The 144,179-nt window shown below is 48.4% G+C and overlaps 3 protein-coding genes and 1 non-coding gene across 7 annotated transcripts; 2 read left to right on the top strand and 2 right to left on the bottom strand.

The window, feature by feature from the left end:
• Nucleotides 1–738: 738 nt before the first annotated feature.
• plpp1a (phospholipid phosphatase 1a) lies at nucleotides 739–26,390 on the top strand. 2 transcript variants are annotated; one of them, XM_029628520.2, is made up of 6 exons: nucleotides 739–1,272; nucleotides 14,430–14,581; nucleotides 16,432–16,715; nucleotides 19,175–19,232; nucleotides 24,181–24,357; nucleotides 25,684–26,390. In XM_029628520.2, the coding sequence occupies exons 1-6, from the start codon at nucleotides 1,215–1,217 to the stop codon at nucleotides 25,801–25,803; spliced, it is 849 nt and encodes a 282-aa protein (XP_029484380.1). In that variant the 5' UTR covers nucleotides 739–1,214; the 3' UTR covers nucleotides 25,804–26,390. The 2 variants fall into 2 exon arrangements, with proteins under 2 accessions (XP_029484380.1, XP_029484379.1); XM_029628519.2 differs by lacking the exon at nucleotides 14,430–14,581 and adding an exon at nucleotides 10,016–10,170 and having other exon boundaries at nucleotides 743–1,272.
• On the bottom strand, nucleotides 26,349–76,143 carry LOC115105969 (exosome RNA helicase MTR4-like). Of its 2 annotated transcripts, XM_029628516.2 has the most exons (26): nucleotides 76,036–76,143; nucleotides 73,887–74,027; nucleotides 73,547–73,613; nucleotides 73,349–73,411; nucleotides 73,102–73,214; nucleotides 72,728–72,902; nucleotides 72,269–72,484; nucleotides 71,380–71,478; nucleotides 69,288–69,408; nucleotides 69,007–69,138; nucleotides 62,700–62,779; nucleotides 61,590–61,700; nucleotides 61,199–61,300; nucleotides 57,609–57,734; nucleotides 49,743–49,893; nucleotides 49,032–49,204; nucleotides 48,731–48,799; nucleotides 47,464–47,592; nucleotides 46,025–46,135; nucleotides 45,642–45,830; nucleotides 35,860–36,023; nucleotides 32,634–32,739; nucleotides 30,276–30,332; nucleotides 29,270–29,432; nucleotides 27,290–27,394; nucleotides 26,349–26,590 (listed from the first exon to the last, which is right to left on the bottom strand). In XM_029628516.2, exons 1-26 carry the CDS (start codon nucleotides 76,125–76,127, stop codon nucleotides 26,538–26,540), a joined length of 3,108 nt encoding a protein of 1,035 aa, XP_029484376.1. In that variant the 5' UTR covers nucleotides 76,128–76,143; the 3' UTR covers nucleotides 26,349–26,537. The 2 variants fall into 2 exon arrangements, with proteins under 2 accessions (XP_029484376.1, XP_029484377.1); XM_029628517.2 differs by lacking the exons at nucleotides 26,349–26,590; nucleotides 27,290–27,394; nucleotides 29,270–29,432; nucleotides 30,276–30,332; nucleotides 32,634–32,739 and adding an exon at nucleotides 35,382–35,505.
• LOC115106066 (small nucleolar RNA SNORA35) lies at nucleotides 71,576–71,707 on the bottom strand. Its single transcript, XR_003859981.1, has one exon. It is a non-coding gene; the product is annotated as a small nucleolar RNA SNORA35 (small nucleolar RNA).
• A 35-nt stretch (nucleotides 76,144–76,178) lies between the features above and the next one.
• Nucleotides 76,179–97,517, top strand: dhx29 (DEAH (Asp-Glu-Ala-His) box polypeptide 29). 2 transcript variants are annotated; one of them, XM_029628514.2, is made up of 27 exons: nucleotides 76,181–76,743; nucleotides 76,916–76,989; nucleotides 77,078–77,191; nucleotides 77,327–77,456; nucleotides 77,587–77,714; nucleotides 77,890–78,033; nucleotides 78,333–78,459; nucleotides 82,758–82,925; nucleotides 83,310–83,478; nucleotides 84,580–84,700; nucleotides 84,981–85,343; nucleotides 85,445–85,711; nucleotides 85,953–86,096; nucleotides 90,153–90,329; nucleotides 90,751–90,891; nucleotides 91,161–91,305; nucleotides 91,503–91,623; nucleotides 91,770–91,854; nucleotides 91,961–92,178; nucleotides 92,305–92,380; nucleotides 93,194–93,418; nucleotides 93,952–94,088; nucleotides 94,393–94,483; nucleotides 95,078–95,410; nucleotides 95,691–95,822; nucleotides 96,832–96,928; nucleotides 97,131–97,517. In XM_029628514.2, exons 1-27 carry the CDS (start codon nucleotides 76,578–76,580, stop codon nucleotides 97,184–97,186), a joined length of 4,149 nt encoding a protein of 1,382 aa, XP_029484374.1. In that variant the 5' UTR covers nucleotides 76,181–76,577; the 3' UTR covers nucleotides 97,187–97,517. The 2 variants fall into 2 exon arrangements, with proteins under 2 accessions (XP_029484375.1, XP_029484374.1); XM_029628515.2 differs by lacking the exons at nucleotides 95,078–95,410; nucleotides 95,691–95,822; nucleotides 96,832–96,928; nucleotides 97,131–97,517 and adding an exon at nucleotides 94,699–95,071 and having other exon boundaries at nucleotides 76,179–76,743.
• The last annotated feature ends 46,662 nt before the right edge of the window (nucleotides 97,518–144,179 follow it).

Consider the following 144,179-nt stretch of genomic DNA (forward strand, 5'->3'; position numbering starts at 1 on the left):
CCATACGCCTACAGGTTGAATAAGAACCAACCCGTGCATGAGTGGGATCATCTTTCGTTTCATTCTCGCCCGTGTTCACGTGCTATCGGAGTTATCTGTACTCCACGTCGGTGAATTTTTACCACTTACCTTTCACCTTTTCAACCAAAAGTTGACAGATCAGTTTTTGACAACTTCCTTATTAATAGGTAGCCTTTAGCTCATGTAGGCCTAGCTAGTTTGACCATATTGTCAATGTTAAGCAAACTAGCTAACTTCATTATTAACAACGTTATTATTAACAACATTAATAACAGCACTTGAACACGAACATGTCGGATTTCAGACTTTCCACCTCCCAGTTTCCCATTCCACACGAGCGAGCACATGAAGAAAACAATATGGTTCCTAAACATCAATAAAATGTCCTGGATAAATGATATAGGCTTTATAAGATAAAGCATACAATATTTATGAGAAGTCTTGGGAATGTTTATTGATAAAAACCAATACAGCTTTTTGTTACAGGTTTACAAATTATGCTTTGCATTTAGCCTATCAAGCAGCCTGCATAAGATATTTTCTTCCTATGTGATATCTGTGTATCTTTTGCTCAATTAGTTATTAAAGGACGATAATAATTTATTCAATTAAAGTAGCAACGTTAACACAGCAATGGGAGTAGGCCTGGAGTAGGCGGAGCGAAAGGTAAATTAGACGTTATCCGTGATGTCATATTCTATTGTGCTGGCAGGCGATAGTCTCTTCTGTCCATCCTCTTCGCCAGCTGCCATAACGAAACCCCACTGTGCTCATGGCTCTTTGAGCAGTCTGGTAGACTACAGAGTATACAGACCTCTACATTATAGCCTTCACCGTCTGCTCTGCCAACCGATTTTAAATTATACGCAAAGGACTGTCTAATTTACCAGGCCACGGTAATTAGAATTTCGATGCGCACGACGATTCCATGCGCACGATCATTCAAAGGGGAGGATCAGTTCTAACATTCTGTGTCAATTTACGGCATTTACACTGTCTGTCGCCATTCTAAGGCTTCAAAGGTTAGGCTTCTCAATTGACGGTTTCTAATATTATTTTTTAGGTCGAAGTATTGTTTAGGTTTAGTCTAATCAGATCTACGGTTACTTGGCTACTACGCTTTCAAGGATACGACGACAACACGAGTCGTCTAAGGATCATCTGTGTCAACGAGCTGGGGAGAAACCGTAAAAATGTTCGAGACGAGAGGGATTCCTTTTATTCTGCTTGACATCGCCTGTCTAATTCTCGGTATGTATCTGCTTGCTATGACTTGCTTATTATAATGTTGTTATATTGTAATGAGTTAACCTTATTTACATAATATTTGACAATCGCTGTCACGTGTATAGGCTATCGAGGGAGTGGTTATATGTTGCTTATTGGTCAAACGAGGGTGAATCTTTCGAGAAGAAGTTGATAATTTGATAATAAGTAGGCTAATTAACACCAAAACAAGTATTTTGTGACCAAAGCAGTGAAAGAGATTGAGTGCCATATGTCTTACTGCTCCTGCTGCACTCCGTTGACTGATGTTGAACAGTTAATGTTGCTTGTGAAATTGGTGATGATACAATGTAATAGAACGATAACAAATGTAACTCTTGCGTTCTAGAATGATTATTAAAATTGTATTCCTGCCGTAAAAGTAGGGACTATGGAATGAGCCTTGCTGTTGTTTAGATTGCATTAAATTATAGCCATCACCCCTACATTATCTGGCGTCAGTTATAGCCATCACCCCTACAGTATCTAGCGTCAACCAATTATATTGGCTTTTCAAAGCTATCAGGTGCTGTTTTCCATAGCTGCCAATACAGGACTAGTAAAGGCCCAGTGGCCTACATTTGTGGGGAAAATGTTTTTTTAAATAAATTGTTAATAGTTTTAATTCCGAATTTTCAGGGGGTGCTGGAACTTGGAACTGATTTCACACTCAGATAGTGTCTCTACTAGATAGAGCTTCCTCAGTCATGACATACATATGCTTTGGAGTGATAGCATACTAAAAATACAAACCCTTCATCACAAATGTCTAGATGTGTGTCTACCAGATGCAACTACCGATACCTTCATAGGTGTGTGTTGAAAGTGGATTCTATGGTTTTCTCAGAACATATAGTAAATACTAGAGATACAGTTGAAGTCGGAAGTTTACATACACTTAGGTTGGAGTCATTAAAACCACTCCACCAATTTCTTATTACAAACTATAGTTTTGGCAAGTCAGTTAGGACATATACTTTGTGCATGACAAGTAATTTTTCCAACAGATAATTTCACATATAATTCACTGTATCACAATTCCAGTGGGTCAGAAGTTCACATACACTAAGTTGACTGTGCCTTTAATTAAACAGCTTGGAAAATTCCAGAAAATTATGTCATGGTTTTAGAAGCTTTTGATAGGCTAATTGACCTCATTTGAGTCAATTTGAGGTGTCCCTGTGGAGGTATTTCAAGACCTACCTTCAGACTCAGTGACAGTGGCAGGTTTGTTGTGGTGCCATATTCTTTCCATTTTTTAATAATGGATTTAATGGTGCTCCGTGGGATGTTCAAAGTTTCTGATATTTTTTATCACCCAACCCTGATCTATACTTCTCCACAACTTTGTCCCTGACCTGTTTGAAGAGCTCCTCGGTCTTCATGGTGCCGCTTGCTTGGTGGTGCCCCTTGCTTAGTGGTGCTGCAGACTCTGGGGGGCCTTTCAGAACTGAGGTCATGTGACACTTAGATTGCACACGTGGATTTTATTTAACTAATAATGTGACTTCTGGTGCAACCAATTACCTCCAGATCTTATTTAGGGGCTTCATAGCAAAGGGGGTGAATACATATGCAAGCACCACTTTTCAGGTTTTTATTTTTTAGATTTCACTTCACCAATTTGGACTATTTTGTGTATGTCCATTACATGAAATACAAATAAAAATCTATTTAATTACAGGTTGTAATGCAACCAAATAGGAAAAACACCAAGGGGGATGAATACTTTTGCAAGACACTGTACTTGAATTTTGCCCCAAATTCCCAAACGGCCTACCCGGCAAAGGAAATGTGCCCTGTGTGAAATTCTATGAGAAACAGTGACATGTACTCTGAATGGCCTAAAATGTTTAATCACATATTGGTCTTTCACAGTCAGGCCAACCCAAGCTGTACTGTGCAAGTAGGCTAATAGTAGACCTGATATTGAAATAGATAATGAGGCTGTCAACTGAGTCTGAAATTCACAGGTCTCAGGTTTTTCCCCCATGTTTTCCCACTGTCACTATTTCTCATTTATTTATATAAAAACAACATTGGATGATCTAAGTCCACAACAATGCTTACACCACATCAGGAGACCTCTTGTGGTCTGGGAAAAAATCTACACAATTTTGATTTGAGTGTAGTTACCCTTTAATTCATAAGCACCTACTTTGCAGAACAATTGGCCACTGAATTTATGCAAATAATCATATCATTTTGCCAGGTAGGCTACCTTGTAGCTAGTTGACGTTTAATTTAGACGTTTTTGGGGAAATCCTTTCCATCTACCAGAAGATGGTTAGGTCTTATCATTATCACTATATTTTTCCAGTTCCTCAATTGTTTGAAACCTGGATGTTTAACTTAATATTAGCTAAAATCCGAGGGAAATTGAGGGAAATGTTTTATAAACACATCCTCGTATGCGCTCTCCTGACCATTCCACTTTCTTTCATTGTCTAGTTATCAAGGCACAAGACGAGGCAGATGGTTGGAGTCTTACAATGTTTAATCATCTTGGTCAGGTCGCAGTTGTAAATGAGAACTTGTTCTCAACTGGCCAACCTGTTTAAATAAAGGTGAAATAAAGGCAGGCAGAATGGTCAGGCAGGCGGGTACAGAAACAGGCAAGGGTCAAAACCGGGAGGACTAGAAAAGGAGATTGCAAAAAGCAGGCGAACGGGAAAACCGCTGGTTGACTTGGAAACATACAAGACGAACTGGCACAGAGAGACAGGAAACACAGGGATAAATACACTGGGGAAAACAAGCGACACCTGGAGGGGGTGGAGACAATAACGAGGACTGGTGAAACTGATCAGGGTGTGACACTAGTAGCCAAATGCAGTCATATTTCTACATTTCTAATGGATATATCTCTGTCCATGAAACCTCATGTGCGGTGTGCATTTAGAACGTTTTTTTCCCCTTTGAGTTTACCTCTGTATGCACATTGCTGCGTTTAAAATGTGAAGACATATTAGTTTAGCAACATTAAGCTAAACATTCTGATTTGTTCCATCAGCCTTAATTGAAACGGTGTATACCTCCACTACAGGACTTTTATACTCATCAGTGGTGATTAAGGAGTACGTATACACAATGTGTATAAGCGTAACTGGGGAGGAGGTGTAGTTTGCAACTGGAGTCACAGTTTGTGGATCTGTGCAAAACTGCTACAGTAAGTGTATTTTTTATTTGAAAGATTATTTCTCACTGATATGAAAGATAAGGGCCATATGTTTCGAAAACCGGCTTGAAAGCAGTGATTATTGATGTTTCTTAATGTTAAAATACAGTTTCGGGAATTGTCGTTCACTTGGAACCAACTGTGGGCGAATGTGTAACCGCTGAGAACTGTTTGAGAGCTAAAGAAATAGCAGACCAAAAGGTCGGAAATGATAAACAGAGCTTACAAAAGGTACTCCCACTCAAACCATGAAAAGGAAAAACGCAGAGGCCGAGATGCAAAAATAATATAGTCAGTTTAATCCACGCTCAAAAGAATACACGGGGTAACAGTTTTTATTAAAAAACTAAAAGTAAAAAGAGCAAATAAGAGACTTCAGTAGACACTGTGTAGCGCAGCAGGTGCAAAACATCTAATTCATTAGATACTAGCGAATGGGGAGTCAACAAAGTATATATGAACAGAGAATATGTAGAGAAATATACAAAAATTACAATTCAAATGTTAACATACGATTGAAGTAAAACAGCGTTATAGGCTAAATAGCGGTATCGTAAAAACATATCGGTACAGTACTCAGGTGTACAGCTCAAAGAGGGCAGGCGGGGGGCTGCTGGTGCATCCAGACACAACATTACAAGGTCCAATTACTAATTTAAGCCTTGGGGGTGTAGAGTTTTCAGATAGAAGATCCATCGGGCTTCACTCTGGAGAAGACGTTCATCCATATCGTGGCATCTGGGGCTTGGGAAACATGGTCAATGGCACAGAACTTAAGATCACTTGTAATGTGTCAGATCTGACCATGTCTTCAACTGCAGGCCTCTGAGGAAATTCAAGTAATGTTTATTTGATTCGATGACAAAGTCCATGTCTCGGGTGCAGATGCGTCTGATGCGTAAGAATTGGCTGTATGGAAAGCCTCTCTTCAAAGCGTCAGGATGGTAGCTAGATGCATGAACAAGACTATTTTTGTCCATAGGTTTGACATAAATACACATCCAAGTCGAACTCAAATATTCTTTAGGATCATGTTGGGTCGTTTTCACAGCTTTTAATTCCCCTAAAATCTTTCCTGTTATTGTCAAGCTTTTTGTTTGTTATCCCTGGTCCCTAAAATGTCTGCTGCGTGATAGAAGCAGAGATGAGAACTTTACCGATGTCAACTAGATTGAAACCTTCATCGATTTATGACATTCTGGTGAGAAATGGTTTATGTAGTCTTGTAGGGCAGTAATGACAAGAGAAGCTTCATGTATCTAATTATAGACAAGTTGACTAACAAATAGCCTACCAAGATGTCAGAAATGATAAGAAACATATCTAAATTAGGCTTCAAAAGAAATTCCACACCCCCTGTCAAGCAATCGTTCCGCACCCCCTGTCAAGCAATCGTTCCGCACCCCCTGTCAAGCAATGGTTCCGCACCCCCTGTCAAGCAATGGTTCCGCACCCCCTGTCAAGCAATGGTTCCGCACCCCCTGTCAAGCAATGGTTCCGCACCCCCTGTCAAGCAATGGTTCCGCACCCCTGTCAAGCAATGGTTCCGCACCCCTGTCAAGCAATGGTTCCGCACCCCTGTCAAGCAATGGTTCCGCACCCCCTGTCAAGCAATCGTTCCGCACCCCCTGTCAAGCAATGGTTCCGCACCCCCTGTCAAGCAATCGTTCCGCATTTACTCTGCTGGAACTTCCACTGACAACAAAGTAACCGAAACACATTATACAGTATAGCAGACCCTTTGAAATGTTTCTGACATTTTGAATGTGATTGAGATAACCAATGTCCATAAATATCCTACTATTTGAAGTGTTTTGGTGAATGGATATCTCTGAGCTATTTGCACTGAAGCTTAACCATGACCAGCTTCTCCTGTGTGTCCTCTCCTGTCCTCTTTGGAGAGAGAGAGAACCTAAGCAGTATATTTGACCTCTCAGCTTCCCTATCAAATCTAAAAATGTCAAACAGATAACCAGAAAATGAACAACTATGACAAATGGTTTGATAAATGCAAAAACCTAAAAGAAATTGAGAAACCTATCCTACCATAAACATAGAGACCCAGAAAACCTGAACCTACACCTTCACTATGGTGAATCACTAAAACAATACAGAAATACACTATGGAAAAAGGAACAGCACGTCAGAAATCAGCTCAATGTAATTGAAGAATCAATAGACTAACCACTTCTGGGAAAATTGGAAAACACTAAACAAACAACACAAATAATTATCTATCCAAAATGGAGATGTATGGAGATGTATGGGTTAACCACTTCTCCAGTCTTTTTGGCCCTATAACAAAGAATAAAGAGCAAAAACATATACATGATCAAATACAAATCTTAGAATCAACTATTTAAGACTACCGGAACACACTGAATTCTCCAATTACATTGTACAAACCCTCCAACCCAAAAAGGCCTGTGGTGTTGATGGTATCCTCAATGAAACGATAAAATATACAGATGACAAATTCCAATTGGCTATACTTAAACTCTAACATCATCCTCAGCTCTGGTTTCTTCCCCAATATTTGGAACCAAGGACTGATCACCCTAATCCACAAAAGTGGAGACAAATTTGACCACAGTAACTACCGTGGGATATGCGTCAACAGCAACTTTGGGAAAATCCTCTGCATTATCATTAACAGCAGACTCGTACATTTCCTCAGTGAAAACAATGTACTGAGGAAATGTCAAATTAGCTTTTTACCAAATTACCGTACAACAGACTGTGTTCACCCTGCAAATCCTAATTGACAAACAAAACAGAGGCAAAATCTTCTCATGCTTTGTCGATTTCAAAAAACCTTTGACCCAATTTGGCATGAGGGTCTGCTATACAAATGGATGGAAAGTGGTGTTGGGGGGGAAAAAATACGACACTATAAAATCCATGGCCTAAACATCAGTGCCACAAGTAACTTCCACATAGCTGTGAACGAACTGAAAGACAAAGCCAGGAAGGGCCCTCTATGCCATCAAAAGGAACATAAAATTCGACATACCAATTAGGATCTGGCAAAAAATACTTGAATCAGTAATAGAACCCATTGCCCTTTATGGAAGTGAGGTCTGGGGTCCCCTCACCAACCAAGAATTCACAAAATGGGACAAACACCAAATTGAGACTCTGAATGCCGAATTCTGCAAAAATATCCTTTGTGTTCAACGTAAGGATCAATCCGATACCCACTAATTATCAAAATCCAGAAAAGAGACGTTAAATTCTACAACCATCTAAAAGGAAGCGATTCCCAAACCTTCCAAAACAAATCTCTCACCTACAGAGAGATAAACCTGGAGAAGAGTCCCCTAAGCAAGCTGGTCTTTGGACTCTGTTCACAAACACAGACAGACCCCACAGAGCCCCAGAACAGCAACACAATTAGACCCAACCAAATCATGAGAAAACAAAAAGATAATTACTTAATGAACAAAAACAGCGCAAACTAGAATGCTATTGGCCCTAAACAGAGAGTACACAGTGGCAAAATACCTGACCACTGTGACTGACCGAAACTTAAGGAAAGCTTTGACTATGTACAGAATCAGTAAGCATGGCCTTGCTATTGATAAAGGCTGCCGTAGCCAGACCTGGCTCTCAAGAGAAGACGGGCTATGTGCACACTGACCACAAAAGGAGGTGGAAACTTCCTAACCTATTGCCAAATGTATGACCATATTAGAGAGACATATTTCCCTCAGATTACAGTGTGCCATCACAGCAGCAATATTTGTGACCTGTTGCCACAAGGGCAACCAGTGAATAACAAACACCATTGTAAATACAACCCATATTTATGTTTATTTATTTTCCCCTTTGTACTTTAACCATTTGTACATCGTTACAACACTGTATATATACACATGACATTTGTAATGTCTTTATTATTTTGGAACGTCTGAGTAATGTTTACTGTTCATTTTTATTGTTTCTCTCACTTTTGTATATTATCTACTTCACTTGCTTTGGCAGTGTTAACATATGTTTCCCATGCCAATAAAACCCCTTGAATTGAATTGAGAGAGAGAGCGTTTACATGCCGAGTACGGCAGAGCGTTTACATGCCGAGTGCGGCAGAGCGTTTACATGCCGAGTGCGGCAGAGCGTTTACATGCCGAGTGCGGCAGAGCGTTTACATGCCGAGTGCGGCAGAGCGTTTACATGCCGAGTGCGGCAGAGCGTTTACATGCCGAGTGCGGCAGAGCGTTTACATGCCGAGTGCGGCAGAGCGTTTACATGCCGAGTGCGGCAGAGCGTTTACATGCCGAGTGCGGCAGAGCGTTTACATGCCGAGTGCGGCAGAGCGTTTACATGCCGAGTGCGGCAGAGCGTTTACATGCCGAGTGCGGCAGAGCGTTTACATGCCGAGTGCGGCAGAGCGTTTACATGCCGAGTGCGGCAGAGCGTTTACATGCCGAGTGCGGCAGAGCGTTTACATGCCGAGTGCGGCAGAGCGTTTACATGCTGAGTGCGGCAGAGCGTTTACATGATGAGTGTATGAGTTTGAGGATGTAGTGTGACAGTTGAGCAACACAGACCTCCACTCTGTCCCTCAGGGGAAGAGGGGCCTCATGCTTCTGGCTTCAACTTGAACCAGAATAAAAAGGCTGTGCCGTTTTCCCAGCATGCCTTTCCCCAGCAATAACAAAAGGCTGAACGGACAGGGAGCCAGAGAACAGACACATTCAACTCAGACATTGAACGGTCACAACCTATTATTTATGATACACTATCAACCGGTCTTTACCGTTTGGATCCATAGAGTAATGAGCTACTACTCACCAATTGCACTACAGCACCGATTTCCCAAAGAGATTGTACAATCTTTCAAGAATCCCATGTGCTGTGAAAAAACAGTCATTATGTTGCCATTTCAACAACAATGACATCACTGGACAGAATATATGATGAACTGTTTCTTTTGATGCTATGTTGTCATTCAACTGGAGCATTTACTGAAGGGCCTCCCTTGGGAACTCATTCTCATAGCTAGTGACGGATTGGTCCCAGACCAGTCTCTAAAACATTCCTCTCTGAAACAATCGTTCCCTTAGAGTAGGGTTGCAAAATTCTGGTACGTTTCCCAAAACTCCCTCGTTTTTCAGAAATCCTGGAGATTCCTGGAATTATGAGTGAATAAGCAGGAAATCTGGTAATCATCCAACCAGCATTTCTGGAAAAAATGAATAGAATCCAAACAATTTCAGGTCAGGGAAAGAATAGAATTGGGGTGGAATGTGTGAGTTCTTTAAAGTAAATTCAGTTCCATGAGTGACTTTTTCCAATTCCACACCTGGGCAGGGGACAAGACAGCTAGGCAGGGATGCATGCCCCACCTGTACAATTGTAGAGGAAACACTGCTCTGAGTCTGAAGTCTCTGGTTGAATATTAACATCTCCGCATCATTACAAACACGTGCTGGTACTGTAGTAGCATGGTAGACACTGTGGTGTTGCTGCTGTCAATAGTGTCCCTGCTGCAAGACACAATACTATTGTTACAAAGTTAACCCCTTAACTTCCTCTCTCCATCCACAGCGGGACTGCCCCTGGCAGCCCTTAAATTGGGCCAAATCAAGCCCTATCAGAGGGGCTTTTTCTGTAACGATGACAGCATCAGCTACCCCTTCCACCCCAGCACAGTCACCTCCAATGTGCTCTACGGTGTGGGCTTCACTTTGCCCATTTGCTCTGTAAGTAACAATGGAAGAGTTGAGAAAACAAAATATTTCTTACATTTTTACTAACCAAATATTGAACAGCTGGCTTAGAGTACATTATAATGGACAGCTACAGTACTACACTAACTAATAAACAGGCAGCTGTTCTATCCAAATTGACAGTTAACTTTTGATACCATACACAGTGTTCCATTTAGTTATTTTGTTAAACACCTGGTCATGATGTAAGGCTTCAACTTTAGGGAGGATGTCCATAGAGCTTAGGTGTCAGAACCAAAGAGTTCAATTCAACAAGGCCATACCCAGTAAGCAAAACAAATTGATACGATGCCACTACAACCAGATTACACCCATGTAAACAGATTGATACGATGCCACTACAACCAGATTACAACCATGTAAACAGATTGATACGATGCCACTACAACCAGATTACAACCATGTAAACAGATTGATACGATGCCACCACAACCAGATTACACCCATGTAAACAGATTGATACGATGCCACTACAACCAGATTACAACCATGTAAACAGATTGATACGATGCCACTACAACCAGATTACAACCATGTAAACAGATTGATACGATGCCACTACAACCAGATTACACCCATGTAAACAGATTGATACGATGCCACTACAACCAGATTACAACCATGTAAACAGATTGATACGATGCCACTACAACCAGATTACACCCATGTAAACAGATTGATACGATGCCACTACAACCAGATTACAACCATGTAAACAGATTGATACGATGCCACTACAACCAGATTACAACCATGTAAACAGATTGATACGATGCCACTACAACCAGATTACAACCATGTAAACAGATTGATACGATGCCACTACAACCAGATTACAACCATGTAAACAGATTGATACGATGCCACTACAACCAGATTACACCCATGTAAACAGATTGATGACATTTCAACCAGTTTATAACCATATAAACCGCCCGGGGATTCGATCCAGCAACCTTTTCAGTTACAGCCCCAACCCTCTAACCACTACGCTACCTGCCGCCCCATTATTATTTCAACCAGTTTATACCCATATAAACCGTTTGTAATTATGTTACCCTTAACCAGCTTATAACCATATAAACTGATTGTAATGTTGTTTCAGTGTGGAGGCGAAAGAAGTGCACACCTGTAAAGGTGAGGTGCTGGCTAGCAGAGTAGAACACCTGTTAAGGCGAGGTGCTGGCTAGCAGAGTAGAACACCTGTAAAGGTGAGGTGCTGGCTAGCAGAGTAGAACACCTGTTAAGGCGAGGTGCTGGCTAGCAGAGTAGAACACCTGTTAAGGCGAGGTGCTGGCTAGCAGAGTAGAACACCTGTTAAGGCGAGGTGCTGGCTAGCAGAGTAGAACACCTGTTAAGGCGAGGTGCTGGCTAGCAGAGTAGAACACCTGTTAAGGCGAGGTGCTGGCTAGCAGAGTAGAACACCTGTTAAGGCGAGGTGCTGGCTAGCAGAGTAGAACACCTGTTAAGGCGAGGTGCTGGCTAGCAGAGTAGAACACCTGTTAAGGCGAGGTGCTGGCTAGCAGAGTAGAACACCTGTTAAGGCGAGGTGCTGGCTAGCAGAGTAGAACACCTGTTAAGGCGAGGTGCTGGCTAGCAGAGTAGAACACCTGTTAAGGCGAGGTGCTGGCTAGCAGAGTAGAACACCTGTTAAGGCGAGGTGCTGGCTAGCAGAGTAGAACACTTGAAAGATTAAAGGAGATCCGCACACTCTAGAAGTTCAGGTGCAATAATTGAATAACCTAATATTCAACGTTGACAGATAAGCTGTCTTCATCAGGGTATAATGTAATGTTATTTCAACCAGATTACAACCATATAAACTGATTGGAATGATATTTCAACCAGATTTGCCAACCGGGTAAGGGTTAACTCAAAAGAGGATGCCCAGTCCACAAAGTGTCCCCATTCCCCTTTCACATATCCCCATTTTATTTTGACACATCATTTCAGCCACCCCTATAGAGTATTTCATTCACACATATCCTGATATCCGCATGTCATTTCAGCCACCCCTATAGAGTATTTCATTCACACATATCCTGATATCCGCATGTCATTTCAGCCACCCCTATAGAGTATTTCATTCACACATATCCTGATATCCGCATGTCATTTCAGCCACCCCTATAGAGTATTTCATTCACACATATCCTGATATCCGCATGTCATTTCAGCCACTTCTGAAGCTTGTGTTGTGAAAGCTTCTCAGGTGTTATTGGATCATTTGTGGTTTTCATCAATAGTAAGGCCTTTAGAGTCCAACCGATCAGGAAGTAGGAAGTCCTGGTGTAAGTTTGGCCACTCCCAGAAGGGATGTTCTGGGGTTGAATATCACAGAGCATTAGTTCAGAAAATCTGAAAAGACCTAGCAACCCTGTAGTCAAGCTGTTTATTTTGTTACCCTGTTAACTAGGCCATTCAAACATGATTTATAACATATCACTTATTCTGACTTGGGCCAATGATGCATTCATAAATGATTGATTCTACCAGAAATGAGATTAAATGAAATTGACATGTCTGTTATTGAGGTTCCTGCTGATAGGCTTTGGAACAAACACAGGTTACATTCTCTGTCCAAAAAGAACTGGAACACTTTCCTGGAACACTGTTGATACAGATTCTATTTGAAGAATGACAGAGACAGAAGTGTTGGCACACTGTTCCCTTTGTGTGTTAGTTAGGAAAGCATGTCTACTACTAGCTATTGTCTACTATCCTGTGTTACGGTCAGAAGTTGAGCTGGTGTGCGTGTAGTGTTGGTGACTGATTCCTCTTCCTGGTCTTCTAAATTCTTTACTGTGATGAAAACCTTAAAACACACACTAGACTTTTGTTTTTCATAAACTATGTCTATTCCATTATAATTCACTGGAGTCCCATACACAACACTTACATCTCAACTCCAGTCCCCTGGACCAGACCAACTGATTTATTTCTCTATACATCAACCCGTTGCCGTGGCAACATTTCAAACTGTGGTGCTTCACAATGCAGCTTTCAGCAGAACAGAGAAAAGGGGTCTGGCTAGTGAGAGTGAATCTATCACCTGAGAGTCTGTGTGGGACCAGTTTCTCCTGTCCTTGACAGCCAGACTGTGCTGGGGTCCTTATTGATGTCAGTAGTATGATCTGTCCACGATAATGTAAAAAAAATATCACCCCTTTATTCAGCTATGGAAATGATTTGCATACTAATGTGAACTAAAAGCTCAACTAACCTTTTTACTCATCCTGCTTCTACTTTCCTTGGGTCAATGTGTGTCAAAGCTTGCAGTGTGCGATTTGACCTTTTAAAAACTATGGTTTTGTGTTTATTACGAATTACTAATGATTGCTTCCACAGCACGTTTGAAGTATACCATTTCCCTACTGTATGTAGTGGGAAACTATTTGGAAGTTTCTAATGTAACTAACATATTCCTGAAGTTTCTAATGTAACTAACATCTTCCTGAAAAAGCATTCCAGTTACTTCCAACATGATGACCCACTGTGCTTTAAGGAACGCAGGGAGAGAGAAAGAGGAACAGAGAGAGAGATTTCACTTGCTTTGGCAATGTAAACATTTGTTTCCCATGCCAATAAAGCCCCTTGAATTGAATTTCGAGAGAAGAGAGCACTATTGCTGGTCGTTGTGGAATGGACATCTAGGCCTACTTGTGGAATGGACATCTAGGCCTACTTGTGGAATGGACATCTAGACCTACTTGTGGAATGGACATCTAGGCCTACTTGTGGATTGCATGTCCATTGCACTGTGCACCCAAGCACGAAACAGCTGTGAAAGTTTAGGGTGGTGGAGAGGGAGGATCATTTGGGCTTAGTTGGTTCTTCCACTAACACCTTCTCTTCGCCAGGGGAGATAGTAGTGTTAGTTCCCATGACAACTCTTTAGCTACCATGGTGTTTTTCCATTCCTCCTGTTCCTGCAATGTTGAAATATCTACTTGCAGATGCTTTTATCTAAAGTGACTTTTAGTCATGCTTGCACACGTTTTACATATGGGTGGCCCCGGGACTCAAACCCACAAACCTGGCAATGCAAGAGCCGTGCTCTACCAACTGAGCCATACAAGATCACTACAGTGTATGTCTTGGCTGGTCGGGACTTTCCTCTCCGAATGCTCTCTTCTGCTCAGTGTTGGACGGGTGTATGTGGGTGCAGGATAACAAGGTGTTCAGAGTCTACTCTCCTAACCTGTTCCTCCTGTTCTCTTTCATTTTGCTAGCTGGACTCCCGTTTGCAATACTCACACCGCTACACAATCCCTTCAAACGGGGATTTTTCTGTAACGATGATTCGATCAAGTACCCTCTAAAAGAAGACACCATATCCTATCAGTTGTTAGGTGGAGTTATGATACCAGTCACAGTACTCACTGTAAGTGCACCTGTTTTATGTTAACTTCTTTCTCTTCCTTTGCCATTTTGTGCTTAATCCATTTAGGCTATACATACATACACAAATTACTTGTATGTCTAGTTTAACGGCTTGCTTCATTAATCGTATTGTCTAATAATAACACTTAAAAATAACAAAATCAACCAAAGATGGCGCATGTAAACAGAGTAGTAAGAACTTCGTATTTTAGAGTATCACGAAAACTGAAAAATCAAACCCCAACCTGTGTTAGTTACTTCTGTGTACTCACAGACCACAAATGTATCAGACCATGGCGGTTGACCTTTAAAGTCACTGAAACAAAGGCCTCTCCATAAGCCTACTCATAGTCTCCATCTGAACGATACAATAGGAATAGCCAAACTGTCCCTCCCTCAGAGATCTCCCGCTTGACTCTTGGCCAGTATTCCACTGACTGTCTTAGTACATATCATATTCATAAAGCGTCGGAGTAGGAGTGCTGATCTAGGATCAGGTCCCCCCCTGTCCACATATAATTCATCAAAACAAAACTGATCCTACATCAGCACTCCTACTCTGAGATGAGGCACTTTAGATGAGCCCTGTTGTGGCTGTTATCAAGTCTTACAACAGGTTTTGCAGCATTCATTCAAAAAAGCTTTTTTTGTTCCATTAAATGTACATAAATTCACCTCATGGTCTGCACACATTTCCAGTAAACCCTCACACTGGATGTAACTCATTTACACGTCATGAATGACCTGGAATTACCCTAAATGTTTGAACAGTTGGGCTTTAAGTTAAACAGAAACCGTTACCAGGACAACACCACCTCCTTGACAGTACAGCAGTAAGCGTATGTTCATATGGTAGTTTTAGGCCTATTTCCAGATAGGGGAATGTAAACACACTTCCAAATAACCTCTCATGCTTTCAGGTCCATTGTCCCTCAGAGAGGTGTGAGCCAGACAGTTATAATAACCACATCCGGTAATATACAAGAACACACTATTTAAAAAAGACCAACCCACCCACAATGATTCCATGACGTATGTTTTACATTCAACATGGTCTCCAAATAGTTTCTACTGTTGACACACATCTGAGCACAAATAGCTATATCTTCTAAAGGAACAGGTTAAGTTTGACTGCTCAGGTGTGACTCAGAAGCTGTATTGTGATGCACCAGTGTGTTTGTTTTCCCTGTTTAAAAACATCTACTCATTTGACTTTACACACGTTTTTCAGTGGACATCCTTGTTAGGTCTTTATAGTCACTCAGATGGACGTTCCTCTAAAATGCAAGGGTCTATTTTACTTAAAGGGTCAGTGCAATCAAGAACATGATTTTTCTGTGTTTTATATTTCCACATTGAGGTTTTGAATAATTGTGAAATTGTAAAAAATGATAATGCCCTTTTAGTGTAAGAGCTGTTTGAAAAGACCACATGAAATGTCAGCCTGTTTTGATTGGAGGGAGCTTTGGCCTTCCATGGTGACATCACCATGCAGTACATTTATTAATAGACCATTAAGAGTTCCAAACCTCTGCCAACAGCAGCTAGGTTTTCAGTTTTCCCTCTCCACTCAAACCACTGACAGTCGAAGCAACATTTTTCCTTGAGAAATTGTTCTCTGCTAAGAAGCTATGTTTCTTTTTGACCATTTTAACTACAAACAATCACAGTACGGTACTTGTTACCCTGAAATGAATTGATATTGAGATAAAACAGTTTGGACCTTTTGAAATTCCTGTAATTTTAGTGACTGACTTGTAACAGTTGTAATCTTGTAACTCCAAGCTGTGAGCGAACATTGAGAGACCTAACCTCACGACATGTCTACTTCCTCTCCTCCCTTCCTCACAGATGGTCTTTGGAGAGTGCCTTTCGGTCTATCTCAAACGCATCAAATCAAAGTCCTCTTTCAGCAACATGTATGTGGCCCGTGTTTACAAAGCCATCGGCACATTCGTGTTCGGGGCAGCCATGAGCCAATCGCTCACTGACATCGCCAAGTATTCGATTGGCCGGCTCCGACCCCACTTCCTGGACGTGTGCAAGCCTGACTGGAAGCTGATCAACTGCACGGCAGGCACCTACATAGAGGACTTTACCTGCACAGGGGACGCACGCTTGGCCAATGAGGGCAGGTGGGTGTTGTTGAGGGGAAACTGACAATTGGGCCAAATTTACCCACTACCCCTTGGCCCCCTATCGCTTCAGTGTTCAAAGCAGATCTGAAGAGTCAAATAAAATTGTATTAGTCACATGCGCCGAATACAACTGGTGTAGACCTTACAGTGAAATGCTTACTTACAAGCCCCTAATCGACAGTGTAGTTTAAAAAAAATATGGATGAGAATAAGATAAAAGTAACAAGTAATTAAAGAGCAGTAAAAATATATATATATAAAAGGGGCGTACCGGTACAAAGTGAATGTGAAGGGGCACCGGTTAGTTGAGGTAGTATGTACAGTGATATGCCTTACAGATATGCAAACATCAAAGGGACGGGTGGGAAACTATTTGACTGGCTGGGATGCTTCTTTCAAATCTACTGACTGAATTATGACGTCATCCATCAACTGAAATATAATATCCTGTTGTATTGTTTATTATGGTCAGATAATATGCCGAGTGCTGACCATGAGATCATTGAGGAAGGCAAGCCCACACTTTGAAGTTTCAGGCTGCGTTAGTGTTGAGAGAGCCACAGTACTGACGTGGATACTAGTTCGTTTTGGGAGAGAGCCACAGTACTGAAGTGGACACTAGTTAGTGTTGAGAGAGCTCAGTAATTCCACTGTTCTGGTGGATAAGGCTGACGACAGAAGTTCAGCCAGATATCACACAGAGAGGGAGCCAAGAGAGTTGTAAGTCAACCTCACTATTTAATTATCTTTATTTACCCAGTGAGGACAGTACAGCAGTGAGGGACGACAGAGTCAGGTCCCAAATCCTCTGTAAACCATTAGAGAGGATTACCTATATAACACACATACACAAGCCAAGGCTCTGGCTGATGGTGGGCCTCATGTCCCTAAGGGAAATGCTAACATTGCAGAAAGATGATCCCTAGGTTATTCTGACCTGCTCTACTCAGTCGGTCCACCAGGCAGGTGTTTGTACTATTAATGACTACCATACCAAAGAAAACACCGAAAGCCGGGTCCGATCAGGCAAGGGCTGCCATGGGAGACCAGAGCCACACCCAGGTAAATATGACCTTCTGTGGCCACAAGAGACTGGGAGAGCCCACCCAAGGATCATGGTAGAGATTAGGGTAGTCTCTGTATAGGTTATACTTGGCTAACATGGGAGGTTCACCACATGACCATGAGGTAATGACAGTCTACAGATAGGCAGCTGTCTCACACCACAGCCATAATGAAAGTCTGTATAGAGACAGACCACTAGCTAGCTAACTATCGCCCACCACAGCCAGTAACAATAAGGTATGTCTAAGGGTGGGACAGCCCACAGCCACTCGACAACTAACTTGTTTGTTTCTCTAGAAATAGAAAATCCTGGATGTTGATTTCAAAACTAAAATAAGGACAGACTTCCTCTCCTGTGTACATCCGTCAGTTTGAGTAAACAAGGGAGGGTGTTCGAATCTTGTCAGATTCAATTTAGAGTGACCTGGTTTTACAGAATTCGGTTAGCGCCTCATCTGACACTGACAATTTACCATGGTGATAATTAACACGTACGCTTGGAGAAAAGCTTTCAGTAAAAGGTCAGAGAGGCCGAGCAGACCTCGGAAGGAATGTCCAAGCTCAGTCAGACCCACCACCGGTTCAGTAGCAGAATTGCAAGACCCATTAACATAAAGACAAGCCAAGGTAAACCCAAGCTTCCTAGTCCAGTGTATTTAGGGCAACCCCAGGCTTCCCAGTACAATGTCAAAGGAAATCGAGGCTATGGGGCTATCTCTGTTTATTACAGAGAGGCTATGGGCCTACCTCTTTATTCAAGTTTGGCCTTTACTCCCACACTTATCGATGTGGAAGGGTTAAAGTACAGAGAAAGCGCTTAAGACATTTTCCCTGATAAGCAGCCAGCCTATTTATCAGTGTTACACTGACTCTCCCAATACTAACTAGTATCCACTTCAGTATTGTGGCTTTCTCTCAACACAAACTAGTGTCTACATCAGCACTGCGGCCATCTCAACAGTAACTAGTGTCTGTGGGCCTGCAACTCTCCACAGTGTTTATATCAGACGCTGGTTATCAGTAATCTGCTGGGCGGGCAATGCAGCACTGCTTAAGTAAACAGGAAGACACTAAAGCTGGCCGGATGAGTGAGCTAGGCTAGCGGCCCTCTAACTGCCCCGATCGACCAGGCTGCCTGACACTGTCTCAACATCCAACCCCCCCCCATAACAGACGTCAACGGACGTCTCTCCCCGCTCTCCAGCACAACCCTATCACCCGGAAAAGGGTGTGTCACAGTTTAGCCAGTTATGTTATTCAATGGAACAATAGGATAATCTATCACCAACACAGAGCCGATTGAGGTGGATGCTGAATTATTTCCCAGAGTTTTTTCCCAGCATTCAAAGTGCCCACAGCAATCCCATGATGCCATTGTTGTTGTGTTGCAGGCTGTCTTTCTACTCTGGCCATTCCTCCTTCTCCATGTACTGCATGCTGTTCCTGGCAGTAAGTATCCACAATGGGATTTCCTCAAAGGGCAATATGTGCACTCACTGATAGGGCATGTATAATATTATAAACTGGGTGGTTCGAGCCCTGAATGCTGATTGGCTGACAGTCATGGTATATCAGACCGTATACCACGGGTATGACATGTATTTTTACTTGTCTATTTACATTGGTAACCAGTTTATAATAACTAAGTCATCTCGGGGGTGTGTGGTATATGGCCAATATACTACGGCTAAGGACTGTATCCAGGTACTCCACGTTGCGTCGTGCCAAAGAACAGCCCTCAGCCATGGTATATTGGCCATATACCACACCCCCTTGTGCCTTATTGCTTAGCGACCAATTGAGTTTACTTCAAGGTCATTACAGCACAAGACATGCAGTGCACTGTGTTCAAATCTAATTTTATTTGTCATGAGCCGAATACAACAGGTGTAGACTTTACCGTGAAATGCTGAATACAACAGGTGTAGACTTTACCGTGAAATGCTGAATACAACAGGTGTAGACTTTACCGTGAAATGCTGAATACAACAGGTGTGGACTTTACCGTGAAATGCTGAATACAACAGGTGTAGACTTTACCGTGAAATGCTGAATACAACAGGTGTAGACTTTACCGTGAAATGCTGAATACAACAGGTGTAGACTTTACCGTGAAATGCTGAATACAACAGGTGTAGACTTTACCGTGAAATGCTTACTAAAAGCCCTTAACAAACAATGCAGTTAAAATATTTACTAAAACTGAAGTATATAAAAAAAAGTAACAAAATAACTTCCCTTTCCCTATATACAATGGGTGCCGGTACCGAGTCAATGTGCAGGGGTACATTTGTTATTACATTTGTACATTTAGGGTTAAAATGGGAAAAAAAGTGGGTTTGGTCATGTGGATCTTTACTGGGGTGCACAGTGTAACGTTACATTAGGCAGCTCTGAATGGTCCACATAGTAGTGTGTTGGGGCTCTATTCAATCCGTAGCGCTGAAGACCCACTTTATAGCGCGATTGACAATTAAAGGCAATCTTCCCACAGTCACGGAGACTGTATTCATGGTACACACTGCATGTGTCGGCTCAACTGAAAAGTATTTGAACATTTTTATGCAGATCTTCCGCGAGGTCTGACTCCTGACCACAACAGAACACTAGGGTTTATTTGGAGCGTTTTTAGAAACAGGATTCAAAAGAAATGTTATTGGGCACATACACATTATTGTGGGTGTAGTGAAATACTTGTGTTCCTAGCTCCAACAGTGTAGTAATATCTAACAATTCACAAAAATACACACATCTTGAAATATGGGCCTATTAGATTGAGCAATGTCGGAGTGGCATTGACTAAAATACAGTAGAATAGTATATACATGAGATGAGTAAAGCAGTATGCAAACATTTAAACACTAAAGTGGCCAGTGATTCCAAAGTGCAGGGTTGTGTAACCGGGTGGAAGCCGGCTAGTGATGGCTATTTAGTCTGATGGCCTTGAACTGTTTTTCAGTCTCTTGGTCCCAGCTTTGCTGCACCTGTACTGACCTCACCTTCTGGATGATAGCGGGGTGAACAGGCAGTGTCTCGGGTGATTGATGTCCCTTTTGGCCTTCCTGTGATATCGGGTGCTGTAGGTGTCCTGGAGGGCAGGCAGTGTGACCTCAGTGATGCATTGGGAAGACCGCACCACCCTCTGAAGAGCCCTGTTGCGGGCGGTCCAGTTACCGTACCAGGCGGTGGTATAGCCCGACAGGATGCTCTCAATTGTGCATCTGTAAACGTGTGTGAAGGTTTTAGGGGCCAAGACAAATTTCTTCAGCCTCCTGAGGTTGAAGAGGCACTATTGTGCCTTCAGGACCTGAATTCTGGATCCGGACCTGCGCGGGTATTCGGGTGGACCCGTACAGACCTCTACTCTGGGATACAGTAACACGCACAATCTATAATACACCCTTTAATTACCTAAAGTAACTTTCAAAATGAATATAAAAATGGCACGGGGGGCATAGCTTTAACACACTGTAGGCTCTAACAACAGCACATTGACAGAGGTAGCCTGTGCTGTTACTCCCTCTCCTCCAGGAACCAAACTTAATTCAGTTATGAGCAAGACTGACAAGCTTTGTGACCATAACCCCTATGTCACTACCGGGCCTCCCCATTAGTACTGTGACCAGGGTCAGAGAGGGGTGTGTGCAATAGGGAGAAAATGCTAACATATCCAATTAGAGCACAGAACTGTCATCTTCCATTAAACGTTTTGCAACGGGAAGCACTACTGAACATGACCCCAGTTTAAACCAGTTGTCTTATCAGTGGTGAGGTGAGGTACGGGACGACCCAGGATCACACCAGCAACAGCTCTTCATGAATGGTTGTTCCTGTTTGGTTTATTACACTGTGGTGACTCAGTAAGGAACGAAACATAAAAATAGTCGTGGGGACAAAGTCCTGGCACATTACAAAGTATGGACACTCACTGCAGCAAATGGAAGCACCGTGTCACTAAATGGAAGTTAAAAGTCCTTCAAATAGCAGTAAAACATTCTTCAAACAAGAGACCAACATTGTCCGGTCTAACCCTGCATACCAGTAAAATCACTATGTTTACGTCAGACAGAACTGAAGGAGTGGGAATGACAATCCCATAATCTATTTTAAGAAGTGTGGCTGGTTTGTTTGTCATTTAAATGAATAGACCAGACCCACCCATTATTGAGAACTACTGAGGCAAGCATAGATGTGTCCCATAGAAGCGTTTTTCAACCATTTACACTGATCTGTAGACAATAAGCAGTCAGTCACCTTTGGATGGAAATGGCTCTAAATTGATCAGTAGATGATTTGTTTTGATAACTGATACAGATTTGACACACGTATCTCAACCTGTATATTAAATTTGACATTTTAATGCCTTTAAACTTTATTCAAAAAGTTATAGGCCTTGTTAACGGAAGCTGATTGGTTGGTTAAATAATACTTTTTGGAGGTTTTGGCTGTGCAGAATGTATATACCCAGCAGTTGAGAATCTGCCATGTAGAGTGGTAATAGAGAATAGCCCAGCCACAGTGCTGATTTAAGGAAACAGAAGAGAGCATGCAAGGGCACACAGCCGCCCTCATCAGAACGTTTGCATAAACAATTACCAGAGCACAGTGGCAAAACCAGCTCCTCACGAACATCATTAAATGACAAAACCAGACCAGACTTAAATTAGCCAGCACTGTGACCCACCCAAAAGAAACACACAAACCCAAGTAGAAACCCAAGAGAGGTTTAAAGCATGTCAACAACTAGCCTCGCACTACAATTGCTCTGGAGACGCTCCTTCCTTTACCCTTCTGTTTTGTGTTGAGGTTGGGTATTGGGACAGCAAACCTTTGTTTTTATTCTAGTCAAACAAGATAGTAGTAAATCCATTTAGACCGGTTATACCTGGTGCTAACATTCATCCGTTGCCCTGATTGTGCCCACATTTTGTAGACAGGTGTAGACGATCAAAAGCCCTGGGGGCCGATTCAGACTTAAGGAATGAATGTCTATCCTACGCACTTCTCAGTAGTTATTCAGACTTACCTTATGGAGGTGTGTAACGAGGTTTGTGGCAGGTATTAAAAAAAGTGGTTTGATTCCTACCTAAAGTTACCGCGTTCAGTTAATCAATGGTAACGTTGGAAGTACTGTAGCCTACAATTATAATATGGAGAATAGTACACAATAGTATACCCGAATTGCCCGCACTGATCATAGAACTGTGATGGCAAGTCTTATGCCGTGATTTAATAAGCATACATGTCCCAATTCATTGTTACTACAATTTGTGTTTGGCCTTCATTAAATACTATAGTATCCACTACTACTTCACCCTCAGCCACAAGGACATGACGGCTTTACAGAGGAAACAAAGAACGGCAGGCAAAATGAAACGACGCAATGGAATGAGACAATGTAGGGAAGGGAAATACCACTTAAGTGTTTATTACTTACGGTCGCTACTAATAGTAAATAATAATAGTCATCATAGGCTATAGCCTACAAATTGAAGGAGGCAGGAAAAGTCGGGGCATAATGATTAGAACATTCTAGAGAGTTGAAAGGGTATATTTGACGAGACTCTTTGCTTTGATATCCTTTGAATGGAACTACCTGTCATGTTATGCGTTCCAGTTTCCTGCCATATGACTAGCTTCACATTCATCTCCAGCAAACAAGGTCAAATAGATAAAACAAATGGTCAATTAGCCTATATTTATAATCCCCTTATCCAAACGGATTACTGGTTTACCTAGCTCATCATATCAATTTATAAATTACAGCGCATGGAGAATGGCGTTATTTCTAACAAACAAAATGAAGTCACACTTTTTCCGACAGGCAGGTTAGCGCTACCTTATGGTTTCAAGGTAAGAATACGGCGTATCTATATATGCCTCCGCCACACCTCAATTTCTTTGATCTTCACCCCAAATGCGTGGCTTTCTGGAACTGGCATTTCCGCCATGCTTAAGTTCAAGGTCAGAATACGTGTGAAGTACCCAGGCATGCATTGTGTCTGAATATAGTGTAGATGGATCTGGTCAATAAAAACATTTAAATGATGATTATCCCGTCATATAAATTCACAGCTGGCACTATTGACCATAATGGTCTTAAAATATATATATTATAGTATGAATTTATTCATTTTAAGTCTAATCATTTTCATACAGCAGGACCATGAAATTTGGTCACAATGCAGACAGAAACACATTTTTATGCCAAGTGTTGACGTGGCAAATCTTGATCAGAGATTGGATTATCTTAATCAGATGACAACAACCACGTGTTAGCACCAGGTATAAACATGACTTAAACTGGAAATTCGTTACAGGCTAAACTGGCCAAACAAGTTAGTAGTAAAACCACAAGGCCTTATTCTAGCAACTCATTTCCATCTGTGTCCCCCAGCTGTACATCCAGGCCAGGCTGCAGGCAGGGTGGGCCAGACTCCTGAGACCAACCCTACAGTTCTTCCTGATCGCGGCGTCTGTGTACACCGGACTGTCTCGTGTGTCTGACTACAAACACCACTGGAGCGACGTCCTGGTTGGCCTTATCCAGGGAGTGCTCATGGCCACACTGGTAGTGAGTAACCACGACACCGATTCATTTGGTTCAAAATAATAACTTGATTGGTCCATTTTTTACAATGGAAATTGGTTTTCAGCTTTGATACTCTCTGCTATCTATAACCCAGAGATGATTTCCAAACCTTGTGATCTGTAGCATTAAAGTGGCTTATACAGTACATTTAGGAACGTATTCAGACCTTGTTTTTCCACATTTTTTACATTACAGCCTTAATCTAAAATGGATTAAATTATGATCATTTTTCATCAATCTACACACAATACCCCATAATGACAAAGTGAAAACAGCTTTTTAGGAAGCACTCCACCAATCAGGCCTTTATGGTAGAGTGGCCAGACAGAAGCCACTCCTCAGTAAAAGGCACGACAGCCCACTTGGAGTTCCGACCATGAGGAACAAGATTCTCTCGTCTGATGAAACGAAGATTGAACTCTTTGGCCTGAATGCCAAGCATCACGTCTGGAAGAAACCTGGCACCATCCCTAAGGTGAAACATGGTGGTGACAGCATCATGCTCTGGGAATGTTTTTCAGTAGCAGGGACTGGGAGACTAGTCAGGATCGAGGGAAAGATGAACAGAGAAAAGTACAGAAAGACCATTAATGAAAACCTTCTCCTGAGTATTCAGGACCTCAGACTGGGGCAAAGGTTTACCTTCACACAGGACAACGACCCTAAGCACACAGCCAAGACAACACAGGAGTGGCTTCGGGACAAGTCTCTGAATGTCCTTGAGTGGCCCAGTCAGAACCTGGACTTGAACCCGATTGAACATCTCTGGAGAGACCTGAAAATAGCTGTGCAGCAACGCTCCCCATCCAACTTGACAGAGCTGGAGAGGATCTGCAGAGAATGCGAGAAACTCACCAAATACAGGTTGCCAAGCTTGTAGCATCATACCCAAGACTTGATGCTGTAATCGCTGCCAAAGGGTACTTCAAAGTACTGAGTAATGTCATTTCAGTTCATTTTTTATAAATGTCTAAAAACCTGTTTTTGCTTTATCATTGTGGTGTTCCGTGTAGATTGATGAGTGGGGGAAAAAACTATTTAATCTATTTTAGAATAAGGCTATGGCATAACAAAATGTGGAAAAAGTGAAGGGGTCTGAATACTGTGACGACCCTGGGTTTATAAGCGCGGAAATCGATTGTGCTGTTTTTGCGGCACAGTCGATAGCGCGCCGGACCTCGGGCTTGAAGGTCGAGGGTTCGAGACCTGCTCCCTGCGGTTTCATTACAATGCATTCCGAAGCCACTGTAGACCTAGGAATCTCCCACTTCTCCTTCCACTTACTCTACCACTCTTTTTCTGATGCAGGTCTTCTTCGTGTCAGACTTCTTCAAGAAGAAAGTTGAGCCTCAGAAGGAGGATATTCCCCACACCACCCTGCAGGAGACACCCACAAACGGAAACCACTACGACAGCAGCCCCAACTAAACTATAAAGGAGAGGAGGAACCATCCGGAACCATACGTGACGTGTAGCCAGTGGGGAAGTGTTTACTGCATGCGCATCATACCCCACTAAGGGACGGACCACTGGGGTGGACAGAAAGGCTTAAGTACCAAATGGCCCCCTATTCCCTATATAGCATAACCTATAGGGCTCTGGTCAAAAGTACTGTACTATGTAGGGAAATAGGGTGCCATTTGGAGCGTTGCCAAACCTGTGAATGTAACCCTGCTTTGTGCATTTATGACCTATGACCTGGAGCCAAGCTCCCTATTGGACATTGAGTCACACCCATGTTGCCTTGGTTGGACTGCTACTAATCATAGCTTCCTTTGTATTATCGTTACTATCCCAACAAGACTAATATAATATACCTAACTATCCCAACAAGACTAATATAATATACCTGACTATCCCAACAAGACTAATATAATATACCTGACTATCCCAACAAGACTAATATAATGCATCTGTACCCGAAGCAACAAAATACCTTACTTTTTTTTTTATCCATCCATATGTAAAAAAAATCACTACAGACGTTTTTTTAATTAAAATTAGTTTTAACTATGTACAAATGTGTTGCACTTTTTGGAAGGAAAAAAAGCCATTTCATGCTTATCAACATGAATACAAATAAAAATATAAAAAAACATTGTCTGGATGATATCATGATGACATTACACAAACACAATCTTATTCTTACAAAATACAACAAATTACAGATATAGACTAGCAGCAAACACAATATCCCTCTTGATTTTTGTGATACCTATAAGGAAAAACAGAAGAAATAAATGACTATTTACTTGCTAAAGCCAATGTACACCTACAGACTAAGACAATTATTACAGTCTAATGGGTGCCTCACAAAACTGGTCCATACAACTCGAGATTTGTTACTGTTGGGGTCCAAAGTTACGCACAAGTTTGTAGTAATTCAGTTTCAAAGTGTCTATCTGAAACCTAACACAGAACCTAGTGTACGGTAGACCCGAGGGTTACCTCCACAGACTGCAGAGGGCCCGAGGGTTACCTCCACAGACTGCAGAGGGCCCGAGGGTTACCTCCACAGACTGCAGAGGGCCCGAGGGTTACCTCCACAGACTGCAGAGGGCCCGAGGGTTACCTCCACAGACTGCAGAGGGCCCGAGGGTTACCTCCACAGACTGCAGAGGGCCCGAGGGTTACCTCCACAGACTGCAGAGGGCCCGAGGGTTACCTCCACAGACTGCAGAGGAAGTTTTAGGACCAGTTTGCCAAAAATATCTAAAAAGCCATTTAACAAGATTTGCAGTTGAGAATGCTTCCTCGTCCAGTAGGCTTAATCTGGGTCTGGGAAGCAGGCTACAAGAGGGAAGTAGGCAGAACAAATGTACCCTCTGCAAACTTGATCTACTAGTTTAGACTATAGTTGAATTCTCTGAGCTGTGTGAGGATCGAGTCAGCCAGTGTGCATAACAGATCTTACCATCTGCAAACTTGTTCTCCAGCTCGGTGTTGCCGATGGCCTTGGCTGCCTGACACATCTGACGCAGCAGTTCTTCCAGGCGACGCATACAGCGGATGATACTACCTACAGACAGGGATCAATATGCAAACAGACAACTCAGCGCAGGGAGACAGAATGATACTCCCTTTAGACCGACAAAACAGGGGGGTTATACTAAAGACCCGACAGAACGGGAGGGGGTTATACTAAAGACCGACAGAACAGGGGGGTTATACTAAAGACCGACAGAACAGGAGGGGGTTATACCTAAGACCGACAGAACAGGAGGGGTTTATACTAAAGACCGACAGAACAGGGGGTTTATACTAAAGACCGACAGAACAGTGGGGATATACTAAAGACCGACAGAACGGGGGGATATACTAAAGACCGACAGAACGGGGGATATACTAAAGACCGACAGAACGGGGGATATACTAAAGACCGACAGAACGGGGGGGATTATACCTAGAGACCGACAGAACGGGGTGGATTATACCTAAAGACCGACAGAACGGGGGGATTATACCAAAGACCGACAGAACGGGGGTTATACCTAAAGACCGACAGAACGGGGTGGATTATACCTAAAGACCGACAGAACGGGGTGGATTATACCAAAGACCGACAGAACGGGGTTATACCTAAAGACCGACAGAACGGGGGGATTATACCAAAGACCGACAGAACGGGGGGTTAAACCTAAAGACCGACAGAACGGGGTGGATTATACCTAAAGAACGGGTGGATTATACCTAAAGACCGACAGAACGGGGTGGATTATACCAAAGACCGACAGAACGGGGTGGATTATACCTAAAGACCGACAGAACGGGGTGGATTATACCTAAAGACCGACAGAACGGGGTGGATTATACCAAAGACCGACAGAACGGGGTGGATTATACCTAAAGACTGACAGAACGGGGTGGATTATACTAAAGACGACAGAACGGGGGGGGGGGTACTAAAGACCGACAGAACAGGGGAGGATTATACTAAAGACCAACAGAACGGGTGGGGGGGGGGGGGGCAATAAAGCCATTGATCTACTTCCCCAGACCCCAACGAACTCATGGACACCATGTTGTCTCTGTGTCCAGTATGAAGGAAGTTAAAGGTAGTTTTGCGAGCCAATGCTAACTAGTGTTAGCGCAATGACTGGAAGTCTATGGTATCTACTAGCATGCTAGACGTTACCAAAGACTTCCAGACATTACACTAATGCTAGTTCGCAACTTCCTTTAAACTGCACATAGAGACATACAAATGGGTATCCCTTTAAAGCTACAATCTGGGATTAGTTTTTCAGATTGGGGAATAGGGAAATGCAGGCCTAATCCCGCTCAAATTCATAGACAGTGCCACTCTTGATGTAAGGACAGTCCATTGCACGCACATGATAGTTGTAAACATTTTGAAGCTATACATTTCAGCCCATTGAAGTTCATCCAGGGAGGGCTTCAAATCTGTCCTCCTTTGAAGAGTCTCTCCCACTCCAAGCCCCCAACTATGTGCCTCTTTCAGACAAAAACCATCCCTGACAATATATAATGGACCAAAGCCAACTCAGAATGCAGAGAAAACCATGTGCTTCAACTGAGTTCCACCCCAGGTCATTTGGCTCACCTTCAATGACCTACAACATGAAAGATGCCAAACCAAATAGTTTTATTAACTGCTAGTTGTAGACATTGGAAACAGAAAGACCCCACATGGAAACAGAAAGACAACAATTGAAAGTGCTCAGAAATCCATTTCATTTACATTGGGGGCAGGCATTAGGCAAGTTACCTTGCACTGACTAAGTTTGATAAGATCACCTGCTAAATGACTAAAATGCATGTATAATTTACCTTCAAAGATGTCTGACGTCCTGCATAAGAACATTTGGAAAGAGCTAACCATTTCGTAGTTCTGTACAGGTATTAAGGCGACAGGTGTTGGTTGGGTTGTTACCTTCGAAGACGTCGGTCATCTTGCAGATCTGAGCGAAGGTGGATCCGTTAGCCCAGGTGTAGACCACATCCATCAGGTGAGGCCTGAACTTGTCCAGGTAGGTCTCCTCATCCACCTCCAGTTTAGCCTCTGCAGACACCTTAGCAATGCGCTTGGCACACTCCTGACAACCACAACAGACAGTTCAACAAAACAGACATTGGATAATAACATGCTCGAGCTCAGAATAATTATTGAAGCTGTTTGGGTGCTGAATCCTTGTAAATAGAAAATTAAATGGACAGGAAATTTATCATTAACTTAAGCTTTCTTTGTAGTTTCCTGTTCATCTCAAGCAGCCATTCAAATGAAGGCAAACACTCAGGCAGGGAGACCCAAATCTTTAATCTTTCACCAAACATCTAGATTGTAGACTGTGGACCTAGCTGGCTTTGCAGAATGTGCCAAGTCTCAGCAGACAGAAACAGCAGTAAGTCATTAGAATAGGTCAACTGGTTGGCTGCCAAGTCTCACATAGATTGCAGTCTAGTTAAACATCAATGCTTTGGTTTAACATGAACTAAGTATAAGAAACCACACACCTGAAAAGCAGACTAAACCAGGTCTGAGGGGTGTGTCAAAGCATCATCACCACATATCCAGTTTGCTACCATGCCCATTGCAATACTATATTTATTTAACCTTTATTTAACTAGGCAAGTCAGTTAAGAACAAATTCTTATTTACAATGACGTCCTAGGAACAGTGGGTTAACTGCCTTGTTCAGGGGCAGAACGACAGATTTTGACCTTGTCAGCTCGGGGATTCGATCTAGCAACCTCTCGGTTACTGGCACCACTAGGCAACCTAAAGTTATTTAATAATATTTATAAAAGCCAGCTGCTAAACTCATTGGCTGTGCCCCAAATACACTACTTTTGACCAGGGAAACACATTGATCTTGCTTTGTAACCTAGGCTAACCCCCTGGACAGCTCCTATTCCGCAGCGTCATGTGGAATGTTTACCTGCATCTGTCTCAGTGGTCCAGCCAGCTGCTCTGTCAGCTTGGGCATCTCATTCGCCTGAGGGAAGGAGGAGAACACAAACATGACGTTAGTCTAAAACTTTGGACACTTCACCTGCTGTGTGTCGAAGAACAGAGGCTGTTTTCGCCAATTCAACATGAAGAATAGTTGGAAAATCAACAGAAAATGTCAGCCGATGTTGTGGTCCGGGGCACTCGGCAGGATAACTGATCGGTCTCTGCTCCAGTACTCCTAAGTGTCAATAAAACATTACTGCCGTCTGTCGGTTATTGATTTAAGAAACATGCAGTGACCCACTTCAGTAATGGGACGAAGCCCTCAGACTGCAGAGCATCTCGTTTTACTGTGACGGCTAAATGTATCTTCTCTAAAGGATACGGTTGACCTTAACAGATCTCAAACTATGAATGGTCACAATATTTTGTCCTTAGCTTCAAATTGGTATGTCCTTTGTTAGCCTGACTAATGATAGGACAATGGACGCCAGCGGGGCACCCAGACACTGGACCACAGTGGCATGTGAATGTCACAGAGACTATCTGCTGACAGACAAGAGGGACAAGAGATGGAGACTTGCAGGCAGTAGATATGACATATAGAAGACTATAAAAGACTAAATTGCAATGTAGTCTCGTACTACACCGGCTCTCGTCGGATGTGACAGGGCTTGCAAACCATTACAGACTACAAAGGGAAGCACAGCCGAGAGCTGCCCAGTGACACGAGCCTACCGGACGCGCTAAACTACTTCTATGCTCGCTTCGAGGCAAATAACACTGAAACATGCATGAGATGCACCAGCTGTTCCGGAAGACTGTGTGATCACGCTCTCCGCAGCCGATGTAAGACCTTTAAACAGGTCAACATTCACAAGGTCGCAGGGCCAGACGGATTACCAGGACGTGTACTGCACGCATACGCTGACCAACTGGCAAGTGTCTTCACTGACATTTTCAACCTCTCCCTGTCCGAGTCTGTAATACCAAGATGTTTTAAGCAAACCACCATTGTGTCTGTGCCCAAGAACACTAAGGTAACCTACCTAAATGACCACCGACCCATAGCACTCACGTCTGTAGCCATGAAGGGCTTTGAAAGGCTGGTCATGGCTCACATCAACACCATTATTCCAGAAACCCTAGACCCACTCCAATTTGCATACCTCCCCCACAGATCCACAGATGCAATCTCTATTGCACTCCACACTGCCCTTTCTCACATGGACAAAAGGAAAACCTACGTGAGAATGCTATTCATTGACTACAGCTCAGCGTTCAACACCATAGTACCCTCAAACCTCATCACTACACTAAGCTAAGGACCCTGGGACTAAACACCTCCCTCTGCAACTGGATCCTGAACTTCCTGACGGGCTGCCCCCAGGTGGTAAGGGTAGGTAACAACACATATGCCACACTGATCCTCAACACAGAGGCCCCTCAGGGGTGCGTAAGCTCAGTTCCCTCCCGTACTCATGACTGCACGGCCAGGCACAACTCCAACACTATCAGCAAGTTTGCCGATGACACAACAGTGGTAGGCCTGATCACCGACAACGACAAGACAGCCTATAGGGAGGTGGTCATAGACCTGGCCGTGTGGTGCCAGGACAACAACATCTCCCTCAACGTGATCAAGACAAAGGAGATGGACGACAGGAAAAAGAGGACAGAGCACGCCCCCATTCTCGTCGACGGAGCTGTAGTGGAGCAGGTTGAGAGCTTCAAGTTCCTTGGTGTTGTTGGATTCTGGGTGAAACTGAACATTGTTATACTCAGAAGTATAGGAGCATTAGATACAAAAGAGACACGAGGGGTGCCATAATGAAGCTTGGGAGGGGCTGAGTGCAGGGAACACGATCGCATCTGGCAGTACTGAGAAACCGGTGAAGGCTCATATCACTTAGCGTGCCAGAGACCTACTAAGGTCTACTTTTAACAGATTGACCGACCGCTGCCTGGAGTGAGTGGAATTTGTTATTGGGGAGGTCTGAAATTGAGCTAGACAAGACAAAATGTTTTCAAAGAATTGACACAGGAAATCCTTGAGGAGAGAGGAAGCCCCAAGAGGATGTACTGGAGATCGAATCGTAAACTCAAGAGATAAGGTCACTAGGTTACTGCAAGGTAATAGAGGTTAGTGTGCTTTTGTTGATGTATGTATGTATGTATGTATGTATGTATGTATGTATGTATGTATGTATGTAAGTAAGTAAGTAAGAGGTGGCGTGATGGCATGGAGAAAGGAGGATGTTGTTTATCTGGCCAAAAGTGTTTTATCTGATTGCGTAGGAAATGGTGTGCATCGGAGTGTGTTCCCAGTGTGTGTGTGTCTTACATTCTCCTGGAAGACGAAGACACTGAGCAGAGCAGTAACCTGTTCTGCAGTCAGATCGTTGAACAGACCGTTGAACACCATCTCAGTCAGCAGCAGCTCATCAGCACTGGATCAAACAGAACACAGCTCGAAGATCAGTCACATTGTCAATACATTTGTTGTTTTGTTTTTTTACAGCATGTTAATATACACTGAACAAAAATATAAATGCAACATGTTGGTCCCATGTTTCATGAGCTGAAATAAAAGATCCCAGAAAAGTTTCATACGCACTTATTTCTCAATTTTGGGGCACAATTTTGTTCACATCCCTGTTATTGAGCATTTCTCATTGCCAAGATAATCCATTCACTTGAAGTGTGGCATATCAAGAAGATTATTAAACAGCACAATCAATTCACAGGTGCACCTTGTACTGGGGACAATAAAACACCACTCAAAAATGTGCAGATTTGTCACACAACACAATGCCACAGATGTCCCAAGTTGAGGGAGCCTGCAATTGGCATGCTAACTACAGGAATGTATCAATTCCTCAATTAATCATCCAGAAGGTGAGGTTAGTACAGGTGCATCAAAGCAGGGACCGAGACAGAAACTGTTTTTCAATCTCAAGGCCATCAGACTGCTAAACAGCCATCACTAACATTGAGTGGCTGCTGCCAACATACTGACTCAATCTCTAGCCACTAATAATTGGATGTAATAAATGTATCACTAGTCACTTTAAACAATGCCACTTTATATAAAGCTTACATACTCTACATTACTCATCTCATATGTATATACTGTACTCTATACCATCTACTGCATCTTGCCTATGCCGTTCGTTCATCGCTCATCCATATATTTATATGTACATATTCTTATTCATTCCTTTACACTTGTGTGTGTATAAGGTAGTTGTGAAATTGTTAGATTACTTGTTAAATATTACTGCACGGTAGGAACTAGAAGCACAAGCATTTCGCTACACTCGCATTAACATCTGCTAACCATGTGTATGTGACCAATAAAATTGTATTAGATTTTTAGAAGTACGGGCTACCTGGTCTGCGTGCAAATGTAGGCATATAAATGTGCACATGTGGGGATCTGATAGCATTTCTGATTGGTTTAATGCACCACCACTTATGAGCTGTGGAGCTTCTCGTTCTGCCCCTGAACAGGCAGTTAACCCACTGTTCCTAAGCAATCATTGAAAATAAGAATTTGTTCTTAACTGACTTGCCTAGTTAAATAAAGGTTAAAAATAAATAAATAAAAAATAAATCTTCACCTCGAACAGCAAGCAAACAAAGTGTGCTTTTACATCAATTGAGAATTACAATACTTCCTCAATTAATTTGAATAAACTTTCCAGCTCTATCCCTTTTGATAACCACTCAGCATGAAAAGGAATCCAGTTGAACTGTCATAAAGTAGGCCCACCTGATTACTTATTCCTTGCGCAAATAGCCTACAGCTGTGTCTGTTCTGAGCTCACAGGAGGTAGAAACTGAGGGCCCAGAATATTTTACACAATGTTCCAAGGAGCTTCAGGCCAGACCCAAGTTAATAGTTGACACAATGTTTCAAGCTGTTGCAAACAGGGCATGCATAGCCAATGTGATTTAAAGGTTTTTAAAAGAGTGTATTTTAATTTGTATTAATTTTTAGCCTCTTTCTCCCAATTTTAATTACGATCTTGTCCTTTTGCTGCAACTCCCCAACGGGCTCGGGAGAGGCGAAGGTTGAGTCATGCGTCCTATAAAACATGTCCCACCAAACTGCACTCCTTAACACTTGTCCGCTAAAACCGGAAGCCAACTGCACCAATGTGTCTGAGGAAACACAGTTCAACTGATGACCGAAGTCAGCCTGCAGGCGCCTGGCCCACCACAAGAAGTCGCTAGAACGCGATGAGCCAAGTAAAGCCCTCGCTGGCCAAACCCTCCCCTAACCCAGACGACGCTGGGACAATTGTGCGCCTCCCTATGGGACTCCCTGTCACGGGCCGGTCGTGACACAGCCTGGGATCGATCCCGGGTCTGTAGTGACACCTCAAGCACTGCTTTGCCTTAAGACTGCTGCACCACTCGGGAGGCCCAGGATATTTATTTTTATCAGGTTGTTTTCTAACTGCAGGCTGCAATGTTTTCATTTGTTGGCTTTATAGGTTATTTTTTACATAGATGGCAATTGTTACTTTATAGGTTTGTCTAATTTTCATTTGGATAGAATTTTGATTAACCACATGATAATGAGTCAGATACGAAGACATAAATTAAATTGTTGCACCTAAATGTGCATATGAAAACCAGAATTTGAACGCAGATCGGAAAAAATTGTAAGATAAATTGGCATTCCACATTAGAAAATTTGCCGACTCCTTGTGTAGCCTATTACTGGCAACTTCAAGAGCGTAATGGCGGAATCTGCGAAAGCCAGTAGGAGCGGGTGAATGGTCGGGACAGGTGAAGGTTTTTTCTTCTGGTTATCTTGATCTCTGGCTCCCTCTTGAGTAATTTGTGTCTTAATTAATCAAACAGTGAGCTTAGAGCATCAGATTAGCTCAATGCATATATAGTTGTTTTTAATCAAAACAAATAGGGTGTTACATACACAAATACACGTTTGAATTTTGACCAATCGATTGGTCGACAGAGCAGACGACTTTCGGGCAACTAAGATTTTCTTCTTCTTCTTTCGGGGACAGCCCTAATGCCCTGTAATGTGAAATCTAAAGATCAGAGCCTAATGAATTAATTTAAATTGACTGATTTACTTGAATGAACTCAGTAAAATCTTTGAAATTGTTGCATTTATATTTTTGTTCAATGTATATAACTGTTCTAAGTTGAACAACTCTGTTCGCAGCAGCTCATCAGCACTGGCTCATACACAGCAATAACACAGGTATCAGATCTGTCACAGTATTGCTACAGAGAGATTCAATAGCAAGATAATATACACACATAATATTATTACAGAGGGGGGTTTAATACAGCCTTAAACAGAATTATAACATAACCTTGCTTTTAAACAGGTTGCATGATAAGATTGGGCTCGGTACATCTGCTATTGTCTGGTTTTAGATTAGAACTACCTAAGATCGACATGTATCCATGTGGATGGGATTAAATCTGACTGGTGTAGGTTTTATTCTATGTCCTGTGCTTTTCATCATTACCAAAATGCAAACTTTGGGGTAAAGTGTTACTGCTGCAGGTGTTCTTTTCCTTACCTGCTGATCTCACAGGCCACTCTGCCCTTCACCTCGATGACATCAGAGGAAGTAGCGAACCCCAGACGTCTCAGGACACGCTTCCTGCACTTCAGCTCGTCCATCTGCAGGACGGTCCTAGCCTTTTTCAGCTCCCGCTTGGCCCCTTTAATGTCCCCTGCAATCTGACAGACAGAGACACGGGATAACATAACTGCTTAAAACCTTACCCTCTAGTAAGGATAAAGAAAAGAGTCTCTGTGAATCAAAAAGGGGCTTAGGCATTGCAGGGGGAGTTGCAATTGGAGCAGCAGAATTTTAAAAACCCTCATTTTTGTGTTTACAATTTCAGCATTTTTACACCAATTTCCTGCAATTCTCCATGGAGTCAAGACGCATTTTATCAGCTTTAAACTTAATTTCCTACAATTCTACACATTTTGCCATGGAGCGGAGAGAAAATGTTGCCGTTTTAAAGCAAATTTCTCAGGATTCTACATATTCCGTTTGCCGTTTAAGATAATTCAGTGCATTTTGCCACGGCTAATGCCGTTTTTCTGCTCAAACTTAAAAGCAATACTGTTAAATTCATATTTTCAATTACCCTTGGTCTAGCTTTGATTTTGGTGATTGTTAGCGCACAAAGATATCATTATAAAAAATAACACACGTTCAAAAGTTGTCACTTAAAATGTCCTTGTTTTTGAAAGAAAAGCTAATATTTTGTCCATTAAAATCACATCAAATCGATCAGAAATACAGTGTAGACGTGTTAATGTAAATGACTATTGTAGCTAAAAACGGAAGATTTTTAAGGCTAATTGATCATTAGAAAACCTTTTTGCAATTATGTTAGCACAGTTGAAAACTGTTGTTCTGATTAAATAAGCAATAAAACTGGACTTCAGACTAGTTGAGTATCTGGAGCATCAGCATTTGTGGATTCGATTACAGGCTCAAAATGGCCAGAAGCAAAGTACTTTCTTCTGAAACTCGTCACTATTCTTGTTCTGAGAAATGAACGCTATTCCCTGCGAGAAACACCAGTCTCAATGTCAGTGAAGAGGCGACTCCGGGATGCTTGCCTTCTAGGCAGAGTTGCAAAGAAAGGAAGATTGGGGGAAAAAGTGTTATGGACAGACAAATGTAAGTTTGAGGTGTTCGGATCACAATGAAGAAGAGATATGCAGAAAAGTGCTTGACGCCATCTGTCAAGCATGATGGAAACAATGTAATGTCTGGGGGTGATTTGGTGGTAGGTAAAGGGGGAGATTTGTACAGGCTAAAAGGGATCTTGAAGGAAGGCTATCACTCTATTTTGCTACGCCATGCCTTGTGGACGGCGCTTAATTGGCGCAAATGTCCTCCTACAAAAGGACAATAATCCAAAGCACAGTTTCAAACTATGTAAGAACTATTTAGGGAAGAAGCATTCAGCTGGTATTCTGTCTAATGGAGTGACCAGCACAGTCACCGGATCTCAACCCTATTGGGAGCAGCTTGACCGTATGGTACGTAAGAAGTGCCCATCAAGCCAGCCCAAGTTGTGGGAGGTGCTTCAGGAAGCATGGGGTGAAATCTCTTCAGATTACATCAACAAATTGACAACTAGAATGCCAAAGGTCTGCAAGGATGTAATTGCTGCAAATGGAGGATTCTTTGACGAAAGCTAAATTTGAAGGACACAATTATTATTTAACTAAAAAAATCATCATTTATAACCCTGTCAACGCCTTAACTATATTTTCTATTCATCATTTTGCAACTCATTTCAAGTATGTTTTCATGGAAAACAAGGACATTTCTAAGCACATCACCATTTTCTTTCCTACATACTTTATATCTGGTTTTAGTTTTACATTCTAAAAATGTATATATAAAAAAACAAATAGGTTAGACTTAGGCATCCAAAATATATGCTTAGGCAGCCCACCCAAGTGCTTCTATGGCAGAAAAATCCCTGCTCTCAGTGCAAACAATCCTTTAAATGTACTATTTTAAATCATATAAATCAAATGTTTAATTGTAATGTAAATAGTCCAGTGGCCGTTTAATTATTCAGCATTCTTATGGCTTTGGGGTAGGAGCAAGATATAGTTAACAGTTAACGTTCTGTTAGTAGGATAGTCTCGTACAGAGCTAATCCAGTTTATTCTCCAGCGATTGTACGTTGGCCAATAGATCGGACGGTAGAGGCGGGTTACCCACTTGCCACCAAAGTCTCACAAGACACCCCCATCTCCCCCTCTGTATCAGTCTTTTCTTCACGCGAATGACGGGGATTTGGGCATGGTTTCGGAGAAACAGCATTCTTTCGAGTCGGACTCATTAAAGAGAAAATCTTCATCCAGTTCGAGGTGAGTAATCACTGTTCTGATATCCAGAAGCTCTTTCGGGCATATTTTAAAATAAAAAAAAAATAAAAAACTTTATATAACTAAGCAAGTCAGTTAAGAACAAATTCTTACTTACAATGACGGCTAAACCCGGACGACGCTGGGCCAAATGTGCACCGCCCTATGGGACTCCCAATCACGGTTGGATGTGATGCAGGCTGGATTCGAACCAGGTACTGCAGTGACGCCTCTTGCACTGAGATGCTGTGCTGCGCCACTCGGGAGCCCAGAGTGGAGACGGTAGCAGCAACATTATGTACAAAATAAGTTACAAACAATGCGAAAAAAGACTGTCTAAGGAGCATGTAATAAAGCACAGTTGGTTAGGAGCCCGTAAAACAGTAGCACAAAGCTGCCTTGCATGACTGAAGCTGCAAACTGAGGAATGAACTCCAATCAGATCTCAGCCCAGTCGGAACTGACACAGCTGAGACCAAGTGTTGGTTAATAGTCTCGGTCTGTCTTACAGGCCAGTTTGTTCCTCTCCGCCACACACCTTGTGTAACTGTCCCTGCTTAAGACCATTATCCAATTACAGGCTCACCCAACACCACTAGAACATGCTGCGGGGAGAGTTTGACAACATGGGATAGACAACAGCGGTGCTAGGCTACCTCCAGGTCCTGTGTTAGGCTACCTCCAGCCAATCCACTAAGTCAGAGGATATTTATTATACACATTAACTGATATTGTAAAGCTGATTAGCAGATACTTAGGCATAAACCCTACAAGCCTATGTCAATTACAACAAATGCACTAGAAATAGAATTGAACCAGCTTTGTGTTTCTAATGAAAGTGTCTGCCTGCCGGTCTGTATGCATGTGTGTCCTGCTGTGTCCGGATTTGGACACGATGTTATGCAGGCCGATACTTTGTGCAGTGGCATAGTCCCAGAAGCCAAGCAGAGGGTTGGAGATTTGATTTTTTACGAGCGTGTTTATTTTAATTTAGATTTTATTTCACCAGGTCGGCCAGTTGAGAACAAGTTCTCATTTACAACTGCGACCTGGCCCAGATAAAGCAAAGTATTGCGACAAAAACAACAGAGTTACACATGGGATAAACAAACGTATAGTCAATAACACAATAGAAAAATCTATTAACAGGTTATATCCTGCCTGTTTGGCCCTGTCCGGGGGTATCGTCGGACATGGCCACAGAGTCTTCCGACCCCTCCTGTCTCAGCCTTCAGTATTTATGCTGCAGTTGTTTATGAGTCGGGGTACTAGGTCCGTCTGTTGTGACGAGAAATTCTCCAGATACTTATCCGGTGTCCTGTGTGAATTGAAGTATGCTCTCTCTAAATTCTCTCTTTCTCTTGGAGGACCTGAGCCCTAGGACCATGCCTCAGAACTAACTGGCCTGATGACTCCTTGCTGTCTGTCCCCAGTCCACCTGGCCGTGCTGATGCTCCAGTTTCAACTGTTCTGCCTGCGGCTATGGAACCCTGACCTGTTCACCGGACATGCTACCTGTCCCAGACCTGTTGTTTTCAACTCTCTAGAGACAGCAGCAGCGGTCGAGATACTCTCAATGATCGGCTATGAAAAGCCAACTGACAATTACTCCTGAGGTTCTGACCTGTTTCACCCTCGACAACCACATTATTATTATTTGACCCTGCTGGTCATCTATGAACATTTGAACATCTTGCCAATGTACTGTTATAATCTCCACCTGGCACAGCCAGAAGAGGACTGGCCACCCCCCATAGCCTGGTTCCCTCTAGGTTTCTTCCTAGGTTCTAGCCTTTCTAGGGAGTTTTTCCTAGCCCCCGTGCTTCTACACCGGCATTGCTTGCTTTTTGATGTTTTAGGCTGGGTTTCTGTACAGCACTGAGATATCAGCTGATGTATTTATAAAGCCCTTCTTACATTTTATTTGATTTCGTGCAAATGTAGTAAGATTAGGGAGCTAAGGCAATAAATAGGCCATAGAGGCGAAATAATTACAATTTAGCATTAACACTGGAGTGATAGATGTGCAAAATAAAAGAAAAAAAACATTATGGGGATGAGGTAGTTGGGTGGGCTATTTACAGATGGGCTGTGTACAGGTACAGTGATCGGTAAACTGCTCTGACAGTTGATGCTTAAAGTTAGTGAGGGAGATATGAGTATCCAGCTTCAGTGATTTTTGCAATTCGTTCCAGTCATTGGCAGCAGAGAACTGGAAGGAAAGGCGGCCAAAGGAGGTGTTGGCTTTGCAGATGACCAGTGAAATATACCCGCTGGAACGCGTGCTACGGGTGGGTGTTGCTATGGTGACCAGTGAGCTGAGATATGGTCGGGCTTTACCTAGCATGACCTGGAGATGACCTGGAGCCAGTGGGTTTGGCGACGAATATGTAGTGAGGGCCAGCCAACAAGAACGTACAGGTCGCAGTGGAGGGAAGTATAAGGGGATTTGGTGACAAAACGGATGGCACTGTGATAGACTCCATCCAATTTGCTGAGTAGAGTGTTGGATGCTATTTTGTAAATGACATCGCCAAAGTCAAGGATCGGTAGAATAGTCTGTTTTACGAGGGTATGATTGAGGGAAGGAGGCTTTGTTGCGAAATAGGAAGCCGATTCTAGATTTAATTTTGGATTAGAGATGCTTAATGTGAGCCCGGAAGGAGAGTTTACAGTCTCAAACAACACCAAGGTATTTGTAGTTGTCCACATATTCTAAGTCAGAACCGTCCAGAGTAGTGATGATTGTCGGGCGGGCGGGTGCGAGCAGCAATCGGTTGAAGAGCATGCATTTAGTTTTACTAGCATTTAAAAGCAGTTGGAGACCACAGAAGGAATGTTGTATGGCATTGAGGCTCGTTTTGAGGTTTGTTAACAGTGTCCAAAGGGCCAGATGTATACAGAATGGTGTCGTCTGCGTAGAGGTGGATCAGAGAATCACCATCAGCAAGCTCTACATCATTGATGTATACAGAGAAGAGAGTCGGCCCGAGAATTTAACCCTGTGGCACCCCCATAGAGACTGCCAGAGGTCCGGACAACAGGCACTCCGATTTGACACACTGAACTCTGAGAAGTAGTTGGTGAACCAGTCAAGGCAGTCATTTGAGAAACCAAGGCTATTGAGTCTGCCAATAAGAATGCAGTGATTGACAGAGTTGAAAGCCTTGGCCAGGTTGATGAAGACAGCTGCACTGTACTGTCTTTTATGGATGGCAGTTATGATATCGTTTAGGACCTTGAGCGTGGCTGAGGTGCACCCATGAACAGCTCAGAAACCAGATTGCATAGTGGAGAATGTATGGTGGGAATCGAAATGGTTGGTGATCTGTTTGTTAACTTGGCTTTCGAATATTTTAGAGAAGGCAGGGCAGGATAGATACAGGTCTGTAGCCGTTTGGGTCTAGAGTGTCTCCCCCTTTGAAGAGCGGGATGACCGCGGCAGCTTTCCAATTCCAGGTATTGTAGCCCAAGAATTAGCTGGTAGACCTCTTCGGCTAGCCGGGAGATGGGCCTTGCTCGAGGCTAGCTCAAGGCTAACTGGTGCTTGCTTCGGGACAGAGGCGTTAGCCAGCAGTAGCCACTCGGTTGCAGCTAACTGCGATGATCCCTTGTAATGGTCCAGAGCTTGCAGCAGGAACATGGTAGAGAAAAAGCAGTCCGATATACTCTGGGTTGATATCGCGCTGTGCTGACTGGCAGGTATTGACCGAGCTGAAGCTAGCTGGCGTCCGAGTTAACGGTGAAGACCGCTAGCAGTGGCTAACTGACTACCAGCTAGTAGCTAGTTAGCTTCTGATTGGGGTTCTAAAGTATAAAAATAGCAGATCCGCACCACATTGGGTGAGGCGGGTTGCAGGAAAGTATATTCAGTCCGTAGATGGAAAGTGAGATTAGTATACGGAAAAAAAACAAGGAAAACGACTATTTACACGGGACAAGACAAAACACACGTCCGACTGCTACGCCATCTTGGATTATTATGGATGTAATTCTCAAGTCTTGCCAAATCAAACAGTGTGTTTGTAATCTGGTTTATAGGGCTTTGTCCCTCCCCATGCACAGATATGTAATATATCTCACACACATCGATTGCGCAGAGGTCACAGAGGTCATGACCAAGGCCAGTTGTAGGAGCAGGGCTCGTTTCACACTACAGAGCTAACTTTAACCAAGCTGAGCTGTACTGTACTGACCTGGCTACACATTCACCATATGTGCTGGAATTGAACTGGGAAAAAGGACAGTGCGGAATGGAAAATATAATACCCAAGCCAGCAAAGTCTGACTACAGCTGGGACTTGACACTAATGCTTTCACAGGCACCTGGCCGCAAAATTAGATTCATTTTTCATTTCATTTTCTCCTTACTTCTTTGAAATCTCCTCCTCTGCATTTCAAAGCTAGCCAATTAGAAAGACAAAGATTTGGTACACAACCTTCACTACAGTGTTCTCCACTCAATATAATATATATGTTTATTTGGTGTATTGCAAAAAAAAGGTTCAATATAACAAGTAAACTTGAGTTTACTGACTTCAGACGCCACATTCAAGGCCTCCATCCCCCACTTAGTCTGACTGCTGCTCTGTGGCTCACCATCTAGAGGTGTGAATACCCAGCCAGCCTACAAGTAGATGGTAAGTGCTTTACTGCTGAAAGGGACTTGGGACCAGCAGCACATTCTTATGTAGAGGGTGTGTTGTAAGTCCAGTCATTGTAAATAATGTGTCATTTTTTTACTTTGTGTTTGTGGTGTGTACACGTATAACATTTGATCAGTGTTGGCTGCTAACACGGCCCTTATCTTAAATATTTCACACGTATTTGGAGACATTGGATCAGCATTCTTGTTGGGTCTGCTGTTAGTACATTTTCATAATGTATGACATTCCTGGGAGTGTGTAAACTTGTATTTTTTATTGGCATAGCATTTTTGTATGTTTTTTGTAGTTATGTTCTTGAAAATGTATCAATTTACCAATTCAGACACGTTGGTACATTTGGGCAAATAGTGACAGACACCTGGGTGACTTCATTCTAAATGTTGTGGATTGTTCATTCTTCAAGTATTCAGTTTGAAACTTTGCGCAAACACTGTTGCCCTCTTGTGGACACCATCTAAATTACATCCAGCTTCAAGGCTAGATGTGTGACCTTTCTCTTGCATTTCAGAGACGGTACAACAAATATAGGTTGTTTTTTCCTTTGTATTTTCTTCTACCAGATCTATTGTGTTATATTCTCCTACATTAATTTTACATTTCCACAAACTTCAAAGTGTTTCCTTTCAAATGGTACCAAGAATATGCATATCCTTGCTTCAGGGCCTGAGCTACAGGCAGTTAAGTTTGGGTACGTAATTTAAGGCGAAATTGGGAAAAAAACGTGGCTGATCCCTAACAAGTTAATTTCTTCAGGATTGGTTTCCTGTCAACGGTACCGTTGTAAATCATGTAGCGCAATGTCACGTATGCTGATTTTAGCGGAACATTTTTTTGTGGTACATATCGGCTGAAAGCTTAAATTCTTGCTAATCTAACTGCATTATCCTATTTACAGTAACTATGACTGTGAAAAATGCCATGCTATTGTTTGAGAGCACAAAACAAAAAAACACTTCACCACGACAGGTTTGATACATTCACATCTAAAGGTGAAATATGTACTTACATTCTGAAATCTTGCTCTGATTTGTCATCCTAAGGGTCCCAGAAATAACACGTCATCATATACTAAAAAGGTCCATATAGCGATCGATTTTGTATTTCCACCCGTTCAACTTGCAAAGAAAGAAATCTGTGAAAATCTAATGCCAAACATTGTTTCAACCAGTCAAATTACGGTCATATTTATTAAATCAGACACCCTAAAATGTAACCAGACTTCACAATATTGTTTGGCATTTAGTATATCCAATAGGACACCAATTTTAGTAAGGGATGACACGGGCGGTGTTCACTTGATTGACTAACTTTGTCAAACGAGCACCAATCGTGTTCAAACCAAGCTAGCTACATAGCCAATGAGCTGGGCTTTATGAGAGTATGTGGAAACCCAGTATCCGTCGCACAATCATCCAGTGAACCTTGCGCCAGGAAGCTAGTTCCTCTTGGACATTCATGCAAGAATATGGCGAAGCGCATTACATTACATGCTGACCAGACCGGACACGTCGCTTGCGTCGCAAAATAAATGTAGAAATCCATGTTATTCAATTACTGCGCACACGCGCCAATGAGCGTCTGTGACGCCAAGGGCTAAAATAGAAGTCGTTCCTATTTCTGACACATATCGCGCTGAAAGTAATCTCCTCATTGGTTTATAGAAGCAGGTGCCATCTCCTCATTGGTTATACCCACGTGGGTAATTGAAAGACGAACTTTGTTGCCGGTTGTCATGGTAATACAACGAAAGTTTAGATGCGATCACCATATAAGTTCAAAGATGAAAAAGCCTGGAAGGAGGAGAGATGACGATTCGGTTGGTTGGCCGTTTTATGTGTGGATTAATTGTCAGAGTTGAGGTCCTTGTGCATTTCAGGTAAAATAACTCAATGTTTATATCCCAGGACAAATTAGCTAGCAACAGCAAGTTAGCTAAATAGGACAAATTAACATTAGCTAGCAAGTGCAAGCTACCTAGCTAAATTGCCATACATGTTTAATGCTTTTCGACCTGTCCCCAAATTAATGTCATTGGTTCAGTTTGTTTTGATATTTGAACCTGCATGTCGTGATCACGTTTGGTGTGGGGGGGCAAAATAAATGTATGCACAATAGCACACGCGCGCAGCCGGTTTGAGTTCCGTGTTAAGCATACCTGTGAGTCCAATTTGTAAGTCGCTCTGGATAAGAGCGTCTGCTAAATGACTTAAATGTAAATGTAAATGTAATGAAAGTTATGAAAACTAAGTGTTTTGCAAATGTTGAACTTACTTTATGGCTACTAATATTGGAAAAGCTAAATCAAAGTCTACAGATTTTGGACGATATTCTTGCAGAAAAATGTAATCGACAACAGCTAAATGAGAGGTAACGTTAGACTGGTAAGACTGGTTAGACTGGTAAGTGAAATACGAGTCTTTATATTCTCTTATATTGTATCACATTTGGCCATGATTGGTAGTCCCATAGGGAGGCGCACAATTGGCCCAACGTCGTCCGGGTTTGGCGTCATTGTAAATAAGAATTTGTACTGACTTGCCTAGTTAAATAAAGGTCAATTAAAAAGATGAACAGTCGTTTGGTGCTGAATGTTCTGCCAAAATGTGAGTAAGTGAATGAGAGCCAGATCCAATATTATTTTCCTCTGATACTCATCCTGTGCTTGTTTATGTCAGTACATTACTGATAGAACGTTGTATGGTCCCCTGCCACACACACCGCAGTGTGGTCCTACAGGACATGAACCAACCATCCAAAATAACACCACCCCACCCATGCTCACCAGGGCTTTCTTCTCGCAGAGGGAGTAGACAGCCTCCAGGCTGGGGTCAGAGTGCATGGGGTGGGAGTACATCCTGTGTTCGAATGCCTCCACCTTCTGGATGATCTTCTTCAGGCCTGGGTCCTTGATGCCCATGTCATCAATGGGGTCCAGCAGGGGAACTCCGTCTGGGAAGCGCTTCTGCACCTCCTGTGTGGTGGAGAAGGGACCAGAGAATGAAGCATAAGAACAGCTTTAATGAAAGTAAAATACAATAAAACTATATATAACAGTCTCCAATGTCCCAGCCTGTTTTCATGGAATAAAACTGATTTCTGAGTAGCTTGAGCAATAGTGTTAATGGTTGAGAAAGGCAGTGATGAACACAAGGCTGTCTCTCTCACCTGTATGGATTTCAGCATGCTCTGTCTGTTGTCATAAGGCCGGAGGTCTTTGGGGATGTAGAGACGGACTGAACTGATAGAGGTCAAGAGGCGGAGCATCACAGGAACCACCTGATCACAAAGACAAATAGTATATTATTTTATGTATACTTATAATAATATATTTTAAATATATTAGTATCTATTTAGTATCCAACATGGTAGCCATCATCGACTGCAGCAGGAGATCCTGAACACTTAATGGGGGTTTTAAACACAAATACAGCACTAAAATGCAATCCTGACTGCTGCTATGTCTACAAGTCTGTGGGATCTTTATCTTAGCACACCTGATTTAACCTTTCCAGTTTAAATCAAACTTGTTCCCCTAGCCTGTACTTCTAGTTAATGCAGCATAAGGCATTTAGCAGAAGCCAGCCCAGAGAGCAGGACCAGGAAGTGTTTTAGCTGGAGTTTATTGGCTCCTCTGAGATAATATGAGCCAAGAGGCAGCCAGGCAGCTGAGGTACTCTTGATGTAGACACAGAGCTCAGGGGTTTAGGACTGGTTGACAGAACTAAATAACACAAGACACTGGGACTCTAAAGGGACTAGCGTACAATTGAGGGAAAATGTGCCGCAACAGCAGAGGCAGTTTTAATGCATGGAATTCGGTGGATCTGGGTTCAAATACCACTTGAGATCATTCAAATACTTTGAGTGTATCCTTTAACCTGCCTGGAGGGCCAGGTGGTGGGCAGGGTTTGTACTTTAGGGGCTGTTCTATTGGTCCATTAAGCCAAGCAAACTTAAGTCAAATGTGCAGCAGCAACAGCTAATGAAATCAGGTAAAAAAATAACACTGTGGGAGTATATGAATGTGAACTCTTAACTGAAAGAGATCTAAGAGTTTGGAAGGTGTTTATATTACATGTTTTGAATGAGGAGCATCTTTTCCAACCACACAAGCATGGTATGTTTCAATCTGAGAATGAAGGGACGTCTTAAATGGCTCTAAATTAGATACCATTTTAGAAAATGTATCTTAAAATCAAGAGGATTTGCAGTATAGCCAAACATTATTCCATTTAATTGTGTGGATGTTGCTTTAAGTTGAAGAGAAGCTCTCTAGGACACAGCCCAGCAGCAGTTTGACCACTAACGCCTTGTTTGATGTTTGATTTCCTTCAGTCTCAAGGACAGCTAGTAACCCCTCCCATAATGATTGTGTGTGGACTACATTCTAGAATGTATTAATTTTGGATTCCATCCTACTGCTGACCACCAAACTAGGAGTATGTAGTGTCCAGTCGTCACAGGAATGCATACACATGGACTATTTCTCAATTGGCACCTATTGGGTCTCTGACCCCGTGTGAGGCCATACAGGGTCAAATGTAGTGCACTAGAATAGGGTGCTACTTCTGACAGAGCCATGGCGTTTTCCATCATATGCACACCTGCATTTCACCCTTCTCCCCAGTGGCAGCAGGTTTAGCAGCCTCTGTAGCTGCATTCTTCACACTCTCCTGACTACAGTGGACCAGCACCTCCACCACGTACAGAGGGTCTGCATCACCTGTACTGGCCTGGAGAAGAAAAACATACATACTCAACATGGGCACGACACTAAGTTGAAGGACAACACGTACATTACACAAAGGCCAAAAGTTGCAATATCCGTACTGTGAGACGTCTAAGGCAGCGCTACAGGGAGACAGAACGGACAGCTGATCGTCCTCGCAGAGGCAGACCACGTGTAACACCTGCACAGAATCAATACATCCGAACATCACACCTGCGGGACAGGTACAGGATGGCAACAACTGCCTGAGGTACACCAGGAACGCACAATCCCGCCATCAGTGCTCAGACTATTCGCAATAGGCTGAGAGAGGCTGGACTGAGGGCTTGTAGGCCTGTTGTATCACCGGCAACAACATCGCCTATGGGCACAAACCCACCATCGCTGGAACAGACAGGACTGGCAAAAAGGTGATCTTCACTGACGAGTCGCAGTTGTGTCTCACCAGGGGTGATGGTTGGATTCGAGTTTATCGTCGAAGGAATGAGCGTTACACCGAGACCTGTACTCTGAAGTGGGATCAATTTGGAGGTGGAGGGTCCGTCATAGTCTGGGGCGGTGTGTCACAGCATCATCGGACTGAGCATGTTGTCATTGTATGCAATCTCAACGCTGTGCGTTACAGGGAAGACATCCTCCTCCCTCATGTGGTACCCTTTCTGCAGGCTCATCCTTACATGACACTCCAGCATGACAAAGCCACCAGCCATACTGCTCATTCTATGCGTGAGTTCCTGCAAGACAGGAATGTCAGTGTTCTGCCATGGCCAGCGAAGAGCCCAGATCTCAATCCCATTGAGCACGTCTGGGACCTGTTGGATCGGGGGTGAGGGCTAGGGCCAAATGTCTGGGATCTTGCAGGCACCTTGGTGGAAGAGCGGGGTAACCTCTCACAGCAAGAACTGTCAAATCTGGTGCAGTCCATGAGAAGGAGATGCTCTGCCGTACTTAATTCAGCTGGTGGCCACACCAGATACTGACTGTTACTTTTGATTTTGACCCCCCCCCTTTCTTAAGGGACACATTTTTCCATGTCTGTGGAACTTGTTCAGTTTATGTCTCAGTTGTTGAATCTTGTTGTGGTCATACAAATATTTACACGTTAAGTTCGCTGAAAATTAAGTTTTTTTAATCCATATTACCTTGACGTTTGACTTCTTTGAGAAATTAACGACTACGCCCCATCCAAAGTCAACTTCTTCGTTTTTGACCTGTAAAAAAGGGTCAACGCAATTGGCACATCTGTATGTTCAGCAATAACCATAATAGTTCCTTATCTGAGCAAAACAAAGTTGTTTTCCACCTGCGGAAGCCTTGCTAAACAGAACAAAGACAAAGTAGATGGGAAATGGTGGAGCACAAGTTGTCTGTGTGGTTGTGCAATATAGAAATATTTCAGTTGGTGGTGTTGGTGCTGTGGTATGAGTGCTATTTGTTTCTAACCTTGACCAATCTACCAGGCTGGAGGAAAGGAAGGCAGTACTTGGGTTTGTGGACAAACTCTTCGATCTCTTTGCCCAGTTTAGCCAGCTGCTGGCGGATCTTATAGTAAGTGACCACACTCTCCTCGTTGGGGATCTCTATGGCGTTATACATCTTCTCCAGCTTTCCCATCTCTGTGGAGTTAAAACAGAGTTCAATCATACCCAGAGAAAAACTAGAATGGGAATTCTCATACTCTATTCTAATTCTAAGGTGATCATAGCAAACCTAACACATTGTCCACAGCGGTGGTCAAACGACACAGAAATAGCACCTGATGTTGCCATGTACAGTGTGTACAAAACATTAAGAACACCTTGCTAATATTGAGATGCTTGCTTGGCGGTCAGTGCATCAATACCGGTATTTGGTAAAATACGGTATACCAGGCAGCCCTAAGTGACATCAGTAAGGGACCATAGCTATCACCTGGTCAGTCTACGCCATGGAAAGAGCAGGTGTTCATGTTTTGTACACTCAGTGTATCAAGTTCAAATGCTCAAAGATAAAACATTACTTGTGCTATACTTAGCCAGACCAAATCAACAGAACAGAACATTGAATCAACTTGGTAAATTAATTTGAATAAAGCACCACTGTCAGGGGAATTCCTATGAAAGAGGATCCGAGAATTACATATAGGACTAGACTTGAGAAGTTGTCTGCACTCACTCTCTACGACGCCGGGCACAGCCCTGTAGTGCTGAAACTGGTAGAAAGACTTCTCCAGCATGTACTCCGGGTTGATCTCCTCCACCCGCAGCAGGTTGAGAACCATGTTGTAGGTGAGGTGGAAGGCACTGTTGAGAGGGTCAGCTGAGCCCTGTGGAGAGCGGGAGGAGAGAGGAAGGTTAAACAGGTCGCTATTCAGCAGGTTGAGGACCATGTTGTAGGTGAGGTGGAACAGGAGAGGAAGTAAGGCTGAGCGATACATAAAATTAATTTGATTAATTCGAATGTTTGTTTTTATGTGCGAATTTCCAAATTCCTTCATGGCAAGAAACGATGTTCTTTGTATTTTTCGTTTATGTCCGCTTGTTCCCATGTTGTCTTTTTGGTCTCGTCTCTTTTGCTCCTTCTCATGTACACCAGAGATCTGAATATAATGGCGAGATGCTCATGTTTCCACCCTAATAATGGGAGTTGTTGTCCCAAAGGCTGAAAGGCAGGCAACAAACTTATCTCCAAAATAAGCCCATAGAAACGCATGGGGCTTATTTGGGACAGATTCTGCGAGAGTGAAACCTCTCGCTTCGCCTCTTCCTCTGTTTACACACACACACACACACACACACACAAACCGCTCCCCCTGCAACACACAACAAATAAAGTTGAGAGATCACTTCTTCCTCTCTGTCAAGCGGTTTCAACTCGCTATTTGCATTTGAGGTTTGGTCCAACAGAATGGATCATATGGACACAAACACATTGAGACATTACACTGTAATAGAGAAGTTACCCTTTCTATCTACACCATTTTAATGCCTCAACTACTCAAATTGCACGCAGAACAGACACTACTAAAACTAAAGTATCAATGAACATTGATTCTGGAAAATTAATGTTCAGGTTGCAGTACCGCTAGCAGCTTTTAAGCCAAAGACTTATACTAGCTGTCTAGTCTGTTCTATAAAAGTGTAATAAGCATAAAACAATTATATAAGGAATTGGTAACTTGTTCGCATTCTGAAAAATGAGGCAGGTAATTTATTTCAACATCTGAACAAATTGGACAGACTAACATGCTGTTCAAATGGTTGGAGACGGCTGTGTTCATAATTCAACTGTTCTGATGTGTTCGCAAGTAAATAGATCGAAGTAGGCTAAACTTGAGGTATAAAGATTAGCTGGCTACTCACTAGCACGTGGACTTGTGCTTGAGAGATTGTGTTTGAGACCCGTGTTCATTGTTCTATAATGCCTGCTTCAAGAAGTTAATCATTATTCGTGCATTGTGCATGGTTCTGGTCAAATTTGTAACAAAAAGGGTATTTTCATAGACCGACTTAAACAAAAAAGCACGTTAAACTATTTGATTAAATAATAACATTTTTAGTGGGGCTTATATTTAGCATTAAAACATTGTACATGAGATATACACTACATGGCCAAAAGTGTGTGGACACCTGTGCATCGAACATTTCATTCTAAAATCATTGACATTAATTTGGAGTTGGTCCCCCCTTTGCTGCGATAACAGCCTCCACTCTTCTGGGAAGGCTTTCCACTTGATGTTGAAACATTGCTGCGGGAATTGCTTCCATTCAGCCACAAGAGCATTAGTGAGGTCGGGCGCTAATGTTGGGCAATAAGGCCTGGCTTGCATTCTGCGCTCCAAATCATCCCAAAGGTGTTCACATTTTTTTTATTTAACCTTTATTTAACCAGGTAGGCTAGTTGAGAACAAGTACTCATTTACAACTGCGACCTGGCCAAGATAAAGCACAGCAGTTCGATACATACAACACCGAGTTATACACATGGAAAAAACAAACAGTCAATAATACAGTAGGAAAAAAAGTCTATATACAGTGTGTGCAAATGAGGTAAGGGAGGTATTTATTTATTTTATTTTACCTTTATTTTACTAGGCAAGTCAGTTAAGAACAAATTCTTATTTTCAATGGGTTAACTGCCTGTTCAGGGGCAGCTCGGGGATTTGAACTTGCAACCTTTCGGTTACTAGTCTAATGCTCTAACCACTAGGCTACCCTGCCGCCCCAGGGGCGTAAGGCAATAAATAGGCCATAGTGGCGAGGTAATTACGATATAGCAATTAAACACAGGAGCGATAGATGTGCAGAATATAAACGTGCAAGTAGAGATACTGGGGTGCAAAATAAATAAATAAATACAGTATGGGGGTGAGGTAGTTGGATGGGCTATTTACAGATAGGCTACATACAGGTGCAATGATCTGTGAACTGCTCTGACAGCTGGTGCTTGAATTTAGTGAGGGAGATATGAGTCTCCAGCTTCAGTGATTTTTGCAGTTAATTCCAGTCATTGGCAGCAGAGAACTGGAAGGAAAGGCGGCCAAAGGAGAAATTGGCTTTGGGGGTGACCAGTGAAATATACCTGCTGGAGCGCGTACTGCGAGTGGGTGCTGCTACCGGTGAACTGAGATAAGGCGGGGTTTTACCTAGCAAAGACTTGTAGATGACCTGGAGCCAATGGGTTTGGCGACGAGTATGAAGCGAGGGCCAGCCAACGAGAGCATACAGGTCGCAGTGGTGGGTAGTATATGGGGCTTTGGTGACAAAACGGATGGCACTGTGATAGACTGCATCCAATTTGTTGAGTAGAGTGTTGGAGGCTATTTTATAGATGACATCGCCGAAGTCGAGGATCGGTAGGATAGTCAGTTTTACGAGGGTATGTTTGCCAGCATGAGTGAAGGTTGCTTTTTGCGAAATAGGAAGCCGATTCTAGATTTAATCTTGGATTGAAGATGCTTAATGTGGGTCTGGAAAGTGTACAGTCTAACCAGACACCTAGATACGTGTAGTTGTCCACATATTCTAAGTCAGAACCATCCAGAGTAGTGATGCTGGACCGGCAAGCAGGTGCGGGCAGCAATCGGTTGAAGAGGATGCATTTAGTTTTACTTGCATTTAAGAGCAGTTGGGAGGCCACGGAATGAGAGTTGTATGGCATTGAAGCTCATCTGGAGGTTAGTTAACAGTGTCCAAAGAAGGGCCAGATGTATACAGAATGGTGTCGTCTGCATAGAGGTGGATCAGAGAAGCACCAGCAGCAAGAGCGACATCATTGATGTATACAGAGAAGAGAGTCGGCCCGAGAATTGAACCCTGTGACACCCCCATAGAGACTGCAAGAGGTCCGGACAACAGGCCCTCCGATTTTACGCACTGAACTCTATTAGAGAAGTAATTGGTGAACCAGGCGAGGCTGTCATTTGAGAAACCAAGGCTGTTGAGTTTGCCGATAAGAAAGTGGTGATTGACAGAGTCTAAAGCCTTGGCCAGGTCGATGAAAACGGCTGCACAGTATTCTCTTATTGATGGCAGTGATATTGTTTAGGACATTGAGCGTGGCTGAGGTGTACCCATGACCAGCTCGGAAACCAGATTGCATAGCGGAGAAGGTACGGTGGGATTCAAAATGGCCGGTGATCGGTTTGTTAACTTGGCTTTCGAAGACCTTAGAAAGGCAGGGTAGGATATAGGTATGTAGCAGTTTGGGTCTCGAGTGTCTCCCCCTTTGAAGAGGGGGATGACCGAGGCAGCTTTCCAATCTTTGGGGATCTCAGAGGATACGAAAGAGAGGTTGAACAGGCTAGTAATAGGGGTTGCAACAATTTCATGTGATAATTTTAGAAAGAGAGGGTCCAGATTGTCTAGCCCAGGTGATTTGTAGGGGTCCAGATTTTGCAGCTCTTTCAGAACATCAGCCATCTGGATTTGGGTGAAGGAGAATTGCAGGAGGCTTGGGGGAGTTGCAGGGCAGTTACCCGGGGTAGGGGTAGCCAGGTGGAAAGCATGGTCAGCCGTAGAAAAATGCTTTTTGAAATTCTCAATTATCGTGGATTTATCGGTGGTGACAGTGTTTCCTAGCCTCAGTGCCGTGGGCAGCTGGGAGGAGGTGTTCTTATTCTCCATGGACTTTTTTAGAGTTTGTGCTACAAATTTCTGCTTGAAAAAGCTAGCCTTAGCTTTCCTAACTGCCTGTGTATATTGGTTCCTAACGTCCCTGAAAAGTTGCATATCACGGGGGATATTTGATGCTAGTGCAGTACACCACAGGATGTTTTTGTGCTGGTCAAGGGCAGAGGTCTGGAGTGAACCAAGGGCTATATATCTGTTCCTGATTTTTTTTAATGGGGCATGCTTATTTAAGATGGTGAGGAAGACACTTTTAAAGAATAACAAGGCATAATCTACTGATGGGATGAGGTAAATATCCTTCCAGGATACACGGGCCAGGTCGATTAGAATGGCCTGCTCGCTGAAGTGTTTCAGGGAGCGTTTGACAGTGATGAGGGGTGGTCGTTTGACCCATTATGGATGCAGGCAATGAGGCAGTGATCGCTGAGATCTTGGTTGAAGACAGCAGAGGTGTATTTGGAGGGCAAGTTGGCTAGGATGATATCTATGAGGGTGCCCGTGTTTACGGAATTGGGTTTGTACCTGGTAGGTTCATTGATAATTTGTGTGAGATTGAGGGCATCAAGCTTAGATTGTAGGATGGCCGGGGTGTTAAGCATGTCCCAGTTTAGGTCACCTAGCAGTACGGGCTCTGAAGATAAACAGGGGGAAATCAATTCACATATGGTGTCCAGGGCACAGCTGGGGGCAGAGGGAGGTCTATAGCAAGCGGCAACAGTGAGAGACTTGTTTCTGGAAAGGTGGATTTTTTAGAAGTAGAAGCTCAAATTGTTTGGGTACAGATCTGGATAGTAAGACAACTCTGCAGGCCATCTCTGCAGTAGATTGCAACTCCACCCCCTTTGACAGTTGTATCTCGAATGGAAAATGTTATAGTTAGAGATGGAAATTTCAGGATTTTTGGTGGTCTTCCTAAACCAGGATTCAAACACAGCTAGGACATCCAGGTTGGCAGTGTGTGCTAAAGCAGTTTATAAAACAAACTTAGAGAGGAGGCTTCTGATGTTCCGATTAATCGGAATGGCTGATTAATTAGGGCCGATTTCAAGTTTTCATAACAATCGGTAATCGGCATTTTTGGACATCGATTGCGGCCGATTACATTGCACTCCACGAGGAGACTGCGTGGTAGGCTGCCTACCTGTTACGCGAGTGCCGCAAGAAGCCAAGGTAAGTTGCTAGCTAGCATTAAACGTATCTTATAAAAAACAATCAATCTTAACATAATCACTAGTAAACTACACATGATTGATGATATTACTAGTTTATCTAGCTTGTCCTGCGTTGCGTTGCATATAATCGATGCGGTGCCTGTTTATTTCTCATCGAATCACAGCCTACTTCGCCAAATGGGTGATTATTTAACAAGCGCATTCGCGAAAAAAGCACTGTCGTTGCACCAATGTGTACCTAACCATAAACATCAATGCCCTTCTTTAAAATTAATACACAAGTATATATTGTTAAACCTGCATATTTTGTTAATATTGCCTGCTAACATGAATTTCTTTTAACTAGAAACATTTTTGCGTTCCGTGCAAGCAGTCAGGGTATATGCAGCAGTTTGGGCCGCCTGGCTCGTTGCAAACTGTGTGAAGACCATTTAATCCTAATAAAGACCATAATTAATTTGCCAGAATTGTACAGAATTATGACATAACATTTAAGGTTCTGCAACGTAACAACAATATTTAGACTTAGGGATGCCACCCGTTAGATAAAATATGGAACGGTTCCGTATTTCACCGAAAGAATAAACGTTTTGTTTTCGAAATGATAGGTCATTATTATGGTCAAATCTGGAAACTAAGGCTCGTATTTCTGTGTGTTATTATGTTATAATTAAGTCTATGATTTGATAGAGCAGTCTGACTGAGCCGTGGTAGGCAGGAGCAGGCTCGTAAGCATTCATTCAAACAGCACTTTCGTGCGTTTGCCAGCAGCTCTTCGCTGTGCTTCAAGCATTGAGCTTTTTATGACTTCAAGCCGATCAACTCCCGACATTAGGCTGGTGTAACCGATGTAAAATGGCTAGCTAGTTAGCTCGGTGTGCGCTAATAGCTTTTTAAACGTCACTCACTCAGACTTGGAGTAGTTGTTCCCCTAGCTCTGCATGGGTAACACTGCATCGAGGGTGGCTGTTGTCGATGTGTTCCTGGTTCAAGCAAAGGTAGCGGCGAGGAGAGGGGTGGAAGCTATACTGTTACACTGGCAATACTAAAGTGCCTATAAGAACATCCAATAGTCAAAGGTATATGAAATACAAATGGTAGAGAGAGAAATAGTCCTATAATTCCTATAATAACTACAACCTAAAACTTCTTACCTGGGAATATTGAAGACTCATATTAAAAGGAACCACCAGCTTTCATATGTTCTCATGTTCTGAGCAAGGAACTTAAACATTAGCTTTCTTACATGGCACATATTGCACTTTTACTTTCTTCTCCAACACTTTGTTTTTGCATTATTTAAACCAAATTGAACATGTTTCATTATTTATTTGAGACTAAATATATTTTATTGATGTATTATATTAAGTGAAAATAAGTGTTCATTCAGTATTGTTGTAATTGTCATTATTACAAATATATATATTTTTTTAAATCGTCCGATTAATTGGTATGAGCTTTTTTTTGGTCCTCCAATAATCGGTATCGGCGTTGAAAAATCATAATCGGTCGACCTCTAGTTGAGACCACTCGCCAACGAAGCCAAGGGCAGTTTGAGTTTTGCAGATACTGTCTTGCGCAATCGAAAGTCTTAGTGAGCGATTACAACAGAATAGTCAGAAGAGAAATGAGATCTCCAGGGGGGCCAGAATTTAAAATGAGACATTTCACTCCCTGCCATTAATCTGTCATGTGTTAAACTGCCCCTTGGCCCATTAAAGACCCAGTTGTGCAAGCCTAAATGGATCTCAACCCAGGACCAACAACCCAAGGTACCAGAGCAGAGACATGGAGGACTGACTGTTGTCCCAGAGGCAACTTTAACATGACAGACCCCTAAATGGAGAGAATAAGGTTTAAGGTTTGGAGTTTGAGGCCTGCAAGCCTGTTAATCAAACCAAGCCTCCAGACGTCCCTGGTCATATCATGACTCCCTTTGCAAAACTTCTACAGAACTCCAAAAATGGATCAGGAAGGGGGTTGAGGTTTGAATGTTTAAGTCAGTTAATCATACCAAGAGTCCTTAGGTACCTGATGATATCATGGCTCCCTAAAGTTTAATAGAAGTGTTTGGCTACAGCTGAGTGAGTTTGTAAATGACCCGTGGGTCAGGAAGTTCAGAGAAGTGTTTTTCTGCACACGCCTGTGTGTGTTCGGCTGTGGAGTGTGTTCGTTAACGACCCGAGGGCCGGGAAGTAGCTCTATGACCCAGGAGACAACCCCAAAATGACTGACTCACTCTCCCACTGCAGCTCAGGAGGATATGAGGGTCTTGGCTCAGGTTGCGATTGTAAATCCCTTAATCTCTCCACCCCCCTCATTGCAATCATTCGCAGAGTCTGTATGTCACTTGGACAGCGTGTGGAGGGGAGAGATTGAGTCGTTCTGAGAACACTTGGGGAGCTGTGTTGGCACGAGAACCATTGTGACATCATCCCAACAGGGGTTAGGATTATTGCAACGTTCCAAAAGTTACTGGTCTGGTGCTGAACGGGTTTTACAACTGGCCAAAGTCTACAAGGACTCAAAACACATGTCTTAGTACGTACACTGTATAACGTCTAAAGAAGATATCAATGCCAAGACTTCAGGCATCCCAATGGTTCGTGTGTATTGACACAGTTTACACATGGAGATAAACTATGATGATTAATCATTCATCTCCAAGAATATGTTCCACAGACACACACGGTTGTTATTTAAAAACCCCAGTGTGCAGCCTGTGGAGTCTGTAGTACCTTGAGCAGCTGTTTCCCCACTGCAGGGCTCATCTTCTCATCAACCATGAAGATGACAATACCTCTCTCGTCCATCCCTCTCCTGCCAGCTCGGCCAGACATCTGAATGTACTCGCCAGACGTGATCTAACAGAGAGACACGCACAACTCATTAATATGGTTACACATCTGTCACACACAGCACATCAACATTCACACAGAGATGTAATGTAGAGCAGAATAAATGTGTAGGACCAAGGAAACAAGGAAAACTTTCAGTTTCTAGTCATTCAAACCAAAGTGTACAGAATGTCATGGGAAGGATTCTTTTAGAGGTCTACATGTACATGTTCAAATGCTTTTTTACGCCTTCCGACGAACCTTCAATTAGGGAAAGCGGCAATACAGGACTAAGATCGAATCGTACTACACCGACTCTGATGCTCGTCGGATGTGACGGGGCTTGCAAACCATTAGCCTACTAAGGGAAGCACTGCCGAGGGCTTCCCAATGACACGAGCCTACCAGAGGAGCTAAACTACTATGCTCGCTTCGAGGCAAATAACACTGAAACATGCATGAGATGCACCAGCTGTTGCCGGAAGACTGTGTGATCACGCTCTCCGCAGCCGATGTAAGACCTTTAAACAGGTCAACATTCACAAGGCCGCAGGGCCAGACGGATTACCAGGACGTGTACTGCGAGCATGCGCTGACCAACTGGCAAGTGACTTTACTGACATTATCAACCTCTCCCAGGTGGTAAAGGTAGGTAACAACACATCCACCACGCTGATCCTCAACAGAGGGGCCTCTCAGGGGTGCGTGCTCTGTCCCCTTCTGTACTCCTTGTTCACTCATGACTGCTCAGCCAAGAATGACTCAAAACCCCATCATTAAGTTTGCCGATGACACAACAGTGTTAGGCCTGATCACCGACAACAACGAGAGAGCCTATGGGGAGGTGGTCAGAGACCTGGCCGTGTGGTGCCAGGACAACAACCTCTCCCTAAACGTGATCAAGACAAAGGAGATGAATGTGGACTACAGGAAAAAGAGGACAGAGCGCGCCCCCATTCTCATCGACAGGGCTGTAGCGGAGCAGGATCAGAGCTTCAAGTTCCTTGGTGTCCACATCACCAACAGTTGTGAAGAGGGCACGACAAAACCTATTCCCCCCCAGGAGACTGAAAAGATTTGGCATGGGTCCTCAGATCCTCAAAAGGTTCTACAGCTGCACCATCACGAGCATCCTGACTGGTTGCATCACTGCCTGATATGGCAACTGCTCGGCCTCCAACCGCAAGGCTAGTGCGAACGCCCCAGTACATCACTGGGGCCAAGCTTCCTGCCATCCAGGACCTCTATACCAGGCGGTGTCAGAGGAAGGCCCTAAAAATTGTCAAAGACTCCAGCCACCTTGGTAATAGACTTTTATCTCTGCTACCGCACAGCAAGCAGTACCGGAGCGCCAAGTCTAGGTCGAAGAGGCTTCTAAACAGCTTCTACCCCCAAGCCATAAGACACCGCAATGTCTAATCAAATGGCTACCCAGATTATTTGCACCCCCCCCTTTTACACCGCTGCTACTCTCTGTTACCATGTATGCATAGTCACTTTAATAACTCCACCTACATGTACATATTACCTCAACTAACCGGTGCACATTGACTCTGTATATAGTCTCGCTATTGTTATTTTACAGCTGCTCTTTAATTACTTGTTACTTTTATTTCTTATTCTTATTTGTTTTTAACTGCATTGTTGGTTAGGAGCTCATAAGTAAGCATTTCACTGTAAAGTCTACACCTGTTGTATTCGGCATTTCACTGTAAAGTCTACACCTGTTGTATTCAGCATTTCACTGTAAAGTCTACACCTGTTGTATTCAGCATTTCACTGTAAAGTCTACACCTGATGTATTCGGCACATGTGACAAATAAAACTTCATTTGATTCTTATGCAAAAATGTTTATTATATTATACTGAGCCATTTACTTTATGATCGTATTCTTAACTTTTATTGTGGTTGTTGCATTGTCGAGGAGGAACCTGCAAGTAAGCATTTCGTTGGACGGTGTTTACCATGTGTATCCCAGACTAGTAAAACTTGAAACTTTACCCTGGCGTTGCAACACCTCTTCAGAACATTAACATGGAGGAGAGCTGGAACGCCTTGATTTGCCCCTTGGCTTTAAAACCCTCTGCTTTACTAACGCTGCATGACACACATGGCCCTGATTAGGCTAATCAACAGATTTTCTTTCATCTCTAACTGTATAAACATTCTCTGCCACGAAACTAACCCCAACAGCTCTGTTGATACCTTCATCATGCAGATTCAATCATAATCTCTTGGGCATTTTTGGTGCTCTACATCATAAGGTCCTGATTATAAGACTGGCTCTGGACGGTCCTCTCCTCATAAATCTCTGAGAGGGGGAAGGGGAGGAGGGAGGGATGGAAAAAGACGAGCATATGGAGCGAGATAAGAGGGAGCAGTCACCCCACGAAGAGGCCCTGGATTTCTGCTCTCTGTTTTGTTACTGAGGGAGGGAAGGAGAGACGGAGGAGAGGAGAAGGGAAGCCTTGACTGCATGCGTGGTGTTCTGGCACCAGTTTAACCACACCAGATGTTATTCGCGAGTCTCTTGGACAGCCGCTTCCCTTTCCCTCTCTCCTCATCTTTTCTCCCCCATATCCCTCTCCGAGCCAGAGGTGTAACGATCTGGCCCTTTCATTCCCTACAGCTTGATTCACGGCCGGCCCCCGTGGCCCCCAGCTCCTCACATAAACAATACGTGGCTGTTTATCTTACGACAGAGACTCCCAGCTCCCTCTGTGCTCCCTCCGTGGCCTTATAAAGGCGTCAATGCACACACACAACGGAAATGATGAACCCTCAATATGACCTGTTAGACAGAGAGAAGAGCGCTGCACTACATGAAGTTAACCCTGGGCTCATCCGTCAATCTGGTTGCAACATAGCAGAAATTACCCACAGACGTGTGGGTATTGAGTTGAACCTAATTAATGCTATTAATCATTCCAGGGAGCGATGAAACTTACAAGGAAGAAAAATGTCCCCATGAGGACACAGTCAGTCACTGACATAATGGAGTGACCCTGTCTTTACCAACGTGGTACAATCACAGGTATGTGAGAGCAAGGCTCATCAAAACGAGTGCTACCCGACGGGAGCCTGGCTCATCAAAAGGTGCATTACCCAGCTGGAGCCTGGCTCATCAAAAGGTACGTTACCCAGCTGGAGCCTGGCTCATCAAAAGATACGTTACCCAGCGGGAGCCTGGCTCATTAAAAGGTGCGTTACCCAGCTGGAGCCTGGCTCATCAAAAGGTGCGTTACCCAGCGGGAGCCTGGCTCATTAAAACGAGTGTTACCCAGCGGGAGCCTGGCTCATCAAAAGGTGCATTACCCAGCTGGAGCCTGGCTCATCAAAAGGTACGTTACCCAGCGGGAGCCTGGCTCATTAAAAGGTGTGTTACCCAGCGGGAGCCTGGCTCATTAAAAGGTGGTTTACCCAGCGGGAGCCTGGCTCATTAAAAGGTGCGTTACCCAGCGGGAGCCTGGCTCATTAAAAGGTGCGTTACCCATCGGAAGTCTTTGCCGTCAAACTTGCGTGCGCTGGTGAACAGGACGGTGCGGGCAGGCATGTTGATGCCCATGGCAAAGGTCTCTGTGGCAAACAACGCCTGAGGAGAAAGGATCAACAACAATACATTTAGCAAACTCACTCCAATTTAAAACACACAGGAATGGCTATAGCTTTTTCACCCTATTGAGCTGAGATTAGCCGAGGTATACTGTGCTAGTCTGGTTGGATCCATAATAGTTGCTGGAACCGTGCTGGAAATGACAATATCCAAGCCAGCACAGTATGTTTGGGGTGGGAGTGATAGCATGAAAAGGTTTCAAGTGAATGACAACATTCTGTATAAGTTAAAGTGAGATCCAGGTAAGTTCCAGACCGGCAAGGCCTACCTTAATTAGCCCCTCAGAGAAGAGGATCTCAATGGTTTCCTTCAGGATGGGGAGCAGTCCCCCGTGGTGAATCCCTATACCTCTCTTCAGTAGTGGTAGAACATTCTCTACCTGGAAACACAGCAATAATAAGTCATTTGATGAATATAACTCATTTATTGTTAAAGACACACTAACATATGTCAAAGACAGGACAATCTAGAAATCAGTGAAGCCATACAATGATGTCAGATCAAAATGTAAAACTTTTTTATTTATTTTTTTACTGTTCACATTAGCTTAAGCCAGCCATCTGAAGAATAAAAATATGCTGTCCTCCTCTGACCCTAGCAGAGCCACACACATGGTTGTGACCATTACCAGACCCTCTGAGCCAGCCTTCAAACTGCAGCAGCCTTCTGACAAGCTCTACTACACTATAAACCAACGACCACCGCTCAGTAGAATTTTACATTTGTCACTCAGCAGATGCTCTTACCCAGAGCGACTTACAGGAACAATTAGGGTTAAGTGCCTTGCTCAAGGGATTATGTTGACAGGTTAAGTTAGTCGGTTCAAGGATTCGAACCAGCAACCTTTCGTTACTGTCCCAATTGTCTTAATCACTAGTCTGCCTGCTAAAACTACACAAACAGAAACAACCACAGGAGAACACATCCTATACAGCCTGAACTAACGGTATAAAGGGATAGAGAAATAATATTGTGTGTGCTTGTAATCAAAACCACTAGCGCGAAACGCAGAGAGACTGGTGGAAACTTTTACAGGCTAATAAAGAATCCACTTTCAGAACCTCCAAAATATCTCTGCATGTCACCAAGCTGAACCATTTCAGAACAAGCTCTTGACGTTGCTCTTTGGTGTGGCTCATGTGTTAGAGTTCTAATAGCCACGGATGACCACACATCAAGGAGACCCAATTCACACAGACTTTATTAGAGTGGAGTTCAACATCACAGGAGACTTTTCTTCTGCCTCTATTGACATTGTATGGGGTGCATGAATTGGCTGATTTAAGTGAGAACAGCATGTATTGCAAACAAGCAAATCAGGCTTTTTTCAGTGTGTTTGCATGTATATATTTAATGATATTCAAATCAACCGACCCACCTGAGGCAGCTTCTTGTCATCGTCAGACAGACAGTCTACAGCGTTGTTAAACACCTCCTCTACAAGCTGCTTCTCCTCATCTGGAAAAACAAATGGGACATGTGCATATTAACTGACACGGTTGACCATCAGACGTGTATAGTGCCACTTCCGCCACCACTCCAAAGATCAACAGCCTTCTACATTTACATGAGTCAATTGAGCAGACACTTATCCAGAGCCACTTACAGTAGTGAGTCATTTAGCAGACCCTCTTATCCAGAGCCACTTACAGTAGTGAGTCATTTAGCAGACCCTCTTATCCAGAGCCACTTACAGTAGTGAGTCATTTAGCAGACCCTCTTATCCAGAGCCACTTACAGTAGTGAGTCATTTAGCAGACGCTCTTATCCAGAGCCACTTACAGTATTGAGTCATTTAGCAGACCCTCTTATCCAGAGCCACTTACAGTAGTGAGTCATTTAGCAGACGCTCTTATCCAGAGCCACTTACAGTAGTGAGTCATTTAGCAGACCCTCTTATCCAGAGCCACTTACAGTAGTGAGTCATTTAGCAGACCCTCTTATCCAGAGCCACTTACAGTAGTGAGTGCATACATTTTTGTACTGGTCCCCAATAGGAATCGAACCTACAACCCTGGCGTTGCAAACGCCACTCTCTACAGACAGCCACACAGGACCCTCTGACAGGGCAGGTAGTGAGTGTTTTGTCTGAGAACAATGTTGCAGTGCAGACCATGTAAAAGTACATGCAGTGATAGACAGTCTGATGGATCAGACCAGGAACTGAGGCAAACAGGAATAAAATACATGCAGATATGATAACCCACAGCCATTTTCATATTCAAATACATGACTTGTATTTGCACTCCACGGTGACTGTAGGCAGGACCCTGTGTGTGCCGGTATGGGAGAGTGCGTCTCTCCCTCTCCTATAAATGTGTTCACACTGCTATAGAAATACTAGACGCCATGGTCACATTACTATACAGACACCAGACATACACCACACAGGCGCCACACAGATCCTATACAGGCGCCACACCATACAGACACCACACACACCAGACACCAGACACCATACAGACACCACACACACCAGACACCATACAGACACCACACAGATACTATACAGGCGCCACACTATACAGACACCATACAGACATTATACGGGTGCCACACCATAGACACTATACAGGCGCCACACCATACAGACACCATACAGGCGCCACACTATACAGACACCATACAGACACCATACAGACACTATACAGGCGCCATATAGTCGCCACACCATACAGGCGCCACACCATACAGCCACTATACAGGCGCCACACCATACAGACACTATACAGGCGCCACACCAAACAGACACCATACAGGCGCCATACAGGTGCCACACCATACAGACACCACACCATACAGACACCATACAGGCGCCACACCATAGACACCATACAGGCGCCACACCATAGACACCATACAGGCGCCACACCAAACAGACACCATACAGGCGCCACACCATACAGACACCATACAGGCGCCACACCATAGACACCATACAGGCGCCACACCAAACAGACACCATACAGGCGCCACACCATACAGACACCATACAGGCGCCACACCATACAGACACCATACAGGCGTCACAACATACAGACACCATACAGGCGCCACACCATACAGGCGCCACACCATAGACACCATACATGCGCCACACCAAACAGACACCATAGGCGCCACACCATAGGCGCCACACCATACAGACGCCACACCAAACAGACACCATACAGACACCATACAGGGGCCACACCATACAGACACCATACCATACAGACGCCACACCATACAGACACCATACAGGTGCCACGCCACACACACACAATACAGGCGCCACGCCACACCACACACACACAATACAGGCGCCACACACACACACACAATACAGGCGCCACACACACACACACACACAATACAGGCGCCACGCCACACACACAATACAGGCGCCACGCCACACAATACAGGCGCCACGCCACACACACACAATACAGGCGCCACACACACACACAATACAGGCGCCACACCACACCACACACACAATACAGGCGCCACACCACACACACACAATACAGGCGCCACACACACAATACAGGCGCCACACCACACACACAATACAGGCGCCACACCACACACACAATACAGGCGCCACACCACACACACAATACAGGCGCCACACACACACAATACAGGCGCCACACACACACAATACAGGCGCCACACACACACAATACAGGCGCCACACCACACACACAATACAGGCGCCACGCCACACACACACAATACAGGCGCCACGCCACACACACACAATACAGGCGCCACGCCACACACACACAATACAGGCGCCACGCCACACACACAATACAGGCGCCACACCCCACACACACAATACAGGCGCCACACCCCACACACACAATACAGGCGCCACGACACACACACACAATACAGGCGCCACGACACACACACACAATACAGGCGCCACACCACACCCCACACACACAATACAGGCGCCACACCACACCACACACACAATACAGGCGCCACACCACACACACACAATACAGGCGCCACACCACACACACACAATACAGGCGCCACACCACACACAATACAGGCGCCACGACACACACACACACAATACAGGCGCCACGACACACACACACAATACAGGCGCCACGACACACACACACACAATACAGGCGCCACGCCACACACACACAATACAGGCGCCACGCCACACACACACAGGCGCCACGCCACACACATACAGGCGCCACGCCCACACACAATACAGGCGCCACGCCCCACACACAATACAGGCGCCACGCCCCACACACAATACAGGCGCCACACCACACACACACAATACAGGCGCCACACCACACACACACAATACAGGCGCCACACCACACACAATACAGGCGCCACACCACACACACAATACAGGCGCCACACCACACACACAATACAGGCGCCACACCACACACACAATACAGGCGCCACACCACACACACAATACAGGTGCCACACCACACACACAATACAGGCGCCACACCACACACACAATACAGGCGCCACACCACACACACAATACAGGCGCCACACCACACACACAATACAGGCGCCACACCACACACACAATACAGGCGCCACACCACACACACAATACAGGCGCCACACCACACACACAATACAGGCGCCACACACACACAATACAGGCGCCACACCACACAATACAGGCGCCACACCACACACACACAATACAGGCGCCACACCACACAATACAGGCGCCACACCACACAATACAGGCGCCACACACACACACACACACAACACAGGCGCCACACCACACACACACACAACACAGGCGCCACACCACACACACACACAACACAGGCGCCACACCACACACACACACACACAATACAGGCGCCACACCACACACACACACACACAATACAGGCGCCACACCACACACACACACACACAATACAGGCGCCACACCACACACACACACAATACAGGCGCCACACCACACACACACACAATACAGGCGCCACACCACACAGACACACAATACAGGCGCCACACCACACAGACACACAATACAGGCGCCACACCACACAGACACACAATACAGGCGCCACACCACACACACACAATACAGGCGCAACACCACACACACACACACAATACAGGCGCAACACCACACACACACACACAATACAGGCGCAACACCACACACACACAATACAGGCGCAACACCACACACACACACACAATACAGGCGCCACACCACACACACACAATACAGGCGCCACACCACACACACACAATACAGGCGCCACACCACACACACACAATACAGGCGCCACACCACACACACACAATACAGGCGCCACACCACACTCACACAATACAGGCGCCACACCACACACACACCAGGCGCCACACCACACACAATACAGGCCCCACACACAATACAGGCTCCACGCCACCCACACACACACACCACGCCATACAGTTAATCAGATGACATCCAGGTCAGCCTGAGAAACAGACTTATGACCATTTATCATAGTCTGATTCTCTTGGTAGCCTAGTCAAGTGATAGACTACTTATTTAACAACAGCACACAGTGTCAGAGGAAAAGCCATACCTGACAGTTCCAGAAACACAACCCAGAAACAATGTCATAAAGGATTAAACCCCAGCCAGAGAAGTTCATTAGAGGGGAGGGGAAAGAGAAAAAGATGGGCAGGGATCAGGAGGGAGAGAGAAGAGAAAGACTGATGCACGTGGCTCCCTTCTCTCTATGATCCTCAATAGCATTACTACAACCCTTGCCGTCCCAGGGACACAAAGGGCTGCACATTTGTTTTTTTTGCCCTAGTACTACACAGCGAAGTTAAATAATCAAAGCTGGATGATTAGTTGAATCAGCTGTGTAGTACTAGGGAAAAAAAACTAAATGTGCAGCCCTTGGAGTCCTGAGGACAGAGTTAAAGAAACACTGGATTTGCCTAAACCTGAAAACAGACCAGCAGCTCTGTTTCTATAAATACAACAGACGAAACTACAACAGTGCTGCTCCTTATTACGATGCTATTAAAGAACTGCTACGGTGATAAACAGGTTTTTGTGAGAGAGAGAGGGGAATTCTAAAACCTTCTGCATAAACCACACGCACGGCTTAGCGAAATTGGTTGTGTAAATGCAAAATCTTTCACAAGATGTATCAGCGTCAGTGTGTTGCAACGCAACAACAAAGGGAGGAAGAATGTCAAAATATTTGTTATTTTAGTACAAACAGCCTCTGGTCAGGATGGAGGGATAGAAACCTCTGTAGGGTCATGCCAAGATTTATCTGCTCCATCATCTTTATCATTACACTGTGTTGTCTCTCCCCCCTCAGAGACTGACTGGGCAGTACCCCATAATGCATTTCTTCACTGTAAGTGGAGCAGAGATCTAAGAGCAGCCGAGAAAGCACAATGGGGCATATTGATGTCTACTGGAGTCGTCGGCTCACTGGATACGCAGCCATCCTAGTCTGGCCGGTGGACAGAGAACATTTGGTGCCCTTGCACTTAGCTGACTTAATCAAACTTTCAACCAGCTACGCAGAACGTACTCTGACTCGTGGGTATTTTCCACAGTTAACCAATTAAATCTGCAGCCTAGATTCATCATTCTGCTGCTGCTACTCAGGATCATCGCACAATGAATCAGCATAGTCTGCATAACATACTGGCACAGAGTGTCGTCAAGTGTTTACTAGCCATTCTATGGCTATGTATCAAAAGGTATTCTGAATGGGCCCTGGTGAAAAGTAGGGGATAGAGTTCCATTTGGGACATATCTGCACACACAGAAAAGTTGTGTAGTCCAGTGTTGAGTGGCATGCTTTTATGAAGCCCATGGCTGGCATGCTCTGCCTTCAAATCAGTGGATTTAGTTTGTATTGTTAGTCACACCACGAAGAGAGCAAATGAGAGAGAGCAGTGAGTTGTGTACAGTTAAAATTAACATTTTGTGGCTGGTAGATTCCAAAATACCTTTTTACAAAGAAATGACACCCCACACACCATACAGATACCACCTACACACACACACTACCCACCATACAGACACCACCCACACATACAGACACCCACTCCACAGTGCTAGCACTTCACTCGCATTTGTAAATAAAAAATGTGTAGTCTGGTGTGTGGGGTGTCTGTATGGTGTGTGTGTGGGGTGTCTGTATTACAGACACCCCACACACACACCATACAGACACCCCACACAATTTTTATTTACAAATGCGAGTGAAATGCTAGCACTGTGGAGCCACACACCATACAGACACCCCCCCACAGACACACCACACTATACAGATACCATACCATTTGTTTTTATACAAATGAAATACTAGCACTGTGGAGCCCTGACCACACGCCAACGTGGCTGGTGAAATCTACCCGCAGCTGGCAGGTGTTAATTTTAGGCCCCGGTTGAATCTCTTCTGAGTGATGGCGACTATTATAAATGAGTGATGGCGACTACTATAAAAACACTGTTAGAAAAATTCCTGACATTCCCGTCCCACCCTTGGAGGAGGTACATGGTTGTACGCAGCAAGAAAACAGACTGGTGGAGGCAGACTACCTGAACATGTCCCATAAGAATCATCCGTTTTCCACTGCAAAGCACATTGCTATGTTGTGCTCTAATGAACTCTCCCCATCGAGGGAATAGCTACCTGTGTTGAAGTCCAGCTTGGACACCTGCAGGGCGTAGGCCTCGCACTCCTTCTTACTGAAGCTGAAGATGATAACCGGCTGGAAGTTCTTCTCCATGATCATCTTCACGATCTTGAACACATTGGACGGCCCTAAAGGAAACACATAGTGAACAAAACAGGGGATTTTGGGTAACATTCCAGGAATTTTGAAACCCAAATTTAGATGACACTAAGTCATCTGACAAAACTTTGCTCACATTAGTACTTGTGGTCAGCAGTATAGGCAGTTAGTCACACACCTCGTGTTCCTCCTTTGCGTCCCTTGGTGTCCCACTTGCCACCTCCGCTGCTGCCCCCAGAGTCCCCTGTGTCTCTCAGCACCTGCATGGCCGTGTTGAAGTTGTCCTCTCTGAACTCTCCCTGGAGGAAACAAGACACGATCAGACACACTGGATCAATAACCGACCCTAGAGTAGACACGATCAGACACTCTGGATCAATAACCGACCCTAGAGTAGACACGATCAGACACTCTGGATCAATAACCGACCCTAGAGTAGACACGATCAGACACTCTGGATCAATAACCGACCCTAGAGTAGACACGATCAGACACTCTGGATCAATAACCGACCCTAGAGTAGACACGATCAGACACTCTGGATCAATAACCGACCCCAGAGTAGACACGATCAGACACTCTGGATCAATAACAGACCCCAGAGTAGACACGATCAGACACTCGGTGCTTATTTCACATTCTATTACAAACTGACATATCTAACTTTGACGCAGATCTGTCTTCTGTGGTGAAGGATAAAACTTTAATAGTTGTAAGTAATCTCGACAGTCAACATCCGGTCATTCCCAGAGGTGTGAATGGCTATCACTAAGCTACTATTCCCAGAGGTGTGAATGGCTATCACTAAGCTACTATTCCCAGAGGTGTGAATGGCTATGACTACGCTACTATTCCCAGAGGTGTGAATGGCTATGACTACGCTACTATTCCCAGAGGTGTGAATGGCTATGACTACGCTACTATTCCCAGAGGTGTGAATGGCTATGACTACGCTACTATTCCCAGAGGTGTGAATGGCTATGACTACGCTACTATTCCCAGAGGTGTGAATGGCTATGACTACGCTACTATTCCCAGAGGTGTGAATGGCTAGGACTACGCTACTATTCCCAGAGGTGTGAATGGCTATGACTACGCTACTATTCCCAGAGGTGTGAATGGCTCAATCACTAAGCGCCTACTTGTATGTTTAGCCAGGTACCTAACACCATGATTAGTCATCCCACTGACAGACATTGTAAACCGATCCTAAATAATGGAGTGATTTGTGTGTGCTCTCATCACTGTAACCCATCTGGCCTGTTAGGACAACAGAGTGATGCAAGCAATGCTTAACACAGACCTAGCAGGTAGCATTACTACCTTACTAACTTTAAGTATCAGCTGTCAGAGCAGCTTACCGATCATTGCACCTGTACAGAGCCCACCCAACTACCTCATCCCCATATTGTTATTTTGCACCCCAGTATCTCTACCTGCACATTCATCTTCTGCACATCTATCACTCCAGTGTTAATGCTAAATTGTCATTATTTCACCACAATGGCCTATGTATTGCCTTACCTCCATAATCTTACTACATTCGCATACACTGTATATAGATTTTTCTATTGTGTTATTGACTGTACGTTTGTTTGTGTGTAACACTGTTGTTGTTTGTGTCGAACTGCTTTGCTTTATCGTGACCAGGTCGCAGTTGTAAATGAGAACTTGTTCTTAACTGGCCTACCTGGTTAAATAAAATAAAAAATATTCTCCTGGCATCCTCCAAACACAGATTAGCCTGTCGGATTGCCAGATGGTGAAGCGTGATTCATCACTCCAGACAATGAGTTTCCACTGCTCAAGATTCCAATGGCGCAGAGCTTCACACCAGTCCAGCCAAAACTTGGCATTGCGCATGGTGATCTTAGGCTTATGTGCGGCTGCTCGGCCATGGAAACCCATTTCATCAAGCTCTCAACTAACAGTTATTGTGCTAACATTGCTTCCAGAGGCGGGTTGGAACTTGGTAGTGAGCTTTGCAACTGAGGAATAACGATGTTTATGCGCTACACGCATCAGCGGTACCGTTCTGTGAGCTTGTGGGATTATCCACTTCACAACTGAGCCCTTGCTGCTCCTAAACATTTCCACTTTATCTTTATGGATACATCTATCAAATGACTGTACAAGGAAGTGAATTAAGTGTATTTCCACCGTGACAGGGTGTGCATCATCTGTGTGTGAGTGTGAAAAGTAAATGCAGAAGGTAACGTGTTGTCACAGTCAAGACAAGAGGAAACCTCTGGTATTGTGGATGTCCTTACGTTCTCATCCACCACAAGGTGAAGTCCGTCGCCACCTGCTGGGAAGATGTAGTGCTGCAGGGGGGTGGGCCGAAAGTCAGTATACACCACGTGACAGGGCTGCATGGGGACAAGAGGAAGTCACCAGTAAAGTATTAGCATCTCATCACAATAACAATTTATTCACAGTTAAGTCGATTCAGTAAATTCTTTCCAAGTGTGTGCTCGGCCTTCGAAAGGGAACGGCCAGTGTTGCGGCCCAGTCCTTCTGCTGACCAAGGTTAGTCTGGCACTGGAGTGAGACCGGTCACTAGACCGCGCAGAGGGGACCGGTCACTAGACCGCGCAGAGGGGACCGGTCACTAGACCGCGCAGAGGGGACCGGTCACTAGACCGCGCAGAGGGGACCGGTCACTAGACCACGCAGAGGGGACCGGTCACTAGACCACGCAGAGGGGACCGGTCACTAGACCGCGCAGAGGGGACCGGTCACTAGACCGCGCAGAGGGGACCGGTCACTAGACCGCGCAGAGGGGACCGGTCACTAGACCGCGCAGAGGGGACCGGTCACTAGACCGCGCAGAGGGGACCGTTCACTAGACCGCGCAGAGTGGACCGGTCACTAGACCGCGCAGAGGGGACCGGTCACTAGACCGCGCAGAGGGGACCGGTCACTAGACCGTGCAGAGGGGACCGGTCACTAGACCGTGCAGAGGGGACCGGTCACTAGACCGTGCAGAGGGGACCGGTCACTAGACCGTGCAGAGGGGACCGGTCTTTAAAAGTAATAGGATATGTGGTGGACACCTCTGGAGGCCAAAGATGTGAGACATCCGTCAACAGCCTGCGCTTCTTATAGGAACCAAGGGTTAAGTCAAGTAAGTGACCAAGTTAATGAAATAAACCCCACCTGTTTGTGGAGGTGGCAGATCCACTCAGCAAACTGCTTTGCGTTGGGGATAGTGGCGGACAGGAAGACATAGTGGACATTGTCAGGAAGCAGGATGATGGTCTCCTCCCAGACCACACCACGCTCTGCATCTCTCATGTAATGTATCTCATCAAAGATGACCCAGGACACCTCTCTCATGACCTCTGACCCTCGGTACAACATGCTCCTCAGAATCTGAAACAATAAGGAGAAGTTAACTGTATTGTCCAATGTATACACAAATGCCCACAGAAATGAGTCTTCCATTCTATCCTTATCCCTCCAAAATATAGAATGGGGCAGAGCAGACAGATGAGAGCAGGGGACGGAGGTCGGAGCGGGGGTCGGCGCCAAGGGCAATATCAAGTTGAGCAGACAGAGTGGAGAGTTGATAATGTGATGATAATCGAATGATAACGGAAAGCTCTGATGTTGTACCTCAGTGGTCATGACAAGGCAGGAGGCAGTGGGGTTGATTGTGACATCACCGGTCATCAAGCCAACATCTTGGAACTCTTCGTACATCTCTCTGTACTTCTGGTTACTCAGGGCCTTGATGGGGCTGGTGAAGATTACCCTCTGCTTCCCTCTCAGGGCTAGAGCTATGGCATACCTGGAGGAGAGGTAGACGTGGGTTTGGGAAAGTGTTTAAGAGACTGCCTAGATACACTAATCTGGCCTTTCAGGTCCTAAGTATAGGTACTGATTTTTACCTGGGACATCAGGTGAGTGGAATCTCAAGCCAATCAGTGACATGAATCAATTAACTAATTTACAGCCAAAATAACACACACTCAGTGTGTCAAACTCACTCTGCACAGACAGTCTTTCCTGCAGAGGTGTGGGCAGACACAAGCACTGACTGGTTGTTGTCTATACACAGAATGGCCTCACGTTGGAAGGGATCCAGAATGAAGGGATACTCCTGCAAAACAGACCAGAAAGACGTTAGCGGGAACAGAAATGGGTGGACTGGAGTCACTTGACAAAGCAATGTTTAAGGATTTTCAGACGGCGCTTTCACCATATCCACGCAACAGAGATTAACAGTTACACTACCTTGGCTGCTTTCCCCACACGAGGCTTAAGCTGTGTGTACTCCTCATTGGCTGGCAGAGCCACCTGTTCAGGTAAGGAAAACAGAAATGTCAGTAAGGGGAAGCCGGTTGATATATTGGACTATACCCAGGTTTCATAAATTAAATTTTTAAAATATATATTTTGTTAATATTTCAAAAGATCTGTGAAAGCTCTTACCTCGTGATTGCATCCTTCCACTGTCTCAACCGGCTCCACCTTCACTTTGGGCATGCAGTCTGCAAGACTGGGGATGGCCATTTCATATTCATTAGCATTCAATTCGTTAACCAACCATGAGTAGAATTCACACATCACTCTAATTTGCGTATCATATAGCCATGAAGCCATGCGTCTACATCAACAGGGAATCATAACACTTGACACAATTACAAATCTAGGCAGTCGGTAGAGATGAGAGTGTACTGAAATTGCAGTGGGCCGGACTCAAACCCATGCTGCAGCTATATCTGATCTTAAGGCAGCAAATCTAGCATTGTTCAAAGTAACGTCATCTTACTTGATCTCCTCTGTAGAGACAGTCTCCAGCTTGGCCTTTTTCCCGAACACCACCTCATCTGTCCCGTCGTTGTCTGCTTCCCTCTTGGTCTTGGCAGCAGGGGGCTCATTCGTTCCGCCTTTATCATTACTGGTTGCTTTCCTGAAAAGTGAGAATAAATCAGTAATTCCGTCAATTACATCTTCCATTGATTATATACACTACACAACCAAATGTATGTGGATACCTGCTCGTCGAACAACTCACTCCAAAATCATGGGCATTAATCTGGATCTGTTACCCCTTTTGCTGCTATAACAGCCTCCACTCTTCTGGGAAGGCTTTTCACTAGATGTTGGAACATTGACGCGGGGACTTGCTTCCATTCAGCCACAAGAGCATTAGTGAGGTTGGGCATTGATGTTGGGCGATTAGGCCTGGCTCGCAGTCGGCGTTCCAATTCATCCCAAAGTTGATTGATGGGGTTGAGGTTAGGGCCCTGTGCAAGCCAGTCTAGTTATTTCACACCGATCTTGACAAACCATTTCTGTATGGACCTCATTTGTGCATGGCGGCATTGTCATGCTGAAACAGGAAAGGGCCTTCCCAAAACTGTTGTCACAAAGATGGAAGCACAGAATTGTCTAGAATGTCATTGTATGCTGAAGCGTTACGATTTCCCGTCACTGGAACTAAGGGGCCTAGCCCAAACCATTATTCCTCCTCCACCTAACTTTACAGTTGGCACTATGCATTGGTGCAGGTAGCATTCTCCTGGCATCCGCCAAAGCGAGATTCGGCCGTCGGACTGCCAGATGGTGAAGCGTGATTCACTCTAGACAACGCCTTTCCAGTGCTCCAGTGTCCAATGGCGGCGAGCTTTACACCACTCCAGCCGACGCTTGGCTTCATGACTAATGTTAAAACAGTATCACGGTTCTGGTCTAATGCTTCTAAAAATGTTAGGCATAACCATGTTCATGGAGCTCTAGGGCTTGTGTGCTGCTCCTCGGCCATGGAAACCCATTTCATGAAGCTGATGTTGCTTCAGGAGGCAGCTTGGAACTCTGTAGTGAGCGTTGCAACCGAGGCCAGACGGTTGTTACGCGCTTCAGCACTCCCGTTCTGTGAACTTGCGTGGCCTACCACTTTGCGGCTGAGCCGTAACGGTTCCAAGGCATTTCCAGCACTTACAATTGACAAGGGCAGCTTTAGTAGGGAAAACTTGACATACGGACTTGTTGGAAAGGTGGCATACTAGGACAGTGCCACGCTGAAAGTCACTGAGCTCTGTGTGCTCTATTTTATACACCCGTCAGCAATGGGTGTCACCGAAAATGCCAAATCCACTCATTTGAAGGGGTGTCCACACATAAATATATATTTACTACTGCCCCATATCTTGGCAGGTTATTATTTCACAGCAATATCTGGCTGATCTTCCAAAGTGTGGTCCTTTGATAAGGGTCAAACTGAATGAGGGACACAGTGGAACATCTGTACAGAATGGCATATTGGGAAAGATTACACCTGAGACAGAAGTGCCCCCCGGTTACATTACAGTCAATTAACGAAGCAGGCCAGACCCAGCCGCTATCGGATTGGGGCATGGGAGATCAACCCCGTTAAGCAGACCGGAACTGACCATTTATTTCAAAACTAAACGGCTTGAGTAAAACAGCGTCATTTATCTACCATCTTTAATACCAGCCATATTGTAAGCGATGCGTATCTACGTGTCTAAATGTTAACACAGCGTCGGGATTGTAATGTAGTTCACGAGGCAGTCGTGGACGAAGTTAATGTCTGAGGACTGTAGGGAGAAGGCAGAATGCTGCCTAGTTTGATAGTTACCTTCCGACTATACTATATCTAAAATCATTAACACTAAATATTTAAACGAATAAAATGTGGCCAAATGTTCATATCATCAACTAACTGGTAAGCACACAACAGTCTCACAACCAAGAGTCTGGGATTAAACATAAACCGGTGTAAATGTAACGTTAGGCATTGTGCTGTAAACTTAGTAGCTAGCTAGCCGTCGTTAGCATTGTCTAGCCAGCAATGCGAGATGTTTGCGAGTGTTCTTATTTGATAGTTGTCTATGTCATTACTTTATGAATTGAAAATAACTTTCTAACCGAATGAAAACCCATAACTAACATACCCCTTTTCAGGTATTGGTGGTTTCTTTTTAGTTGAAGATGTTTGTTCTTCATCGAACACGCTGAACAAATCGTCTCCAAAGGCGTCCGCCATGATTGCAAGATGAAAGCACACAAATCCCACAATGCAACAATATTACTTCCGCTACGGAAACCGGAAACTACCAATTCATAACTCGCGGAAAATATTTTAGACGCGTTTTATTATTTGGCAAACTAGCCACAGCATTATTATGAATATAGAAAACATGCTCGACTCCACTCTTGAATAGTCAATCGTTTAAACTGACTATATACTAGTTTAGTACAGTGGTGTTATAACGTGTTATTATAACGTGACAAACAGATTGCGTTGGAAGTGCTTGTGTCTTTTCACCGGTGCCTGCAAGGTGTAGCTGTTTGCTAACTAGCTAACGTTACTAGCTATCTATCTGTTTTTAGAGTAGCCAAACAACCGTTATATTTTAAGAAACACATGAAATTAGCTGTTGGCAGATGTTTTTCAATTTATTAGACCTGTAGGGCAACAGATCGCAGTTTCTGAATGGGTGGAAAGAAGAAGAAATCAGCCGCTGTCCCTACAGTCCAACCGGCAGCAGCAGGCAACAATGTTCCTGCTGCTGGAAACGGCGTGGCTGACCCTGCTACTACTGGGAAAAAGCAGAAGCCAACTCCTGCTAAAGCTGCTGTGAAAGATATCAAGCCAAAAGGTATGTCACTCATATAAAGCAATTTCTCAGAAGGCTGTGGCTGTTGTTATGAGTCAGAAACCCCTGGTGGGTAATGATAGCCTGTAATACCTGATTCAATGTTGGATGGCATATGGCAGGCATAATTAAACCATCTGTGTGAGTCTGACACTTTCATTGACTCGTTTGACAGGTCCAAAGACCTACAGCCTCACAAACACAGCACAAGTGGACACAGGAGGAGTCACTGACAAGTCTATACTCAAAGTAAGTGTGCCGAATAGACTGATGTTTAACCCTGTTATTAGCCTACTACTTTATAAACACGTTCTGAAATGTTTTACTTCTGTGACAGGTTGTCATTCAAACAGACTTGGAGAAGAAGATCATCAAACTGATCAATGATTTCAGGCAAGAGAATGGAGACAAAGGACCGATATCAGGAAGACTCACCAACAAGAAACTGCTGGTAAAGAACATCATGTGTCACAGTAACAAACAATCCTTTATTCACATGTCTGTCATATGGATTTTGTTAATATATTCTAATGTCATATGCTTTGTGTTACACAGTCATGATGTAGCCTGTGATTGTGTCATACAGGATCTCTACTTAGCTCTGCAGAAGTTCAAGTTTAAGACGGAGCACATTGAGGAAGCCATGAAAAGCAGTGTGTTGTATGGAGGAGACCTGCACTCTGCCCTCGACTGGCTTTGCCTGAACCTGAAAGATGGTACTTATACTTTGATTTTCAAATTGTCTGTTTTTTTTACCCTCTTATCGCAGTAAACTTCTTCACTGATCCTCTGACTGACTCGTTTTACTCTAGCTTTCTTTCATTCCCTCCACCTCCTCTCCTCCAGAGGAGCTGCCAGCAGGTTTCAGTCAGAGGATGCAGGAAGAGAACCATGAGACCAAGCCAAAGTTCCAGCCTGCACCCCAAGCACCCGAACCTGAGTCTCCCAAAGAGCCGAAGAAAGAGCCTGCAAAGGTGGGGAAAATATAGCCTTGATCCACCCTTTCCTATTGTGTTGCTTCGAGTATGCGGAGCAAATCTGACATTTACAGTCTGGCAACGTAAGATTATGGGAAACATTTTCTACACATTCTGAGTCTGTGAGTCAATGAATGATCAGTCATCTCCATGGTGATCTCCATGTTGACAGGTGCCTGTGAAGGATGAGGGAGCCAGTGTGAAGGAGTGGATCCTTAGATACGCAGAGCAGTCCAGTGAGGAGAGCAGCGAAGAAGAGGAGGAGCAGAGTGGGAAGAAGACACGGAACCCAGAACTGGATGAGAAGTTTGATCCGGTAAGCTGAACTCAGCAATCATGTCACACATTCACCTGTTACACTGATATGTACTGTATAAATGGTGACAATCTAAGCTGGTCTTACTTTTCTCATAGCCTGGGTGCAACTCTGTTTCTGCACTCTTGCTAACACATTATGGAATGTTTAGCATGGCAATTCCATAAGGAGTTAGCAAGAGAGCAGAAACAGACTGGCACCCAGGCTACTTTTCTGAAAGTTCTTGGGACTATAGCTACTGGGCACTACTTGATGGGTAGTACTGTTTCCCTTCACTCTGGTTATGTGATGTTGTGTAGAACGACAGGTACCTGGTGCTCACTGCACAGCTATACGATGCCAAGGAGATGGCTGCTACAGCCAAGGCCAAGAAGGACAAAGGAGGACAGAGGACTGCACAGGACAGAATCCGAGTCATACAGCAAGGTCTGTCTGGGTCCTCCATTGTCAACTGAACACCCACATTATCTATATCGGGGACGGGCAACTTTGAACGGGGATGGGTGCCACAGAAAATCGGAACTCATCATGAGGGGCCTCAGTGGCACGTCGGTCTCCGTACCCACATCCATACCCACATATGCAGTCAGAGCCGGCCCTAAGCAAAATGTTGTTGCCCCCCCAACAACAACAGAAACATTTTTCCATTTTAAAGCACGTTTGCTCCAATTCTACACATTTAGCCATGGGGCAGAAAGAAGATTTTGTTATTTTAGAACTCATTTAATGTAACTCTACTAATTTTGCCATGGGGCGTGAAGAAAAATGTGACGTTTTACAGCTACTTTCCTGCACTTGTATACATTTTTCCATAGAGTGGAAAGAAATGTTAGCAGTTTTTAATATGATATCTGAGTCACAGTAATTAACAAAATCAATGGGGGACCACCCAGTCGGTAATTCAACCATGATTACTACAAGTTTAGATAACTTACCAATCTAAAACCATTTTTAATTGAGTGACTGTCAGTAACCACGTTTCCATCCAACTATTTGATTACCTGACGCGTGAATAAAGTAACGACCGGGCTGATGAAATGCCGGTACAATTTTATAAATGCCGACAGACTATTTGTTCGTTAGACATGGTGGGATCTTTTTGTGTCTGTAAAATTCATTATGCAAGAAATGGCAGTATGATGTAATAACAATAACCATCATATGGAAGTAAACTTGGAGTCACACGATGATATGGTGTGTGGTCCTCCCACTACGACTCAGGAATGCATGCAGTTTTTTAGACTACAGATTAAATAAGTTATGAACTTCACAGGGGGGTGATAGTGCAAGGTGATGAGCTTGATGCTCCTTTCCAATAAATATTGAGGGTCTTACTCTGTTGACATCAATGCTTGGCCGCCGTTTGACAAATACAAATAAATATCTCTTATCTATAATAATCTCATAATGCAGGTAGCCTACCCGCACTGTATCTGCCAGCTGTTGGTTAGAGCACATCTGCCAAGACCAGATTAGGCATATTTACTATATTACAACAGTTTTGTGACAAAACCATCAGCAGAGTTGAAAATGCGATGGAAACCCATTGGAATCTAATGGCAAAAGTGCATTTTTATGTGCACTACGTCATCATGCACAGCCTTTTATCCACAAAAGGTCAGTTTAATTTAAACACATCCCTGGTGGGAAAGTGCTCATATTGTTTTATACAAATCTTTGAATATTTGCATGAAAATCTGTTGCAAACTGGATGGAAACCTAGCTACTGACTGACATAGAAAGAGGAACTGCTGATGCACAACCCATTTTCGAAATTGCACTTTGTGTATTCTACTATTCTAACTCTCAACAGTAAGCTGAAACCCTGGACTGAGTTCCTAAAAATATATATATACAGTACCAATCCTATGATACTGTAAATATTTGATGTTTTGGTATTTGGAAATGTATCCGTGGGCCTACATAATGGGGGCTGCTGCCAGTTGCCCACCCCTGATCTGCATACATTCTTTCAAACTATTTACAATAACATATTCACCAATGTTCCGTATTTGACCACAGAGCATTCTTTTTGATAATATTTCCTAGAAGTAAACTCAGCAAAAAAAGAAACGTCCTCTCACTGTCAACTGCGTTTATTTTCAAAAAACTTAGTGTGACTATTTGTATGAACATAAAAACATTCAAGACATAAACTGAACAAGTTCCACAGACATGTGACTAACATAAATGGAATAATGAGTCCCTGAACAAAGGGGGGAGTCAAAATCAAAAGTAACAGTCAGTATCTGATGTGGCCACCAGCTGCATTAAGTACTGCAGTGTATCTCCTCCTCATGGACTGCACCAGATTTTCCCGTTCTTGCTGTGAGATGTTACCCCACTCTTCCACCAAAGCACCTGCAATTTCCCGGATATTTCTGGGGGGAATGGCCCTAGCCCTCACCCTCCGATCCAACAGGTCCCAGATGTGCTCAATGGGATTGAGATCCGGGCTCTTCGCTGGCCATGGCAGAACACTGACATTCCTGTCTTGCAGGAACTCACGCACAGAACGAGCAGTACGGCTGGTGGCATTGTCATGCTGGAGGGTCATGTCAGGATTAGCCTGCAGGAAGCATACCACATGAGGGAGGAAAATGTCTTCCCTGTAACGCACAGCGTTGAGATTGCCTACAATGACAACCGGCTCAGTCCGATGATGCTGTGACATACCTCCCCAGACCATGACGGACCCTCCACCTCCAAATCGATCCCACTCCAGAGTACAGTCGTGGCCAAAAGTTTTGAGAATGACACAAATATTAATTTTCACAAAGTCTGCTGTCTCAGTTTGTATAATGGCAATTTGCATATTCTCCAGAATGTTATGAAGAGTGATAAGATGAATTGCAATTAATTGCAAAGTCCCCCTTTGCCATGCAAATGAACTGAATCCCCAAAAAACATTTCCACTGCATTTCAGCCTTGCCACAGAAGGACCAGCTGACATGTCAGTGATTCTCTCGTTAACACAGGCGTGAGTGTTGACGAGGACAAGGCTGGAGATCACTCTGTCATGCTGATTGAGTTCGAATAACAGACTGGAAGCTTCAAAAGGAGGGTGGTGCTTGGAATTGTTTCTTGTTCTTCCTCTGTCAACCATGGTTACCTGCAAGGAAACACGTGCCATCATCATTGCTTTGCATAAAAAGGACTTCACAGGCAAGGATATTGCTGCCAGTAAGATTGCACCTAAATCAACCATTTATCGGATCATCAAGAACTTTAAGGAGAGCGGTTCAATTATTGTGAAGAAGGCTTCAGAGTGCCCAAGAAAGTCCAGCAAGCACCAGGACCGTCTCCTATAGTTGATTCAGCTGTGGGATCGGGGCACCACCAGTATAGAGCTTGCTCAGGAATGGCAGCAGGCAGGTGTGACTGCATCTGCACGCACAGTGAGGCAAAGACTTTTGGAGGATGGCCTGGTGTCAAGAAGGGCAGCAAAGAAGTCACTTCTCTCCAGGAAAAACATCAGGGACAGACTGATATTCTGCAAAAGGTACAGCGATTGGACTGCTGAGGACGGGGGTAAAGTCATTTTCTCTGATGAATCCCCTTTCTGATTGTTTGGGGCATTCGGAAAAAAGCTTGTCCGGAGAAGACAAGGTGAGTGCTACCATCAGTCCTGTGTCATGCCAACAGTAAAGCATCCTGAGACCATTTGTGTGTGGGGTTACTTCTCAGGCAAGGGAGTGGGCTCACTCACACTTTTGCCTAAGAACACAGCCATGAATAAAGAACACACCTCTGAGATCAACTTCTTCCAACCATCCAGGAACAGTTTGGGGACGAACAATGCCTTTTCCAGTATGATGGAGCACCTTGCCATAAGGCAAAAGTGATAACTAAGTGGCTTGGGGAACAAAACATCGATATTGTGGGTCCATGGCCAGGAAACTCCCCAGACCTTAATCCCATTGAGAACTTGTGGTCAATCCTCAAGAGACGGGTGGACAATCAAAAATCCACAAATTCTGACAAACTCCAAGCATTGATTATGCAAGAATGGGCTGCCATCAGTCAGGATGTGGCCCAGAAGTTAATTGACAGCATGCCAGGGCAGATTGCAGAGGTCTTGAGAAAGAAGGGTCAACACTGCAAATATTGACTCTTGCATCAACTTCATGTAATTGTCAATAAAAGCCTTTGACAGTTATGAAATGCTTCAGTATTCCATAGTAACATCTGACAAAAATATCTCATATTCTAAAGAAATTCATATTTGTGTCGTTCTCAACTTTTGGTTACGACTGTACAGGCCTCGGTGTAACGCTCATTCCTTCGATGATCAACGCGAATCCGGCTATCACCCCTGGTGAGACAACTGACTCGTCAGTGAAGAGCACTTTTTGCCAGTCCTGTCTGGTCCAGCGACGGGTTTGTGCCCATAGGCAACGTTGTTGCCGGGGATGTCTTGTGAGGACCTGCCTTACAACAGGCCTACAAGCCCTCAGTCCAGCCTCTCTCAGCCTATTGTGGACAGTCTGAGCCTCAGTTGTTGTTGCCATCCTGTACCTGTTAATTGTTTATGGTTCTTTGAACAAGCATGGGAAACAGTGTTTAAACCCTTTACAATGAAGATCTGTGAAGTTATTTTTATTTTTACGAATTATCTTTGAAAGACAAGTTCCTGAAAAGGGGACATTTCTTTTTTTGCTGAGTTTATATAGGTTTTATTTTCACACCACATATTAATGGTTATGTTTCTATTCACATTTTAGAGATGAAGCCACTAGAATCCCATCCTATGTTCAACACAGTAATAAAAGTTGTAGACACGCCCAAAATCGAGGAGAAGAAACCACCTGCTCCAACTGAGGGCAAGGAAGAACTGGCATTCGGCCTGTTTGAACAAGCTGAAAAGGAAACGCCCCCTCCCGCAGAGAAAAGTAAGTATGGATTGACCAAATGTCTTTGTTTGGTCAATCTGAGGGGAGGACACCTCATAATAATGGCAGGAAAGGAGCAAATGGAATGGCATCAAACACATGGAAACCATGTGTTTGATGTTGGTGATACCATTCCACTTATTCCGCTCCAGCCATTACCAGGAGTCCATCCTCCCCAATTAAGGCACCACCAGCCTCCTGTGGTGTCAACTGAGTATATGATGCACTATATCTGTACTTATTCAAAACAATAGTGCATGGCAGTTGTATATGAGTGTTCAAATGCATACTAAGTTGTGTAGTAAAATCCTACACATTACAGTATAACTGACTGTGGTACTGAGGTTTCGTATTAAAACATCATATTTATTTCTGTCTCCTTAGCAGCAAAAAATAATGAGCCTAAAGACATCCGTAACTTTGACTACACGGCTCGCAGCTGGACCGGCAAGTCCCCCAAACAGTTCCTGATTGACTGGGTCAGGAAGAACCTCCCTAAGAGCCCTGCTCCCTCCTTCCAGAAGGTTGCTGCTGGGAGATACTGGAAGTGCAGGTGAGTGATTGGATCCAATCTCAGGATCTCTGGCATGTTGTTAAAGTAGTCCTCAGGCTTGTGGTCAATGCCATTTCATTCAGTCAACTGCTTTTTCAATGAGTTTTCATTGAGTTTCAGTTTATTTTACTGAATTAGCTGCATTAAAATGAGCGCCACCCCCTTGAGCGCCACCCCCTAACCCTGATACAACCAAACACAGCCCCTGAGCGCCACCCCCTAACCCTGATACAACCACACACAGACTCTGAGCGCCACCCCCTAACCCTGATACAGCCACACACAGCCCCTGAGCGCCACCTCCTAACCCTGATACAACCACACACAGCCCCTGAGCGCCACCCCCTAACCCTGATACAACCAAACACAGCCCCTGAGCGCCACCCCCTAACCCTGATACAACCAAACACAGCCCCTGAGCGCCACCCCCTAACCCTGATACAGCCACACACAGCCCCTGAGCGCCACCTCCTAACCCTGATACAACCACACACAGCCCCTGAGCGCCACCCCCTAACCCTGATACAACCAAACACAGCCCCTGAGCGCCACCCCCCTAACCCTGATACAACCAAACACAGCCCCTGAGCGCCACCCCTAACCCTGATACAACCACACACAGACTCTGAACGCCACCCCCTAAACCTGATACAACCACACACAGCCCCTGAGCGCCACCCACTAACCCTGATACAACCAAACACAGCCCCTGAGCGCCACCCCCTAACCCTGATACAGCCACACACAGCCCCTAAGCGCCACCCACTTTCGTGAGGTCTCAACCCCCAGGGAAGAAAAAAGTTTGAAAGAACCAATCCGGGTTAGGGGCAGTGGTGCTCAGGGGCTGTGTGTGGTTGTATCAGGGTTAGGGGCAGTGGGGCTCAGGGGCTGTGTGTGGTTGTCTGTGTGGGCGTTTGAGTGAGAAAGACACAGAGGAGAACCAACCAGTAAAAAATCACAGCCTCCTTCATTATCATGCCTGCAACATCAAGGAGCCTTTCCAAGTGGTGAAGACTTGGAGTTTGGTGTCAGCCAGACTTAGACAGTGTATGATGTGTTATAAGTTTTGTCTCACAGTAAGACTGGTATTGTTTCTCCCAGGGTTCGTGTTCAGAGACTGGAGGATGTTTTGGAGGTTTGTCCCAATATTCTCACTGAGGACGGCATGCAGGCTCAGCACCTGGGTGCAACACTGGCCATCTACAACCTATGTAAAGGACAGGTGAGTTCATACTGTATGTAACCTCAACTAGGGTCAGGTGTGTTTCTGATGCTGTTTTACATTCCAATAACTAACCTGTGTCTCTGTCTGTCTCTCTCTCTCTCTCTCTCTCTCTGTCTGTGTGTGTCTCTCACTCTCTCTCTCTCTGTGTCTCTCTCTTTCTCTCGCTCTGTCTGTGTGTCTGTCTGTCTCTCTCTGTCTGCCTTTCTATCTGTGTGTGTCTCTCTCTCTCTCTGTCTCTATTTCTCTCTGTCTCTCTCTTGCTCTCTCGCCATCCCAGTCAGTCCATATGTTGATCCCTCCCACGTACCGTGAGGTGTGGCTGGAGTGGCGGGACAGCGAGCAGGCAGAGGAGGAGGAGCTCCGCACAGCCATCAACAAACCCCGAGACCAGTTCATCACCCGACTGCTGACCCGGCTGAAGCAGCAGCAACCCCAGAAGAAGTGTCCTTCTCCCCAGCCAGGGCTGCAGGGAGCTGGGGACGAGCTCGAGGATGACTGGGAGAGCCTGGCCAACCTGGAGGAAGAGGAGGACCCAGGGAAAACCATTACCCCGAAGGAGAGAGGTGGTGGGGTTGCAGAGGTGGCGGCTCGGGCCCTTCTTCTGAAGCTCCGTGGCTCGGCCCTGTCCAGGCGGTTACAGGTCTGTAATGTTTTTAATCTATTTTTAACCAGTTTTAATGTCTTATCAATAGTTGTAATATTGTGGAGTGACACTTTACTAAATGTTTATAAACTCTACAGACGGACAGAGAGCAGCTCCCGGTGTTCCAGCACCGCGTGCGGGTTATGGAGGCTCTGCGACGCAACCGTGTGGTGGTGGTAGCGGGGGAGACGGGCAGCGGGAAGAGTACCCAGATCCCCCAGTTTATCCTAGAGGAGCTTCTGACTGGGGGAGCTGCTGCACAGCCCTGTAACATAGTGGTCACCCAGCCACGCAGGATCTCTGCCATGAGTCTGGCCAGCAGGGTGTCTCAGGAGCTGGGCTGTGACGATGGGCCTGGATCCAAGGTTAGAGGGAATATGTGATGGGCTGGTGGAAGTGGTTAGGTGGTTTGAGATTGGATTGAGCTTGACAACAATAAGTTACATGTAGGTTGGGGTGGTTAAAGGGTTACGTTAGGTGGTTTTTGTGTGGTTTAGGATATATAGGGTGCCTCAAAAAGGTTAGGTGTTGGGTAAGGGAAGAGTTGAATGCAACACATTTGATGAAGGTATTTTCTATTACATGTGTACAATGTTGATGTTTCAGTCGTCGCTGTGCGGGTACCAGATCCGGATGGAGAACAAGTCTTCGGACTCGACCCGTCTTCTGTACTGCACCACCGGGGTTCTCCTCAGGAAGCTGCAGCAGGACCACATGCTCAGCTCTCTGACCCACATCATAGTGGACGAGGTATTTAGTTATTGTTATTTATATATGTTCTTTTGTGTATTTTACCCCCTTTTTCTCCCCAATTTGGATCTTGTCTCATCGCTGCAACTCCCCAACTGGCTCGGAAGGCGAAGATCGAGTCATGCGTCCTCCGAAACATGACCCGCCTAGCCGCGCTTCTTAACACCCCCTGCTTAACCTGGAAGCCAGCCGCACCAATGTGTCGGAGGAAACACCGTCCAACTGACGACCGAGGTCAGCCTGCAGGCCCCTGGCCTGCCACAAGGAGTCGCTAGAGCGCGATGAGCCAAGTAAAGCACCCTCGGCCTAACCCTAACCTAACCCGGAAGACGATGGGCCAATTGTGTGCCGCCCAATGGGACCCCCGATCACGGCCGGTTGTGATACAGCCCGGGATCGAACCTGGGTCTGTAGGAATGCCTTTAGCACTGCGATGCAGTGCCTTAGACCGCTGGGCCACTAAGGAGGCCTCTATTTCATTTTTTTAAGATACTTTGCCAGCAGCATACCACCCTGCATCACACTGTTGGCTTGCTTCTGAAGCTAAGCAGGGTTGGTCCTGGTCAGTCCCTGGATGGGAGACCAGATGCTGCTGGAAGTGGTGTTGAAGAGCCATAGAGGAGGCACACTTTCCTCTGGTCTAAAAAATAGCCCAATGCCTCAGGGCAGTGATTGGGGACATTGCCCTGTGTAGGGTGCCGTCTTTTGGATGGGACATTAAACGGGTGTCCTGACTCTCTGTGGTCACTAAAGATCCCATGGCACTTATCGTAAGAGTAGGGGTGTCAACTAGAGGTTGACCGATTATGATTTTTCACCGCCGATACCGATTTATTGGAGGATCCAAAAAAAAAGCCGATACTGGTTAATTGGCCTATTTATTTATTTATTATTTTTTGTAATAATGATAATTACAACAATACTGAATGAACACTTATTTTAGCTTTATATAATACATGAATAAAAATCCATTTAGCCTCAAGTAAATAATGAAACATGTTCAATTTGGTTTAAATAATGCAAAAACAAAGTGTTGGAGAAGAAAGTAAAAGTGCAATATATTTGCCATGTAAAAAAGCTAACGTTTGAGTTTCCTGCTCAGAACATGAGAACATATGAAAGTTGGTGGCTCCTTTTTAACATGAGACTTCAATATTCCAAGGTAAGAGGTTTTAGGTTGTAGTTAATATAGTATTTATAGGACTTTTTCTCTATACCATTTGTATTTCATATACCTTTAACTATTGGATGTTCTTATAGGCACTTTAGTATTGCCAGTGTAACAGTATAGCTTCCGTCCCTCTCCTCGCCCCTACCTGGGCTCGAACCAGGAACACATCGACAACAACCACCCTCGAAGGAGCGTTACCCATCGCTCCACAAAAGCCACGTCCCTTGCAGAGCAAGGGGAACAACTACTTCAAGGTCTCAGAGCGAGTGACGTCACCGATTGAAACGCGCGCCGAGCTAACTAGCTAGCCATTTCACATCGGTTACACCAGCCTAATCTCGGGAGTTGATAGGCTTGAAGTCATAAAAAGCTCAATGCTTGAAGCACAGCGAAGAGCTGCTGGCAAACGCACTAAAGTGCTGTTTGAATGAATGCTTAAAAGCCTGTTCCTGCCTACCACAGCTCAGTCAGACTGCTCTATCAAATCATAGACTTAATTATAACATAATAACACACAGAAATACGAGCCTTAGTTTCCAGATTTGACCATAATAATGACCTATCATTTCGAAAACAAAATGTTTATTCTTTCGGTGAAATACGGAACCGTTCCGTATTTTATCTAACGGGTGGCATCACCTAAGTCTAAATATTGCTGTTACGTTGCAGAACCTTAAATGTTATGTCATAATTCTGTACAATTCTGGCAAATTAATTATGGTCTTTATTAGGATTAAATGGTCTTCACACAGTTCGCCACGAGCCAGGCGGTCCAAACTGCTGCACTGCTTGCACGGAACGCAAGACAATTTCCCTAGTTAAAAGAAATTCATGTTAGCAGGCAATATTAACACAATATGCAGGTTTAACAATATATACTTGTGTATTGATTTTAAAGAAGGGCACTGATGTTTATGGTTAGGTACACATTGGTGCAACGACAGTGCTTTTTTCCAATTGCGCTTGTTAAATAATCACCCATTTGGCGAAGTAGGCTGATGAGAAATAAACAGGCACCGCATCGATTATATGCAACGCAGGACAAGCTAGATAAACTAGTAATATCATCAATCATGTGTAGTTTACTAGTGATTATGTTAATAACCTCTTAGAGCTACCCCCTATTTTTTTTTCCCGCCTGAAGACATACCCAAATCTAACTGCCTGTAGCTCAGGCACAGAATCAAGGATGTGCATATTCTTGGTACCATTTGAAAGAAAACACTCTGAAGTTTATGTAAATGTGAATTGAATGTAGGAGAATATAACACAATTGGCTCCATCAATAAGTGCATTGATGATGTCGTCCCCACAGTGACCGTACGTACATACATACCCCAACCAGAAGCCATGGATTATAGGCGACATCCACACTGAGCTAATGGCTAGAGCTGCCACTTTTAAGGAGCAGGACTCTAACCCGGGAGCTTATAAGAAATCCCGCTATGCCCTCCGACGAACCATCAAACAGGCAAATCGTCAATACAGGACTAAGATCAAATCGTACTACACCGGCTCTGACGCTCGTCGGATGTGACAGGGCTTGCAAACCATTACAGACTACAAAGGGAAGCACAGCCAAGAGCTGCCCAGTGACACAGGCCTACCAGACGGGCTAAACTACTTCTATGCTTGCTTCGAGGAAAATAACACTGAAATATGCATGAGAGCACCAGCTGTTGCCGGAAGACTGTGTAATCACGCTCTCCGCAGCCGATATAAGACCTTTAAACAGGTCAACATTCACAAGGCCGCAGGGCCAGACGGATTACCAAGACATGTACTGCAAGCATACGCTGACCAACTGGCAAGTGTCTTCACTGACATTTTCAACCTCTCCCTGTCTGAGTCTGTAATCCCGACATGTTTTAAGCAGACCACCATAGTCCTTGTGTCCAAGAACACAAAGGTAACCTGCCTAAATGACCACCGACCCATAGCACTCACGTCTGTAGCCATGAAGGGCTTTGAAAGGCTGATCATGGCTCACATCAACACCATTATCCCAGAGACTAGACCCACTCCAATTTGCATACTGCCCTAACAGATCCACAGATGATGCAATCTTGATTGCACTCCACACTGCCCTTCCCACCTGGACAAAAGGAACACATGTGAGAATGCTATTCATTGACTACAGCTCAGCGTTCAACACCATAGTGCCCTCAAAGCTCATCACTAAGCTCAGGACCCTGGGACTTAATACGTCCCTCTGCAACTGGATCCTGGACTTCCTGACGGGCTGCCTCCAGGTGGTAAGGGTAGGTAACAACACATCCGCCACGCTGATTCTCAACACGGGGGCCCCTCAGGGGTGCGTGCTCAGTCCCCGCCTGTACTCCCTGTTCACTCATGACTGCACGGCCAGGCACGACTCCAACATTAAGTTCGCCGATGACACAACAGTGATCAGCGACGAGAGCCTATAGGGAGGAGGTCAGAGACCTGGCTGTGTGGTGCCAGGACAACAACCTCTCCCTCAACGTGATCAAGACAAAGGAGATGATTGTGGACTACAGGAAAAAGAGACCCATGACAATCATAACAGATCTGACACAGACCTGTGAAATTATTTTGAATTCTGGATCTGGACCCGCTCGGTTCCCGATTGCGTCTGTGGAATTTGTGTCCAGGTGGATCTATGAAAACTCTAGTCTAGACACCTGACCTCTTACACACTGCCCACTGTGCCCAGGGTTCGATCAGACTCTCACACTTCAGTCTGTGCATGTTTCAGATCAACTACATTGCAGCCAAACTGGGCAGACTTACTAATCTACATATTACCCTGCATGCCAAATAACCAAAATAAACTATGCTGCGCTTTTGCCTTGCCTTGCTCAAACCGATCCCATCAAACACGCTGTCTGTCTCATCCATTCTAGGTCCATGAACGCAGCGTCCAGTCTGATTTCCTGCTGACCATCCTGAAGGACGTGGTCCAGAAACGGTCCAACCTGCACCTGGTCATGATGAGCGCCACGGTCGACTGTGATAAGTTCGCTGCCTACTTCAACCGCTGTCCTATAGTCAACATCCCTGGCAGAACCTTCCCTGTCGAGGTTAGATGTCGGGAACTTTTCATTTCCCTATAGTTCACAGATATGAAAATATGAACTGTATTTTCTGATTAAATTGTATTTTCCATCACAAGTGAATTATATTCCTGTCCTAGTCTGTCTAAGTGCCAAAAAGGATGTTATTTGTATCATACTACTTGTGGTTGTCCTGATATAAAATGTTATTTCAGCGATCGATGTAGTAGAGCATTGTTACAGTGTGTCTCTCAGATATTCTGTTGTATCGTGCTGTATGGTGTTGTCCTGATGTGTTCTGACCATATCATTAAAATGAATAGAAAGGTGAAATAAAATGTCATAATGGGTGGACTGGTCGGCCATTTTGAGTGTCCCCATGGCAATAAAGTGGAAAGTGATTATATTTCTGTGGTTCTGAAGTGCTTTGTTGCACCTCTATTGTCAGGTGTTCCATCTGGAGGACATAGTGGAGGAGACAGGCTATGTCCTGGAGAAGGACTCTGAATACAGCCAGAAGATCCTGGAGGAGGAAGAGGAGGTCAACATCAACTTCACGCAGAAAGGAGGGAAGAGCATGCAGCACCAGGTGAGAGGGGGTGTGACAGAGGGGTGAGATCTTTGGGATTGAGGGGCCTGGTGATAGTACCTACCTGCTGCATTGGGTCTCAGGGTCAGATTGATTACTGACTTGTCTCTGAAAACACTGTAGAAATGCCTTATTTCCTTAACTATACTGAATCACTGTGCTGTGTGCTATCCTATTCTACACTACTGTAAATGCCTCAGATCCATGTTGTGCATTACAGTGAACAGGAACCAATATGTAACTCATGGTGTTTTGTGTGTGTTCTCCAGGAGTTTATAGTGAAAGACTCAGGCTCTGGCTGGGACCTGGGTCCTGACCTGGACCACTTCAGCAGCCGGACCCGCCACGCCCTGCAGTACATGAACCCCAACAAAATCAACATGGAACTGGTCCTGGACTTGCTCGACTACCTGGGTAAATACACAGCTCCTGGACAGAGTTGCGGGTTCATTCAGCCCAGTGTGAGGACGTGGAGAGAGCTGGAGACTGGAGAGTTAGTCCAGTTTATATTTGGTTTATGGTTGTTGATATGACTGTACTACATGTTGGGGCAATTTAGATATTGATTGATAGGTGTTGCGCCAACTGTAATATTTTTTCCCCTTCCCCAGATAAGTCTCCTCAGTTTGCAGTGGTGGATGGAGCTGTTCTGGTGTTCCTCCCAGGTCTGGCCCACATCCAACAGCTTTATGACCTGCTCTCCACAGACAAGAGGTTCCGTGGCAAAGACAGGTGAGTTTATAGTCTTCACTGACAATGTCATCCTGAGAAGAATACCATCTTGCGTGCTAGCAATTTCTAAATTCATTTATAAACTATTTTGTTGTAGCAAAGGTTTTAGCTTTCATAAAGAGATTGGTTTATGTCTCACTGTCCAGGTACAAACTGGTAGCCCTGCACTCCACACTGTCATCTAAGGACCAGGCTGCTGCATTTACAGTGCCCCCTACTGGAGTTAGAAAGGTACTGGGGTTTCTTTGTTTAGTGCAGTGATGAACTGAGATACATATTGCTATGAATTAACAAAAGTGAAAAACTCATTTTTATTACCCTGTCTACCCTATTTTAGATTGTGCTGTCCACAAACATAGCGGAAACTGGAGTAACAATACCTGATGTTGTGTTCGTTATTGATACCGGAAAGACCAAAGAAAACAAGTACCATGAGAGTAGCCAGATGAGTTCCCTGGTGGAGACGTTTGTCAGCAAGGCCAGCGCCCTCCAGAGGCAAGGCAGGGCAGGACGCGTGCGGGACGGCTTCTGCTTCCGCCTGTACCCCAAATTCAGGTCAGCCCCTCCCCTCTCAATCACAGAACAAGTTGCTGTCTACGACACAAATACCTCTACTGCCTTATCTGAGGTCAGCAGCTACACAAGTTACAGCCTGATTGTGAATGTTCTTCTATGTAACAGGTTTCAGGCTTTCATGGATTACTCCATACCAGAGATACTGAGGGTTCCACTGGAGGAGCTGTGTCTTCATATCATGGTACACTGACAACTGTAAACTGGGTGGTTCGTGCCCTGAATGGTGATTTGGCTGACAGCCGTGGTATATCAGACCGTATACCACGGGTATGACAAAACATTTATTTTTACTGCTCTAATTACATTATAATAGCAATAAGGCAGCTGGGGTTTGTGGTAAATGGCCAATATACCACAGCTAAGGACTGTGCCTAAGAACAGCCCTTAGCTGTGGTATATTTGGCTACTTACCACAACCCCCCCCCAAGGTGCCTCATTGCTTAATTATTCTTAGATATTCTTCATAATAGACACAGGAACAATCCACTCACAGGGCTCACTTGAAAAATAGATGGCAATCTCAATGTAACCACCGTAACCACACCAACCACTGTAACCACCCCAATCACCATAACCACCCCAATCACCATAACCACACCAACCACCGTAACCACAGTAACCACCCCAAACCACCGTAACCACCCCTAACCACCCCAAACCACCGTAACCATCCCAAACCACCGTAACCACCCCAAACGACTGTAAACCACCCTAACCACTGTAAACCACCCTAACCACTGTAAACCACCCTAACCACTGTAAACCACCCCAACCACTGTAAACCACCTCAACCACTGTAAACCACCGTAACCACTGTAAACCACCGTAACCACTGTAAACCACCGTAACCACTGTAAACCACCCTAACCACTGTAAACCACCCTAACCACTGTAAACCACCCTAACCACTGTAAACCACCCTAACCACTGTAAACCACCCCAACCACTGTAAACCACCCTAACCATCACTGTTCCGTCTCTGTCCCCTGTACAGAAATGTGAGTATGGCTCTCCAGAGGAGTTCCTGTGTCGAGCCCTAGACGCGCCCCAGCCCCAGTCTGTGAGTAACGCCGTGTGCCTGCTCCGGAGGATCGGAGCGTGTATACCGGAGGGCCACGCCCTCACCCCGCTGGGTCACCATCTCGCCACCTTGCCTGTCAACGTCAAGATCGGCAAGATGCTCATCTTTGGTGCCATCTTGGGCTGCCTGGACCCCATTGTAAGTTACAGTCCATGCGGGGTGTCATACATTTCTGAATTAGCATTGTATTGTATTAACTGCTTGCAAAATCAGCAATCAACCATGTGAAATGGGACTCACCTAGTTAAAGCTAGAATCCTTAATTGAAACAAGAACAAAGCAGTCACCCCCGCCTGTGTCTTGGTAAAAAGCTGAGGGATGGGCCTGGAGAAATTGAACCACTCTCAAATTCATAGACAAGAGCTATGGATTCAAGGACTGACGATCCATGATATCAAAATTATAGTTTTAACCATGTTTTCAGGCTATACAGTGTTTGTTTACATTTGACATTGTTTACAAATATTGGAGTAAAACAAGCTTATACTTTGGGTACTGATGGGGTACGACAGTTGAACTAAGCTCATGAGGCATTTAGAAGTTATTTTCTTCAAGAATAAATGGGTATATATAATTTATTTTTAAGTCCAAAAATAGATGTAGCAACTAAGGATTCCAGCTTTAAAGGATACATCTAATTTCCATAATGACTGAATGTAATTGTATTGCAGGCGACTATAGCAGCAGCGATCTCGGAGAAGTCTCCCTTTGCCACACCCATGAACCAGAAGGATCAGGCTAACCTGGCTAAAGCTGCCCTGGCTGTAGCCAACTCAGATCACCTGACTATCTACAATGCTTACCTGGGGTAGGTGCATCTCTTTTCAAGAGTATGAATGACCAAAATCTGAGATAGATATTTCAGGGTCATGTTCAGTTGGGCACGTGGCAGCAAATTGTTTTGCGACAGTAAAGAAAACATGTGTTTCTTGGTCAAGTTCACCTAGTCCCTCTCTGTTTCAATACATTTTATTCCATATTGTGCCTAATACATTTTTTTAAAAGCAATGACACATAGCCTAACCCTGAAGAAGTTGATTGTTCCTGTGCCATTTTAATGGCTCAGCCACCATCTTGGTTTCTGTTCTCTAATGGTATTGTTCTGCTAACAGGTGGAAGAACATACGCAGTGAGGGATATCGAGCCGAAATGGCCTACTGCAGGAAACACTTCCTGAACCGTACCGCCCTCATCACCATAGAGGTACTCTATTTTCTAACTTGTGTGTATGGTTCTCTCATCTGATATGCTTTAACAGTGAGCGTCAGGGTTGGGGTCAATTTCGAATTTCAGTTTACTTCTTGAATTGACTGAATTGAAATTTCGTGGTATCCAATTGGTAGTTACAGTCTTGTCTCATTGCTGCAACCCCCGTATGGGAGTTCTGCTTCTTGACACAATGCCCACTTAACCCGGAGGAAACACCGTGACCGTGTCAGCGTGCACTGTGCCCGGCCCGCCACAGGAGTCGCTAGTGTGCGATGGGACAAGGACCCTGCTGCCAAAACCCTCCCCTAACCCGGACGACGCTGGGACAATTGTGCTCCGCCTCATGGGTCTCCCGGTTGCAGCCGACTGCGACAGAGCCTGGACTCCAACCCAGAATCTCTAGTGGCACAGCTAGCACTGCGATGCAGTGTCTTAGACCACTGTGTCACTCAGGAGGCAGTTGAAATTGAATTTACCCCAAGCCTGTTGAGCATGTACAACGGCTGTACACAGTGACAGTAGTTCATAGATCATACGACATTTAGAGTGGTTGGTAAGGACATTAAACCTGGATCTCTTCTCCATCAGGACATCAAACAGGAGCTGATGCGTATGATGGACCAGGCTGGATTCTCTGGTTCCTCCAGGTCCGGTCGAGGACCACCTTCCCGGGATCGGTCTGACCCCAGGGGTCCCCAGGCTCCCCTCACCCCCCTTGGTAAGCCTCAGATCTGTGTCCTGAACGCGGTGCTGACGGCAGGACTGTATGACAGCGTGGGACGGATCCTCTACACTCCCTCTGTGGACGTCCTGGACCGGGTGGCGTGCTCTGTGGAGACTGCCCAAGGGAAGGCCCAAGTCCACCCCTCCTCTGTCAACCGCTGCCTGCAGACACGCGGCTGGCTGCTCTTCCAGGAGAAGGTCAGTTGGTCCCATAGAGATATATTGATCCATGATCATTCAATCTACCCGTCTGTAATCTCTATGGTGAAATCGATTACTCACTGGGTGTAGAAGATGGCCTTAACTGGAGATATAGGATCAAATTCTCCCTACTTGTAATCCTAACCAAGGGTGTGGCTAGGCCGGGGCAACCTCTAACTCCCAGGTAGGCCTAAATAGAATAATTTACTGTGTGTAATTGTAGGTAAAATACTATTAAGTTGCACATTTTTTAAATCTAATTTTGACTCTCCCTCAGGTAAAATACTCTAAGATCTACCTGCGGGACACGACGCTGATCTCTCCCTTCCCCATGCTACTGTTTGGAGGGGACATCGACGTACAACACCGGGAGAGACTCATCTCTCTGGATGGATGGATACACTTCCAGGTCAGAGTTCATATCTGGGTCAGCTGTATTACATGTCTGTGTCGTGAATGACTAGAGTGGTGTGTCAGTGCTACAGCAGAGACAGTGTGATACACAAAGAGAAAGAAAATCAAACTCTTGTAGCCAGTTTCCCAGACCCAGATAAAAAATAAAATTACTTCTCAATAGAGAATCTCCATTGTAAGTGCTCTATAGTCCAATACTAGTCTTAGGCTACAATCCAAATTCAAAGTAGACAGCCCTTGGCCCTAAACCCTCAGCCCTTGAATGATGTTTTACATCATTACATCCGAGTGTACTTTTAAATGTCCCTTGCCCAAGCGAGGAAGAGTGTTGATCGGAGAGGCAACATTGTTGGAGGAAATATTGAAATTGAGTTTAAAAACAAACGACCTAAAGCTATTAATGTACCTAGTAAGCTAACAGCTAGCTAGCAGTCCTGTCAGGTAGCTAGCTACAGTTGCCCATAGCTGGCTAGCTAGTATTATAGTTTATTTATTCCAATACATTTCTGAATTCCCCAAAAATATGTTTATGAAGCTAACTACGTTTTCATAGGGTCCTCACTACGAGACTAAGCCAATTTGCCAATGCTAAAATCAATGTCATCTATATATATTTTTTTAGCAAGCTAGCGTCATAATTTTGTCTGACATGCCGAAAATTCAGCCATGTTGATTCAATTTGACACGTGATTACAGTTTGCATTGAATTGTGGGTCATATCAACCCCACAAGTGATCAAAGTTCTTCACTCGCTCCCTCAAGCTAAATCAAGGGCCGAGGGGGCAACGTTAGTGAATTGGACCTCCACTTAAGATTGCAATCAAACTGTATCCGGTTTTGACGAGGATTCCCCCAAGGGAAAGTGGCTATTGCGAGGGCTAAAATTACTGTGTTTGGACTGCAGCCTTAATCTAGGTCCAGGAAACCCTTGTAGTTGAGCATACTGTCGCAAGCAAGGCTCTGTCTGATCTCTGTTCCTCCCTGTCCTCCTCTCTCTCTCCCAGGCCCCAGTGAGGATCGGAGTGATCTTTAAACATCTGAGGAAGCTCATAGACTCACTACTGGAGAAGAAGCTGGAGAACCCAAGGATGAATCTAGAAGGTAATATTCTACCCTTTTTCTGTCTTTTCCCCCTCCCTTTTCTCTTGAATCCCTCTCTCATTTTCTGTTTCCTTCTTCCTCATCCTTCGTCTCTTCCTAAGCCCCCTACATTTTTCTTTTTTGTGTTCATGACATTGTGCTGTGTGTTGTTTAACTGTGTAGTGGTAAATGGTGTTGTTTACTCTTTTACTCTCTCCCGTAGATGAGAAGACCATCCAGTTGATAATAGAACTGATCAAGATGGAGAATGTCTTCTGACCACTGTGACCTCTGACCTCTCATTGGAGACATCAGTCATACATGGTTGTCCAAGGACAGATGGACAGCCTAAAGATCAGAGGGTGGTGGTGGACTGTATAATGACATTTAAATCATGAAATTAAAGAATATATTTCTTCTCTTATCAATGATGACTGTTGCCAAACAAAATAAAGCTGAATGTGGTGTTGATGGCTAATTTATGTTTGATATCTGTTTTAGGGAAATAAACATTTGAAATTAATTCATAGCTCCCTCCCTCAGAATGTAACAAACATCCTTTGGTGATTAGCATGTCTTTGTTTTCTAAAATAAACAAAACTCTAATGGCCTTGTGTGTGCGCCTAGTAAACATCCTTGAAATATTCCTGCAATTATGTCAGACTGGTGCTGCCCAAACAGTTATTTCAGATTATAAACTGGGTGGTTCTGACAGCCATGGTTTATGAGACCGTATACCATGGATATGAAAAAACATTTATTTTCACTGCTCTAATTACGTTGGTAACCAGTTTATAATAGCAATAAGGTACCTCACTGGTTTGTGGTATATGGCCAACATACCATGGATAAGTGCTGTATCCAGGCACTTTGCGTTGCGTCGTGTCAGAGAACAGCCATTAACCGTGGTATATTGGCCATATACCACACCCCCTCGGGCCTTATTGCATAATTCTTTCAAGTTTAAGATGTTGGGGGAGGGGGGTGAAAAGGTGACATGTGGAAATGTTTTAAGATGGTCATACTACGGCTCATTTAGCCATTTGATTTAGGTATTTAAAAAAAATGTATATTAAAAAATTTGCTGAAAACAATATTGATTTTGGCCTTTACAAGAACACCATCATGTTGCTCAGAATCTTTCTATAGTGAGGTCCCATTGGTTTGTAGCCCAAACGGTTCGGATGCTACCAAACAGAACTTGGCTGGTGGTGAAGAGGGAGTTTACCCCAAAGGGCTTTGTAGATGAACATATACTAATGTAGCTTTCTGTGTATATGAAGTGAGGTCCAACCTACCATTTGGTAGAAGGTGCAATGGTGGGTGAGTGACTTGGCATTTGTAATAAAGGATGCATGATAAACAGAGTCTGATCTCTGTAAGACAGAGGAGCCTGCATGCATATACAATAAGTCACCATACTCAATTACAGAGAGAAAAGTGGCCTCAATAAGCTACTTTCTAGCCATAAGCGGCAAGCAAGCCTTATTACGAAAATAAAAAAACAATTTCAATTTAAGCTTCCTCACAAGATTATCCATATGAACTTTAAAGGACAACTTGTCATCCAACCATATACAAAGGTATTTGTAGGATTACACTTTTTCAATGTATAAGCCACCAGATGTGACAATGCTAAAGTTCTCTGGCTGAGTGCGAACTCTGGTAAAGTTCATTAATTTTGTTTTTTGTACATTCAAGACCAGTTTGAGACCATAAAGGGAGGCCTGCAGTGACTGAAAAGCAGTCTGGAGCTCTTCAACAGCCTGAACCAGAGAAGGAGCACATGAATATATGACTATCATCTGCGTATAGATGCAACTTTGATGGTTGCATTGCATTTCCCAAATCATTAATAAAAATTGAGAACACAGGAGCTAAAATGGAACCCTGGGGAACCCCTCTATTAATCTCAAGAAAGCTAGACTTGTGATTGTCAGGATATACACATTATTTTCTCAGTATATACACATTATCTTCTGTCAGAAAGATAGTTCCTAAACCAGTTTACTGCCCCTTCCCAGAGACCAATGTTACTGAGTCTAGCTAGCAACAATTCATGGTCACCTGAATCAAATGCCTTTGATAAATCAACAAACAGAGCAGCACAACGTTGCTTTTTATCAAGTCCATTAATGTCATTTGCCACTGCCATAGCTGCAGTTGTGGTACTGTGTCCTGATTTAAAGCCAGACTGAACCCCGCTCAGTATGTTATTTGCCTCGGCCATAGCTGCAGTTGTGGTGCTGTGTCCCAATCTAAAGCCAGACTGAACCCTGCTAAGTATATTCTTTTCAAATAAGAAGTTTTTCAGCTGTGAGTTCACTAGGGATTCATAGACTTTAGCCAGGATAGGGAGTTCACTAGGGATTCATAGACTTTGGCCAGGATATGGAGTTCACTAGGGATTCATAGACTTTGGCCAGGATAGGGAGTTCACTAGGGATTCATAGACTTTGGCCAGGATAGGGAGTTCACTAGGGATTCATAGACTTTGGCCAGGATAGGGAGTTCACTAGGGATTCATAGACTTTGGCCAGGATAGGGAGTTTAGAGATAGGACGATAGTTATTAGCATCTGAAGGATCTCCACGCTCAGCAGTGGGAGGACATGAGCTGATTTCCAAATGCTGGGTATGGAATTGGTCAAGAGACACGTTGAAAATGTGAGCCACAGGTTCAGTAATAATACAAGCTGCTACCTTTAAGAGGTAGTGATCCAGGTTGTCTGGACCTGCAGACTTTTTAGTGTCTATTGCCTTTAGTGCTTTATAGACCTCCGCATAAGAAACAGGCTCAAAGTCCAAATAGTTCCCATGAGGGCCTATATCATAGTTTACTGTAACAGAGCTTACATTAGAGGCCTAGGCCCCACCATTATCAAAAACTGAACCAGCAGATATTTGCTTGTTAAAAACTCCTTCATTATCGGCTTTATCCTTCACTTCATTAGAAGCCATCATTAAATGGTCAGGAAGGCCAGAGGAGACATTAGAACCACAGAGGTAAAACCAGATTCAGGTTGGGTATTCAACAAATATTCGCTTGTAGTTTTCCTTACGTCCACCAACTGTCACGCCCTGATCTGTTTCACCTGTCCTTGTGCTTGAATCCACCCCCTTGTCTTTGCTATTGTCCCTGTTTTCTAGTTTCCTGGTTTTGACCTTTCGTGCCTACCCTGAGCCTGCCTGCCGTCCTGTACCTTTGCCTCTACTCTGGATTACCAACCTCTGCCTGACCTGAGCCTGCCTGCCGTCCTGTACCTTTGCCTCTACTCTGGATTACCAACCTCTGCCTGACCTGAGCCTGCCTGCCGTCCTGTACCTTTGCCCCACTACTCTGGATTACCAACCTCTGCCTGACCTGAGCCTGCCTGCCGTCCTGTACCTTTGCCTCTACTCTGGATTACCAACCTCTGCCTGACCCTGAGCCTGCCTGCCGTCCTGTACCTTTTCCCCACTACTCTGGATTACCAACCTCTGCCTGACCTGAGCCTGCCTGCCGTCCTGTACCTTTGCCCCTCTACTCTGGATTACCAACCTCTGCCTGACCCTGAGCCTGCCTGCCGTCCTGTACCTTTGCCCCACTACTCTGGATTACCAACCTCTGCCTGACCTGAGCCTGCCTGTCGTCCTGTACCTTTGCCCCTCTACTCTGGATTACCAACCTCTGCCTGACCTGAGCCTGCCTGCAGTCCTGTACCTTTGCCCCACTACTCTGGATTACCAACCTCTGCCTGACCTGAGCCTGCCTGCAGTCCTGTACCTTTGCCTCTACTCTGGATTACCAACCTCTGCCTGACCTGAGCCTGCCTGCCGTCCTGTACCTTTGCCTCTACTCTGGATTACCAACCTCTGCCTGACCTGAGCCTGCCTGCCGTCCTGTACCTTTGCCCCACTACTCTGGATTACCAACCTCTGCCTGACCTGAGCCTGCCTGCTGTCCTGTACCTTTGCCTCTACTCTGGATTACAAACCTCTGCCTGACCTGAGCCTGCCTGCCGTCCTGTACCTTTGCCCCACTACTCTGGATTACCAACCTCTGCCTGACCTGAGCCTGCCTGCCGTCCTGTACCTTTGCCCCACTACTCTGGATTACCAACCTCTGCCTGACCTGAGCCTGCCTGCTGTCCTGTACCTTTGCCACACTACTCTGGATTACCAACCTCTGCCTGACCCTGAGCCTGCCTGCTGTCCTGTACCTTTGCCTCTACTCTGGATTACCAACCTCTGCCTGAGCCTGCCTGCCTGCTGTCCTGTACCTTTGCCCCACTACTCTGGATTACCAACCTCTGCCTGACCTGAGCCTGCCTAATGTCCTGTACCTTTGCCCCACTACTCTGGATTACCAACCTCTACCTGACCTGAGCCTGCCTGCTGTCCTGTACCTTTGCCTCTACTCTGGATTACCAACCTCTGCCTGACCCGAGCCTGCCTGCTGTCCTGTACCTTTGCCTCTACTCTGGATTACCAACCTCTGCCTGACCTGAGCCTGCCTGCCGTCCTGTACCTTTGCCCCACTACTCTGGATTACCAACCTCTGCCTGACCTGAGCCTGCCTGCCGTCCTGTACCTTTGCCCCACTACTCTGGATTACCAACCTCTGCCTGACCTGAGCCTGCCTGCTGTCCTGTACCTTTGCCCCACTACTCTGGATTACCAACCTCTGCCTGACCTGAGCCTGCCTGCTGTCCTGTACCTTTGCCTCTACTCTGGATTACCAACCTCTGCCTGACCTGAGCCTGCCTGCCGTCCTGTACCTTTGCCCCGCTACTCTGGATTACCAACCTCTGCCTAACCTGAGCCTGCCTGCTGTCCTGTACCTTTGCCCCACTACTCTGGATTACCAACCTCTGCCTGACCTGAGCCTGCCTGCCGTCCTGTACCTTTGCCTCTACTCTGGATTACCAACCTCTGCCTGACCTGAGCCTGCCTGCTGTCCTGTACCTTTGCCCCACTACTCTGGATTACCAACCTCTGCCTGACCTGAGCCTGCCTGCTGTCCTGTACCTATGCCCCACTACTCTGGATTACCAACCTCTGCCTGACCCTGAGCCTGCCTGCAGTCCTGTACCTTTGCCCCACTACTCTGGATTACCAACCTCTGCCTGACCTGAGCCTGCCTGCAGTCCTGTACCTTTGCCTCTACTCTGGATTACCAACCTCTGCCTGACCTGAGCCTGCCTGCCGTCCTGTACCTTTGCCTCTACTCTGGATTACCAACCTCTGCCTGACCTGAGCCTGCCTGCCGTCCTGTACCTTTGCCCCACTACTCTGGATTACCAACCTCTGCCTGACCTGAGCCTGCCTGCTGTCCTGTACCTTTGCCTCTACTCTGGATTACAAACCTCTGCCTGACCTGAGCCTGCCTGCCGTCCTGTACCTTTGCCCCACTACTCTGGATTACCAACCTCTGCCTGACCTGAGCCTGCCTGCCGTCCTGTACCTTTGCCCCACTACTCTGGATTACCAACCTCTGCCTGACCTGAGCCTGCCTGCTGTCCTGTACCTTTGCCACACTACTCTGGATTACCAACCTCTGCCTGACCCTGAGCCTGCCTGCTGTCCTGTACCTTTGCCTCTACTCTGGATTACCAACCTCTGCCTGAGCCTGCCTGCCTGCTGTCCTGTACCTTTGCCCCACTACTCTGGATTACCAACCTCTGCCTGACCTGAGCCTGCCTAATGTCCTGTACCTTTGCCCCACTACTCTGGATTACCAACCTCTACCTGACCTGAGCCTGCCTGCTGTCCTGTACCTTTGCCTCTACTCTGGATTACCAACCTCTGCCTGACCTGAGCCTGCCTGCTGTCCTGTACCTTTGCCTCTACTCTGGATTACCAACCTCTGCCTGACCTGAGCCTGCCTGCCGTCCTGTACCTTTGCCCCACTACTCTGGATTACCAACCTCTGCCTGACCTGAGCCTGCCTGCCGTCCTGTACCTTTGCCCCACTACTCTGGATTACCAACCTCTGCCTGACCTGAGCCTGCCTGCTGTCCTGTACCTTTGCCCCACTACTCTGGATTACCAACCTCTGCCTGACCTGAGCCTGCCTGCTGTCCTGTACCTTTGCCTCTACTCTGGATTACCAACCTCTGCCTGACCTGAGCCTGCCTGCCGTCCTGTACCTTTGCCCCGCTACTCTGGATTACCAACCTCTGCCTAACCTGAGCCTGCCTGCTGTCCTGTACCTTTGCCCCACTACTCTGGATTACCAACCTCTGCCTGACCTGAGCCTGCCTGCCGTCCTGTACCTTTGCCTCTACTCTGGATTACCAACCTCTGCCTGACCTGAGCCTGCCTGCTGTCCTGTACCTTTGCCCCACTACTCTGGATTACCAACCTCTGCCTGACCTGAGCCTGCCTGCTGTCCTGTACCTATGCCCCACTACTCTGGATTACCAACCTCTGCCTGACCCTGAGCCTGCCTGCTGTCCTGTACCTTTGCCTCTACTCTGGATTATCAACCTCTGCCTTACCTGAGCCTGCCTGCCGTCCTGTACCTTTGCCCCACTACTCTGGATTACCAACCTCTGCCTGACCTGAGCCTGCCTGCTGTCCTGTACCTTTGCCTCTACTCTGGATTACCAACCTCTGCCTGACCTGAGCCTGCCTGCTGTCCTGTACCTTTGCCTCTACTCTGGATTACCAACGTCTGCCTGACCTGAGCCTGCCTGCCGTCCTGTACCTTTGCCTCTACTCTGGATTACCAACCTCTGCCTGACCTGAGCCTGCCTGCCGTCCTGTACCTTTGCCCCACTACTCTGGATTACCAACCTCTGCCTGACCTGAGCCTGCCTGCCGTCCTGTACCTTTGCCCCACTACTCTGGATTACCAACCTCTGCCTGACCTGAGCCTGCCTGCCGTCCTGTACCTTTGCCCCACTACTCTGGATTACCAACCTCTGCCTGACCTGAGCCTGCCTGCCGTCCTGTACCTTTGCCCCACTACTCTGGATTACCAACCTCTGCCTGACCTGAGCCTGCCTGCCGTCCTGTACCTTTGCCCTCTACTCTGGATTACCAACCTCTGCCTGACCTGAGCCTGCCTGCCGTCCTGTACCTTTGCCCCACTACTCTGGATTACCAACCTCTGCCTGACCCTGAGCCTGCCTGCTGTCCTGTACCTTTGCCTCTACTCTGGATTACCAACCTCTGCCTGAGCCTGCCTGCCTGCTGTCCTGTACCTTTGCCCCACTACTCTGGATTACCAACCTCTGCCTGACCTGAGCCTGCCTAATGTCCTGTACCTTTGCCCCACTACTCTGGATTACCAACCTCTACCTGACCTGAGCCTGCCTGCTGTCCTGTACCTTTGCCTCTACTCTGGATTACCAACCTCTGCCTGACCTGAGCCTGCCTGCTGTCCTGTACCTTTGCCTCTACTCTGGATTACCAACCTCTGCCTGACCTGAGCCTGCCTGCCGTCCTGTACCTTTGCCCCACTACTCTGGATTACCAACCTCTGCCTGACCTGAGCCTGCCTGCCGTCCTGTACCTTTGCCCCACTACTCTGGATTACCAACCTCTGCCTGACCTGAGCCTGCCTGCTGTCCTGTACCTTTGCCCCACTACTCTGGATTACCAACCTCTGCCTGACCTGAGCCTGCCTGCTGTCCTGTACCTTTGCCTCTACTCTGGATTACCAACCTCTGCCTGACCTGAGCCTGCCTGCCTTTGTCCTGTACCTTTGCCCCTTTGCCCCACTACTCTGGATTACCAACCTCTGCCTGACCTGAGCCTGCCTGCCGTCCTGTACCTTTGCCCCACTACTCTGGATTACCAACCTCTGCCTGACCTGAGCCTGCCTGCCGTCCTGTACCTTTGCCTCTACTCTGGATTACCAACCTCTGCCTGACCTGAGCCTGCCTGCTGTCCTGTACCTTTTTGCCCCACTACTCTGGATTACCAACCTCTGCCTGACCTGAGCCTGCCTGCTGTCCTGTACCTTGCCCCACTACTCTGGATTACCAACCTCTGCCTGACCTGAGCCTGCCTGCTGTCCTGTACCTTTGCCTCTACTCTGGATTATCAACCTCTGCCTACCTGAGCCTGCCTGCCCCTGTACCTTTGCCCCACTACTCTGGATTACCAACCTCTGCCTGACCTGAGCCTGCCTGCTGTCCTGTACCTTTGCCCCACTACTCTGGATTACCAACCTCTGCCTGACCTGAGCCTGCCTGCTGTCCTGTACCTTTGCCTCTACTCTGGATTACCAACCTCTGCCTGACCTGAGCCTGCCTGCCGTCCTGTACCTTTGCCTCTACTCTGGATTACCAACCTCTGCCTGACCTGAGCCTGCCTGCCGTCCTGTACCTTTGCCTCTACTCTGGATTACCAACCTCTGCCTGACCTGAGCCTGCCTGCCGTCCTGTACCTTTGCCCCACTACTCTGGATTACCAACCTCTGCCTGACCTGAGCCTGCCTGCCGTCCTGTACCTTTGCCCCACTACTCTGGATTACCAACCTCTGCCTGACCTGAGCCTGCCTGCCGTCCTGTACCTTTGCCCCACTACTCTGGATTACCAACCTCTGCCTGACCTGAGCCTGCCTGCCGTCCTGTACCTTTGCCCCACTACTCTGGATTACCAACCTCTGCCTGACCTGAGCCTGCCTGCCGTCCTGTACCTTTCCCTCTACTCTGGATTACCAACCTCTGCCTGACCTGAGCCTGCCTGCCGTCCTGTACCTTTGCCCCACTACTCTGGATTACCAACCTCTGCCTGACCCTGAGCCTGCCTGCTGTCCTGTACCTTTGCCTCTACTCTGGATTACCAACCTCTGCCTGAGCCTGCCTGCCTGCTGTCCTGTACCTTTGCCCCACTACTCTGGATTACCAACCTCTGCCTGACCTGAGCCTGCCTAATGTCCTGTACCTTTGCCCCACTACTCTGGATTACCAACCTCTACCTGACCTGAGCCTGCCTGCTGTCCTGTACCTTTGCCTCTACTCTGGATTACCAACCTCTGCCTGACCTGAGCCTGCCTGCTGTCCTGTACCTTTGCCTCTACTCTGGATTACCAACCTCTGCCTGACCTGAGCCTGCCTGCCGTCCTGTACCTTTGCCCCACTACTCTGGATTACCAACCTCTGCCTGACCTGAGCCTGCCTGCCGTCCTGTACCTTTGCCCCACTACTCTGGATTACCAACCTCTGCCTGACCTGAGCCTGCCTGCTGTCCTGTACCTTTGCCCCACTACTCTGGATTACCAACCTCTGCCTGACCTGAGCCTGCCTGCTGTCCTGTACCTTTGCCTCTACTCTGGATTACCAACCTCTGCCTGACCTGAGCCTGCCTGCCGTCCTGTACCTTTGCCCCGCTACTCTGGATTACCAACCTCTGCCTAACCTGAGCCTGCCTGCTGTCCTGTACCTTTGCCCCACTACTCTGGATTACCAACCTCTGCCTGACCTGAGCCTGCCTGCCGTCCTGTACCTTTGCCTCTACTCTGGATTACCAACCTCTGCCTGACCTGAGCCTGCCTGCTGTCCTGTACCTTTGCCCCACTACTCTGGATTACCAACCTCTGCCTGACCTGAGCCTGCCTGCTGTCCTGTACCTATGCCCCACTACTCTGGATTACCAACCTCTGCCTGACCCTGAGCCTGCCTGCTGTCCTGTACCTTTGCCTCTACTCTGGATTATCAACCTCTGCCTGACCTGAGCCTGCCTGCCGTCCTGTACCTTTGCCCCACTACTCTGGATTACCAACCTCTGCCTGACCTGAGCCTGCCTGCTGTCCTGTACCTTTGCCTCTACTCTGGATTACCAACCTCTGCCTGACCTGAGCCTGCCTGCCGTCCTGTACCTTTGCCTCTACTCTGGATTACCAACGTCTGCCTGACCTGAGCCTGCCTGCCGTCCTGTACCTTTGCCTCTACTCTGGATTACCAACCTCTGCCTGACCTGAGCCTGCCTGCCGTCCTGTACCTTTGCCCCACTACTCTGGATTACCAACCTCTGCCTGACCTGAGCCTGCCTGCCGTCCTGTACCTTTGCCCCACTACTCTGGATTACCAACCTCTGCCTGACCTGAGCCTGCCTGCCGTCCTGTACCTTTGCCCCACTACTCTGGATTACCAACCTCTGCCTGACCTGAGCCTGCCTGCCGTCCTGTACCTTTGCCCCACTACTCTGGATTACCAACCTCTGCCTGACCTGAGCCTGCCTGCCGTCCTGTACCTTTGCCTCTACTCTGGATTACCAACCTCTGCCTGACCTGAGCCTGCCTGCCGTCCTGTACCTTTGCCTCTACTCTGGATTACCAACCTCTGCCTGACCTGAGCCTGCCTGCCGTCCTGTACCTTTGCCCCACTACTCTGGATTACCAACCTCTGCCTGACCTGAGCCTGCCTGCTGTCCTGTACCTTTGCCTCTACTCTGGATTACAAACCTCTGCCTGACCTGAGCCTGCCTGCCGTCCTGTACCTTTGCCCCACTACTCTGGATTACCAACCTCTGCCTGACCTGAGCCTGCCTGCCGTCCTGTACCTTTGCCCCACTACTCTGGATTACCAACCTCTGCCTGACCTGAGCCTGCCTGCTGTCCTGTACCTTTGCCACACTACTCTGGATTACCAACCTCTGCCTGACCTGAGCCTGCCTGCTGTCCTGTACCTTTGCCTCTACTCTGGATTACCAACCTCTGCCTGAGCCTGCCTGCCTGCTGTCCTGTACCTTTGCCCCACTACTCTGGATTACCAACCTCTGCCTGACCTGAGCCTGCCTAATGTCCTGTACCTTTGCCCCACTACTCTGGATTACCAACCTCTACCTGACCTGAGCCTGCCTGCTGTCCTGTACCTTTGCCTCTACTCTGGATTACCAACCTCTGCCTGACCTGAGCCTGCCTGCTGTCCTGTACCTTTGCCTCTACTCTGGATTACCAACCTCTGCCTGACCTGAGCCTGCCTGCCGTCCTGTACCTTTGCCCCACTACTCTGGATTACCAACCTCTGCCTGACCTGAGCCTGCCTGCCGTCCTGTACCTTTGCCCCACTACTCTGGATTACCAACCTCTGCCTGACCTGAGCCTGCCTGCTGTCCTGTACCTTTGCCACACTACTCTGGATTACCAACCTCTGCCTGACCCTGAGCCTGCCTGCTGTCCTGTACCTTTGCCTCTACTCTGGATTACCAACCTCTGCCTGAGCCTGCCTGCCTGCTGTCCTGTACCTTTGCCCCACTACTCTGGATTACCAACCTCTGCCTGACCTGAGCCTGCCTAATGTCCTGTACCTTTGCCCCACTACTCTGGATTACCAACCTCTACCTGACCTGAGCCTGCCTGCTGTCCTGTACCTTTGCCTCTACTCTGGATTACCAACCTCTGCCTGACCTGAGCCTGCCTGCTGTCCTGTACCTTTGCCTCTACTCTGGATTACCAACCTCTGCCTGACCTGAGCCTGCCTGCCGTCCTGTACCTTTGCCCCACTACTCTGGATTACCAACCTCTGCCTGACCTGAGCCTGCCTGCCGTCCTGTACCTTTGCCCCACTACTCTGGATTACCAACCTCTGCCTGACCTGAGCCTGCCTGCTGTCCTGTACCTTTGCCCCACTACTCTGGATTACCAACCTCTGCCTGACCTGAGCCTGCCTGCTGTCCTGTACCTTTGCCTCTACTCTGGATTACCAACCTCTGCCTGACCTGAGCCTGCCTGCCGTCCTGTACCTTTGCCCCACTACTCTGGATTACCAACCTCTGCCTAACCTGAGCCTGCCTGCTGTCCTGTACCTTTGCCCCACTACTCTGGATTACCAACCTCTGCCTGACCTGAGCCTGCCTGCCGTCCTGTACCTTTGCCTCTACTCTGGATTACCAACCTCTGCCTGACCTGAGCCTGCCTGCTGTCCTGTACCTTTGCCCCACTACTCTGGATTACCAACCTCTGCCTGACCTGAGCCTGCCTGCTGTCCTGTACCTTGCCCCACTACTCTGGATTACCAACCTCTGCCTGACCTGAGCCTGCCTGCTGTCCTGTACCTTTGCCTCTACTGGATTACAACCTCTGCCTTACCTGAGCCTGCCTGCCGTCCTGTACCTTTGCCCCACTACTCTGGATTACCAACCTCTGCCTGACCTGAGCCTGCCTGCTGTCCTGTACCTTTGCCTCTACTCTGGATTACCAACCTCTGCCTGACCTGAGCCTGCCTGCTGTCCTGTACCTTTGCCTCTACTCTGGATTACCAACGTCTGCCTGACCTGAGCCTGCCTGCCGTCCTGTACCTTTGCCTCTACTCTGGATTACCAACCTCTGCCTGACCTGAGCCTGCCTGCTGTCCTGTACCTTTGCCCCACTACTCTGGATTACCAACCTCTGCCTGACCTGAGCCTGCCTGCTGTCCTGTACCTTTGCCTCTACTCTGGATTACAAACCTCTGCCTGACCTGAGCCTGCCTGCTGTCCTGTACCTTTGCCCCACTACTCTGGATTACCAACCTCTGCCTGACCTGAGCCTGCCTGCCGTCCTGTACCTTTGCCCCACTACTCTGGATTACCAACCTCTGCCTGACCTGAGCCTGCCTGCTGTCCTGTACCTTTGCCACACTACTCTGGATTACCAACCTCTGCCTGACCCTGAGCCTGCCTGCTGTCCTGTACCTTTGCCTCTACTCTGGATTACCAACCTCTGCCTGAGCCTGCCTGCCTGCTGTCCTGTACCTTTGCCCCACTACTCTGGATTACCAACCTCTGCCTGACCTGAGCCTGCCTAATGTCCTGTACCTTTGCCCCACTACTCTGGATTACCAACCTCTACCTGACCTGAGCCTGCCTGCTGTCCTGTACCTTTGCCTCTACTCTGGATTACCAACCTCTGCCTGACCTGAGCCTGCCTGCTGTCCTGTACCTTTGCCTCTACTCTGGATTACCAACCTCTGCCTGACCTGAGCCTGCCTGCCGTCCTGTACCTTTGCCCCACTACTCTGGATTACCAACCTCTGCCTGACCTGAGCCTGCCTGCCGTCCTGTACCTTTGCCCCACTACTCTGGATTACCAACCTCTGCCTGACCTGAGCCTGCCTGCTGTCCTGTACCTTTGCCCCACTACTCTGGATTACCAACCTCTGCCTGACCTGAGCCTGCCTGCTGTCCTGTACCTTTGCCTCTACTCTGGATTACCAACCTCTGCCTGACCTGAGCCTGCCTGCCGTCCTGTACCTTTGCCCCACTACTCTGGATTACCAACCTCTGCCTAACCTGAGCCTGCCTGCTGTCCTGTACCTTTGCCCCACTACTCTGGATTACCAACCTCTGCCTGACCTGAGCCTGCCTGCCGTCCTGTACCTTTGCCTCTACTCTGGATTACCAACCTCTGCCTGACCTGAGCCTGCCTGCTGTCCTGTACCTTTGCCCCACTACTCTGGATTACCAACCTCTGCCTGACCTGAGCCTGCCTGCTGTCCTGTACCTTGCCCCACTACTCTGGATTACCAACCTCTGCCTGACCCTGAGCCTGCCTGCTGTCCTGTACCTTTGCCTCTACTCTGGATTATCAACCTCTGCCTTACCTGAGCCTGCCTGCCGTCCTGTACCTTTGCCCCACTACTCTGGATTACCAACCTCTGCCTGACCTGAGCCTGCCTGCTGTCCTGTACCTTTGCCTCTACTCTGGATTACCAACCTCTGCCTGACCTGAGCCTGCCTGCTGTCCTGTACCTTTGCCTCTACTCTGGATTACCAACCTCTGCCTGACCTGAGCCTGCCTGCCGTCCTGTACCTTTGCCTCTACTCTGGATTACCAACCTCTGCCTGACCTGAGCCTGCCTGCCGTCCTGTACCTTTGCCCCACTACTCTGGATTACCAACCTCTGCCTGACCTGAGCCTGCCTGCCGTCCTGTACCTTTGCCCCACTACTCTGGATTACCAACCTCTGCCTGACCTGAGCCTGCCTGCCGTCCTGTACCTTTGCCCCACTACTCTGGATTACCAACCTCTGCCTGACCTGAGCCTGCCTGCCGTCCTGTACCTTTGCCCCACTACTCTGGATTACCAACCTCTGCCTGACCTGAGCCTGCCTGCCGTCCTGTACCTTTGCCCCACTACTCTGGATTACCAACCTCTGCCTGACCTGAGCCTGCCTGCCGTCCTGTACCTTTGCCTCTACTCTGGATTACCAACCTCTGCCTGACCTGAGCCTGCCTGCCGTCCTGTACCTTTGCCCCACTACTCTGGATTACCAACCTCTGCCTGACCTGAGCCTGCCTGCTGTCCTGTACCTTTGCCCCACTACTCTGGATTACCAACCTCTGCCTGACCTGAGCCTGCCTGCCGTCCTGTACCTTTGCCCCACTACTCTGGATTACCAACCTCTGCCTGACCTGAGCCTGCCTGCTGTCCTGTACCTTTGCCTCTACTCTGGATTACCAACCTCTGCCTGACCTGAGCCTGCCTGCTGTCCTGTACCTTTGCCTCTACTCTGGATTACCAACCTCTGCCTGAGCCTGAGCCTGCCTGCCCTGACCTTTGCCCCACTACTCTGGATTACCAACCTCTGCCTGACCTGAGCCTGCCTCCTGTACCTTTGCCCCACTACTCTGGATTACCAACCTCTGCCTGACCTGAGCCTGCCTGCCGTCCTGTACCTTTGCCCCACTACTCTGGATTACCAACCTCTGCCTGACCTGAGCCTGCCTGCCGTCCTGTACCTTTGCCCCACTACTCTGGATTACCAACCTCTGCCTGACCTGAGCCTGCCTGCTGTCCTGTACCTTTGCCACTACTCTGGATTACCAACCTCTGCCTGACCTGAGCCTGCCTGCTGTCCTGTACCTTTGCCTCTACTCTGGATTACCAACCTCTGCCTGACCTGAGCCTGCCTGCTGTCCTGTACCTTTGCCCCACTACTCTGGATTACCAACCTCTGCCTGACCTGAGCCTGCCTAATGTCCTGTACCTTTGCCCCACTACTCTGGATTACCAACCTCTGCCTGACCTGAGCCTGCCTGCCGTCCTGTACCTTTGCCTCTACTCTGGATTACCAACCTCTGCCTGACCTGAGCCTGCCTGCTGTCCTGTACCTTTGCCCCACTACTCTGGATTACCAACCTCTGCCTGACCTGAGCCTGCCTGCCGTCCTGTACCTTTGCCCCACTACTCTGGATTACCAACCTCTGCCTGACCTGAGCCTGCCTGCCGTCCTGTACCTTTGCCCCACTACTCTGGATTACCAACCTCTGCCTGACCTGAGCCTGCCTGCTGTCCTGTACCTTTGCCACACTACTCTGGATTACCAACCTCTGCCTGACCCTGAGCCTGCCTGCTGTCCTGTACCTTTGCCTCTACTCTGGATTACCAACCTCTGCCTGAGCCTGCCTGCCTGCTGTCCTGTACCTTTGCCCCACTACTCTGGATTACCAACCTCTGCCTGACCTGAGCCTGCCTGCTGTCCTGTACCTTTGCCCCACTACTCTGGATTACCAACCTCTACCTGACCTGAGCCTGCCTGCTGTCCTGTACCTTTGCCTCTACTCTGGATTACCAACCTCTGCCTGACCTGAGCCTGCCTGCTGTCCTGTACCTTTGCCTCTACTCTGGATTACCAACCTCTGCCTGACCTGAGCCTGCCTGCCGTCCTGTACCTTTGCCCCACTACTCTGGATTACCAACCTCTGCCTGACCTGAGCCTGCCTGCCGTCCTGTACCTTTGCCCCACTACTCTGGATTACCAACCTCTGCCTGACCTGAGCCTGCCTGCTGTCCTGTACCTTTGCCCCACTACTCTGGATTACCAACCTCTGCCTGACCTGAGCCTGCCTGCTGTCCTGTACCTTTGCCTCTACTCTGGATTACCAACCTCTGCCTGACCTGAGCCTGCCTGCCGTCCTGTACCTTTGCCCCACTACTCTGGATTACCAACCTCTGCCTGACCTGAGCCTGCCTGCTGTCCTGTACCTTTGCCCCACTACTCTGGATTACCAACCTCTGCCTGACCTGAGCCTGCCTGCCGTCCTGTACCTTTGCCTCTACTCTGGATTACCAACCTCTGCCTGACCTGAGCCTGCCTGCTGTCCTGTACCTTTGCCCCACTACTCTGGATTACCAACCTCTGCCTGACCTGAGCCTGCCTGCTGTCCTGTACCTTTGCCCCACTACTCTGGATTACCAACCTCTGCCTGACCTGAGCCTGCCTGCTGTCCTGTACCTTTGCCTCTACTCTGGATTACAACCTCTGCCTGACCTGAGCCTGCCTGCCGTCCTGTACCTTTGCCCCACTACTCTGGATTACCAACCTCTGCCTGACCTGAGCCTGCCTGCTGTCCTGTACCTTTGCCTCTACTCTGGATTACCAACCTCTGCCTGACCTGAGCCTGCCTGCTGTCCTGTACCTTTGCCCTACTCTGGATTACCAACCTCTGCCTGACCTGAGCCTGCCTGCCGTCCTGTACCTTTGCCTCTACTCTGGATTACCAACCTCTGCCTGACCTGAGCCTGCCTGCTGTCCTGTACCTTTGCCCCACTACTCTGGATTACCAACCTCTGCCTGACCTGAGCCTGCCTGCTGTCCTGTACCTTTGCCCACTACTCTGGATTACAAACCTCTGCCTGACCTGAGCCTGCCTGCTGTCCTGTACCTTTGCCCCACTACTCTGGATTACCAACCTCTGCCTGACCTGAGCCTGCCTGCCGTCCTGTACCTTTGCCCCACTACTCTGGATTACCAACCTCTGCCTGACCTGAGCCTGCCTGCTGTCCTGTACCTTTGCCACACTACTCTGGATTACCAACCTCTGCCTGACCCTGAGCCTGCCTGCTGTCCTGTACCTTTGCCTCTACTCTGGATTACCAACCTCTGCCTGACCTGAGCCTGCCTGCTGTCCTGTACCTTTGCCCCACTACTCTGGATTACCAACCTCTGCCTGACCTGAGCCTGCCTAATGTCCTGTACCTTTGCCCCACTACTCTGGATTACCAACCTCTGCCTGACCTGAGCCTGCCTGCTGTCCTGTACCTTTGCCTCTACTCTGGATTACCAACCTCTGCCTGACCTGAGCCTGCCTGCTGTCCTGTACCTTTGCCTCTACTCTGGATTACCAACCTCTGCCTGACCTGAGCCTGCCTGCCGTCCTGTACCTTTGCCCCACTACTCTGGATTACCAACCTCTGCCTGACCTGAGCCTGCCTGCCGTCCTGTACCTTTGCCCCACTACTCTGGATTACCAACCTCTGCCTGACCTGAGCCTGCCTGCTGTCCTGTACCTTTGCCCCACTACTCTGGATTACCAACCTCTGCCTGACCTGAGCCTGCCTGCTGTCCTGTACCTTTGCCTCTACTCTGGATTACCAACCTCTGCCTGACCTGAGCCTGCCTGCCGTCCTGTACCTTTGCCCCTCTCTGGATTACCAACCTCTGCCTGACCTGAGCCTGCCTGCTGTCCTGTACCTTTGCCCCACTACTCTGGATTACCAACCTCTGCCTGACCTGAGCCTGCCTGCCGTCCTGTACCTTTGCCTCTACTCTGGATTACCAACCTCTGCCTGACCTGAGCCTGCCTGCTGTCCTGTACCTTTGCCCCACTACTCTGGATTACCAACCTCTGCCTGACCTGAGCCTGCCTGCTGTCCTGTACCTATGCCCCACTACTCTGGATTACCAACCTCTGCCTGACCCTGAGCCTGCCTGCTGTCCTGTACCTTTGCCTCTACTCTGGATTATCAACCTCTGCCTGACCTGAGCCTGCCTGCCGTCCTGTACCTTTGCCCCACTACTCTGGATTACCAACCTCTGCCTGACCTGAGCCTGCCTGCTGTCCTGTACCTTTGCCTCTACTCTGGATTACCAACCTCTGCCTGACCTGAGCCTGCCTGCTGTCCTGTACCTTTGCCTCTACTCTGGATTACCAACCTCTGCCTGACCTGAGCCTGCCTGCCGTCCTGTACCTTTGCCTCTACTCTGGATTACCAACCTCTGCCTGACCTGAGCCTGCCTGCCGTCCTGTACCTTTGCCCCACTACTCTGGATTACCAACCTCTGCCTGACCTGAGCCTGCCTGCCGTCCTGTACCTTTGCCCCACTACTCTGGATTACCAACCTCTGCCTGACCTGAGCCTGCCTGCCGTCCTGTACCTTTGCCCCACTACTCTGGATTACCAACCTCTGCCTGACCTGAGCCTGCCTGCCGTCCTGTACCTTTGCCCCACTACTCTGGATTACCAACCTCTGCCTGACCTGAGCCTGCCTGCCGTCCTGTACCTTTGCCCCACTACTCTGGATTACCAACCTCTGCCTGACCTGAGCCTGCCTGCCGTCCTGTACCTTTGCCTCTACTCTGGATTACCAACCTCTGCCTGACCTGAGCCTGCCTGCCGTCCTGTACCTTTGCCCCACTACTCTGGATTACCAACCTCTGCCTGACCTGAGCCTGCCTGCCGTCCTGTACCTTTGCCCCACTACTCTGGATTACCAACCTCTGCCTGACCTGAGCCTGCCTGCCGTCCTGTACCTTTGCCCCACTACTCTGGATTACCAACCTCTGCCTGACCTGAGCCTGCCTGCTGTCCTGTACCTTTGCCCCACTACTCTGGATTACCAACCTCTGCCTGACCTGAGCCTGCCTGCTGTCCTGTACCTTTGCCTCTACTCTGGATTACCAACCTCTGCCTGACCTGAGCCTGCCTGCTGTCCTGTACCTTTGCCCCACTACTCTGGATTACCAACCTCTGCCTGACCTGAGCCTGCCTGCTGTCCTGTACCTTTGCCCCACTACTCTGGATTACCAACCTCTGCCTGACCTGAGCCTGCCTGCCGTCCTGTACCTTTGCCCCACTACTCTGGATTACCAACCTCTGCCTGACCTGAGCCTGCCTGCCGTCCTGTACCTTTGCCCCACTACTCTGGATTACCAACCTCTGCCTGACCTGAGCCTGCCTGCTGTCCTGTACCTTTGCCCCTACTCTGGATTACCAACCTCTGCCTGACCTGAGCCTGCCTGCTGTCCTGTACCTTTGCCTCTACTCTGGATTACCAACCTCTGCCTGACCTGAGCCTGCCTGCTGTCCTGTACCTTTGCCCCACTACTCTGGATTACCAACCTCTGCCTGACCTGAGCCTGCCTGTGTCCTGTACCTTTGCCCCACTACTCTGGATTACCAACCTCTGCCTGACCTGAGCCTGCCTGCCGTCCTGTCCTGTACCTTTGCCTCTACTCTGGATTACCAACCTCTGCCTGACCTGAGCCTGCCTGCTGTCCTGTACCTTTGCCTCTACTCTGGATTACCAACCTCTGCCTGACCTGAGCCTGCCTGCCGTCCTGTACCTTTGCCCCACTACTCTGGATTACCAACCTCTGCCTGACCTGAGCCTGCCTGCCGTCCTGTACCTTTGCCCCACTACTCTGGATTACCAACCTCTGCCTGACCTGAGCCTGCCTGCTGTCCTGTACCTTTGCCCCACTACTCTGGATTACCAACCTCTGCCTGACCTGAGCCTGCCTGCTGTCCTGTACCTTTGCCTCTACTCTGGATTACCAACCTCTGCCTGACCTGAGCCTGCCTGCCGTCCTGTACCTTTGCCCCTACTCTGGATTACCAACCTCTGCCTGAACCTGAGCCTGCCTGCTGTCCTGTACCTTTGCCCCACTACTCTGGATTACCAACCTCTGCCTGACCTGAGCCTGCCTGCCGTCCTGTACCTTTGCCTCTACTCTGGATTACCAACCTCTGCCTGACCTGAGCCTGCCTGCTGTCCTGTACCTTTGCCCCACTACTCTGGATTACCAACCTCTGCCTGACCTGAGCCTGCCTGCTGTCCTGTACCTTTGCCCCACTACTCTGGATTACCAACCTCTGCCTGACCTGAGCCTGCCTGCTGTCCTGTACCTTTGCCTCTACTCTGGATTATCAACCTCTGCCTGACCTGAGCCTGCCTGCCGTCCTGTACCTTTGCCCCACTACTCTGGATTACCAACCTCTGCCTGACCTGAGCCTGCCTGCTGTCCTGTACCTTTGCCTCTACTCTGGATTACCAACCTCTGCCTGACCTGAGCCTGCCTGCTGTCCTGTACCTTTGCCTCTACTCTGGATTACCAACCTCTGCCTGACCTGAGCCTGCCTGCTGTCCTGTACCTTTGCCCCACTACTCTGGATTACCAACCTCTGCCTGACCTGAGCCTGCCTGCCGTCCTGTACCTTTGCCCCACTACTCTGGATTACCAACCTCTGCCTGACCTGAGCCTGCCTGCCGTCCTGTACCTTTGCCCCACTACTCTGGATTACCAACCTCTGCCTGACCTGAGCCTGCCTGCTGTCCTGTACCTTTGCCCCACTACTCTGGATTACCAACCTCTGCCTGACCTGAGCCTGCCTGCTGTCCTGTACCTTTGCCCCTACTCTGGATTACCAACCTCTGCCTGACCTGAGCCTGCCTGCCGTCCTGTACCTTTGCCCCACTACTCTGGATTACCAACCTCTGCCTGACCTGAGCCTGCCTGCCGTCCTGTACCTTTGCCCCACTACTCTGGATTACCAACCTCTGCCTGACCTGAGCCTGCCTGCTGTCCTGTACCTTTGCCTGGATTACCAACCTCTGCCTGACCTGAGCCTGCCTGCTGTCCTGTACCTTTGCCTCTACTCTGGATTACCAACCTCTGCCTGACCTGAGCCTGCCTGCCGTCCTGTACCTTTGCCCCACTACTCTGGATTACCAACCTCTGCCTGACCTGAGCCTGCCTGCCGTCCTGTACCTTTGCCCCACTACTCTGGATTACCAACCTCTGCCTGACCTGAGCCTGCCTGCTGTCCTGTACCTTTGCCCCACTACTCTGGATTACCAACCTCTGCCTGACCTGAGCCTGCCTGCTGTCCTGTACCTTTGCCTCTACTCTGGATTACCAACCTCTGCCTGACCTGAGCCTGCCTGCTGTCCTGTACCTTTGCCTCTACTCTGGATTACCAACCTCTGCCTGACCTGAGCCTGCCTGCTGTCCTGTACCTTTGCCCCACTACTCTGGATTACCAACCTCTGCCTGACCTGAGCCTGCCTGCCGTCCTGTACCTTTGCCTCTACTCTGGATTACCAACCTCTGCCTGACCTGAGCCTGCCTGCTGTCCTGTACCTTTGCCCCACTACTCTGGATTACCAACCTCTGCCTGACCTGAGCCTGCCTGCTGTCCTGTACCTTTGCCCCACTACTCTGGATTACCAACCTCTGCCTGACCTGAGCCTGCCTGCTGTCCTGTACCTTTGCCCCACTACTCTGGATTACCAACCTCTGCCTGACCTGAGCCTGCCTGCCGTCCTGTACCTTTGCCCCTACTCTGGATTACCAACCTCTGCCTGACCTGAGCCTGCCTGCCGTCCTGTACCTTTGCCTCTACTCTGGATTACCAACCTCTGCCTGACCTGAGCCTGCCTGCCGTCCTGTACCTTTGCCCCACTACTCTGGATTACCAACCTCTGCCTGACCTGAGCCTGCCTGCTGTCCTGTACCTTTGCCTCTACTCTGGATTACCAACCTCTGCCTGACCTGAGCCTGCCTGCCGTCCTGTACCTTTGCCCCACTACTCTGGATTACCAACCTCTGCCTGACCTGAGCCTGCCTGCCGTCCTGTACCTTTGCCCCACTACTCTGGATTACCAACCTCTGCCTGACCTGAGCCTGCCTGCTGTCCTGTACCTTTGCCCACTACTCTGGATTACCAACCTCTGCCTGACCTGAGCCTGCCTGCTGTCCTGTACCTTTGCCTCTACTCTGGATTACCAACCTCTGCCTGAGCCTGAGCCTGCCTGCTGTCCTGTACCTTTGCCCCACTACTCTGGATTACCAACCTCTGCCTGACCTGAGCCTGCCTGATGTCCTGTACCTTTGCCCCACTACTCTGGATTACCAACCTGCCTGACCTGAGCCTGCCTGCTGTCCTGTACCTTTGCCTCTACTCTGGATTACCAACCTCTGCCTGACCTGAGCCTGCCTGCTGTCCTGTACCTTTGCCTCTACTCTGGATTACCAACCTCTGCCTGACCTGAGCCTGCCTGCCGTCCTGTACCTTTGCCCCACTACTCTGGATTACCAACCTCTGCCTGACCTGAGCCTGCCTGCCGTCCTGTACCTTTGCCCCACTACTCTGGATTACCAACCTCTGCCTGACCTGAGCCTGCCTGCTGTCCTGTACCTTTGCCCCACTACTCTGGATTACCAACCTCTGCCTGACCTGAGCCTGCCTGCTGTCCTGTACCTTTGCCTCTACTCTGGATTACCAACCTCTGCCTGACCTGAGCCTGCCTGCCGTCCTGTACCTTTGCCCCACTACTCTGGATTACCAACCTCTGCCTGACCTGAGCCTGCCTGCTGTCCTGTACCTTTGCCCCACTACTCTGGATTACCAACCTCTGCCTGACCTGAGCCTGCCTGCCGTCCTGTACCTTTGCCCCTACTCTGGATTACCAACCTCTGCCTGACCTGAGCCTGCCTGCTGTCCTGTACCTTTGCCCCACTACTCTGGATTACCAACCTCTGCCTGACCTGAGCCTGCCTGCTGTCCTGTACCTTTGCCCCACTACTCTGGATTACCAACCTCTGCCTGACCTGAGCCTGCCTGCTGTCCTGTACCTTTGCCTCTACTCTGGATTACCAACCTCTGCCTGACCTGAGCCTGCCTGCCGTCCTGTACCTTTGCCCCACTACTCTGGATTACCAACCTCTGCCTGACCTGAGCCTGCCTGCTGTCCTGTACCTTTGCCTCTACTCTGGATTACCAACCTCTGCCTGACCTGAGCCTGCCTGCCGTCCTGTACCTTTGCCTCTACTCTGGATTACCAACCTCTGCCTGACCTGAGCCTGCCTGCCGTCCTGTACCTTTGCCCCACTACTCTGGATTACCAACCTCTGCCTGACCTGAGCCTGCCTGCCGTCCTGTACCTTTGCCCCACTACTCTGGATTACCAACCTCTGCCTGACCTGAGCCTGCCTGCCGTCCTGTACCTTTGCCCCACTACTCTGGATTACCAACCTCTGCCTGACCTGAGCCTGCCTGCCGTCCTGTACCTTTGCCCCACTACTCTGGATTACCAACCTCTGCCTGACCTGAGCCTGCCTGCCGTCCTGTACCTTTGCCCCACTACTCTGGATTACCAACCTCTGCCTGACCTGAGCCTGCCTGCCGTCCTGTACCTTTGCCCACTACTCTGGATTACCAACCTCTGCCTGACCTGAGCCTGCCTGCTGTCCTGTACCTTTGCCTCTACTCTGGATTACCAACCTCTGCCTGACCTGAGCCTGCCTGCTGTCCTGTACCTTTGCCTCTACTCTGGATTACCAACCTCTGCCTGAGCCTGCCTGCCTGCTGTCCTGTACCTTTGCCCCACTACTCTGGATTACAAACCTCTGCCTGACCTGAGCCTGCCTGCCGTCCTGTACCTTTGCCCCACTACTCTGGATTACCAACCTCTGCCTGACCTGAGCCTGCCTGCTGTCCTGTACCTTTGCCTCTACTCTGGATTACCAACCTCTGCCTGACCTGAGCCTGCCTGCTGTCCTGTACCTTTGCCTCTACTCTGGATTACCAACCTCTGCCTGACCTGAGCCTGCCTGCCGTCCTGTACCTTTGCCCCACTACTCTGGATTACCAACCTCTGCCTGACCTGAGCCTGCCTGCCGTCCTGTACCTTTGCCCCACTACTCTGGATTACCAACCTCTGCCTGACCTGAGCCTGCCTGCTGTCCTGTACCTTTGCCCCACTACTCTGGATTACCAACCTCTGCCTGACCTGAGCCTGCCTGCTGTCCTGTACCTTTGCCTCTACTCTGGATTACCAACCTCTGCCTGACCTGAGCCTGCCTGCCGTCCTGTACCTTTGCCCCACTACTCTGGATTACCAACCTCTGCCTGACCTGAGCCTGCCTGCTGTCCTGTACCTTTGCCCCACTACTCTGGATTACCAACCTCTGCCTGACCTGAGCCTGCCTGCCGTCCTGTACCTTTGCCTCTACTCTGGATTACCAACCTCTGCCTGACCTGAGCCTGCCTGCTGTCCTGTACCTTTGCCCCACTACTCTGGATTACCAACCTCTGCCTGACCTGAGCCTGCCTGCTGTCCTGTACCTATGCCCCACTACTCTGGATTACCAACCTCTGCCTGACCCTGAGCCTGCCTGCTGTCCTGTACCTTTGCCCTCTACTCTGGATTATCAACCTCTGCCTTACCTGAGCCTGCCTGCCGTCCTGTACCTTTGCCCCACTACTCTGGATTACCAACCTCTGCCTGACCTGAGCCTGCCTGCTGTCCTGTACCTTTGCCTCTACTCTGGATTACCAACCTCTGCCTGACCTGAGCCTGCCTGCTGTCCTGTACCTTTGCCTCTACTCTGGATTACCAACCTCTGCCTGACCTGAGCCTGCCTGCCGTCCTGTACCTTTGCCTCTACTCTGGATTACCAACCTCTGCCTGACCTGAGCCTGCCTGCCGTCCTGTACCTTTGCCCCACTACTCTGGATTACCAACCTCTGCCTGACCTGAGCCTGCCTGCCGTCCTGTACCTTTGCCCCACTACTCTGGATTACCAACCTCTGCCTGACCTGAGCCTGCCTGCCGTCCTGTACCTTTGCCCCACTACTCTGGATTACCAACCTCTGCCTGACCTGAGCCTGCCTGCCGTCCTGTACCTTTGCCCCACTACTCTGGATTACCAACCTCTGCCTGACCTGAGCCTGCCTGCCGTCCTGTACCTTTGCCCCACTACTCTGGATTACCAACCTCTGCCTGACCTGAGCCTGCCTGCCGTCCTGTACCTTTGCCCCACTACTCTGGATTACCAACCTCTGCCTGACCTGAGCCTGCCTGCTGTCCTGTACCTTTGCCTCTACTCTGGATTACCAACCTCTGCCTGACCTGAGCCTGCCTGCTGTCCTGTACCTTTGCCCCACTACTCTGGATTACCAACCTCTGCCTGACCTGAGCCTGCCTAATGTCCTGTACCTTTGCCCCACTACTCTGGATTACCAACCTCTGCCTGACCTGAGCCTGCCTGCTGTCCTGTACCTTTGCCTCTACTCTGGATTACCAACCTCTGCCTGACCTGAGCCTGCCTGCTGTCCTGTACCTTTGCCTCTACTCTGGATTACCAACCTCTGCCTGACCTGAGCCTGCCTGCCGTCCTGTACCTTTGCCCCACTACTCTGGATTACCAACCTCTGCCTGACCTGAGCCTGCCTGCCGTCCTGTACCTTTGCCCCACTACTCTGGATTACCAACCTCTGCCTGACCTGAGCCTGCCTGCTGTCCTGTACCTTTGCCCCACTACTCTGGATTACCAACCTCTGCCTGACCTGAGCCTGCCTGCTGTCCTGTACCTTTGCCCCACTACTCTGGATTACCAACCTCTGCCTGACCTGAGCCTGCCTGCCGTCCTGTACCTTTGCCCCACTACTCTGGATTACCAACCTCTGCCTGACCTGAGCCTGCCTGCTGTCCTGTACCTTTGCCCCACTACTCTGGATTACCAACCTCTGCCTGACCTGAGCCTGCCTGTCCTGTACCTTTGCCCCTACTCTGGATTACCAACCTCTGCCTGACCTGAGCCTGCCTGCTGTCCTGTACCTTTGCCCCACTACTCTGGATTACCAACCTCTGCCTGACCTGAGCCTGCCTGCTGTCCTGTACCTTTGCCCCACTACTCTGGATTACCAACCCCTGCCTGACCCTGAGCCTGCCTGCTGTCCTGTACCTTTGCCTCTACTCTGGATTACAACCTCTGCCTGACCTGAGCCTGCCTGCCGTCCTGTACCTTTGCCCCACTACTCTGGATTACCAACCTCTGCCTGACCTGAGCCTGCCTGCTGTCCTGTACCTTTGCCCCACTACTCTGGATTACCAACCTCTGCCTGACCTGAGCCTGCCTGCTGTCCTGTACCTTTGCCTCTACTACTCTGGATTACCAACCTCTGCCTGACCTGAGCCTGCCTGCCGTCCTGTACCTTTGCCTCTACTCTGGATTACCAACCTCTGCCTGACCTGAGCCTGCCTGCCGTCCTGTACCTTTGCCCCACTACTCTGGATTACCAACCTCTGCCTGACCTGAGCCTGCCTGCCGTCCTGTACCTTTGCCCCACTACTCTGGATTACCAACCTCTGCCTGACCTGAGCCTGCCTGCCGTCCTGTACCTTTGCCCCACTACTCTGGATTACCAACCTCTGCCTGACCTGAGCCTGCCTGCCGTCCTGTACCTTTGCCCCACTACTCTGGATTACCAACCTCTGCCTGACCTGAGCCTGCCTGCCGTCCTGTACCTTTGCCCCTACTCTGGATTACCAACCTCTGCCTGACCTGAGCCTGCCTGCCTGACCTGATTACCAACCTCTGCCTGACCTGAGCCTGCCTCCTGTACCTTTGCCCCACTACTCTGGATTACCAACCTCTGCCTGACCTGAGCCTGCCTGCTGTCCTGTACCTTTGCCCTACTCTGGATTACCAACCTCTGCCTGACCTGAGCCTGCCTGCCGTCCTGTACCTTTGCCCCACTACTCTGGATTACCAACCTCTGCCTGACCTGAGCCTGCCTGCCGTCCTGTACCTTTGCCCCACTACTCTGGATTACCAACCTCTGCCTGACCTGAGCCTGCCTGCTGTCCTGTACCTTTGCCCCACTACTCTGGATTACCAACCTCTGCCTGACCTGAGCCTGCCTGCTGTCCTGTACCTTTGCCTCTACTCTGGATTACCAACCTCTGCCTGACCTGAGCCTGCCTGCTGTCCTGTACCTTTGCCCCACTACTGGATTACCAACCTCTGCCTGACCTGAGCCTGCCTGCTGTCCTGTACCTTTGCCCCACTACTCTGGATTACCAACCTCTGCCTGACCTGAGCCTGCCTGCTGTCCTGTACCTTTGCCTCTACTCTGGATTACCAACCTCTGCCTGACCTGAGCCTGCCTGCTGTCCTGTACCTTTGCCCCACTACTCTGGATTACCAACCTCTGCCTGACCTGAGCCTGCCTGCCGTCCTGTACCTTTGCCCCACTACTCTGGATTACCAACCTCTGCCTGACCTGAGCCTGCCTGCCGTCCTGTACCTTTGCCCCACTACTCTGGATTACCAACCTCTGCCTGACCTGAGCCTGCCTGCTGTCCTGTACCTTTGCCCCACTACTCTGGATTACCAACCTCTGCCTGACCTGAGCCTGCCTGCTGTCCTGTACCTTTGCCTCTACTCTGGATTACCAACCTCTGCCTGACCTGAGCCTGCCTGCTGTCCTGTACCTTTGCCCCACTACTCTGGATTACCAACCTCTGCCTGACCTGAGCCTGCCTGCCGTCCTGTACCTTTGCCCCACTACTCTGGATTACCAACCTCTGCCTGACCTGAGCCTGCCTGCTGTCCTGTACCTTTGCCTCTACTCTGGATTACCAACCTCTGCCTGACCTGAGCCTGCCTGCTGTCCTGTACCTTTGCCTCTACTCTGGATTACCAACCTCTGCCTGACCTGAGCCTGCCTGCCGTCCTGTACCTTTGCCCCACTACTCTGGATTACCAACCTCTGCCTGACCTGAGCCTGCCTGCCGTCCTGTACCTTTGCCCCACTACTCTGGATTACCAACCTCTGCCTGACCTGAGCCTGCCTGCTGTCCTGTACCTTTGCCCCACTACTCTGGATTACCAACCTCTGCCTGACCTGAGCCTGCCTGCTGTCCTGTACCTTTGCCTCTACTCTGGATTACCAACCTCTGCCTGACCTGAGCCTGCCTGCCGTCCTGTACCTTTGCCCCACTACTCTGGATTACCAACCTCTGCCTGACCTGAGCCTGCCTGCTGTCCTGTACCTTTGCCCCACTACTCTGGATTACCAACCTCTGCCTGACCTGAGCCTGCCTGCCGTCCTGTACCTTTGCCTCTACTCTGGATTACCAACCTCTGCCTGACCTGAGCCTGCCTGCTGTCCTGTACCTTTGCCCCACTACTCTGGATTACCAACCTCTGCCTGACCTGAGCCTGCCTGCTGTCCTGTACCTTTGCCCCACTACTCTGGATTACCAACCTCTGCCTGACCTGAGCCTGCCTGCTGTCCTGTACCTTTGCCTCTACTCTGGATTACCAACCTCTGCCTGACCTGAGCCTGCCTGCCGTCCTGTACCTTTGCCCCACTACTCTGGATTACCAACCTCTGCCTGACCTGAGCCTGCCTGCTGTCCTGTACCTTTGCCTCTACTCTGGATTACCAACCTCTGCCTGACCTGAGCCTGCCTGCTGTCCTGTACCTTTGCCTCTACTCTGGATTACCAACCTCTGCCTGACCTGAGCCTGCCTGCCGTCCTGTACCTTTGCCTCTACTCTGGATTACCAACCTCTGCCTGACCTGAGCCTGCCTGCTGTCCTGTACCTTTGCCCCACTACTCTGGATTACCAACCTCTGCCTGACCTGAGCCTGCCTGCTGTCCTGTACCTTTGCCTCTACTCTGGATTACCAACCTCTGCCTGACCTGAGCCTGCCTGCCGTCCTGTACCTTTGCCCCACTACTCTGGATTACCAACCTCTGCCTGACCTGAGCCTGCCTGCCGTCCTGTACCTTTGCCCCACTACTCTGGATTACCAACCTCTGCCTGACCTGAGCCTGCCTGCTGTCCTGTACCTTTGCCCACTACTCTGGATTACCAACCTCTGCCTGACCTGAGCCTGCCTGCTGTCCTGTACCTTTGCCTCTACTCTGGATTACCAACCTCTGCCTGACCTGAGCCTGCCTGCTGTCCTGTACCTTTGCCCCACTACTCTGGATTACCAACCTCTGCCTGACCTGAGCCTGCCTGCTGTCCTGTACCTTTGCCCCACTACTCTGGATTACCAACCTCTGCCTGACCTGAGCCTGCCTGCTGTCCTGTACCTTTGCCTCTACTCTGGATTACCAACCTCTGCCTGACCTGAGCCTGCCTGCTGTCCTGTACCTTTGCCTCTACTCTGGATTACCAACCTCTGCCTGACCTGAGCCTGCCTGCCGTCCTGTACCTTTGCCCCACTACTCTGGATTACCAACCTCTGCCTGACCTGAGCCTGCCTGCCGTCCTGTACCTTTGCCCCACTACTCTGGATTACCAACCTCTGCCTGACCTGAGCCTGCCTGCTGTCCTGTACCTTTGCCCCACTACTCTGGATTACCAACCTCTGCCTGACCTGAGCCTGCCTGCTGTCCTGTACCTTTGCCTCTACTCTGGATTACCAACCTCTGCCTGACCTGAGCCTGCCTGCCGTCCTGTACCTTTGCCCCACTACTCTGGATTACCAACCTCTGCCTGACCTGAGCCTGCCTGCTGTCCTGTACCTTTGCCCCACTACTCTGGATTACCAACCTCTGCCTGACCTGAGCCTGCCTGCCTCCTGCCTTTGCCTCTACTCTGGATTACCAACCTCTGCCTGACCTGAGCCTGCCTGCTGTCCTGTACCTTTGCCCCACTACTCTGGATTACCAACCTCTGCCTGACCTGAGCCTGCCTGCTGTCCTGTACCTTTGCCCCACTACTCTGGATTACCAACCTCTGCCTGACCTGAGCCTGCCTGCTGTCCTGTACCTTTGCCTCTACTCTGGATTACCAACCTCTGCCTGACCTGAGCCTGCCTGCCGTCCTGTACCTTTGCCCCACTACTCTGGATTACCAACCTCTGCCTGACCTGAGCCTGCCTGCTGTCCTGTACCTTTGCCTCTACTCTGGATTACCAACCTCTGCCTGACCTGAGCCTGCCTGCTGTCCTGTACCTTTGCCTCTACTACTGGATTACCAACCTCTGCCTGACCTGAGCCTGCCTGCCGTCCTGTACCTTTGCCTCTACTCTGGATTACCAACCTCTGCCTGACCTGAGCCTGCCTGCCGTCCTGTACCTTTGCCCCACTACTCTGGATTACCAACCTCTGCCTGACCTGAGCCTGCCTGCCGTCCTGTACCTTTGCCCCACTACTCTGGATTACCAACCTCTGCCTGACCTGAGCCTGCCTGCCGTCCTGTACCTTTGCCCCACTACTCTGGATTACCAACCTCTGCCTGACCTGAGCCTGCCTGCCGTCCTGTACCTTTGCCCCACTACTCTGGATTACCAACCTCTGCCTGACCTGAGCCTGCCTGCCGTCCTGTACCTTTGCCCCACTACTCTGGATTACCAACCTCTGCCTGACCTGAGCCTGCCTGCCGTCCTGTACCTTTGCCTCTACTCTGGATTACCAACCTCTGCCTGACCTGAGCCTGCCTGCCGTCCTGTACCTTTGCCCCACTACTCTGGATTACCAACCTCTGCCTGACCTGAGCCTGCCTGCCGTCCTGTACCTTTGCCCCACTACTCTGGATTACCAACCTCTGCCTGACCTGAGCCTGCCTGCCGTCCTGTACCTTTGCCCCACTACTCTGGATTACCAACCTCTGCCTGACCTGAGCCTGCCTGCCGTCCTGTACCTTTGCCCCACTACTCTGGATTACCAACCTCTGCCTGACCTGAGCCTGCCTGCTGTCCTGTACCTTTGCCTCTACTCTGGATTACCAACCTCTGCCTGACCTGAGCCTGCCTGCTGTCCTGTACCTTTGCCCCACTACTCTGGATTACCAACCTCTGCCTGACCTGAGCCTGCCTGCTGTCCTATACCTTTGCCCCACTACTCTGGATTACCAACCTCTGCCTGACCTGAGCCTGCCTGCCGTCCTGTACCTTTGCCCCACTACTCTGGATTACCAACCTCTGCCTGACCTGAGCCTGCCTGCCGTCCTGTACCTTTGCCCCACTACTCTGGATTACCAACCTCTGCCTGACCTGAGCCTGCCTGCCGTCCTGTACCTTTGCCCCACTACTCTGGATTACCAACCTCTGCCTGACCTGAGCCTGCCTGCTGTCCTGTACCTTTGCCCCAGTACTCTGGATTACCAACCTCTGCCTGACCTGAGCCTGCCTGCCCTGTACCTTTGCCCCACTACTCTGGATTACCAACCTCTGCCTGACCTGAGCCTGCCTGCCGTCCTGTACCTTTGCCCCACTACTCTGGATTACCAACCTCTGCCTGACCTGAGCCTGCCTGCTGTCCTGTACCTTTGCCCCTACTCTGGATTACCAACCTCTGCCTGACCTGAGCCTGCCTGCTGTCCTGTACCTTTGCCTCTACTCTGGATTACCAACCTCTGCCTGACCTGAGCCTGCCTGCCGTCCTGTACCTTTGCCCCACTACTCTGGATTACCAACCTCTGCCTGACCTGAGCCTGCCTGCCGTCCTGTACCTTTGCCCCACTACTCTGGATTACCAACCTCTGCCTGACCTGAGCCTGCCTGCTGTCCTGTACCTTTGCCCCACTACTCTGGATTACCAACCTCTGCCTGACCTGAGCCTGCCTGCTGTCCTGTACCTTTGCCTCTACTCTGGATTACCAACCTCTGCCTGACCTGAGCCTGCCTGCCGTCCTGTACCTTTGCCCCACTACTCTGGATTACCAACCTCTGCCTGACCTGAGCCTGCCTGCTGTCCTGTACCTTTGCCCCACTACTCTGGATTACCAACCTCTGCCTGACCTGAGCCTGCCTGCCGTCCTGTACCTTTGCCTCTACTCTGGATTACCAACCTCTGCCTGACCTGAGCCTGCCTGCTGTCCTGTACCTTTGCCCCACTACTCTGGATTACCAACCTCTGCCTGACCTGAGCCTGCCTGCTGTCCTGTACCTTTGCCCCACTACTCTGGATTACCAACCTCTGCCTGACCTGAGCCTGCCTGCTGTCCTGTACCTTTGCCCCACTACTCTGGATTACCAACCTCTGCCTGACCTGAGCCTGCCTGCCGTCCTGTACCTTTGCCCCACTACTCTGGATTACCAACCTCTGCCTGACCTGAGCCTGCCTGCTGTCCTGTACCTTTGCCTCTACTCTGGATTACCAACCTCTGCCTGACCTGAGCCTGCCTGCTGTCCTGTACCTTTGCCTCTACTCTGGATTACCAACCTCTGCCTGACCTGAGCCTGCCTGCTGTCCTGTACCTTTTTGCCCCACTACTCTGGATTACCAACCTCTGCCTGACCCTGAGCCTGCCTGCCGTCCTGTACCTTTGCCCCACTACTCTGGATTACCAACCTCTGCCTGACCCTGAGCCTGCCTGCCGTCCTGTACCTTTGCCTCTACTCTGGATTACCAACCTCTGCCTGACCTGAGCCTGCCTGCCGTCCTGTACCTTTGCCTCTACTCTGGATTACCAACCTCTGCCTGACCTGAGCCTGCCTGCCGTCCTGTACCTTTGCCCCACTACTCTGGATTACCAACCTCTGCCTGACCTGAGCCTGCCTGCCGTCCTGTACCTTTGCCCCACTACTCTGGATTACCAACCTCTGCCTGACCTGAGCCTGCCTGCTGTCCTGTACCTTTGCCCCACTACTCTGGATTACCAACCTCTGCCTGACCTGAGCCTGCCTGCTGTCCTGTACCTTTGCCTCTACTCTGGATTACCAACCTCTGCCTGACCTGAGCCTGCCTGCCGTCCTGTACCTTTGCCCCACTACTCTGGATTACCAACCTCTGCCTGACCTGAGCCTGCCTGCTGTCCTGTACCTTTGCCCCACTACTCTGGATTACCAACCTCTGCCTGACCTGAGCCTGCCTGCCGTCCTGTACCTTTGCCTCTACTCTGGATTACCAACCTTGCCTGACCTACTCTGGATTACCAACCTCTGCCCCTGAGCCTGCCTGCTGTCCTGTACCTTTGCCCCACTACTCTGGATTACCAACCTCTGCCTGACCTGAGCCTGCCTGCTGTCCTGTACCTTTGCCTGCTGTCCTGCCCCACTACTCTGGATTACCAACCTCTGCCTGACCCTGAGCCTGCCTGCCGTCCTGTACCTTTGCCTCTACTCTGGATTATCAACCTCTGCCTGACCTGAGCCTGCCTGCCGTCCTGTACCTTTGCCCCACTACTCTGGATTACCAACCTCTGCCTGACCTGAGCCTGCCTGCTGTCCTGTACCTTTGCCCCTACTCTGGATTACCAACCTCTGCCTGACCTGAGCCTGCCTGCTGTCCTGTACCTTTGCCTCTACTCTGATTACCAACCTCTGCCTGACCTGAGCCTGCCTGCCGTCCTGTACCTTTGCCTCTACTCTGGATTACCAACCTCTGCCTGACCTGAGCCTGCCTGCCGTCCTGTACCTTTGCCCCACTACTCTGGATTACCAACCTCTGCCTGACCTGAGCCTGCCTGACCGTCCTGTACCTTTGCCCCTACCTGGATTACCAACCTCTGCCTGACCTGAGCCTGCCTGCCCCCTTTTGCCCCACTACTCTGGATTACCAACCTCTGCCTGACCTGAGCCTGCCTGCCGTCCTGTACCTTTGCCCCACTACTCTGGATTACCAACCTCTGCCTGACCTGAGCCTGCCTGCCGTCCTGTACCTTTGCCCCACTACTCTGGATTACCAACCTCTGCCTGACCTGAGCCTGCCTGCCGTCCTGTACCTTTGCCCTCTGCCTGACTACTCTGGATTACCAACCTCTGCCTGACCTGAGCCTGCCTGCCGTCCTGTACCTTTGCCCCACTACTCTGGATTACCCTCTGCCTGAACCTCCTGCCTGACCTGAGCCTGCCTGCCGTCCTGTACCTTTGCCCCACTACTCTGGATTACCAACCTCTGCCTGACCTGAGCCTGCCTGCCGTCCTGTACCTTTGCCCCACTACTCTGGATTACCAACCTCTGCCTGACCTGAGCCTGCCTGCTGTCCTGTACCTTTGCCCACTACTCTGGATTACCAACCTCTGCCTGACCTGAGCCTGCCTGCTGTCCTGTACCTTTGCCCCACTACTCTGGATTACCAACCTCTGCCTGACCTGAGCCTGCCTGCTGTCCTGTACCTTTGCCCCACTACTCTGGATTACCAACCTCTGCCTGACCTGAGCCTGCCTGCTGTCCTGTACCTTTGCCCCACTACTCTGGATTACCAACCCCTGCCTGACCCTGAGCCTGCCTGCTGTCCTGTACCTTTGCCTCTACTCTGGATTACCAACCTCTGCCTGACCTGAGCCTGCCTGCTGTCCTGTACCTTTGCCCCACTACTCTGGATTACCAACCTCTGCCTGACCTGAGCCTGCCTGCTGTCCTATACCTTTGCCCCACTACTCTGGATTACCAACCTCTGCCTGACCTGAGCCTGCCTGCTGTCCTGTACCTGAGCCTTGCCTCTTTGCCCCTACTCTGGATTACCAACCTCTGCCTGACCTGCCTGAGCCTGCCTGCTGTCCTGTACCTTTGCCCCACTACTCTGGATTACCAACCTCTGCCTGACCTGAGCCTGCCTGCCGTCCTGTACCTTTGCCCCACTACTCTGGATTACCAACCTCTGCCTGACCTGAGCCTGCCTGCTGTCCTGTACCTTTGCCCCACTACTCTGGATTACCAACCTCTGCCTGACCTGAGCCTGCCTGCCGTCCTGTACCTTTGCCCCACTACTCTGGATTACCAACCTCTGCCTGACCTGAGCCTGCCTGCCGTCCTGTACCTTTGCCCCACTACTCTGGATTACCAACCTCTGCCTGACCTGAGCCTGCCTGCCGTCCTGTACCTTTGCCCCACTACTCTGGATTACCAACCTCTGCCTGACCTGAGCCTGCCTGCTGTCCTGTACCTTTGCCCCACTACTCTGGATTACCAACCTCTGCCTGACCTGAGCCTGCCTGCTGTCCTGTACCTTTGCCTCTACTCTGGATTACCAACCTCTGCCTGACCTGAGCCTGCCTGCCGTCCTGTACCTTTGCCCCACTACTCTGGATTACCAACCTCTGCCTGACCTGAGCCTGCCTGCCGTCCTGTACCTTTGCCCCACTACTCTGGATTACCAACCTCTGCCTGACCTGAGCCTGCCTGCCGTCCTGTACCTTTGCCCCTACTCTGGATTACCAACCTCTGCCTGACCTGAGCCTGCCTGCTGTCCTGTACCTTTGCCCCTACTCTGGATTACCAACCTCTGCCTGACCTGAGCCTGCCTGCTGTCCTGTACCTTTACCAACCTCTGCCCCACTACTCTGGATTACCAACCTCTGCCTGACCTGAGCCTGCCTGCTGTCCTGTACCTTTGCCCCACTACTCTGGATTACCAACCTCTGCCTGACCTGAGCCTGCCTGCCGTCCTGTACCTTTGCCCCACTACTCTGGATTACCAACCTCTGCCTGACCTGAGCCTGCCTGCCGTCCTGTACCTTTGCCTCTACTCTGGATTACCAACCTCTGCCTGACCTGAGCCTGCCTGCCGTCCTGTACCTTTGCCTCTACTCTGGATTACCAACCTCTGCCTGACCTGAGCCTGCCTGCCGTCCTGTACCTTTGCCCCACTACTCTGGATTACCAACCTCTGCCTGACCTGAGCCTGCCTGCCGTCCTGTACCTTTGCCCCACTACTCTGGATTACCAACCTCTGCCTGACCTGAGCCTGCCTGCCGTCCTGTACCTTTGCCCCACTACTCTGGATTACCAACCTCTGCCTGACCTGAGCCTGCCTGCCGTCCTGTACCTTTGCCTCTACTCTGGATTACCAACCTCTGCCTGACCTGAGCCTGCCTGCTGTCCTGTACCTTTGCCCCACTACTCTGGATTACCAACCTCTGCCTGACCTGAGCCTGCCTGCTGTCCTGTACCTTTGCCCCACTACTCTGGATTACCAACCTCTGCCTGACCTGAGCCTGCCTGCCGTCCTGTACCTTTGCCCCACTACTCTGGATTACCAACCTCTGCCTGACCTGAGCCTGCCTGCTGTCCTGTACCTTTGCCTCTACCTGGATTACCAACCTCTGCCTGACCTGAGCCTGCCTGCTGTCCTGTACCTATGCCCCACTACTCTGGATTACCAACCTCTGCCTGACCTGAGCCTGCCTGCTGTCCTGTACCTTTGCCTCTACTCTGGATTATCAACCTCTGCCTGACCTGAGCCTGCCTGCCGTCCTGTACCTTTGCCCCACTACTCTGGATTACCAACCTCTGCCTGACCTGAGCCTGCCTGCCGTCCTGTACCTTTGCCCCACTACTCTGGATTACCAACCTCTGCCTGACCTGAGCCTGCCTGCTGTCCTGTACCTTTGCCCCTGAGCCTGCCTGCTGTCCTGTACTCTGGATTACCAACCTCTGCCTGACCTGAGCCTGCCTGCTGTCCTGTACCTTTGCCTCTACTCTGGATTACCAACCTCTGCCTGACCTGAGCCTGCCTGCTGTCCTGTACCTTTGCCCCACTACTCTGGATTACCAACCTCTGCCTGACCTGAGCCTGCCTGCTGTCCTGTACCTTTGCCCCACTACTCTGGATTACCAACCTCTGCCTGACCTGAGCCTGCCTGCTGTCCTGTACCTTTGCCTCTACTCTGGATTACCAACCTCTGCCTGACCTGAGCCTGCCTGCTGTCCTGTACCTTTGCCCCTACTCTGGATTACCAACCTCTGCCTGACCTGAGCCTGCCTGCCGTCCTGTACCTTTGCCCCACTACTCTGGATTACCAACCTCTGCCTGACCTGAGCCTGCCTGCCGTCCTGTACCTTTGCCCCACTACTCTGGATTACCAACCTCTGCCTGACCTGAGCCTGCCTGCTGTCCTGTACCTTTGCCCCACTACTCTGGATTACCAACCTCTGCCTGACCTGAGCCTGCCTGCTGTCCTGTACCTTTGCCCCACTCTGGATTACCAACCTCTGCCTGACCTGAGCCTGCCTGCCGTCCTGTACCTTTGCCCCACTACTCTGGATTACCAACCTCTGCCTGACCTGAGCCTGCCTGCTGTCCTGTACCTTTGCCCCACTACTCTGGATTACCAACCTCTGCCTGACCTGAGCCTGCCTGCCGTCCTGTACCTTTGCCTCCACTACTCTGGATTACCAACCTCTGCCTGACCTGAGCCTGCCTGCTGTCCTGTACCTTGCCCCACTACTCTGGATTACCAACCTCTGCCTGACCTGAGCCTGCCTGCTGTCCTGTACCTTTGCCTCTACTCTGGATTACCAACCTCTGCCTGACCTGAGCCTGCCTGCTGTCCTGTACCTTTGCCCCACTACTCTGGATTACCAACCTCTGCCTGACCTGAGCCTGCCTGCCGTCCTGTACCTTTGCCCCACTACTCTGGATTACCAACCTCTGCCTGACCTGAGCCTGCCTGCCGTCCTGTACCTGTTACCAACCTTTGACCTCTACTCTGGATTACCAACCTCTGCCTGACCTGAGCCTGCCTGCCATCCTGTACCTTTGCCCCACTACTCTGGATTACCAACCTCTGCCTGACCTGAGCCTGCCTGCCGTCACGTACCTTTGCCCCACTACTCTGGATTACCAACCTCTGCCTGACCCTGAGCATGCCTGCTGTCCTGTACCTTTGCCCCACTACTCTGGATTATCGACCCCTGCCTGACCCTGAGCCTGCCTGCTGTCCTGTACCTTTGCCCCACTACTCTGGATTATCGACCCCTGCCTGCCTTGACCTGTCGGTTGCCTGCCCCTGTTGCTGTAATAAACATTGTTACTTTTGTAATAAACATTGTTACTGACCTCAAACAAGGTTCAAAATGTACACTCAGAGGGCCTACACATTGCACACCCTTTAGTTTGTCCATTTTCATCTCACACGATTTTACATTAACTAAAGGGTGTGCAATATAGAAGGGTAGTCGGTGGACATTCTGAACCTTGTTTGAGTCCAGTAGGTCACATGACCAAAGAGCTACTGAAATTGGAAACACTGAAAATGAATTAATATAAAATCGTGTGAGGCCCACTGAGTACATTCTGAACCTTGTTTGAGGTCAGTAGGTCACATGCCCAAGGAGCTATTGCAATTCTAAAGATTACAAAATTCATGTAAAATCGTGTGAGATGAAAATGGACAAACTAAAAGGTGTGCAATGTGTAGGCCCACTGAGTGTACATTCTGAACCTTGTTTGAGGTCAGTCAGTCACATGACCAAGGAGCTGTTGAAATTCGAATGTAAAAAAAAAAAGAAGTACTTTGCTTATGCTCCCTAACTAATTCAACTAGGAATACAAAATGCTGCTCACATTTCCACATGTTTATTAGCTTTGGAAAGCAAATGAATGTATATATCTTGAAAATAAGAACTCATTTTTCCAACATTATGACACTTATTTGGATTCTTTTGCTGAAGTAGTTTAAAAGCTATTGAGGTTTGAAAGCGTGAATATCCGTTGAATATCCAACCTGAAACTGTCTTTACCTCAGTATTAGGACCTGACACAGATTTGATTAGCTTCCAGAACTTGGTAGGGTTGTTCAGGTTCTCTGTGACTGCATTTGGATAGAAATCCGATTTGGACTTCCTGATCAATCTTGTGCATTTGTTTCTTAGCGCTATGAAGGTGGCCCAGTCAACAGGAGCATTTGTATGTCTAGCTTGAGCCCAAGAGACATTTCTCTTTCTATTTAATTCTGCTAAATTATCTGAAAACCAGGGATTATCCTTTCCACTGATTCTAAATTTCTTCACAGGGGCATGCTTATCACAAATGGACGCAAATTTCATATAGTCCCAGGCAGTGTCAACATCGGGAATCAGACGTACTCTATCAATATTATAGTACAGATCATGTAAGAATGTTTGCTCATGTCTAAAACGTCTTTTAAAAATCTAACGGGGATTGGCTTTGGTAATTTTTGTATTTCTAACACAAGCAATTGCACAGTGATCACTGACATCACAGAATATCCCAGTCGGTGTGTATTTGTGAGGGGTATTCGTTAGAAGAATGTTCAATAGAGTTGATTTGTTTGGTGCTCTGGGATTCGGTCTTGTAGGAGCATGAATTAATTGAGCGAGATTCAGAGTCACACAATTCTTTAAAAGAGTCCAATACAGATGTAAGCATGTTCCAGTTCAAATCTCCTAAAATAATGAGTTTAGAGTAATTTAACTTGTGCAGGACATCAGAAAGAGTTTAGTGCGTCTCCCAAAGCCGAGGGCGGTTGATAGCAGCCGAGGGCAGTCTATAGCAGCCGAGGGCAGTCTTTAGCAGCCGAGGGCAGTCTATAGCAGCCGAGGGCAGTCTATTGCAGCCGAGTGCGGTCGATAGCAGCCGAGGGCAGTCTATTGCAGCCGAGGGCGGTCTATTGCAGCCGAGTGCGGTCTATAGCAGCCGAGGGCGGTCTATTGCAGCCGAGGGCGGTCTATTGCAGCCGAGGGCGGTCTATAGCAGCCCAGGACTAGAACCATGCCCCAGGACTACCTGACATGATGACTCCTTGCTGTCCCCAGTCCACCTGGCCATGCTGCTGCTCCAGTTTCAACTGGCCTGGACCCTAGGACCATGTCCCAGGACTACCTGACATGATGACTCCTTGCTGTCCCCAGTCCACCTGGCCATGCTGCTGCTCCAGTTTCAACTGTTCTGCCTTACTATTATTCAACCATGCTGGTCATTTATGAACATTTGAACATCTTGGCCACGTTCTGTTATAATCTCCACCCGGCACAGCCAGAAGAGGACTGGCCACCCCACATATGCTCTCTCTAATTCTCTCTTTCTTTCTCTCTCTCGGAGGACCTGAGCCCTAGGACCGTGCCCCAGGACTACCTGACATGATGACTCCTTGCTGTCCCCAGTCCACCTGACTGTGCTGCTGCTCCAGTTTCAACTGTTCTGCCTTATTATTATTCGACCATGCTGGTCATTTATGAACATTTGAACATCTTGGTTCTGTTATAATCTCTACCCGGCACAGCCAGAAGAGGACTGGCCACCCCACATAGCCTGGTTCCTCTCTAGGTTTCTTCCTAGGTTTTGGCCTTTCTAGGGAGTTTTTCCTAGCCACCGTGCTTTTACACCTGCATTGTTTGCTGTTTGGGGTTTTAGGCTGGGTTTCTGTACAGCACTTTGAGATATCAGCTGATGTACGAAGGGCTATATAAATACATTTGATTTGATTTGAGGGCGGTCGATAGCAGCCGAGGGCGGTCTATTGCAGCCGAGGGCGGTCTATAGCAGCCGAGGGCGGTCGATAGCAGCCGAGGGCGGTCTATAGCAGCCGAGGGCGGTCTATAGCAGCCGAGGGCGGTCTATTGCAGCCGAGGGCGGTCGATAGCAGCCGAGGGCGGTCTATTTCAGCCGAGGGCGGTCTATAGCAGCCGAGGGCGACCTATTGCAGCCGAGGGCGGTCTATAGCAGCCGAGGGCGGTCTATTGCAGCCGAGGGCGGTCTGTAGCAGCCGAGTGCGATCTGTAGACAGCCGAGGGCGGTCTGCAGCAGCCGAGGGCGATTTACAGCAGCCGAGGGCGATCTATAGCAGCATAGGGCAATCTATAGCAGCCGAGGGCGATCTATAGCAGCCGTCGGCGGTCTGTAGCAGCCGAGGGCGGTCTGTAGCAGCCGAGGGCGGTCTGTAGCAGCCGAAGGCGGTCTGTAGCCGAGGGCGGTCTATAGCAGCCGAGGGCGATCTATAGCAGCCGAGGGCAGTCTATAGCAGCCGAGGGCAGTCTATTGCAGCCGAGGGCGGTCTATAGCAGCCGAGGGCGGTCTGTAGCAGCCGAAGGCGGTCTGTAGCAGCCGAGGGCAGGCTATTGCAGCCGAGGGCGGTCTATAGCAGCCGAGGGCGGTCTATTGCAGCCGAGGGCGGTCTATAGCAGTCGAGGGTGGTCTATAGCAGCCGAAGGCGGTCTGTAGCAGCCAAGGGCGATCTGTAGCAGCCGAGGGCGGTCTATAGCAGCCGAGGGCGGTCTACAGCAGCCGAGGGCAATCTACAGCAGCCGAGGGCAATCTACAGCAGCCGAGGGCGATCTACAGCAGCCAAGGGCGGTCTATTGCAGCCGAGGGCGGTCTATAGCAGCCGAGGGCGGTCTATTGCAGCCGAGGGCGGTCTGATCTAGCAGCCGAGGGCGGTCTATTGCAGCCGAGGGAGGTCTATTGCAGCAGAGGGCGGTCTAGGTCTATTGCAGCCGAGGGCGGTCGATAGCATCCGAGGGCTGTCTATAGCAGGGCGGTCTATTGCAGCCGAGGGCGGTCGATAGCATCCGAGGGCAGTCTATAGCAGCCGAGGGCGGTCTATTGCAGCCGAGGGCGGTCGATAGCAGCCGAGGGCAGTCTATTGCAGCCGAGGGCGGTCTATAGCAGCCGAGGGCGGTCTATTGCAGCCGAGGGCGGTCGATAGCAGCCGAGGGCAGTCTATTGCAGCCGAGGGCGGTCTATAGCAGCCGAGGGCGGTCTATTGCAGCCGAGGGCGGTCTATAGCAGCCGAGGGCAGTCCATTGCAGCCGAGGGCGGTCTATAGCAGCCGAGGGCGGTCTATAGCAGCCGAGGGCGGTCTATTGCAGCCGAGGGCGGTCGATAGCAGCCGAGGGCGGTCTATTGCAGCCGAGGGCGGTCTATAACAGCCGAGGGCGGTCTATTGCAGCCGAGGGCGGTCTGTAGCAGCCGAGTGCGATCTGTAGACAGCCGAGGGCGGTCTGCAGCAGCCGAGGGCGATTTACAGCAGCCGAGGGCGATCTATAGCAGCATAGGGCAATCTATAGCAGCCGAGGGCGATCTATAGCAGCCGTCGGCGGTCTGTAGCAGCCGAGGGCGGTCTGTAGCAGCCGAGGGCGGTCTGTAGCAGCCGAAGGCGGTCTGTAGCCGAGGGCGGTCTATAGCAGCCGAGGGCGATCTATAGCAGCCGAGGGCAGTCTATAGCAGCCGAGGGCAGTCTATTGCAGCCGAGGGCGGTCTATAGCAGCCGAGGGCGGTCTGTAGCAGCCGAAGGCGGTCTGTAGCAGCCGAGGGCAGGCTATTGCAGCCGAGGGCGGTCTATAGCAGCCGAGGGCGGTCTATTGCAGCCGAGGGCGGTCTATAGCAGTCGAGGGTGGTCTATAGCAGCCGAAGGCGGTCTGTAGCAGCCAAGGGCGATCTGTAGCAGCCGAGGGCGGTCTATAGCAGCCGAGGGCGGTCTACAGCAGCCGAGGGCAATCTACAGCAGCCGAGGGCAATCTACAGCAGCCGAGGGCGATCTACAGCAGCCAAGGGCGGTCTATTGCAGCCGAGGGCGGTCTATAGCAGCCGAGGGCGGTCTATTGCAGCCGAGGGCGGTCTATAGCAGCCGAGGGCGGTCTATTGCAGCCGAGGGCGGTCTATTGCAGCCGAGGGAGGTCTATTGCAGCAGAGGGCGGTCTATAGCAGCCGAGGGCAGTCTATTGCAGCCGAGGGCGGTCGATAGCATCCGAGGGCTGTCTATAGCAGCCGAGGGCGGTCTATTGCAGCCGAGGGCGGTCGATAGCAGCCGAGGGCAGTCTATTGCAGCCGAGGGCGGTCTATTGCAGCCGAGGGCGGTCGATAGCAGCCGAGGGCAGTCTATTGCAGCCGAGGGCGGTCTATAGCAGCCGAGGGCGGTCTATTGCAGCCGAGGGCGGTCTATAGCAGCCGAGGGCAGTCCATTGCAGCCGAGGGCGGTCTATAGCAGCCGAGGGTGCTCTATAGCAGCCGAAGGCGGTCTGTAGGAGCCGAGGGCGATCTGTAGACAGCCGAGGGTGGTCTGCAGCAGCCGAGGGCGGTCTATTGCAGCCGAGGGCGGTCGATAGCAGCCGAGGGCAGTCTATTGCAGCCGAGGGCGATCTATAGCAGCCGAGGGCGATCTATAGCAGCCGAGGGCGGTCTATAGCAGCCGAGGGCGGTCTATAGCAGCCGAGGGCGATCTATAGCAGCCGAGGGTGATCGATAGCAGCCGAGGGCAGTCTATTGCAGCCAAGGGAGGTCTATAGCAGCCGAGGGCAGTCTATTGCAGCCGAGGGCGGTCTATAGCAGCCGAGGGCGGTCTATTGCAGCCCGGTCTATTGCAGCCGAGGGCGGTCTATAGCAGCCGAGGGCCGTCTATCGCAGCCGAGGGCGGTCTATTGCAGCCGAGGGCGGTCTATAGCAGCCGAGGGCGATCTATAGCAGCCGAGGGCGATCTATAGCAGCCGAGGGCAGTCTATTGCAGCCGAGGGCGGTCGATAGCATCCGAGGGCTGTCTATAGCAGCCGAGGGCGGTCTATTGCAGCCGAGGGCGGTCGATAGCAGCCGAGGGCAGTCTATTGCAGCCGAGGGCGGTCTATTGCAGCCGAGGGCGGTCGATAGCAGCCGAGGGCAGTCTATTGCAGCCGAGGGCGGTCTATAGCAGCCGAGGGCGGTCTATTGCAGCCGAGGGCGGTCTATTGCAGCCGAGGGCGGTCTATAGCAGCCGAGGGTGCTCTATAGCAGCCGAAGGCGGTCTGTAGGAGCCGAGGGCGATCTGTAGACAGCCGAGGGTGGTCTGCAGCAGCCGAGGGCGGTCTATTGCAGCCGAGGGCGGTCGATAGCAGCCGAGGGCAGTCTATTGCAGCCGAGGGCGATCTATAGCAGCCGAGGGCGATCTATAGCAGCCGAGGGCGGTCTATAGCAGCCGAGGGCGGTCTATAGCAGCCGAGGGCGATCTATAGCAGCCGAGGGTGATCGATAGCAGCCGAGGGCCGTCTATTGCAGCCGAGGGCGGTCTATTGCAGCCGAGGGCGGTCTATAGCAGCCGAGGGCGATCTATAGCAGCCGAGGGCGATCTATAGCAGCCGAGGGCGATCGATAGCAGCCGAGGGCGGTCTATAGCAGCCGAGGGCGATCTATAGCAGCCGAGGGCGATCGATAGCAGCCGAGGGCAGTCTATTGCAGCCGAGGGCGGTCTATAGCAGCCGAGGGCGGTCTATTGCAGCCGAGGGCGGTCTATAGCAGCCGAGGGCGGTCTGTAGCAGCCGAAGGCGGTCTGTAGCAGCCGAGGGCAGGCTATTGCAGCCGAGGGCGGTCTATAGCAGCCGAGGGCGGTCTATTGCAGCCGAGGGCGGTCTATAGCAGCCGAGGGCGGTCTATTGCAGCCGAGGGCGGTCTATAGCAGCCGAGGGTGGTCTATAGCAGCCGAAGGCGGTCTGTAGCAGCCAAGGGCGATCTGTAGCAGCCGAGGGCGGTCTGTAGCAGCCGAGGGCGGTCTACAGCAGCCGAGGGCGATCTACAGCAGCCGAGGGCGATCTACAGCAGCCGAGGGCGGTCTACAGCAGCCGAGGGCGATCTATAGCAGCCGAGGGCGATATATAGCAGCCGAGGGCGATCGATAGCAGCCGAGGGAAGTCTATAGCAGCCGAGGGCAATCTATAGCAGCCAAGGGCGGTCTATTGCAGCCGAGGGCGGTCTATAGCAGCCGAGGGCGGTCTATTGCAGCCGAGGGCGGTCTATAGCAGCCGAGGGCGGTCTATTGCAGCCGAGGGCGGTCTATTGCAGCCGAGGGCGGTCTATTGCAGCCGAGGGAGGTCTATTGCAGCAGAGGGCGGTCTATAGCAGCCGAGGGCAGTCTATTGCAGCCGAGGGCGGTCGATAGCATCCGAGGGCTGTCTATAGCAGCCGAGGGCGGTCTATTGCAGCCGAGGGCGGTCTGTAGCAGCCGAAGGCGGTCTGTAGCAGCCGAGGGCAGGCTATTGCAGCCGAGGGCGGTCTATAGCAGCCGAGGGCGGTCTATTGCAGCCGAGGGCGGTCTATAGCAGCCGAGGGTGGTCTATAGCAGCCGAAGGCGGTCTGTAGCAGCCGAGGGCGATCTGTAGCAGCCGAGGGCGATCTGTAGCAGCCGAGGGCGGTCTACAGCAGCCGAGGGCGATCTACAGCAGCCGAGGGCGATCTACAGCAGCCGAGGGCGGTCTACAGCAGCCGAGGGCGATCTATAGCAGCCGAGGGCGATATATAGCAGCCGAGGGCGATCGATAGCAGCCGAGGGCAGTCTATTGCAGCAGAGGGCAGTCTATAGCAGCCGAGGGCGGTCTATTGCAGCCGAGGGCGGTCTATAGCAGCCGAGGGTGGTCTATAGCAGCCGAAGGCGGTCTGTAGCAGCCAAGGGCGATCTGTAGCAGCCGAGGGCAGTCTATAGCAGCCGAGGGCAATCTATAGCAGCCGAGGGTGGTCTATAGCAGCCGAAGGCGGTCTGTAGCAGCCGAGGGCGATCTGTAGCAGCCGAGGGCGATCTGTAGCAGCCGAGGGCGGTCTACAGCAGCCGAGGGCGATCTACAGCAGCCGAGGGCGATCTACAGCAGCCGAGGGCGGTCTACAGCAGCCGAGGGCGATCTATAGCAGCCGAGGGCGATATATAGCAGCCGAGGGCGATCGATAGCAGCCGAGGGCAGTCTATTGCAGCAGAGGGCAGTCTATAGCAGCCGAGGGCGGTCTATTGCAGCCGAGGGCGGTCTATAGCAGCCGAGGGTGGTCTATAGCAGCCGAAGGCGGTCTGTAGCAGCCAAGGGCGATCTGTAGCAGCCGAGGGCAGTCTATAGCAGCCGAGGGCAATCTATAGCAGCCGAGGGTGGTCTATAGCAGCCGAAGGCGGTCTGTAGCAGCCGAGGGCGATCTGTAGCAGCCGAGGGCGGTCTGTAGCAGCCGAGGGCGGTCTATAGCAGCCTAAGGCGGTCTGTAGCAGCCGAGGGCGATCTGTAGCAGCCGAGGGCGGTCTGTAGCAGCCGGGGGCGGTCTACAGCAGCCGAGGGCGATCTATTGCAGCCGAGGGCGGTCTATAGCAGCCGAGGGCAGTCTATAGCAGCCGAGGGCGGTCTATAGCAGCCGAGGGCGGTCTATTGCAGCCGAGGGCGGTCGATAGCAGCCGAGGGCAGTCTATTGCAGCCTAGGGCGGTCTATTGCAGCCGAGGGCGGTCGATAGCAGCCGAGGGCAGTCTATTGCAGCCGAGGGTGGTCTATAGCAGCCGAGGGCGGTCTATTGCAGCCGAGGGCGGTCTATAGCAGCCGAGGGCGATCTATAGCAGCCGAGGGCAGTCTATAGCAGCCGAGGGCAATCTATAGCAGCCGAGGGCGATTTCTATAGCAGCCGAGGGCGATCTATAGCAGCCGAGGGCGATCTATAGCAGCCGAGGGCGATCTATAGCAGCCGAGGGCGATCGATAGCAGCCGAGGGCAGTCTATTGCAGCAGAGGGCAGTCTATAGCAGCCGAGGGCGGTCTATTGCAGCCGAGGGCGGTCTCTAGCAGCCGAGGGTGGTCTATAGCAGCCGAAGGCGGTCTGTAGCAGCCGAAGGCGGTCGTTAGCAGCCGAGGGCAGGCTATTGCAGCCGAGGGCGGTCTATAGCAGCCGAGGGCGGTCTATTGCAGCCGAGGGCGGTCTATAGCAGCCGAGGGCGGTCTATAGCAGCCTAAGGCGGTCTGTAGCAGCCGAGGGCGATCTGTAGCAGCCGAGGGCGGTCTGTAGCAGCCGAGGGCGGTCTACAGAAGCCGAGGGCGATCTACAGCAGCCGAGGGCGATCTATAGCAGCCGAGGGCGGTCTATAGCAGCCGACGGCAATCTATAGCAGCCGAGGGCGATCTATAGCAGCCGAGGGCGGTCTATAGCAGCCGACGGCAATCTATAGCAGCCGAGGGCGATCTATAGCAGCCGAGGGCGATCTATAGCAGCCGAGGGCGGTCTATTGCAGCCGAGGGAGGTCTATAGCAGCCGAGGGCGGTCTATTGCAGCCGAGGGCGGTCTATAGCAGCCGAGGGCGGTCTATTGCAGCCGAGGGCGGTCTATAGCAGCCGAGGGTGATCTATAGCAGCCGAGGGCGGTCTATAGCAGCCGAGGGCGATCTATAGCAGCCGAGGGCGATCGATAGCAGCCGAGGGCAGTCTATTGCAGCAGAGGGCAGTCTATAGCAGCCGAGGGCGGTCTATTGCAGCCGAGGGCGGTCTATAGCAGCCGAGGGCGATCTATAGCAGCCGAGGGCGGTCAATAGCAGCCGAGGGCAATCTTTAGCAGCCGAGGGCGATCTATAGCAGCCGAGGGCGATCTATAGCATCCGAGGGTGATCGATAGCAGCCGAGGGCGGTCTATTGCAGCCGAGGGAGGTCTATAGCAGCCGAGGGCGGTCTATTGCAGCCGAGGGCGGTCTATAGCAGCCGAGGGCGGTCAATTGCAGCCGAGGGCGGTCTATAGCAGCCGAGGGCGGTCTATTGCAGCCGCGGGCGGTCTATAGCAGCCGAGGGCAGTCTATTGCAGCCGAGGGCGGTCTATTGCAGCCGAGGGCGGTCTATAGCAGCCGAGGGCGATCTATAGCAGCCGAGGGCAGTCTATAGCAGCCGAGGGCAATCTATAGCAGCCGAGGGCGATCTATAGCAGCCGAGGGCGATCTATAGCAGCCGAGGGCGATCGATAGCAGCCGAGGGCAGTCTATTGCAGCAGAGGGCGGTCTATAGCAGCCGAGGGCGGCCTATTGCAGCCGAGGGCAGTCTATAGCAGCCGAGGGTGGTCTATAGCAGCCGAAGGCGGTCTGTAGCAGCCAAGGGCGATCTGTAGCAGCCGAGGGCGGTCTGTAGCAGCCGAGGGCGGTCTACAGCAGCCGAGGGCGATCTACAGCAGCCGAGGGCGAT

This window comes from Oncorhynchus nerka, linkage group LG22, assembly GCF_034236695.1.
Source record: "Oncorhynchus nerka isolate Pitt River linkage group LG22, Oner_Uvic_2.0, whole genome shotgun sequence".
Taxonomy (NCBI): Eukaryota; Metazoa; Chordata; class Actinopteri; order Salmoniformes; family Salmonidae; genus Oncorhynchus; species Oncorhynchus nerka.

Coding starts and splice junctions, on each gene's coding strand:
- plpp1a (XM_029628519.2), top strand. CDS start 1,215: ATGTTCGAGACGAGAGGGATTCCTTTTATTCTGCTTGACATCGCCTGT. Junction 10,171..16,431: donor TCACTTTGCCCATTTGCTCT/GTAAGTAACAAT, acceptor CCTTCCTCACAG/ATGGTCTTTGGAGAGTGCCT. Junction 19,233..24,180: donor ACTGCATGCTGTTCCTGGCA/GTAAGTATCCAC, acceptor TGTGTCCCCCAG/CTGTACATCCAGGCCAGGCT.
- LOC115105969 (XM_029628516.2), bottom strand. CDS start 76,127: ATGGCGGACGCCTTTGGAGACGATTTGTTCAGCGTGTTCGATGAAGAA. Junction 72,903..73,101: donor GGAAAGACTGTCTGTGCAGA/GTGAGTTTGACA, acceptor CCTCTCCTCCAG/GTATGCCATAGCTCTAGCCC. Junction 62,780..69,006: donor CAAGCTGGACTTCAACACAG/GTAGCTATTCCC, acceptor TTGTTTTTCCAG/ATGAGGAGAAGCAGCTTGTA.
- dhx29 (XM_029628514.2), top strand. CDS start 76,578: ATGGGTGGAAAGAAGAAGAAATCAGCCGCTGTCCCTACAGTCCAACCG. Junction 90,330..90,750: donor GCAGAACCTTCCCTGTCGAG/GTTAGATGTCGG, acceptor CTCTATTGTCAG/GTGTTCCATCTGGAGGACAT. Junction 92,381..93,193: donor AGCTGTGTCTTCATATCATG/GTACACTGACAA, acceptor TCCCCTGTACAG/AAATGTGAGTATGGCTCTCC.